Source organism: Microcaecilia unicolor, chromosome 4 (genome assembly GCF_901765095.1).
Source record: "Microcaecilia unicolor chromosome 4, aMicUni1.1, whole genome shotgun sequence".
NCBI classification, from domain to species: Eukaryota; Metazoa; Chordata; class Amphibia; order Gymnophiona; family Siphonopidae; genus Microcaecilia; species Microcaecilia unicolor.
Window position 1 is genome coordinate 329,080,078 of NC_044034.1, and position 114,166 is coordinate 329,194,243.

Sequence of the window (114,166 nt, forward strand, 5' to 3'; positions counted from 1 at the left end):
TTTTAAGGTCTATATATGACAATTTTGTAAAATAATATGAAGATGATAATAACGATTAAAAATAAAACACATACATATAATGAACTTATCATAAAAGAATAATGTATATAAATTTGTGAAATAATAATGCAATATACAAAAGAAACCATCCATATCTTATATAAATAAAAACAATAAACAGTAAAAAATGTATATGCACACATAAATTTGAATAGTAAAAGTGAAGTAATGAAAGGTGCACATACATATTAAATAAAAAGAGCGATTAACCATTTAAAATTATAAATTTGAGTATTAGAATTAATAATATCATAATATTATGATGTATATACATACATATACATACTACATTAAAATCACATACATATGAAGAGTATGGTAATATTAGTCGAAGGTTTAATGCCAACCACATGAATAGAGAAACAGCTATAAATAAAAGTGTGGGGAAGCTGTGGAAAAAGATCTTGCTAGTTAACATAATACATAGCCGCATCACTTAGGGAAAAAATGGCAAATTCAAACAGACAAGGAAGATCACAAAATTAAAATTAAAAAATTCTTAATAAAAAGACGGTATTGTGTTTATTAATGAGACTGACCTGCTATGCAGAGTGCTGCAGAGCAATGACGTTGGAAATCCTCTGAAGATTTTACAGAAGTCTATCAGATGATATATGGAGAAATTGAAGAGAAAAAAAAAAACTTACCCATTGATAAAATGTAAAAGAAGTATATATGAAAAAAATATATTGTGTAATGTAATAAGGAGCACTGACCTCTTGCACGGAGAATTACTAAATACTAATGGGATTGGTTCTTCAGAAATAGTGTAGTAGTCTATTGGGAATAAAGAGATGAGAAGGTATTTCACAGGAGAGAAAACGCAAGGGAACAAAAAATATCTAACTTAGACAGCAAAAAAAGAAAAAGAGCGCAGGTATAGATAAAAATGTAATCCAACAAAGGCAATGATTATAGATTAAGAGCGCGAAATCGCCCAAATAACTTAGTGCTACTAACCTTTAAAAAGACTATTTGATAAAGTCCGTCAGAAGCGCTGCACGCACAATTGGTAATGCAGATGAAAAAATTACGTCCCGAAGGAGCTGTATTTTAAACAAAAAAAGGCGCCAAAAGGAAAACCGACAAAGATCGCGAAAGAGAACGTCGCTAAACCGGAAGTGACGTGTAAGGAAAGACCGGACCTAAAATATATATATAATGCTACAGCGCACAAGAAAAAGTGAAAAACATATAATGAACGCCGGTGCGTTGTTGCGTAAAAAACAGTGATGAAAAACAGCGCTAAACCGGAAATGACATTCACTCAAAGAGATTGATACTTGTGTAATGATGTATAATAAAACTCAGCATATTAGAAACAAAAAAAGTATGATGATATAAAAAATTGCTCCTCCAATGGAGCTACAAAGGAATAAAAACGAAGGAAAAAATTGATTGAAAAGAAAGGATGACGGTGCGCCAATTCTGGGAAATCGAAACCAACACTATGTAAAATAAAAATGAAAATAAAAATAAAAAATGACGGTTGATGCTATCTGGGAAACAGAAACTGGACAAGAAATTTTTGACAAAAAACATAGGTGGAAGAAATATATAAAAAAATGAAAATAAAACTGAGGAAAGATGTATAAGATACATAAGTGTTATGCCAACCGCCTGTAATAAAAATAAAAATAAAAAAAATAAAATAAAAATAAATATAAATAAAGTCTTGATATAAAAAAGGGGGCAAAATTGTAAAGAATTGATAAAGTAAAAACAATACAAACATATATGTTGACACCATAAGGCAAACAAACAATTATGGTGCAGAGATGCGTAAATAAAAACAGAAATGGGACAAAGGGCATAGATAGTGATGATGGTAAATACTACAAAAAATGTAGTTTGAAAGAAAGAAAATGGAATAATACTAGATTATAGAGAAAAATGTATATAGATGGAAATAATGGTGAGCAGCTGAAAAATAAAACATGGTGAATTATGAATTGTTGATATCATGTGTACTGAAAAAGAGAATCAATAACGAAAAATAAAGTAATGATAACAGAAAGTGTTGAATGGATGATAGTGCTAATGCTCTTTGAATATCCTAAATTTTAAGTATATTTGAGTTATTCTATTAAAAAAGATGTTCATAAAAATGGCCGATAATCGATCTCGTTGTTTAGTCCATCAGGTGTTAAAGTGTTGAGCTCAAAAATCAGTTTCTGTTCTTCCTGTAGCAATTGTTTATCCAAATCACCTCCTCTCCATTTCTTAGCCAAGATTTTGAAGACAAAATATTTTAAATCTGAAATAGAATGATTTGCTGAATACCAATGTTCAACCAGAGGAGCGGATTCGATCTTACGTTTAATGCAGCTCCTGTGTTCGATGATCCTTGTTTTTACTGCTCTAAGGGTTTTGCCCACATATATCATTGGGCATGGGCAAACAATAATGTAAATGACAGATGAAGTAGTACAATCTGAAGTGTGGTTTAATTTGAATAATTTCCTGGTTTTTGGATGGATAAAGTTGATGGTTTCGATGCAATGGATGCATACACTGCAGTGTCCACACTTTTGATGTCCAAGTGGTGGTATGACTGTGGTGACATCCGGTAATGTAGAGGGTACTAGATGCTCCTTCAGATTTTTATTCCTGGAATAAGCAACGACTAATTGTTTGTTCTGAAAACATTCTAGACCTTCTAGAATGTGCCAGTGTTTCCTAATTGAACGTGAAATGTGCTTAGCTAGAAAAGAGTATTTTAATGTACAGACTATGTCTGGTGATTTCTTCTTTGTGGATGGTTGTAATAATTCTGGGCGGTCTTTTTCCATGGCTCTGTTGAATCCGTTATTGATATGTTGTGGTGGATAGCCTCTTACTGAGAATCTATCTTTCAAAATTCTTGCTTGATGATAAAAATCATCAAAATCCGAACAGAGGCGTCGAAGGCGGAGAAATTGACTCAAAGGTAAATTGCTCTTTAGACTAGGATTATGGTAACTCGAATAGTGCAAAAACATATTACGGTCTGTAGGTTTTCTATAAATATTTGTTTTGAAAAAATAGTCAGTTTTTGTGATTGAAATGTCAAGAAAATGAATATTGTTATCGTATTCTAAAGTGAACCTGAGATTCGAATCTTGACTATTCAACCATTGATGGAATGAGAGAAGGGTTTCCTCGTTACCTTGCCAGAGGATGAAAACGTCATCTATGTAACGACGGTAGATTTTGATATGCTTTGCAAACGGATGATTGGTAAGAAATTTTTCTTCAAAGTTGCCCACATACAGATTGGCTAGATCTGGTGCCATACTAGCACCCATCGCGGTGCCCTTAATCTGCTGATAATATGTATCTTTAAAGCGAAAGTAATTCTTGGTAAGCGCTATGGTTGCGCAAGTCAAAATCAGATGATTAGGTATTCTTCGATGAGTAGTCCTTTTTTGTAAAATTTCTTCAATTATATTTAGTGCTTCAAGTTGGGGAATATTTGTGTATAATGACTCGATATCCATGGTTACCATGATGGTATCCATTATGGGGCCGTCATATTGTTCGAGGATATTAATCATGTGAGTTGTATCTTGCACATAAGATGGAATAATAGGAACAAAAGGTCGTAAAAAGAAATCCACAAAGATGGACAAGGGTTCTAAAATGGAGCCATTTCCTGAGATAATGGGTCTCCCAGGTGGATTTTCGATGGACTTATGGATCTTGGGAAGTATGTAAATGGTTGGGATGACCGGATATTTTACCTGTAGAAATTGCTTTTCTTTTTCAGTGAGGAAGCCCATTTTCGATGAAATGCTAATAAGTTCGTCTATATCTTTCTTAATTCCTCCTGTGGGATCTTCTTGTAGGGGAATATAGAAGTTTGGATCATCTAATTGTCGCTGGACTTCTTGTATATATTTGTCTCGATCCATAATTACAATTCCTCCCCCTTTGTCCGCTGGTTTAATCACTATAGAGGTATTAGTTGAAAGATCTTTAATAGCTTTACGTTCTAGCATTGTGGTGTTGTAATAGCGAGGTTTGGTATTTTTTTCGACCTTTTTAAGATCTCTGTTCACACATTGATGGAATGCCTCAATAAGTGGATGTGGCGGGCCAGGAGGTATCCAAGTAGAGGGTTTTTTTACCACAGATCTCTCTTGTGTTTTATCCAAATTATTGGAGAATGCTTGTATAATCTGTAACTTACGATTAAATTTGAAAAGGTCTACTCGTGTCTGAAAAGCATTGTATCCACTGGTGGGCACGAAGGATAAACCTTTCTGGAGGACACTAACCTCTGTTCCTGTTGGTGTGTGTTGCGAGAGGTTGAAAATGGGTATTGTTACCTCTATTGACGATATGGATGTCGAAAGTGGCCTCTGTATTGTTGATTCTGTGGATATATGTTCTGTGTTCTTCCTCTTCCTCTGCTTCTTCCTCTTTGTATATGCCGATCCTGTGGATGGAATGATTGGCGCTGCGGTTGGAATCTCATATCTTTTTTCCAAAGTTCTTCTAAAAAAGAATTTGTTTGAAGTTCTTGGCTGGCTAAGAGGGATGTATCGCGCTCAGTTGAGTGTCTAGATGTTCTTGTAGGTGGCTGGTGCATAATAGGGCTCCCAATTGGGAGGTGTATTCGTCCCCAGAGTCACTTCTCACTCTTTTTCGTCTCTGTTCTGTATTGGTATTATCTAAGTGATTGTTTGTCTGAAAGGGCCTAAGTTTAGTTTGAGTAAATTGCTTTATTGGTCTTTTATTCTGAAAATATTGTCTCGATTTTGAAAAGGGATAAATTGATCCCCTTTTGTAATCCACCTCGTCTCTTCTAAATTTGCCATTTTTTACTTCCTTCGTATCTTTTTTGAATTTATCAATCTTAGTATTAACATCTTTTAATATTATATCATAATTTGGATCTGAATTATGTAATGCAGTTATTTTAGGTTCTAAAGTTTCCTTTAATGTTTTGCTTTTTGATTGTGCTGTTTCAGCTATTAGAATCATGAGATCAAGACTGCATTTATTGAGAATAGCACACCACTTGTCTAAAAATGATTGATTGTCCAAAAACATCATTGGAGCTTTACTTATTCTAAGACCTCTAGGTATGCGTTTAGATCTGCAGTAACTGAGCATTGTACAGAAATGTAAATCATTTCTGACAATGTTCTTTCTAATATCTATGATGTCTAACCACTGTTCCATTAATGATGTTGAGGGTTGGTTGTAGTCTTCTTCATCATTTAAATGTTGTAATAGTTTGTTAAGATGTTCGTCACTATAGGTGAGAACATCATCCCAGTTCTGGAAGGCAATCCAGACAGAAGAGCCATCCCTTGTTCCAGAATGGTTAAGAAAAAGATCAAATTAACATTATCCTGATAGAGATACTAGAGGTCTCTGCCAATCCTTAAGGGAACAGGACCATAGGGTCTTTATACTGTAAACATAAATTCTCTTGGGACAGGGAAACACCTATTGCACATGCACCTAAAGGAGATGGAGAAGATTGGGCCTCTCTATTTTTGCCTCAGGCCCCTACACCCCATCAGCCAGATCACACCATTCCAAAAGTAAACATTAGCTGTCAGGGATCCACAGGCCAACATTAAAAGTGGTTCATAATATCGGATACACTAGCATCACAAGCATTTTCAGTGTTCACTGGAACACTTCCTGATGCTGATTTTGCCTGCAGATAGTAAATATGCTGATAGTGCCAGTGTATCAGAAAAGACTGGCTTCTGCTGCTTGTCTTGCTCGGGGTGGTACCCCAGCTCTGGCTCCTGATTTCTTCAGCTGGTGGGATCCCAGCCAGCTATGATATAATTCTGAAATGGTGGAAGTGGATGATCATGAGGGGGAGAGGCAGCAAGGGACAGCTGCTTGAGAAGGAGAAAGGAGGAAATGCACAGGGAGAAAAAAGCAGGAGGAAAGGGGAGAAAAGCAGGAGGAGAAACGTTGGAGGCTCCAAAAATAGTGCTTAAATGTGAAGATGCAGATTACAATCCTGCATCCTTCACTCCTTGTGCTTGGCAGTGGGTAGAAGAAGAAATACTGGGCATATAGGGTCAGGGCCAGTCTAAGGCAATATGCTGCCTGAGGTGGAGCTAACATGTCACACCCCACCCCCCCCCGGGCCAAGATACCACCTCCCCCCCCCCCCCCTTCGCAGTGTTTTACCTCACGGTGACATACCAAACCCGGTAGCAGCAGCAATTCCCATATGCTGCCCTGCCGGCAACGTCACCCACCTCTTCCCTTTACTGCAGCTGCCTGAACCTCTGACAAGACAGGAAGTTACATCAGAGAGGCAGCCGCAGTAAAGGGAAGAGGCGGGTGCCAGCAGCGGCAGGGCAGTGTATTGGAATCTCTGCCACTGCTGGGTTTGAAACATCACCATTCGGTAAAACGCTGCGAAGGGGGAGATGCTGCTCCTGATGAGTGCCGCCTGTGGCCTCTGCCTCAGGTGGCCTAATGGTCTGGCCGCCCCTGTATAGGTTTGTGAGTAGAACAGGGGCTCACTGTTGGATGGGGTCTCGAACTGGGTTGGAAAGCAGAAGAAGAAAGAGCTGTTTGGGCAGTCCTGGATCTCTCCCTATCCTGTTGCATTATGGGACCTGCAGCACTGGGCAGAATCAGGCAGTACAAATCCCACACTGCTTTCGGATATGTTTAAAATTGAGATTGTCCCAAAATCTCCAGCCTGGAACTGGGTAGCTTGGCATCTCTGAATAAGGTTGCTAACTGGCTTCAAATTTTCCCAACAGGGTTGATCCAGTCCCGGTTTTAACATGTTGCATACAGAGACTTGCAGTTCTGATTTCCTAGCTGCATTCCAAAAGCAAGATTTATTATTTATTTGTTGGGATTTATTTACCGCCTTTATGAAGAGATTCACCCAAGGTGGTATACAGCAGGTACACTTTAACATAAAACTTACAATTTTGTTAACAGCATAACAATAGTAAAATCACCAAGTATAAACATAAATACAATAAATGAGGTAAACTTGAAAACAGCAAATTGAAGCCTAATAATAGGACTACCATGAAAAAAGATAAAAAAATATACACATTTAAGAGCACTGAAATTCAAATAACAAAGATATAACACAGTGTTTGCATAATACTAATGATACACCTAATGAGCAACACAATAGAACAAAGAGGGCAGTGCAGTACAAGAAGGCAGTGGATCGGTGGGCAGGAAAGGTTACAATTGGGGCTAGGGAGACTTTGCCTCCCCAAGCCTCCTATATGGGGCACCTATGGCCACCACAATGTAACTTGCTTTAAGCTTAATTTGGAAAGACAAGTAATCAAATCTCAAATCCATGGACGTGACCTTGCAATTTATGGGCAGACTGAGACCACAAGGGAGCAGCATTAGCCACAGCACTGAAACTGGCATCTCAGAAGCTAATGAGGGACAGCAGTTCATAGCAAACAGTAAGGCTCCAAAAATAGTGCTTAAATGTGGAGATGCAGATTACAATCCTGCCTCCTTCATTCCTTGTTCTTTCTTGAAAAAGCCACATAACCTTCCTAAGTATCAGTTTATATGTTTAAAATGGTTCCTGTACCACTTTCCCAGAAAAACTGTCCAAAGTGGTAAGTCAGTCAGCAGCACAGCTACTATTCCAGCTTAAATAAAGCATAAAACCAAAATAAAACACACAGAACATAATCTGACAGTTAGCTAAAGTAGTCCTTGGGGTATGTGTGGGGGCATGGGTTGGCACTCCGTTCCCCTGACTCCCGAGGCCAGTTGGAAAGGGGGGGGGGGCCCATTGGACAAGTTTTGAAGACTCTGCTGTTGTTGGGAAGGCTCTTCTTCTCCCTCATGTTCCACTTTCAGTTAGCAAGCAGCACACTCGGAGAAAGTTTCCAACGTGATAAGGGAATAACAAATGTTATTTGCTAAATAACATGCATTAAATGACAAAAATGTGTCAAGTCAATATTCAATCAGTCACAGTCAGTGTTATTATAAATGCTGACTGCCACTGGCTAAATTAGACCTGGATTTTCAATGCCGGGGTCATGTCAAAGCACCAGCATTAAATATCCGGTCAGCAGTGAAACCCAGAAGTTTCGTAGGTACAGCCGGTATTCACTGCCATACCTGTATAGCTGATTGGGCAAAGTTAGGCTGCTCTTTATGCATTCCTACCTGTCCAGTTAGCTGTGTGGGCGCTGGAACTGAGTATTGCTGCTGCCTGCATAACTTCCAGGACTGTTTCAACAGAGTCTGGACCGTGCTACGATAGTCAGAGGGATTATTCAGTAGCAATACCTGGGTAAGTGCCTCTCTGAATGTCCCCTCCTGAGCCGCTCAGCTTGATTTAACCAGACAGGAAACTATTAAACCATTTTGAATATTGGGTCCAATGTTATTTGCCCTTAACCCACTATTTTTTAGCACAGTGCACATTAGGTAATAATGATGTAACCAGTGGTGTGCTGGAGCCGGCTCGCACTGGCTCGGTTGTTAATTTTTGTAGCATTTTGTGAGCCGGTTGTTCAGGTAGGGCGAGCCAGTTTGCCTCTCTTCCCTCCGAGCTGTAGGGTCCTAGCACATACCTGAATGCAGCCGCCCTGGTGGTCTAGTGGATTCTTTGGGGCAGGAAAGATCCCCAGTCTTTCCTGGCCGCTTCCAGCGTTGACCCTTCCGCTGCCACATCGCTCTTTAAAAATGGCTGCCGAGACTTCCAGCGGCGGCCTCACGAGACTTCCGCTGGAATCTTGCGAGGCTGCCCTTGTAAGTCTCGACAGCCATTTTAAAGACAATGCTGCAGCGGGAGGGTCAGTGCCGGCAGTGGGCAGGAAAGACTGGGGATCTTTCCTGCCCCAAAGAATCCTCTAGACAACCAGGGTGGCTGCCTTCAAGTATGTGCTCGGACCCTACGGCTTGAGGGACCGGGGAAGCAGGGAGGAGGTCTGGAATAGGTGGGGTGGATACTGTAAAAAAAAAAAAGTTGTATTTTCAAACATGCCGGCTTGTGCATACGGATGTACACAGAGGAAGTATAATAAGGGAATTACTTTTCATAGATAGAGTAGTAATTTGTTATAAATCGTAGTCGGTGTGTCATTTGGAGGGGCTGGTTATAGGGACACCCTAACACTGTTATATTGGTGCAGAGCTTTTTTTTTTCTTCTGGTAAAGGGCTTCTAAAACAGACATCATGTTATGAGAATCAGGTGCTCAACATTAAACATGAATTAGATTGGAACCTGGGAGCATTTAAAATCTTTTTTTTTCTTCCTGGAGAGTAATGCATTGCCCCCCCCCAGGCTCTTTCCCCGGGTATAGCCAGCTGTGCAATTTGGGGGGCGCAGAGATAGACTGGGGTCCTGGGACCCCAGTCCACCTCTGCACCCCCCCCCCCCCCCCAAAATTGCAGGGCTGGCTATACCCAGGGAGAGAGCCTGTTGTTAAAAATTTACCAGCACACCATTGGATATTACCCTATGGGTTAAAAAATTTTTTCATTTACCTGGCTTGTGGTCTGGTGCACATGCGCAGATGGAGTGAGGGGCAGTAGAGACAGGCTGTGCTGGGCCTTCCCTGTGTGTCTGTGTTTGCACATATACAGAAGCGCCGGGATTTTTGACCTGAGTGGCGCTAGCTGATTTGCTGAGCAGGGCCGGTGCCAAAAGGAGAAGGATGGCCACAGAATATGAGGGCAGTGCTGGGGAGCATTCCAGTGATCCTCCCAGAAGTTTGTTTCTCAGGCAGGAGGTATGGGTCCGTGACAGTGGGTCTACGCATTTGCAATGGGAAGCAGAGGCACAGGAAGAAATCGGACATGAGAGTTGCCAGCTCCTGGTGAATTAAACCCCTCTAAATGTTTAGGTCTTTTTACCACCTCTACAAATCTTCATATATCAATTACCCATGATTTGCAGAGATAAAAGACCAAGGCCGCATCTATGAGAAAGGTAATTTTATTCATTTACCAAGTATTGATACAATTAATATTTTTCTCATGGGAGAATAGAACTACTGCATAAATATGCTGGCTGTATCTATCGCTCCAACATACTGGACTAAAACAGCTATTTTATACACTTGTGTTTAACAATGATTTACAATGCCTCAACAAGCTATCTTACCCAGGATCATCCTGCCTTCTTTCAAAGTCATCTGGTTTTTCTCACCTTCTAAACCACATTCCCATGTTTGTTTGTTTCCTCCTTTTCCAGGCCTGTTTGCCCGTAAGGATACCACATCAGATCAGATGTTCCTGGGCCTCATGATTTATGGCCTTTGCCCTTTGACTCTACTCCAGGGTGCATAACTGTGTTTATTATCTACACTGGGCAGAACCATGCAGCAGAAGGTGCACAGATGCCACCAAAAATGTGGAAGGAGTTGCTTTAGGACTGTTTGTTACTTAAAGATGGCTTAATGTGTGCAGGCAAGTCTGTGGTAAGATGCAGCACGAGGTAGGTCCATGCTCATTAAATTCTAGAAGAGTTCTGAATTGTGGGTTTCTGGCAGTTGGGTGGGTAATTTGATACTGGACGGACATGTTTGTGTGTGGCTGCTCATCTGTCAAAGTTTTAAATTAAGTATTTTTGTGTAGAAACAAAGTGTGAATGAAAGCTACAAGTGAATTGGTTAAAACACTGAGCCTTGTGGTAATTAAGGCTCAAGGCTGTTTGACTTGGGAGGGAGCTGTGATACTGAGAAGACGTGTGTGTGAGTGTGTTTGAAGTAATTTATAAGACTTGTTTATTTATTTAGGGAGCAGAGGTTTAGGGAATATCCTTATGGTGAGTTAAATGGAATGAGTTCTGTCTGTGAGAAATTTTCAAAAATCTGTAAAGGTAACTTTTGAGGCATGACTGTGAAGGAAGAATGTAATGGGATAACACTGTGGGTGTCAGTAGTTGGCGTTCTGTGCTCATTTGTTTATTTTGAAAGTAGTTAGTAAACACAGACAGAGTAATGTGTTAAGGTAAACACATTAGAAGGGAGCACACTGAGGGAGAAAGTTTATATTATTGAGTTTTTAAAATAAGGAAAGTAGAATGAAGAGAACCTGATGTGTGGAATTCGAAGCCAGCCAACGCAAGAAAGAGAAGATTAAAAAAAACTGTACTGCAGACCAAAGTTAAATGGTTCCTACATTAAGGACTGATATATTAGAATCATATACAGTACTACTACTACTACTTAACATTTCTAAAGCGCTACTAGGGAAGAGGGGGAAAAACCCCCCTCAAACGTACCCGATCCCAGGGTTGTCGTTCTCATGTAGAATCTGAAGAACCTGCAATATAAAATTTATTCACAAAGAATCATCCCCAGGAAGGAAAGGGTTAATTTAGTAACTTGTTTAGTTCATTAGACTGCTAGAAATAAGTATAAGAATTACTTATCTGATGTTTTTGCGGAGTTCTAGCATGATATTTTCTTGATATGCTCTGAGAGTTCTGTAAAAGGGGAAAACGGGTATATACTGTTGTTAACTTGCTTAAACATTTGCAATTAAAACTTATTTTTATACAGTTTATTTGGGGAAACACCATGACAAGTCATTCTACTTATAGTGTAATACCTTGCTCCACCACCAGGGGGCTTACAATGCTATACAAAGCAGCTCAGTATTGTGTAAAATGACTAACACAGCATTGTGTTTAACCTCAGAAACTGTGTTATTCATGGAAAGGTAACATCGACTTTGAGGTGGCATTGTGAAGGAAAGATAATGCCTCCTGAAAGTCGGTGTTACCAGTGGTGTACCGAAGGCAGGGCAGTGGGGGCGGTCCGCCCCGGGTGCATGCCGCATGGCTGTCAGCTCCGCTGGTTCCTTGCTCCCTCTGTCCCTGAACAGGTTACGTCCTGTTCCGGGACAGAGGGAGCAAGGAACCTGCGGAACCAACAGCTGCGCGGCTTCTCCCAGCAGGTAAGAATGCACCCGGGGGGGGGGGGGGGGGACGATCGCTGCTGTATCCAGTGGGAGGGGTGCGCAGCGGCGATCTGCCCCGGGTGGCAGCCGACCGAGGATCGCCACTGGGTGTTACTTTTCCATGAATAACACAGTTTCTGAGGTGCCCTGTCTGAGAGGCTTGGGGAAGCTAAACCACCACAACTGTGACATTCCTCTCCCTCCCATCTGCCTGCATGCTGCCACCTGTGCTTGCCCCTTCCTTTCTGGATCAGCAGTGGCAGCAAAAAGAACAAACGTGTAGGACCATTGTCCTTTGTGCACATAGACTTCCTAGGAGTGAGACTGGCAGAGCTAGCTGCAGCACACACAGAGCAATGGTGCCATGCATTTTTTTCCCCCGCTGTTTTTCCTGCCACTGACTTTGGAAGGTAGCAGGTGTGCAGAGGTGGCAACAAGTGGGTGGATGTGAGGAATCCAGAGAGCGAGAAAGAGAGAATGATGCTGGATGAGGTAGAGAAGAGAGAGAGAGACTGGGCGATGATGGATGGGGTAGGAGGGGACGACAGAAAGAGAAAGACTACTGATGCTAGATGGGGAGGGGAGAGAGATAGGTCAATGCTGGAAGGGGGGCAGGAGCGAGAGAGGGATATGAGGTATGCTGGATGGGGAGGAAGAGAGAGAGACAGAAAAACAAGATGATACAGGATGAGGGGAAGAGAAAAAGGGCTGGATTGGGGGGGAGAGAGAGATGGGGAAATATTGGATTGGGGGAGAGAATAGAGAGAGAAAGGAGAAGCCAGATGGCAGGAGGAGAGAGAGAGAAAGAGAGAGAGAGAGAGAGAGAGAGAGAACGATATTGCATGGCATGGCTGAAGAGACAGGAGATGCTGGGTGGTAGGATGAGATGGAGATGAGATACTTAATGGCAGGGGAAAAAGAGAGAGACAGTAAATGCTGGATGGCAGAGGGCAGAGACAGAAGCAGTAGCATGCATTTGATGCCTTCAGTGAATTCAGTGCATCTCCAGCCCTGCCACGACACTGACTGCTTTTTTTTTTTATTTGTAAAGTTTGCAGCAGCATCTCTCCTTTTCATTCACCTCCTTCTATGGGTCCAGCTTCTATAGTACCTCATGCCCCCCCCTCCATGAATCCAGAACCTTTCTCTCATCCTCTCTCTCCCTCCCCACACAATCTTTCAAACCTGCCTTCTTTGATAGCAGTGGCAGTGATAAACACAGTCTTCTTGTGGCTGGCCTCAGAGCCTTTTCTCTGCCATGTCTCACGCACGCACGTGGAAACAGGAATGTCAGTCAGATGGGGCAGGATGCAGCAGAGGAAAGGCTCCAGGAATGGTTACAGGCAGGTTTGAAGGGGAGGAACAGAGGGAGGAAGAGGGAGAGGTCCTGGACCCATGTGGGGGAGGGGGAGAGGGAGGTACTGGACCCTTGGGGGGGGGGGGAGGAAGAAGTGCTGGATGCCAGGGAAGAAGGGAGAGGTGCTGGACCTGCAAGGGAGGAGAAGAAGGATAAGGTTTAGGACCTACCTGGGTGGGGGCAGAGAGATGCTGCACCCACAGGGAGGAGGGGGTCAGGAGTGATGTTGCACTTCAGGTGGGGGGAGAGAAAGAGAAACTGGACCACAGAGGAAGGAGAGAAGAGAGAGGTAAATGCTGGACCCACAGAGGTAGGGAGAGATGCTAGACTTGAAGAGGGAGAAGAGGGAAGGGAAGAGATGTGGGGTCTGGAGGGAAGAGAGAGATACTGGACCATGGAAGGAGGGGGGTTGGAGTGGAGAGAAATGAAGAGATGCTACCCACTTGCAGGGTAGAGAAGGATAGGAAAGATACTGGACTGTATTGGGTGAGAATGGAAGGAGCTAGGCATGAACGAGGATAGGAACACTGAAGAGTACAGTTTACAGGGGAAAAGAGGATTGAGAAGGAATAAATGTGGTGTTTTTTTGGGATCACGGAGTCCTACTGTCTCTCCTGGTGTGGGAACTATTATGTTGAGACTACCAAGCCCTTTTGTTGGCATGGGAGGTGAGTCAAAATTTCCCTTAGCTTTGTGTTGGCTTTGTCTCATTAATACATGCTTATATATATATGTTCTGTAATTTTTTTCTTTATAATTTTCTGTACCATTTTGCCCAGCACCGATGTCAGGCTCACCGGTCTGTAATTTCCCGGATCACCTCTGGAACCCTTTTTGAAAATCGGCGTTACATTGGCCACCCTCCAATCTTTCAGTACCATGCTTGATTTTAAAGATAAATTACATATTACTAGCAATAGTTCTGCAAGTTCATTTTTCAATTCTATCAGTACTCTGGGATAAATACCATCCAGTCCAGGCGATTTGCTTCAATTTGTCAAATTCCCCCATTACATCTTTCAGGTTTACAGAGATTTGATTCAATTTCTCTGACTCCTTAGCACTAAGTACCATTTCTGGCACTGGTATCTCTCCCATCTTCCTCGGTGAAGATTGAAGCAAAGAATTAATTTAATCTCTCCGCTATGGCCTTGTCTTCCCCGAGTGCCCCCTTTGCCCCACAGTCATCCAGCGGTCCGATTGATTCCCTTACCTGCTTCTTGATTTTAATATACCTAAAAAAGTTTTTACTATGTATTTTTGCCTCCATCGCAATCTTCTTTTCAAAGTCTCTCTTTGACTTTCTTATCAGCGCTTTGGTTTTGACTTGCCATTCCTTATGCCATTCGTATTATTTTCAGTCGGATCCTTCTTTCATATTCTGAATGATTTTCTTTCAGCTCTAATAGTTTCCTTTAATTCACTTTTTAACCATGCCAGCTATCATTTTGTCTTCCTTCCTCCTGTTTTAATACATGTAATATATTTGGCCTGGGCTTCCAGGATGGTATTTTTGAACAGCATCCTTGCCTGATGTAAATTTTTGACCTTCACAGCTGCTCTAAGTTTCTTTTTCACATGATTCTATACTTGGTAATGGTCAGTCTGTGTATTGCACTTGTGAAAGAGGCCATATATTCTTTTAGCATTTCATTTCTGTGTAGGTTCAATCTGTACTAATCTGGCACATTTAGTTTTCTCAATAGTAACATAGTAAGTGACGGCAGATAAAGACCTGAATGGCAAGATGAAATCAACAGTGAACATGGTATTATATACTTGATCATGGTCTTTCTTTGGTCTACCACCTGTTACAACATTTATAGTTCTGCCTTTTCCTAGGTAGGCCCTTGTTTTGTGACTCCTGGAAGCTACAGCTATTTTGGTAGAATTGCTTTATATGTCCTGAGTGACTTCTGTAGGATTTTGCGTTATGTCACAACATGCCAAATACTGGAATTTGGATTTAGTTCACACCTTTTTCAGTAGTAGCTCAGTGTGCATTATATTCAGGTACAGTAGGTATGTTCCTGTCCCTGCAGGCCTTACAATCTAATGTATCTGAGGCAATGGAGGGTTAAGTGACTTGCCCAAGATCTCAAGAGCGGCAGTGAGATTCGGACCCTGGCTTCCCTGGTTCTCAGACCACTGCTCTAACCATTAGGTACAGCTAGTACAAATAAAGGGCGCTTAAAAGTACAGAGTACTAGTATTGGCGTATTCATGTGCACAAATTCACACGCAAATGCCAATAGTCTGCCTAAGTGCTAGTCTGTAATAATGTGCTTAAATGCAAGGGTCATACACAAGGCAGAGCACAGGTGGGACAACAGCCGCCGCATTCAGGCGCTCGCACATACACCATCTCTAGGGGCTGGGGTTCCATTATAAGTAGGATCCCACTGTATGGCCTCATAGCACCTAAATAGAGGTGCCCATTTATTTATTTGTTGCATTTGTATCCCACATTTTCCCACCTCTTTGCAGGCTCAATGTGGCTTATATAGTACTGTAAACGGCGTTAACCGATTCCGGTGTGAACAATATCAAGGTGATATTATGGTAGAATGAGGTACATGTATGGTAAAGACAATTTGGGAGAATTTAGAGAGGGAGAGGGGAAGAGTTAGCATATGTCCATTATGGTCTTTGGTTACGTTGTGTCGCAAATGTCCAGGTTTTTTATGTTGGGTCGGTGGGGTATGCCCTTCTGAACAGATCTGTTTTTAGTGCTTTCCGGAAATTCAAGTGGTCGAGTGTAGTTTTTACTGCTTTTGGTAGTACGTTCCACAGTTGTGCGCTCACGTAGGAAAAGCTGGATGCATAAGTGGATTTATATTTGAGTCCTTTGCTGCTTGGGTAGTGGAGGTTTAGGTATGATCGTGCTGATTTTATGGTGTTTCTGGGTGGCAGGTCAATGAGGTCTGTCATGTATCCCGGTGCCTCGCCATAAATGATTTTATGAACTGTCGTGAAGATTTTGAAAGTGATACGTTCCTTAATTGGAAGCCAGTGCAGTTTTTCTCGGTTTGGTGCTGTCAAAACACGTTTTTCCAAATATAAGCCTTGCTGCTGTGTTTTGGGTGGTCTGAAGTTTCTTTATAATTTGTTCTTTGCATCCCGCATAGATTCCATTACAGTAGTCTGCGTGGCTTAGTACCATTGACTGTACCAGGTTGCGAAATATTTCCCTCGGGAAGAATGGTTTCACACGTTTTAGTTTCCACATTGAGAGAAACATTTTCTTTTTGGTGACTTTAGCTTGGGTCTCTAGTGAGAGGTTTCGTTCGATTGTTACTCCGAGAATTTTCAGGCTGTCTGAGATAGGGAGGGTGTATCCTGGGGTGTTAATGTTTGTGGGTTTGCATGTGTTGTATTGGGATGAGATGATGAGACAATGAGGCATATTTTCAAAGCACTTTGGGAGGCTAAGTGCTTTGAAAATGAGCCTCAATGTGTTTTTTCTGTATTGAGTTTTAGTTGGAATGTGTTTGCCCATGAGTTCATGATGTCATCCTCTACTTATTCCAAGCATATTTGGTAACTCAGTAATAAACTAAAGGCATTCTGAAGCTTGGTGGTCATTTGGCTTGCAGTGCTGCTGAACATCACATGGCTAACAGGAAGACACTGGACTGGCATGCTAGGAGTGATTGGGAACCAAGTATAGGTACCTGCAGTATAGTTCTGTTTAATATGTTGTTTTACTTTCGTGTATTATTTTGAAAATTTTGGCATATAATTCCCTGGAGCGTAATCAGTGTGAATTACATCATCATACAAAGGAGCTAGGGGGATGGCATTTGGTACAGCTACACCAGAATGACACAGTGAAGGAGTACTTCCCTGCTATCTTCAAAAATGGCCCCACTGTCCCTTTTCTGCTGATATAGATGTCAGCCCCCCCCCCCATCACTGCATATATCCTCTTCACTTACAGCAGATACTTTTGCGACTATTTGTTCAGATATACAGTTGTCATTTTCTACCCCATTGCATCATTTTTTTCTCCCTGTTGGGAGTATAGATTCTCCTTTACCTACTGTCTGACCTGTTTTTTTCAAATATCAGTCCGCTAAACTGGTTGGAGTTGTCTAAAGTAGAGTCAACAATCAGTTCTTCTACAGCTTTTATGACCCCTTTCTTATTTCTGTAGTCAAATGTTTTTACATACCATTGTTTCCCTTTCTTTACTCCGTAATAATAGTCAGAAATCTACGCACCGGGATATTTCTTTTAGAATGGAAAATTGCTTTTGTCTTTCAACATCTAAAGGATTCAAAGGCTGATCTAACTGATTCTCTTAAATAATACCCTATTTCTTAGCTTTCAATTTGTTCAGAGCTTACAGAGAAGGTGGTAGCTTATCAGCTTCATCTGTTTTGGGGTAAGACAAATGCTGTACATCCTCAGCAGAGAGATTTTAGAGCTTATTACCCATGTCATCTTGGATCAACACCGTGATGTATGTTTGATGTCCCCGGGCTGCTCTGCAGCATTTGAGCTTGTCAGTCATGACATTCTTTTGCAGAGACTGTGAGATTTGGGAGTTCTGTTTTGTCATGGTTCATACTTACAAGACAGGTCATTTCAAGTGTCATGGCTTAATACTTTATCTAAGCCATCAACTCAGTTGTGGGGTGCCAAAAGGTTCTGTTTGAGGGCTTTTTTTTTCCAATATCTTTTTGGCTCCGATTTTCTAGCCTGGTGCAAGCATTAGGAATTCATTTTTATATCTACACTGATGACATTCAGCTACTTTTTCCACTTGAATCTCATTCTGTTAAAGCTATTTCCGCAGTTTCTAGTAAACTGGATATATTGGAGGAATTGCTTGCAAATAATAGACTGAAATCGAATGTCTCTAAGTCTGTTGCTGTGCTAATTCCCTGCGTAGGCTCTTCTACTCTGCCTAACTTGCTTTGAGGGATTCTGTGAAAAAACTTAATGTTATATTTGATACAGGTTTGACATTTTCGTCTCATATCTCAGATTTGGTCAGGAAAGTGTTTTTTTTACTTTGTGACAACTCTGAGCAGCTCACTTGTTTCTTATCCATTCACTGGTTATCCATATGCCTACTTATCCATTCACTGGTTATATGTAAATTGGATTACTGTAATTTTCTTACAGGGTCTGCCCTAGTATAGAATTAGGAGATTACATCTATTACAGAATAGTGCTGTAAAAATGTTACATGTTGCAAATAAATTTGATTGAACGAAACAGTCACAACAAGGATGACAAAAAGAAAGGGCAGCAGACGATGTCACAATTATCACCTTTATTAACCATCCAAGACTCGACACGAATCGTGTTTCGGCCCACCGAGGCCTTCTTCAGGAGTCTAAAAACACATATATAAAAATAAATATAAAATGAACTCTACAAATTGTACCTCAAATTGACACTCAAAAGATCATTCATGAAGACACATAAAATAAAAAAACGTATAAATGGCATATGTCTTTAGCATAGTTATATGATAAACAATCAAAGTGCAGTACTTCTGGAGTGTATGGAGACTTGATAAAAAATACTTTAAAAAATGTATATCAGCAGAAATATAAATGGCATATGTCATTAGCATAGTTGTCTAATCTTACAAAAGTACAGTACGTTTGGACAAATACAAATAAGTTAACTGCAAACTCAATAAAAAAGATATGAGAATGACTTAAAAACTATATAAAAAATATACATCAGCAGATACAAGCATGCAAACTAGATATAATGCAAAAAAACTTAAAGGTGTATCACAACTAATCAACATATAAAATGGAGATTGTAATGCAATTAGATACCTTATGTAGGATGTGTACTGATGTATGTCTGAACCCAATATGTGACAAAATGCTATATAAACTCTGAAACAAAAAAATGGGGGGAAGAGGGGGGAGAGGAGCGAGGAGGAAGAAAAGGGAAGGTATAAAAGTGGGAAAAAAGGGTGAAAGGGTATATGCATGAATACATAATTAGTAAATAAATAAATAAGAGCATTGTAATAATGACTAAGTGTGGTTATCGCTGAACTAAGAGTAACTCAAAAACTCAAAAGTAGTCTCGACCTATCGAGAAGTGAAAAGGCTGCTATACAAAGAAGATATATTTAACAAACGGATGTAAAGACAACGTAAACAGAAAAAGAACAGAAGTACCCCATTATTTATTGGAAGCTAGTGTTTGCCTACATCGTTCCACTTTTCTTTTAAGATTCTTATTCTTGTACATCAAGGGGGTAATTCTCAAAAAGATGCTTAGAGTTTGACGCTAGGCTGATCCACACTAAGCACAAATTCTATATTGACAATTATGCACATAATTACCATTATAGAATATTAGCGTAAGTCTGCAGTTATGCGTCTAACTTTAGGTGTGAGCACTTATACCAGCTCAATGGCTAGTGTAAATGCTGGCACTTAACTCTACTGGTATTTTAGACAGGGCCGCCAAGAGATGAAGCCGAGCCCAGGGCAAACACCTCCCACCCTCCACACTTGGGCCTGCTTACTTGCTTGTCTCCTGTTCCTGTGTGCTGGGACCAAGTTAACTCTGCTGTGCTGTACAGGTCTTTCTTCCTGCCATGTCTTCTCCCAATTTTGCAGAAACAGGAAGTACTTCACACAGGAGGTGGGATGAGGCAGGAAGAAGGATCTGTGGCTGGCAGAGCAGAGTTAACGTGATAATGCGATAACCCGGCACTGCGGCACACAGGAGCAGGAGAATAATCTCAGCCATGCTGGTGCCAGGCAGGCCCCCCTTGGAGGCCATGCCCTGGGAAATCGTGCCCCCCCCCCCATGGCCCTGATTCTAGAACTCATGTAGGTAATTTGAAAGCTCACTAGAATGAAGTTTTTTTAGCCCTATGATCGAATCGTGATACGTGCCATAAAAATTTATATGACCGTACACTAAACCTAGGGTATTTTACCCACGGTTTCTGAGGGCTTTTTCTTCATTTACAAAAAAGCACTAACTGCCACTGGAATTTCAACTGTGTATTAAGTGAAAGACACGCCTCTGACTCGCCCAAGCCCCCCCCCCCCCCCCGCTATGGATTTTGTGTGCACAATTTATAGAATATCAACTAAGGGCAGTTATGCATATAACTGCATATTAGTACCAATTATTAGTTGTTAATGACAGTTAGGAGCAAATTATTAAATTAAGCATACAACTGACCCTATTCTGTAATTTGTGCAAGCAACTTTGCACGCTAAGCACAAAATTGTGCTCAAGTTTATTGAATTAAGGGATGAAGCACTTGATAAAGATATCCATTCTTTTCATTTCAGTTTTCATATCCTTTATGTTTCTGTCCTATTAGATCATCGGAGCAAAATCTTTTCATAGTGCCTTCTCATTTTCTTGTATGGTTGGATTCTACCAGCTGGTCATGTTTTAGGGTTTTGGGACCTACTTTGTGGAATCCCTTCCTAAGGACCTGAGATTAGAAACCTCCTTTGTGAAATTTAAAACTGCTCTGAAAATATGCTGTTTCTTACTAGCTTTCCCCTTTGCTGAGCACTAGTCTTTTCCTCTGGCCATTGGGCTTCTGTCATGGTCTTCTTGCAGGAACTTCCCTGCTCTACAGTTTAGTGTTCTGTGTTCTTCTCCCTTCCTATTGTGTCTGATTGTAAAATAATGAACCCTTTTTCTGTATTTGCTTATATATATATATATATATATATAAATAAACAGGATGCTGGGCTTGATGGACCTTTGGTCTTTCCCAGTATGGCAATACTTATACAGTAACATAGTAAATGACGGCAGATAAAGACATGAACGGTCCATCTAGTCATGTACTTATTATTTGATTGTACCATAGACTGTCTCATATGCTGCCTATTCCTCATCTCTTTCTTTTTTATTATGTTGTAAACCACTGCGCAACTGTCGACTTAGGCTAGAATTCTGTAATGGGAATTGCACACCTAATTGCTGTTATAGAATCTGCACTTACCCCCAGATTCTATATGTGGTGCCTCAATTTCCACACGGAGTTTGAAGCGTATAATTTGATTAGCTAATCTGCGCTGTTAATTGAATGTTAACAAGCAATTCGCAGCACTAATTGGCATTAATTGACATTTAAATGCTCAACTCGCTATGTGTATTCTATAACTTGGTTCGCCTAAATTCTAAGTCGCTTAGTTGCAAAGGGGTCGTGGCCTTGGGTGGGGTGTGGGCATTTCTAACATCTATGTGCGTTATTATGTAATGCACCTAATTTAGGTGTCCAGATTTACACCAAGTAAAACGTGGCATAAATGGATGCGACCAAATTTGGACATGTGGAGAACCACTCAGCGTATTCTATATACCACACAAAATTTAAGCTTGTTCTATAAAATATAAGTATACTTTATAGAATACGCCTAGGTGTATTTTTTTTTCCGTGCAAATTCTTCAGGTGCTATATATAGAATCTAGCCCTTAGAATGTAACATCTAGGTGCCTCACTTTGGGTAACATACAGTGCAGGCTGTTCCCTCTAAACTGGGCAGGAGTCCTCCAACTGCATTTCTGCCAGTGGGTGGTGTTGCTTCTACATTGTGTTTTCAGTCACTAGGGACAGGCAGGTTACCTGAAGTCCTGCAGAACTTGTCTGTTCCTCATTATAGAAAATGTGATAGTGAAACAGCACCCCCCACTGGCAGGACTGTAGGTGGAGGAATCCCGCTCAGCTTAGAGGGAACAGTGGTGCAGGGGTCCTCAAATCCAGTCCTTGAGCTCAAAGACTGAATTTGAGGACCCCTGCTATAGAGAATTACCCCCTTAATGCACACTATTATCCCGGTTAGTGTACATTATTGAAGGGGGGGTATCATCATACCTTTGATGATACCCCCCCCCCCCCCAACAAACAAAAAATGCTATACAAGATACAGGAAACTAAACACCACCAAAATCTTAGTCCTGCACACCCCAATAAGGTGCACATAGAAAAGAACATACTCTTTGGCACTGAGAAAGGGATCTTGGAATAAGAAAAGAGGCAAAAAAGAAGCTGGGTAATGTTTTGAGGAGGGTGATTTACTGTGGGTGCCATTCTAGAAACGAGACCAGCTGTAGTCTGTCTTATTTACATTCCGCTCTGCACCAGAGTATATCAGCTCCTAATAACAAACCTTCATCAGATCTAACAAAGAAACCAGGCTGCCCAATAAAGCTAGAGGAGGCCTGGAGTTGCTGGGGGATGGGGGTTGTTGCTTCACAGGTGCTATAAACTGGAAGATTACAGCTGATGGTATATGGCTTAATTTCATTTTATAAAGCTCCGTCCTTCATTTGAGTCTGTCTGCCTGAAGGTTTGTCTAGAGCAAGCAGCCTTTGTTCCCCGCTGTTGTCATTGTGGAGCTGGTTTGTTGCAGATGGAGATAAATCCTGGGATGATGAGGGTTATAAAGTTGTTACTTAGCTAGAGGTCAGGTTGCCGCCTGTTCCTCTGAAGAGCTCGCTAATAATTCTGTATCACTTGAATAATGACCTGATAAAGGGCGCAGAACTTGCAAAAGCTCGTCAATATTAAATTAAGTTAGTCCAATAAAAAGGTCTCCCAGACAACTAATTTGTCAACCTTTCTGGGTAATAATGCAAACAGAGATTATTAGCGGTGAAGGACTGGGGTGGAGCTGTAGTCTGAGGAGTGATCTGTATCCTGTAGCTCTGCTACAATTCTCTACAGGATCTGGGCAATACACCCCCCCCCCCCCCCCATATTGAAAATATTTGTACAGATGATGAATTTTGCATTTGTGCCCATGGAGGGAGGCGAGAGGGAGAAGGGTTGGGGTGAGGTAAAGAAGGGAGCCCAGTGACCCTTAAAGTGCAGGAGGCTTTCTTGGGGCGGGGGGGGGGGGGGGCTCAAGGTGACTGCAGCACGGCAAGGGCTTGGTGGGTTAGGAGCTGGGATTGAGATTACTTGCGGCAGGGATGGGCTAGATTCTCATGGGGACAGGTGAGGATGGGCTAGATTCCACACAGGGACGGACTGGGATGAGTTAGAGTCCGGCAGGGACGGGCGGGGACAAGTTGGATTTCTGTCCCCGTGCAGCTCTCTAGTTTGTACCAAGTATATCAAATCCATGACCTTCTACCCCTCTAAACACATCAAGGCCAATATTTAGCCCATAGGAGGCAGGCCAGCTAAGAGCTGCAATTGGCGCTGAGCCCAGATATGGGTGACCAGCATTGAATATCAGGGTTTTTTTTGCTGGCCTAAACTTAATTGGCCAAGTTAATATTCAGTGCTGGCTGATTAAGTTTATAATGTCCAAAGATAGGACTACTGTTTATGTGGTCTGATTTGGCCGCTAACTTAGCTGGTGAAGCGCTGAATATTTGCAGCTAGCCAGATATATCTCGTGATATAGCTGGTTAGCTGGTATGCACTAAGATCTAATATTCAGCAGAGATAATTCACTATCGCGCTGAATATTAGCGCTTAGCCAGCTAAGTGCTATTTAACTGGCCAGGAGCCATTCCTGGCTGGTTAAATAGCTTTAAATATCAGGGGATCCTCGTGATAAGAGTAAGGAAATCACGCAGCTCTGATCATGAGACACTTGGGCTCATTTTCGAAGGAGAAGGAAGCCCATCTTTCTACATAAATTGAAAGGTGGGCGTCCTTCTCGCAGGTTCATCCAAATCGGTATAATTGGAAGCCAATTTTGGACATCCCCAACTGCTTTCCATTGCAGGGACGGCCAAAGTTCAAGGGGGCGTATTGGAGGCGTAGCAAAGGTGGGACTTGGGCGTGCCTAACACTAGGATGTCTTCGACCCATAATCGAAAGAAACAAGGATGTCCCTAACGAACACTTGGATGACTTTACCTGGTCGTGTTTTTCTTACGACCAAGGCACAAAAAGGTGACCAAATTGACTAGATGACCACCTGAGAGAATCAGGGATGACCTCCCCTTACTCCCCCAGTGGTCACTAACCCCCTCCCACCCTCAAAAAACATCTTTAAAAATATTGATTGCCAGCCTCAGATGTCATACTCAGGTCCATCACAGCAGTATGCAGGTACCTGGAGCAGTTTTAGTGGGTGCAGTGCACTAAAGGTAGGCGGACCCAGGCCCATCCCTCCCCTACCTGTTACGTTTGTGGAGGAAACAGCGAGCCCTCCAAAACCCACCACAAACCCACTGTACCCACATCTAGGTGCCCCCTTCACCCGTAAGGGCTATGGTAGTGGTGTACAGTTGTGAGTAGTGGGTTTTGGGGGGCTCAGCACACAAGGTAAGGGAGCTATGTACCTGGGAGCAATGTATGAAGTCCACTGTAGTGCCCTCTAGGGTGCCCGGTTGGTGTCCTGGCATGTCAGGGGGACCAGTGCACTACAAATGCTGGTTCCTCCCACGTCCAAATGGCTTGCATTTGGTCGTTTCTGAGATGGACGTCCTTGGTTTCGATTATTGCCGAAAATCAGAAACGACCAAGTCTAGGGACAACCATCTCTAAGGATGACCAAATTTCAGGATTTGGACATCCCTGACCTTATTATCGAAACGAAAGTTGGACGTCCGTCTTGCTTCGAAAATACAGGTTTCCCCGCCCCTGGATGGGGACATTTTGCGAGGATGTCCTCATCAAAACTTGGACGTCCCTTTCAATTATACCCCTCTTTGTCTCCACTGCAGCAGGAGATGATGTGATTAAATAATACTTCTGTTATAGGGCCATATTGAGTCATTAAAGAAGGTCAGACGATGGTATGGATGACATTAGGCTCTGTTTTCCATTTGAAATTGCACCTGATCCTTTATTGATGGCAAGTTTTTAGAAGAGTAACACCGATTTGATTAAGCCAGAGCTATGTGTCCTTTAATTACTTGTATAATCTAGCAGGGTGATGTTTGATCTAAGTCTTCGTTGTTGGGAAACATTGATATGCCTTTATTCACACTGTGTGGCAATTGAAACCATTGTTAAAGCTTTCTATTTCTGGGTGATTGATGCCCACTTTGGACTACAGCAACACCTTTTTAGTTGGTCAACTAGTTTCATCTATAAAGGTGTTGGCAGTTGGTCCAAAACATTGCCACTTATTTTATAGCTGGATGTTGATCTGAACACATTTCTCCCAGTCTTTTGATGTTAGTCTGTTTTCACATTGACTTTGAATGGTTGTTTCTAGTGTTTTAAGAGTTTGCAGGGTGTAGCACCTTCATATCATGAATCCTTGTTACATATTCATCAAGTGATATACCCATGATGCATATCACCATAGCATACTCTCATATTACCTTCTCTGAAGTTTCTTTGTGGAAATACTCTGTGGTCACACACTTTTTATGTCAGCAGGGCTTCAGATACGGAACAGTCTTCTTTGGAACTTAGACAGATGATGATTGGACCTTTTCATCTTCAGAAAAAAGCTTAAAGCAGTTTTGTTCTCACAAGCATTAGGTACAGGAGCATAAACTAATTGTGTTCATATGTAATGTTTTATTGCAGCCTTCTCAGAGATGGAATTTATTGCTGAGATATCAGTGTTTTTAATTAAATAAATACTGCCCCACCCACACTAATGAGTAGAATATAGGAGCACACAGACAGACAGCCTACAGTAGGTTTCAGTGCTGACAAGACTACGTGCAGGGAAAAGTTCTTTAAAAATTTCATTTTTGCGATATCCAGGTGCACCTCACATTTCGTTTTGCTTACAGCATCGGCTGAGTCAGTCCTTCCCTTGTAACTACTTTAGCTGTGTTGTTGGGAACAAATGAGGACGTGAACACACACTTGGTGCTTTTCCAGACCATGTTGCTAATTTTCCATCTGCTTTCAGGCACAAGCACAAACTGTGCCATGTCCGGTCTCAGACTGTAAGATATAATGAATTAAAGAGAATGCTTTATGGGGTAATTGACAATCGATCACCTAAAGTTAGATGCTGGGATGATGCACTCTAAGCACAGATTCTGTAACAACAGATGTGTGTGCAATTGGTGTTAAAGAATACTAGCATGAGTCCATGCTTACGCACCTAAGTTTAGCCATAAGCACTTATGCCAGCTAAATGGCAGGTGTAAATCCTTGCACTTAACTGTAGGCAGTTAGGTGCATAAATTCTAGTATTCTATAACCTGTGCATGCAAGTGCTAGACATGCCCCTGTCCCACCCATGCCCCTACCCAGGGCCTCCGAGAGACAGAGCCGGGCCGCCGCCATGTCACATCCCCTTCCCACACACTGGGCCACCATGCCTGATCTGTCAAAAAATGGCAAAACTCTCGATCTGTGCAGTGAAGGAGGTGTCCGAGCAGGGCAGTCCCACCTCTCCGCACTCCTTGTCTCAACTTGCCCGACACTTCGCTCGCAAGTTGCAACCTCTAAAGCAACGGCCTCACTGCTCTTCCCAGTCTGGCATCACCTGGAGCAAAGGGAGGTGCATGTGCTCAAACAACTAAACTGTTGGACACAGTCATCTCCCTCTGTGTACGGTCTCCAGTTTACATCAGTTGGTCACCCACTCAGTCTAGCAGCGTCTCGTAATTTAGAAAGAAGGAAGGGAAAGGGATTATTCCCAGAAACGGTCAACCTTCTGTTCCCTCAAAATCTTGCTGCCCCCCCCCCCCTTTGTAGGCTGAGCACAGGGAATCTTGCCCCCCTGGCAGCCGTGTCCCTACCAGGTCCACACTTCCTTGCTGTTGGGAACTCTGGAATTTGAACATGCAACTTACAGAATATCGACTAAGAGCAGTTAGTCAATATTCTGTAAATTGCATGTTCAAATTCCTGCCAATTAGTGCTAATTATAGCCAATAACTAGTTAGATGCTAATTGGCCTTAGCCAATCTTTTAAGTTATATGCGCAGGTGACCTTATTCTATAAGTTGTGCGCTAGTTGGAAATTTGGGAGTACAACTTTCTAGAATTAGGGGATATGTGACTCCAGGTATTAATTAATCCTGCATGGGATTGCTGCTTCAGGATTAAGGGAAGTGTGATAACTTGCAGGTATGTATCAGTAGATGCATGCACATGTGTGTTGGATGTATTTTTGTGTGTCTTAGGGAGGGGATTGGATTTAGCTCATACGTTTTCCTTTACATTCAGGTACAGCAGGTATTTTCCAGGCTCTGGAGGTCTTACAGTCTGTGCCTGAAACAGTGGAGGGTTAAATGACTTGCCTAAGATTACAGAGAGCTACCAGGATTTAAATCTGGCTTCTCTGGTTCTCAGCTCACTGCTCCAGCCATTAGGTTATCCTAGCTATGCTTATGTAGCTCTCTCAGTTAAATGTGGACATACGTGACATAATAATTTTCTTTTTAATATTGGTAAATAAGCGAGGATGAAGAACAGGAAATTAACCCTCATAAAAATTCATAAAATAAAAATGTATCTGTGTTGAGCATCTGTTGCTGATTCCTGTTCCCTCCTAAAAATGGTTAATGACTGAAGGCCTTATAAGATCAAATACAAGAAAATCCCTCCTGTGAGCCCAGCTCAGCTCAACTGCCATCAGCTCTGTGAATCTTGACAATGAAGCCACAGAAATGTCACCCCTCTCCCCTCCCACCCCCAGCAATATGAGATATTTTTAAGTTTTGGCCTAGTAGCATCTTCTTTTTCTTCCTAGCACCATCATTTGCATCTACTTGGGGATTGTTCTACTACAGTACAATCTCAATTATCCGACCTTTGCTAATCTGAACATCTGACATATCTGACCAACCCCTGGTGATGTCACGTGGCTTCTCTTTCCTTTTCCAAAACCGGAACCCTACTTTTACCACAGTTGCGAGCTGGGACACTGCTTTTGTTGCCTTTGTTTCTGCATTGTTTGAGGGGTTACCATTGTTTACAGTATTATCCGACTTTTCATTTATCTGACAATGTGTCAGTCCAATTTAGGCAGGAAAATCAAGCTTTTGCTGTAATTTGTAAATATTTAATTGGGTTTTGCTCTTGCCTTTTTATAGACCCTCCCACTATTCTTAGTCTGGCCATTTGAGTAGCAGCCCTGAGGCTGGAAGCAGTGCACCAGCTCCTCTAAATCCAGAGTCACTGGTAACAAGGGGACCTCTACTACCCCCTACCTGCCTTCGGGGATTGTGAACCCTCCTAGGCTACACAACACCTTGCCGGGAAATGAACTAGCAACCCCTGCCTAGAATTCTACTGTGCCTTCATTGAGCTGCTGAGCTACAAGAGCGGCTCACAATACACCTATGTCACGGTTGTGACTGTATCCCATGCCTACACTCACCTCACCTCCTGGTGACCAGGCCCTATGGCTGCTGTGGACTGTCTTCTTCCTGTTTCCCAAACATGTTCCAGAATCTGGTTCCAGCCAAGCTCGTTCCAGCCAAGTCAAGCCCATTCCAGTCCTATACTGGTGTTCCAGCATTCCAGACTTATTTGTGACCTCATCTGTAATTGCCTTTATTAAGCACCTGGGAACATTCAGGCTTGCCTTTGCAATAGAGGTCTTCAGATGAGTTTTTGTCTGTGCGTGTTCGTTGCAGTTCCAGCCCTGCTAGTTCTTGTCTTGCCAGTCTTCAACTTCTACTCCAGCCCTGCTTGTTCCAGCCCTGCTGCTTGTGTTTGCCCTGTTTGTCTTCTGCTTCAGTTCCTCCACTGTTTGTTCCAGCCCTGTCTGCTTTCAGCTTCCATTCCAGCTCTGCCTGAATCCTGTTCCAGCCAAGCATGTTTGAGAATCCTGAATCCTGTTTGAGAATCCTGAATCCTGTTCCTGCCTTGTTTATTACATAAGTACATAAGTATTGCCATACTGGGAAAGACCAAAGGTCCATCGAGCCCAGCATCCTGTTTCCAACAGTGACCAATTCAGGTCACAAATACCCGGCAAGATCCCAAAAATGTACAAAACATTTTATACTGCTTATCCCAGAAATGGTGGATTTTCCCCAAGTCCATTTAATAGTGGTCTATGGACTTTTCCTTTAGGAAGCCGTCCAAACCTTTTTTAAACTCCGCTAAGCCTTTACCACATTCTCTGGCAATGAATTCCAGAGTTTAATTACACATTGAGTGAAGAAAATTTTTCTCCGTTTCGTTTTAAATTTACTACATTGTAACTTCATCGCATGCCCCCTAGTCCTAGTATTTTTGGAAAGCATAAACAGACACTTCACATCTGGCCTCGGGGCAGAGGAGAGGGAGGAAGAGATGGTGGACAGCAGGAGAGATGTTTGAATGGGAGTGGGGTTGGTAGGGAGGGAGAAATGCTGGACAGCAGGAGGTAAGAAGAGAAACCAGAGGGAGATATGTTTTGGGGAGGGGGTTTGAGGAGAAGGAGGGAGAAATGATGGGCAACAGGAGGCAAGGAGAGAAAGGACAAGGAAGGAAGCTTGAATGGGGGGTTGGAAGGGAAGGAGAGAGGAAGAGAAAAAGGACCACAGGAATTAGGAAGGGGAGGCAAGAAGGAGAGATATATGTAGGGTGGTTGGGGGAAGGAGACATGCTGGACCACAGGAAGCAGGAAGGGAGGCCAGAGGGAAAGATGTTTGGGGAAGGGAACGGAGTGGTGAGGCGGGGAGATGTTAGACAACAGGAGGCAGGAAGGGAAGCCAGAAGGAGGGATGTTTGGAGGGGAGGGAGAGGGATATTCTTGATAACAGAAAATGAAGCAAGAGGGTGAGGTGTTTTGAATCGGTGAGGGGGGGGGGGGGGGGTGGTGAGGAGATGCTGGTTAACTGGAAGGAGGGATGTTGGATATCTACCATCTCACCATTCCTCCTCTCTGTCCCAACAGGAGGCTGAAAGGGACAAGAGAGAGATCTTGGAATTTGGAGGTGAAGGGGAGGGAATAATAGATGCTGGACATTGAGAGGAGGAAAGAAAGAGAGATATTGGTCTCAAGGGGGGAAGAGAGAGAGAGAGAGATGCTGGACTTATGGGGAGTATGACAGAGAAGAGAAAGAGATGCTGGACCGTGGGAGGGGGTAGGAGGGAAGAGAGATGGGACAGGGATATTTTAGGTTTCAAGGATGTTGGGGGGAGGGGAAAGGGAGGAAATGGGCTACAAGGGTGGAGCAAAGCAAAGTGGCGAATGAGAGGGATGGGCAGTAGGGGACTGGGTTGAGGGAAAGAGATGAAAAGCTGGATAATGTTGAGGTGGTCAGAGGAAATATTCAGTGGTACCATCCACTTAGTGCCTCTGAATATCCCTGAGGGTAGCCACCGAAGTGGAGGAACACAGTAAATCCCCACAAGAGCAAAGCAAGAAGTCCAAAAAGAATGAGGGACAAAGAATGGCTCTTCAAAGACAAACCATGGAACCACTAGTTTATAAAATACAGTCTTCAAGTGTATCAACTACAAATAAAGACTGCTTTTTATAAGCTAGTGTTTCTATGGTTTGTCTTTGAAGAATCCCTCAGGAATCACAAATCAAACCAAAAATGGTGGGAGAGTGCTTCCACAGCAACAAAACAATATGGAGAAAAACCTTGATGGAATGTGAAAAAACAATATGGAGAAAAACCACAATATAAGCAGATAAACTCAATAGACAGCTCATACAGCACAGCGTGTAATACTGGACAGACATGCTATTGAGTTTATCTGTGGTTTTTCTTCATATTTGTTCGCATTCCATCAAGGTTATTCTCCATATTGTTTTTTCACATTCCATCAAGTTGTGACTTCTGAAGAAGGCACCTTGCCGAAACATGGCCCGTGTTGGGTCTGGACAATGTATGTCACTTTTGTTGGAGAATAAACTTTTAAATTGGAGATATTGGACTTCTGTCAGTTCTTGGAACTATTTCGTCCACCCTTTGGATTGCTTGTCTTTGAAGAGCCAGTCTTGGTTACCCACTCTTTTTGGGCTTCTGAATATCCCTGTCATTGGTGCTTATCCGGTTAGCAGCACTTTCTAACTGAATAAGTGCCTTAGAATATCGACCCCAGTATAACTAGTTTCATTATGGTGTGTTAAACTGAGCTTTTCTTTTTTTGCTCCTTGTTGTTTGAGCATCTTGCATCACTTTTATGTTTTTGCAGAAAAGCAGGTTAAAGTATGTGCTGATAGAAACATGGTTCTTTGAGTTTGTCTGATAGTTAAGATCTATTGTTTTGCTTTGACTGCAGCTGCTACCCTCTTAAGTATCTGCTGCCCTAGGCAGCTGGCCAGTCTTGCCTAATGGTTTGGGAAGAACTGTCCCCACTAATATTTTGGATGCTGGGGGGGGGGGGGGGGGACGACACACCAGCTCATTCCTCACCTCAGGCAGCAGATTGCCTTGAGCCACCCCAATCATACTTACATATTACTATTAAATAACATTTAATTATCATAAGCTATGCTGATATTACTACCTAGCGATTTTTGCACGATGCATTTAACAATGTGTCAGAATTTCACTGTGAATGCTCAAAGTGTCCACCCCCAGGTTTAACAAAGGCCTTCAGTCGCTTTGGGAAGTTCTTAACAGCTGTGCTGATCGGTCCTGGTGGCAGTCTGTCCCAGATCCTCTGCAGCGCTTGAGTTTGGCGATTGTTTGCGGCTTTGGGTGGAGCTCGTGATAGCCTCCAACATTGCTTCCTCAACAGAAGTCAATGTCACTGTGACATCATCAACATAAGCTGGTACTCCAATTTTTTTTTTTAAATAATGGTAGTTTTACAGTGCAAACATTTTGAATGCATGAAAATAGCTGGGTGGTCACACTAAAAAGTCTGTAACTTCACTGTATTTCTTATTCCACTCATCACACAAATGTAGATAGTAACAACAAATAAACCTATAAAATTTCACATTGAGAAAACAGCAAAAAAACTCTAGGGGGTTACATTTTTCCCCTCATCCTGTGTGTGTATGTATAGATAGATAATATCTATCTATACATACACACACGGGCATTTGGGATTCTTGGGGGTTTAAGTATACTGGTGGAGTTCTGCCTGCAATACATACAAGAAGTGTTTTTTATAGGTTCTTGTATTGTCCGCTTTTTGAGGTATGAATGTATAGGTTTTTCCTATCAAGCAAACACAGCAAAGGTGACACCAAAAATGAAGCTAGATGATGTGTAAGTCATACAGAAGCTTTATTCAAATATCCAAAGACTCGACACGAGTCGTGTTTTGGCAACAACAGCCTGCCTCAGGAGTCTAAAAAATAACACACATTATGAAAATTGAGCTGGCTACTTGACTATGAAAGAGAGAGATTTTCTCCTGACTCAACATCCAGTGATTCTGACTTTTTATACGCTACCAAAGATGCATAAATCCATAACTAATCCACCTGGATGCCCCATTGTCTCTTGAAATGTTTAGAGGGGATATTATTCAGCGGCATCCAGTTAAGTATCACCAAATATCCCTATATAGTCCTGCATAACCAATTTAAATGGTCAGGAGCCTCTCCTGGCCATTGAAATCACTTTGAATATAAACCCCGATAAGTAATATCTGCAGATTGGGCAGACAATTTTGTAATGGCCTGTTGCTGAACATAAAGGGGGCTCATTTTCAAAAGAGAAAACTTCTCAAAAATGGCAAAAACGTCCAAATCACGATTTTCAAAACTCGGATTTGAGATGTTTTTTCTCTGCAGTGTGTGTAAATCACAAAGGGACAGGATTTGGGCATTCCCAAAGCTTGGAAGTTCCTCTACCATAATGGAACAAAGCAAAAATGTCTAGAGCTAAAAGTTAGATGTTTTGGTCTAGACCCTAAGTCACAAAAAGGTGCCCTAAATAACCACTGGAGGGACTGTACATTTGTCCATTAGATTGTAAGGTCTTTGAGCAGGGACTGTCCTTCTATGTTAAATTGTACAGCGCTGCGTAACCCTAGTAGCGCTTTAGAAATGTCAAATAGTAGTAGTAGTAGTAGTACTAAGGCATGACCCCCTCCCACCTCCCAAAGATGTGAAAGAAACAGTACATACCAGCCTCTAAGACAGCTTCAGATGTTATGGCCAGTCCTATTAGAGCAGCAAGCAGGTCCCTGGAGTAGCCTAGTGGTCAATGCAGTGGACTGTAGAGAAGAGGATCCAGGCCCACATCCCACTCTAACTGGTAAAGTTGTGGTGTAAGCTCTCCAAAATCCACCAAAAACCTACTGTACCTACATATAGGTGGCACCTGCAGGCACAAGGGCTATTTTAGTGATGTATAGTTGAGTACAGTAGTTTTTTTGATGGGTTTTTGAGGGCCCCCCCATATAATATAAGGGGATAATGGTGAGATGTGTACCTGGGACCTTTTATGTAAAGTCCATTGCAGTTCCCCCTAGCGTGCCCCACTTCTCTACTGGGATGTCTGTTTGACTAGCCTACTAAGAATGCTCCCCCCCCCACCCCCCAATACATGCCAATGGCTTGTTTTTGTGCATTTTTCCCTTGGACATTTTTTTAATGGTCATGACAAATAGATACACTGAGCACAAAAACATCTAGCAAATGGCCATTTTCGAAAAAATAGACATCTGATTTGAAAATTGCCAAGTTTGCTATTGTATTTTTGGACGTTTTCCCCCAAGTGTCCAAAATCAGATTTAGACGTTATATTGAAAGTGCTCCTCCATGCTTTCTTTTCACTGTTAAATGCCTGCAAGGATGTAACACAGACCCGCAGTTTAAAGTCGGACGTCACAGTGATTTCAGCATCTGAACTGGTTTCATGACCTGTCAGCCTTGGGTGCATTTCTATATCACTACACCCTGCAGCCTCTGAATAACAGCTAATGTCAATATTTAATCTGGAGCTTTATTGTGAGGATGTGAATGGAGCCAGGCGCAAGGAAAAGGTCAGCACCCACTCATAAGAAAAGCAAATGCTCTTCTTATTGAAATGGAGAAACAGCTGCTGAAATGATGTGAGGCTCTGACTTAAACAGTAAGAACCTATTTATCCTATCAGGAGTCTGTTTTAGGGAATGTTGCTCCAGATGAACATTCACACTGAGAGGAAGAGTACAGGGTTCTTTTAATTTCAGTCTCCCCAAAATTCGAAATCCAGAGATTTTTCAAGAAAGGAGCAATGCAAAAACCAAAGGAGCCCTTTTATTTATTTGGATTTTGCTCACACCTTTTTTCAGTAGTAGCTCAAGGGGAGTTACATTCAGGTATACTGGGCTAAAGATGCACTAAAATAAACGAGCAGGTAACGTGGGTTTTAAACTGGTTCTAGCCAGTTTAATGTGCAAGTAGTAAACCAGGACATGCACAAAAGGGCATTGTCCTGTCACGGTAGCTGCTAACGAAAATGGAATGCAGATGAGCAAATTAGTATTATAATGTGTATAATTCGTATTACAATGAGATGCACTACCGTTTTCCGATCCCCTCACCATGGAAAACCTAACGGGAGGTCTGCACCTCTCCTTGGGGCTGCTGTGAGGGAATCGGGGGGGGGGGGGGGGGGGGGGGAGAGAAACCGGTCTGCTCTCTCTGCTCTCTACTCTTTTTCTCTCATTTCTTGCAAATATCCCATACGTGTTTCAATTGTGTTAATTTAAAAGAGGGGGAAAGTAACAAAAATACCATTGGAAAGGATGCTGCCGTTGCTGGTGTGTTTGTCCCGGTACTTTCCTGCTTTGCTCTACTACTGTGCGTGTTGCCTGCCCACTCGCTCTGCCTGTCCTAGGAGTAATATAATGGGAGTCTGCGAAGACCCTGCTCCTTTTACCAGTCTGGCTTTACACTGCCGATTCATCTTCCATACACTTTATTCCATTAGTGAAGCCAAATGGACTGATAGGAAAGGGATTTAAACGTTCTCTTTCCGTGGTGAATTTTAAAAGCTGATTGTAGTTTTGTACGGAAGGGGAGGGGGAAGTAAATCAGATGTGAGCAGTGTGAGCATTTCTCCTGGTCCCCGCTGTATGTTTAATGTCTTTTTTTTTTTTTCAACAGGCTTTCTGTTATAACTTTTTTTTTTTTTTACAGTCCTGCTGACTCGCAGCCAGTGAAAGCCATCCTGTTCCCAGCTTGCCTGCTTCGGGGGTGGGGGGGGGGGGGGGGAGGCTTGGGAGTCCCAGCAGCATGTGAATGCAGCTCTGCTTGATGCCACCCATGGCCTCTCAGCCAATCACAGTGCATTTAGCTGACACCAGTGACAGCTAAACGCGCTGTGATTGGCTGAGAGAGACCTGGAGGAGGTTATTTTTTGTCTCCCGATTCCTTTTCTACCTTTTCTTTGTAATGTGCATGAAATTGGGTTTGAGCTGCTCCAAAGTGGATCCAGTGGATGCTGTTCAGGTGCTGAACAGCCCCTTATCCACCGCTGGGTTTCAAAGAAAGGTAAAGAGTATTGCAAACCTGTGAAAGACGCCTACTCCCTAGACTTGAGTGAAGGACGTCCATAAAGAACGTCCTTGGCATGCACAGAGCAGCCAGCATAACGCTTGGCTGCTCTGCGCATGCTCAGTTGGCCGACTGGCTTGGAAGGAAATCCCATGCAAATGAGCTAGCAGCGACCAGCTCATTTGCATGCGATTTCCTTGATGCATGCCCGTTTCTTACCGTTTCGCTAAGGAATCGGAAAGGGAAGGGCTTTAACGTTTTGGTTAGTGCATCTACCCCTGGGTATTTTACTAAACTGTGGCAAAAAGGGACCTCAGTGCACCCTTGCATGGGTTTTCCCCTTGCGAAGGCCATTTTTCACTGCAGCCCTAAAAATGGCCTTTTATTAATGTTCTGAGAAATCAATTGTGTAATAGATAAAGCGGCAGTCAGTACTCCCAAACACTTCTACGTGGAGATTATAAAACTTATCTGAAGAAGGAGAGGTGGACAAAGTATAGATGTAAGAGAATGGACCTCTCACAATGCACAGCTGTCTCAACTCCTAGCCTTTCCAAAATAATTTCTCAGTCATCTGTCACTCCAGCCTCCACCCTCCCTCAACATTTTAAACACTATAATGTTCCAGATTCTTGAGGGGTCTTTTTATTAAGGCGCGCTAATGGATTTAGCACGTGTTAACAATTAGCATGTGCTAAATGCTAAGACACCCATTATATTCCTATGGGCAACTTATCATTTAGCGCACGCTAAATCCAATAGCGCACCTTAGTGAAAGGACCCCTTAATGCAATACAAATCTCACAAAATATACAAAATAAAGAGCGGTCATTTAGCATCAAACTGAAGATGCAGTTTGGACTCTATAATCTACACCTGACGCTTACAAAATGAAAATAGCGTTTTGGCAGTACAGTTGCTTCTGGGGTTACCAGAACAATTAAAGTCGTTGAAAACTAAACAGAAATAAGAAGAATTTCTGTTAATATTAATAACGTTTTTGAGAGACTGCTACCTGTAAAAACAACACAATTATTAACTTTTATATGCACTTATTTATAACTGGCTCCTATGGCCCAAATCCAACCCCCGACATGCCCCCTTGTGATCTGGATGCACTGCAGACAAACTGCATAGAAAAATGTCATAAAAATGAGTTTCAAAGATAGGAATTTGGATGTTATGAACAAAAGAGCATCCAACTGCCGCTTTGTGCCACTTTTTGGACAGTTTTCTGTTTCGAAAATGAGCCCACCTATGTACTATGCCCAAGTTTTCTTGAATCTGGATACAGTTTTCATCTCCACCACCTCCAACAGGAGGCCGTTCCATGAATTTGCCACCCTTTCCATGAAAAAGTATTTCCTTGGGTTACTTTTGAGTCTATCCCATTTCACCTTCATCCTATGCCCTATCGTGCTAGAGCTTGCTTTCAATTGAAAGAGACTCGCCTCCTGTGCACTTGTGCCACATAGGTATTTAAATATCCCTATCATACCTCCCCTCTCCTTGCCCAAAGTCACAGAGACCTAATGGCAAAACTGGGATTAGAAATGAGGGGAAAAAGTGACATCCAATTGTCACAGAAGGAGCTGAGATTAGACCCTAAGGGCCCAATATTCAAAAAATCCTAAATTTATTCTCCTTATTTAAGCTCCTACATTTGTTTCCCATTTTCATCCACACTGAAGAGTCTGTTTTCAGATGAAAACTTCATCTTAATTTAGGATCTAAAAAGTTATCCACCTGATATTCAAAAGGATTTAACCAGACAGGGAGAGGATCCTACCTGGTTAAATCCACTCTGTTATATATTGATAGATATTGTGGTATAGAAGTTTTTGTAACTAACTAACTAACTAACTAAATTGGCCAGTGCCTAGTTAACTAGCTGGAGCAACATTGGAGCTTAGTGATTCCCCCCCCCCCCCCCCGTCCTGATCCCCCTTTCTCCCCCTGCGAGACAAAAAAACTCCTGCTCCAAGCTCCACTCCCCACCCCGTACCTCATAGACCATGGGGATCCAGTGGGGATCCTGTGAGCAGGACTGATGTCCACTTGCTCCTTGCCTGTTGCTGCTGTGTAACTAAAATGGCTGTCATGACCTGTAGCAGCAGTCTCACAGTTAGACCTGTTGAATATCAGTGGATAGCTCCACAAGTGATTTAATCAGACCGGAGCCTTTCCTGCCCAGTTAAATCACTTTGAATATTGACCCTCTTGAATATAAAGTTATGAACTCAGGCCAATTTATGAGCATAACTCTCAAAGTTTGGAGCATAAATCCTTTGAATATTGGGCCCTAAAATTCCAGGCCTTTTCCTGTCTTATACCTCTCTCATTTACTTAGTAGATCTGACTGTACCAACGTTTGGGTGATCAGTTATAAAACCATTAATCTTAGCTCTGATCTTGTTTAACCGAAAACTGTTTATTATTACCATTTCTAATCCATAATCCATTCATTGTGCATTTTGTGGAACTGAAATAACATTGGTTTTAGCTATCAGGAGAGATGCACCGTATATTTTGTTGAATAAAAGCATGAAAGATGGGGAGTGGAAAGCTCCATGATTACAACAGGCTGTTTCAACACTAAAACCTCCTGAGGAATGTGACGGACATTAAACATCAGCCAAAGGCACGGCTCCAGAAAGTCTGTGGGGAAAAGAAGGGGGAGCAATAAGGGAAAACAGATGTAGCATGTTCTGCACATGATTAACAGCGTTGTGGTCTTCAGAGACTTGCACAGGAATGTTGTATGAGAGAATTAGTCAGATGCTAAAGAAGAATGGTATAAAAACAGAGTGGAACAAAGAAGTAGTAAACATTCTGACTCCTTTGCCTTAAGCATTCTGATTTCTTTGCTATATATTGCTTGTTTGTGTAGATATGCTTCCAGTGCAGCAATGCTTCCTGAATACCCAATTGATGGTATTCAGTAAAATTGTAAACTAAAAAAGTGAATAAACTTTTTATATTAAATAGGAAATTCGTCTGGCCTTTTCTACAAAAGTGGCGACCGCGGCAGGACAGAAGATTTATGCCGCACACGGAAAAGAGAAGGCGAGACGAATGACAAATTAAGTGTTTGTTGTTAACGAAGTTTTTTACAGGATTTTGAGAGCAAGCGTTGTTTAAGCCTGATTTCTGTGCACCACGGACGTGGGAGTGATCAACCTACTGACGTGGACATACAGGTGACGACTCCTGGGCTTGCTAAAGAGAAACGTTTGAAATTTTGGCAAGAAGGGAACATGAAGGTAGAAAAACTGCAGTTGTGTGGACCCTGGCCCACACTGAAAGGCCAACCTTTGAGGCACTAGGTAATGCAATGGCTGATGCAGCAGCAACGGAGGTGGTTAAGCAAAGTGAAAAGATTTTGTATAATACTAGACAGACACAGGAAGGGCCACTTACGAATGTAGATAAGATTGAAATGTGGCAGCCAGAGGAACAGGAAAGTGAAAAATGGTTGAAGAAAGGATGTATGAAATTGGGAAGTGAATGGTTTAATGAGGAAGAAGGATTACCTTGCATGCCAATGAGCCAAGCGATTAAGGTATTGACTGGGTGGCATGCAACCATGCATTGGAATAAGGAAACAATGAAACAACAATTTGAGCAAAGATTTTGGACTTTGAAAATTGATAACTTGATTCAACAGGTTGTGCAAAATTGCATGGTATGCAATATTAACATACCTAAACGAGGTCCTAAAATATCACCTGGGACACTTCCAATACCAGAAGGCCCAGCAAAAGAATGGTATATTGATTTCACTGATATGATTGTTCCAGTGCAGGGAAAAAGGTATTTGTTAGTTTGGGTGGATGCTTTCTCAAGGTGGATAGAAGCATTTCCATGTAAAAGGGAGACAGCACATGAGGTGGTACAATGCCTGATAACTCACATTATGCCAAGACATGGGTGTCCGTCTAGAATAATTTCTGATAACGGGACGCATTTCAATAACAGTGTTTTGAAAGAAATGGAAACGATTATGGGTTTAACACACAGAAAAGTATCAGTGTATCGCCCCACCTCCAATGGTTTGGTAGAGCGCTACAATGGTATTTTAAAAACAAAATTGAGAGTCTTACTAAAATCTCTCAATAAAGAAATGGTGGGAAAATTATATACATGGCTTGATGTATTGCCATTAGCATTAATGACAATAAGGGCCCAACCTAATGGGCGTACTAAATTGACCCCATTCCAAATTCAGACAGGACGTCATTTCTTCCCGATGCAGACAACAAGTACTGATAGCACAGCTCAGTACTGGCAAAAGCTACAACCGATGTTGAACCTGACAAGTGATATGATCTGAACAAATGTAGTATCACAGGCAGGGACTACTAATGATGTTTGTGCTTTTAAAGTAGGTGATCTAGTACTACGAAAGAACTTTACACATAAAACATGGAAGGATCTTGTGTATGTAGGGCCTTTTGTTATCACGGCCCTTACTCAGACCGCTGCCCGTCTGGAAGGTCATACTTCTTGGATACATTTATCAGATATTCGACTAACTAATAATATTGAAATGGACAAAGAATAAACAAACATCATGTCCCTAAACATGATGGTATTGGACTGTTGTTGTTTGTTAATCTCAGCAGAGTGGACAATGAATACATGTGAGAATAGACTTGTTACAGCGGCCAAGATGTTGAATTTGACTGATTGTATCATATGTGCCCACATCCTTGTCCTTGCCAGCTATAATATATGGGACTACAATGATAAAGTTGGGTGGGCACCGTTATCCCAATAATACCTGTGTAAGGGATGATGGAAACCTTCATTGGACAAATGAGACTATTTATAAGCAAGCCTTGCTTACGGACGACATCATTTTGGTGTCTAATCAATAGTATGACAACTGAAAACATTCCCCTGATAAAGTGCAATTACACGCACAATGTTGTAACAGGTAATTGGTCTATAGAAGGAAGTACAGTGATTGTAAATGTCACAGCCACCAAAGAAAAGTGTGGCAATAAAACAAGCTGCAATAAGACTTTAACTCAAGGATATGTAACAACTGATTCAATGAATGTTAACACTTTGGAATATGCTTTTAATTTGTGTAATTTTTAATGCCACATCAGCTAATGAAAAGTAAGAATGAATGACAGTGTATTCCCCTTTGATGAAGCTCACTTCACTGTCCTATAAATTATATACCTCAAGAGATATAAATTTTGTACCCTAGTACAATTGAATCTGTTTAATGCTGTGTAACATGTGTATTAGCATGTTTGCAAAGATGTGCCAGGATGCTTTTAAAATGACAATGGTAACTGAAATCAAGAATGAATAGAACTTTAATATGTCAGCCAAAAATATTGAAAAAGCGTGCAGAAACTGAATGCCACAAACAGGGGGGAGGAGATTTAGAAGGGAGGTAAAGAGAAACAGACTGGAGCTGAAACAGATGTGTGAGGCCTGGAATACCAGTCCTCAAGGGAGGATTTGTTGAATAAAAGCATGAAAGATGGGGAGTGGAAAGCTCCATGATTACAACAGGCTGTTTCAACACTAAAACCTCCTGAGGAATGTGACGGACATTAAACATCAGCCAAAGGCACGGCTCCAGAAAGTCTGTGGGGAAAAGAAGGGAGAGCAATAAGGGAAAACAGATGTAGCATGTTCTGCACATGATTAACAGCGTTGTGGTCTTCAGAGACTTGCACAGGAATGTTGTATGAAAGAATTAGTCAGATGCTAAAGAAGAATGGTATAAAAACAGAGTGGAACAAAGAAGTAGTAAACATTCTGACTCCTTTGCCTTAAGCATTCTGATTTCTTTGCTATATATTGCTTGTTTGTGTAGATATGCTTCCAGTGCAGCAATGCTTCCTGAATACCCAATTGATGGTATTCAGTAAAATTGTAAACTAAAAAAGTGAATAAACTTTTTATATTAAATAGGAAATTCGTCTGGCCTTTTCTACAATTTCAGCAGTAGCTGAATTATTTTCCAACTGTGATACTGGTTCTTATTGGATCCATAGAAGAAGGGGCTTGCGTGGTACTGGAAGCTCATGTAGATACAACTTGCAAGGAATCTAGACCCTGTGCACTGGTAGAATTCTGTGCTGTGGTAGTAGTTATAACTTTTAATAGAAGCCATGATGGTCCCTGATTCTGAGGGTTGCAGGTATGAATGCTTCTGCTCTGTAAACAGGGCTCCATTAGAAATTGGAAGGCAACATCACCAGCAGCTACTCTACGCCCTCTAGCTCTCATCACTGCCATCCGAGAGTGGGAACTCCCGTGGGGTTTTTTGCATGGTGTAACATTTTGTTTGCATCTGACACACTTCACTTAAAACTGCCTGTAGGCAAAAAGAAAAAAGACAAAAGAAAAAGAACTAAGATCACAGAATCAGCAAAGCAATCATTTTGTAAGCACTGTAAAGCAGATCGAGTACTATCAGTGCCGTAGCGAGGGCTAATGGCACCCGGGGCGGGTCGCCGCTGCGCACCCCCCCCCCCGGGTGCAGCATGGCGCGAACCCCCCCCTCTGCGGCGCACCCCCCGACCGCATTCTTACCTGTGGGAGGGCCGATTCGCCCCGAGTGCACGTCACTCGGAGCTGCGTCAGCCCCGCTGGTTCCCTGCTCTCTCTTTCCCCCGGAACAGGAAGTAACCTGTTCTGGGGCAGAGAGAGCAGGGAACCAGCGGGGCCGGCACCCCCCGAGCGCGTGCACCCGGGGCGGACCGCCCCTCCCTCCCCCCCCTTCCTACGCCACTGAGTACTATCATAGGTGGAGTTTTCAGCTCCTAAATTTCTCTCTGCTTGGATGGAGAGACTGCAAAAATGAATCGCAAGAAAGGGAACCCAGTGATCCTAGCCTCGTTTCCAGGTGAATGATTAAACTGCCTGTTGTAGACTTGAGCTGGGGCTTCCATTTTAAAATAGATGATAATTAAGATAACCAGTAATAGCCTGAAATCAATTCTTTGATTGACTTCTGCTCATCACAAGTTTCAAAAGTATTCTAATTAAAACTGCTAATGTGTCTGCCCAACTTTCTGAAACCACTGACCATTTTCTCTTCCTTAGCAGGGGGGCTTCGCAGAAAGATGCCGAGAGGTGCATATACAATGTTTATGACCCCAATGATAACCATTAGCCAGGGAAAACCAATAGCCTTCACAATGACACCTCCTATGGCAGGACCTGTGGGAAAAGAAAGCAGATACAAGAATGATCGTCCAATCTTCAGTTAGTCATGCCAGAGAGAACAGACCAAGGTTTAAACATGAGCAGTTTTCCCACATGGAACTAGGAATCCTGCTCCACTTCATCCATCACAGACCTTGGAGGGCAGCCCTGATAGAACATTTGAACCCTCTAACAAAGATCCTGTTCTTTCATGGTAACTGTTACTGGATCACTCAAACCTTATGCCAGTCTCTGCTTTTTCATGATACATGTGTTCCAGGATCACCGAACCTTTCTACTCTGTTCCTTCTCAACTTCCGGAAATCACTAAAGACTTACCTGTTCGAAAAGGCATATCCTAAGGACCCAACTTAATTACCTGAATCCAGTAACTAAAAGAAACCCAAATTTGTTATGAACTTAATGAACTTTATATAACTTCCCTCTCTATGTTTCCCTAATGTGTCTGTACATATCTATTTCATTTAAAATAACATCACTTTATATTTGTTTCTTCACCAGAGGAGGCTTTCGCCCCATGGCGCTATGTAAGCCACATTGAGCCTGCAAATAGGGGGGAAAATGTGGGGTACAAATGTAATAAATAAATAGGATAACTGAAATCGCCTGAGTAAAACTGGGGGAAAAAAAACCCTATCCCAGACACCTAAATTTCTAACCAAAATATACTGCTTTTCTCCATAGAGATCTCTGACATGTTGTTAGTGTTGATATCATTTAGGCCTGCAAGAAGCATCACTATTGGATTATCTATCATGGTTCTAACTTGTTTCAAAGAAAAATAACATCTTTCTGTATTTAATTCAAATGATAATTCTATAAGGGAAGGAAGGGGAATTTTGAATTTATCTCATGCCTCAATTGTAGCTCAAGGCAAGTCACATTTATGTATGGTAGATATTTTCCTGCCCCCGGAGGACTTACAATTTAAAGGGCCCTTTTACCAAACTGTAGTAAAAAGTGGACTTAGCATACCCTTAAGTGGGTCATTCCTGCATGCTAAGGCCATTTTTCTGTAGAGGTAAAATGGCCAATTTTCCTATTTCCCTTATTAATAGCCATGTGTTAATTTTATCATTGGCGTGCCCCTGCCACTACCCATTATGTAGGCAGTAAGGACTCATGTTCTAAGCACGCACTAATCAGTTACAGGGCCGTCGAGAGACTGAACTGGGCCCAGGGTAGCCCTTCTGCTGCTCTTCCTCTCAGGGCATGCTCAGTTTCAAAACCAAGCATGCGTGCCTGAGAGGAAAAGCAGCTGTTCAGCTGGGTAGAAGAGCAGCGCTGGAGGTACTCCTTTGGGTCCTCCCTAGCCTCCAAGGGGGGGCATGGCTGTGGCACTGGAGTTTTCTCTCTCCTGCTCGTGTCGGGATGCGATCACTCAAGTCCCGTTACTAAGCCATGCTGTAGGTGCGCTAACTTTATAGCATGCGCTAAAAATTATCACGCTAATACTAGAGACACCCATAGGAATATATGGGTGTTTCTAGCATTAGCACACACTAAAAAGTTAGCACACCTACGGTTAACTTACCTAGGGCCCTGAGGGCTTCTTTTACAAAGCCATGCTACCGATTCTTTGTGTGTCAAATGAGAGGAAGCCCATTCAATTCCTATGGGCTTCCTCTCATTTGCGCGCAGGAATCGCTAGTTCAGCTTTGTAAAAGAAGCCCTAAGTGACTTACACAAGATTACACAAGTGGAGGAGTGGCCTAGTGGTTAGGGTGGTAGACTTTGGGCCAGGGGAACTGAGGAACTGAGTTTGATTCCCACTTCAGGCACAGGCAGCTCCTTGTGACTCTGGGCAAGTCACTTAACCCTCCATTGCCCCATGTAAGCCGCATTGAGCCTGCCATGAGTGGGAAAGCATGGGGTACAAATGTAACAAAAATAAAACATAAAATAAATACCTGTGGACACAATAGGATTTGAAGCAGGCTTCTCTATTTCTGAGCCCACTGCTTTAACCATTAGGCTATTTTTACACTCCAGGATAAGATAAATAAAGATAGGTTTGTTAGTTCTATCAGATCTCTCATTGTCTGTTATATTCTACCTGCAGTAAAAAGAGTTCAGCCTACTGTGGATGTGGCTTTAGACACCACTTGGTGGGGCAGAGGTAGGGAGCACTCTTACCAATAGCAAATCCCATGCAGAAAGCCACATCTGCAATAGCATACACGCTTCCATAGACAGATGCATGGCGCAGATCTACAAGATAACCCATGACGGGCATCATAGCGGAGTCCACCATCCCTGTTCACAAAACACACACACACACACGTTGGTAAGAAAACTGATGGCAGGAACCCAAATGCATTCAGCACAGTTTGTACTGAGAACTTCACCTGAAGCAGGGAGGCATCAGAGGACACTCCTGTAGGTGCAATAAGAAATCTCTTCCCTTAGTGTCTCCATTTAAAGACAATTCCTCAGCCTACCTCCTCCTTTCCCTGCTGTTTGTTTTACTTCTTTTTCATGTGGTAAAATGAGTTTGATTCTAGGACCTTGTGACATGGGATAATATGAACTCTCTGTTTATTCCTGCACCCAGGGGCTGTATGTTGTACTCCCAGGAGAGAGTAAGCAGCAGAATGCCTTGGCAAAGGTACTAGGAACTAGAATCGGATCTGAGTCTCTAGGGGTTCCTAAGTAAAGTTGTTTATTATGGTTTGTTAAAACTTACTATGGAGCTCATTTTCAAAAGAGAAAAACGTCCAAAAAGCGGCATAAATCTGTATTTGGATGTTTTTCTACAAAAACGTCCAAGTTGGTATTTTCAAAACCAATTTTTAGACATTTTTCTATGAAGTCCATCAGAAGTGTGTTCAAATCACAAGGGGGCGTGTTAAGGGTGAGTTCTGGGTGTTCCTAACACTTAGATGTTTTTCAGCCATAATGGAACAAAACAAAACCACCCAAGACTAAAACTAAGACGTTTTGAGCTACACCTGTTTTTATAACGAATAAGGCACAAAAGGTTGCCCTAAATGACCAGATGACCACGGAGGGGAATCAGGGGTGACCTCCCCTTACCCCCCCAGTGGTTACTAACTCCCTCACACCCCCAAAAAATGTGATTTAAAACATTACTTGCCAGCCTCAGATGTTATACTCAGGTCCATTAGAACAGCATGCAGGTCCCTGGAGTAGTACCCACTGTACCCACATATAGGTGCCCCTTCACGGTGTACAGTTGGGGGTAGTGGGTTTCGGGTGGGTTTTTTTTTGGGGGGGGGGGGCTCAGCAGACAAGATAAGGGAGCAATGGTGAGATGTGTACCTGGGTGCATTTTATGAAGTCCACTGCAGTGCCCCCTAGGGTGCCCTATTGCTTTCCTGGGATGTCAGGGGGACCAGTCTACTAAAACTGCTGACTCCTCCTACATCCCAATGTCTTGATTTTGTGGGTTTTGTACTTGGATGTTTTTTGTTTAAAAATGAACCAAAAAACAAAACATCCAAATCACATAACCTTGTTCAAAACAGTATTTTTTTGGGAAAAAAAAAAAAGATAGACGTTTTTCTTCTTTGAAAATGACCTTCTTTGCTATTCAGATTTTGGACGTTTTTTGCGAAACATCCAAAGTCGGATTTAGATGTCATATCAAAAATGCCCTCTATATCAATCAAGTGGATCTAAGCAGTGTACAATCATTAATATAAAATTTAAAAGACAAGAACCCCAGCGTATTAAACAGGAAAGATGAACAATCAACCAAGATCAAACATACTAATTGCTCATAGTGTCACAGGTCATCCAACCAATCAAGTAGCTCCCATCTCCAAGACCCCAAAGGCAAGGTGGCAAAAATGCATCTTAAATTTAATTGCATATATGAGCAGGGATATCATTCCAGAGCTTGGGAAATATGAAGTGTAAGGCTGAATGCCTAGTGGTTTTAAGGTGGGCCTTATTAGGGTTTGGAAGCACAAGTTGGTGGGGGTCAAAGGGAAGGTGTATATGGAATAGTCAAAGCTGACAGATACAAAAGGGTGCCCAAGTAATAGATTTTATGGGCATTGGAAATGAATTGAAATTACACTTATTGGTTCAATGCAGATCATAAGAGTTGACCAGAAAGATACTGGGAGAGGTACCATTTCAATAATTTTAAATAATTTAAACTGATTCGGCACTATCCAGTATAGATTTAATGTGTACTATCATGTTAGACCTTGTTAACCCAATGAAGAACAGCATTCTGGTTTGGGTGCTGCCATCATCTGCAGACTTGAGTAAAGTTTCCCCAGGCATCAGCAAAACCTTCCAGCTTTATCTGTTGCCCATGGAACTTACCTATAGCAAAGCCAAGGCCAGCATTTGGGGCAATGAGTCCATAAATATCCCGAGCAAGGGGAACCTAGAGAGAGAAAAGGGAGAGATTTTAGCTCTTCAAAGCCAACTTCTGTTTCCCTCTGCCCATTCATCCAGCTCCATGTATCTTCAATAAATCAGCCTGTCCCAGGGCTTTTTCTGATGACATTCCATAGACAGTTTCATTTTGGCTTTATTTTCTTTATTGGCCTTAACATTATCAGACTCTTTCCTTCTTAATTAATTAACCAACCAACCAACCAACCAACCACCTTTATGAACAGATTCATCTAAAGCGGTGTACAGTAGACCCAGTTTAACATAAAATTTACAATTTTGTTAGCAATATAACGAGTAAAATGATGAAATATGAACAAATACAATAAATGAGGTAAACTTGGAAATAGGGCCTTATTCTATAAAGGTTATGTTCCTAAATTTACGCTCCTCCCAGGTGGAGGCTGGGGCGAGTCAGTGGACATGGAAATGAGGGGGAGGATAGGGGGCAAAAGAGAATCGCTGGACATGGAGGGGAGGGGAATCGCTGGACATGGAGGGGAATCACTGGACATGGAGTGGAGGGGAGAGAGGAGAGGAGAATCGCTGGACATGGATGGGAGGGGAGGACAGGGAAGAGAGGAGAATCATTCTGGACATGGATTGAATGGGATGGGAAGGCAGGGGAGAGAGGAGAATTGCTGGACATGGATGGGAGAGGAAGGCAGGGAATAGAGAATCGCTGGACATGGATAGGAGGGGAGGGAAGGGGAGAGAGGAGAATCGCTGGACATGGATAGGAGGGGAGGGCAGGAAAGAGAGAATTGCTGGACATGGATAGGAGGGGAGAGCAGGGGAGAGAGGAGAATTGCTGGACATGGAGGGGAGAGCAGATATGCTGGACATGGATGGGAGGGGAGGGCAGGGGAGAGAGGAGAATCGCTGGACATGGAAGGGAGGGGAGGGCAGGGGAGAATCGCTGGACATGGATGGGAGGGGAGGGCAGGGGAGAGAGGAGACATGCTGGTCATGGATGGGAGGGGAGGGCAGGGGAGAGAGGAGACATGCTGGACATGGATGGGAGGGGAGGGCAGGGGAGAGAGGAGACATACTGGACATGGATGTGAGGGGAGGTCAGTGAAGAGAGATTCACTGGACATGGATGAAAGGAGAGGGCAGGGGAGAGAAAAGAATTGGACATGGATGAGAGGGGAGGGAAGAGGAGAGAGGAGAATCACTGGACATGGATGGCAGGGGAGGACGAGGGATAGAGGAGAATCGCTGGACATGGGAGGGGAGGGAAGGGGAGAGAGGAGACATGCTGGACATGGATGGAGGGGAGCAAAGACAGGAAGGAGATGCACATGGATGGGAGGGGAGGGCAGGGGAGAGAGGAGAAATGCTGGAAATGGATGGAGAGGAGAGCAGGAGATAGAGGAGAATTGCTGGACATGGATGGATGGAGGAGTTGGCGGGGAGAGAGGAGAAATGCTGGACTTGGATGGAGGATAGGGGAGAAAGAATTATTGCTTTATATGGATACAGGGGAGGGAAGAGAGAGGAGAAATGCTGGACATGGATGGAGGGGAGGAGAGAGGAGAAGTGCTGGACATGGATGGAGGAGAGGAAAGAAAAAAGAAAATGCACATGGATGGAGATGAGGGAAAGGGAAGAGAGGAGAAAAACTACACATGGATGGAGAAAATAGGCAAAAGTTGGATCCACATTATACCTCCTCCAGTCAATTCCACGGAGGAGGACCCAGCTTTTACTTATGGATGCAGGGCAAGAAATGAAGAAGAAAGGTGGAAAGTAAAGAAATAAATAGAAAGGAAGCCCTAGAAACAGAGTTAAGAGAGCAGATAGAGAGCAGCAGAATCAGAGACTGGGACCAATATGGATAGAAAAACAAAGTCACCAGACAACAAAGGTAGAAAAAAATCATTTTAATTTCATTTTAGTGTTTGGAATAGGTCCAATTTGAGAATTTACATCTGCTGTCTTATTTTGCACTGGATATTCTGGAGCTGTAACAGCTTACGGAAATTATTTATAATGAAAAAAAAATCAAGTTTTTTTTTTCTCCTATACTAGTATAATATTTTCAATGATGTCTGTTTATATGCGCCATGGCTGGTATAAAGGGTGTGGCTAATGTGGATGTGGCTATCATAGGGGTGGAGCCATATGTGGTAACCCCACCCATAATGAGTACCAGCACCTTTTTTTCTACAAAAAAGCACTGATTATATATAGATAAAAGTATACATAGGTTCTCTTTTGAATAAGATGTGAGTGTCCCTGGGAGCACTGAGGATCCAGCAGGGGTAGGGGAGGGAACCTCTGGAGGAAGGACGAGTAGGGGGAGAGGGGAGGTTATAAGAAACAAGATTTCCTTTCTCAATAGCATATATTGTGATTAGACAATGGGATTAAGTATTAATGTTAAGCTTGTTGTTTGAGTAAATGTTTCTTTTCACAATAATTAAAAAAAATGTTCAAACCTTAAAAAATATACTTAGGTTTGCTCCCTGTGTCCTTTTTGTATGTGAGTATGGTGGCAAGGTTTGTACAGCTGGCTTTCTACATGTACAAATCTCAAATCGTATATAATCTCTCTTCCCCGTTGTCTGACCCATGTGCCTCTCCATCTCTCTTTCTGCTTTTCTGTAGCCTGTCTCTTTATTACTGTTGCTTATCTGTGTACATCCACAGTCATGTCTATTTGGGGTTTTGCTATACTTACACATATTAGGCTGATTCCCACCATGGTCATTCCGATCATGGAGCAGAGCCACCTGTAGTAAAGGAGCAAACACATGAAATGTCAGACCTGCAACAGCAGCAGTACATTAAGCATTCAATCACCCTTATTACCACATATACATTACGACAACTTTTGTGTTATCCACATAAAAGTGTGGGTGTTCAGAAACTTCCAGTGAGCTGTCAGCAGCGAGGTACTGTAAACAACTTGACAATGGCAAAAAGACAAAAGCATGGGCTGGAGTGAGCTTCAACAGTAACTCCAGTAGTTGGGAAGTAAACACAGTGTCAGGCACACTTCTATGCTCTGTGTCCCAAAACTGGCAGAAAGATCTTGATAGGCTGGCGTGGGCTTTGACGGCAACTCCAGTAGTTGGGAAGTAAGGACAGCATCGAGCAGACATCTATGCTCTGTGTCTTGAAAATGGAAAAGACAGATTAGGTTGGGCTGGTGTTGGCTATTTATAAATGACAATAGTTTGGACACATATGTAGGATGGAAGATGACAGGTTCAAAGGAGTAAGGTGTGCTTACTGTGCTGTTGTACTAAAACAGCAGGGGAAACACTGTTAAATTCCCTATTTCGTGTTGAGTCATTTTTAGTCTGAAACACCACAAAACCCAGTAATGTTTCATCAAGTTTTAGTCCTGTGATTTTGTTCTAGAGCCTGTTCCCTCTGCCTGAGAAAGTCCTATCTCAGCTGATAACTCTGCTCTACTACTACTACTTATCATTTCTATAGTGCTACAGGGCATACGCAGCACTGCTCTCCCACATTATACCAGACCCCCAGTGCAGGTTACCAGCTCCCTATATGCCTCTGGATTTCTCCTCACCTCACCACTCTTACTTTCCTGTACCCCAGGTCCTAATGGTGCATAGAGAGTGCTATTATGGGTTATGGAGCTGTTGGACCAAAGGTTACTGAGAATCATTTTTGCCCATTAGGGACACATGAGGGTAAGTGATGGGGGGAGAGAGAGCTTCTTCAGCAGGACATGATGATCTCTAGTGCACACTTAAATATTTTGACATATATCAAAATGAACTAATCCCCTCGCAATATGTGGGAGTTCACACAGTCATCATTAGCTCAAAAACTTCCCACAAAAGTTGTATATCTATGCGAGCAAGATTTAAATCAGAGTTTACTTAGCTTTTAAAGAAGCATCAATTCTTCATGTCATTCTTTTCCACAGCCAACAATGGCCAAAGTTTTGCAAACTTCATCAGGGCTCGTGGAATTCTTACTCCACTCCATGACAAAATTTGCACATCCTAATCCTTCCTTTGAAATGCCTCCGACAAGCCCCTTTGTGATTTGAACACACTTCTGACAGACTTCATAGAAAACATCTAAACATAGGTTTCAACAATACTGATTTGGACTTTTTTTTTGTGAGAAAAACATCCAAATGCTGCTTTATGCCACTTTTTAGACATTTTTCTCTTTCGAAAATGAGCCCCTGTAGTCACCCAAATAAAAAAGTTGATGGAAGGACTCGGCTGTATTTGATCAGTAGAGCTGCCAAGTTGCCCAGTTCCTGGAGGGAAATTTTTTGACCAGTTCACTTGTATCCCAAAACTGTGTGTGATTTGTAGCTCCTGATTTTACTCATTGAAATCAGTGCTACAGGTCCCAGAATACATCAGAATGAGGCTGTCAGAAATTCAGGTCTTTCCTACAGTCTCCCTCCTGGAACTGCTCTATATAGAACTTCAGAGACTTTTCTTGTGCATGTTCCTAACACTTTAAGTTCTGGGGAAAGTATTCTGGAATCCTTGTTTAAAAAAAATGTTTTTCCTTGTTGAATTCTTGGTATTACAATCTTGAATCCTTGTCTGAAATTCACTGTTACTATTATACTTTTTGAGGTGCCTTCACCTGCTCCAAATATTCCAAAATATGCGTCTTTAAGCTGTATTTCTTAGCCACCTGCTTCAAGATTCAAACTCCTGGTATTCCACTCTAGGTCATGGTGTAATAGGGCTGAGAATTGAAAGGGGATTGTTTCTTCCCCAACACAATACCTCTGATGTTCTCAGTAAGTGCTGGGAGGGGTGTGTGTGTGTTGGGGGGGGGGGGGGGTGTCAGCTGCTTCTTTGGGTGGGGATTTTGGTGGGGGTATGATACATTGCCTAATTTTAGTGCCTTGGGGGGGGGATGATGATGGGGGAGGGGGTCTGAGGTATGAGTGGTCATCGGGTTTCCAGTTGTGATTAGCGGGATTGGGGTGGTTTGTCACAAGCTGTTTGTTTGTGTGGGGCAGCAGCAGTAGACAAAAAAGCCTTGAAACAGAAATTTATAAAACAAAAACAAAAAAATGTAAATGACATAGGAAACTAAACAAAACATTTTTTTTTTTTTGCCTGCACAACTCTACTTGGTAGTTGAATATTTCTCAAAGGTAGATCAATAATGCTGCTTAAAACAAACTTGAGGGGGCACACAGTAATAGAAAACTGTCAACATTAGAATGGTCAAACACATTTGAGACTGAAAAAAAAGGATTCAATAGAGACGCTGGCTTTCTCATTCATGATCAGGTGTAAAACCTTTGAACTGTAAAGAGTTAGTGTCTCATCACAATCATGAGCAGCATCTAGAAAGCAAGCAGGCTTTCTCCACTGGCCCTGAAAGCCTTCCTGCAGCACTGTTTCACCCTCATGGAAGCAGGAAGTTGCATCACAGAAGGCGGGATGCAGCTGCAGGAAGGCTCTCTGAGGCAGCAGAGGAAGCCTGCCTGTATTGCAGACACTGCCCATGACTCAGGCAAGTGTAGAAAATGGCTGGAGGGGAAGGATGGAAGGGAGAGAGAGAAATGCTGGACCGCCAGGGGTGGGGAGGTCGAAGGTACAGCGTGAGATGGGATGCTGGGCCCATGGGAGGTGGGGAAAGGAGGGAAAAAGTAGCCCAGTGTAACCCGGGCATCATGGCTTGCGGCAGCTTTTGGTGCACCCTAGAGGCCAGTGTCCCCTGCCACGCTTACTGGGTTGCCCTGGTATGATTAAACATTTTAATGATACAGAAAATTAATGTGTTAATCACATTAGTTAATGCAACTAATCCACAGCCCCAAATAAAAGTTTGTTTACTTCCAATTGGTGAATGGTATTAGAGAAGAAACTGAAGACTGCCCTGGGCTAAAAGATCTTGCAGGAAATGCACAGGCCTAAAGACTTTCATTTTCAGAGTCAGAAATGATTCCTAACAATAAATTGTTGGGAAGACCTCTCTTCCCACACCTAGGAAAGATGCTTCTCCTGCTGTTATTCTTTTGTGCACATTGGTAACGGTGGTGGGGGGGGGGGGGGGGGGGGGGGGGAGGGGCACTCAGATACACTTACCTGCCTATTTTGGAAGCCAGAACTCCAAATAGGTTGGTGCCAATGAGGTAGGAGATACTTGCTGGCAGAAAGCCTATGCCTGGAAATGATGGATAGAGAACCTCAGATCAGACACCTCCTGAGATTGTGACCCTGCCTCTGGCTTGGGATTCAGCTGTATGATGAAAATTGCAAAATGCCAGTACTGCAAGCACTCTAGTTCTGTGGCGTCTTTTTACAATTAGAGTGCACCGACTCATAATTAACTTTCCTGTTTCAGAGCGTGAACCCTGAGGCAGATGGGTGCTTCCTGTCGAAACACGGCCCCCTGTCAGGTCTGATGTTTGAGTGGTGCCCAATAAAGATTTGTATATGATCCATCTGTCTGCAAGTGACTCCTTGGTCCACCCCTACATCTGGTTTGGATTGTACATATGTACCCACATACTTTATAAAATGTGCGTAAGTCACAATTCTGCTCGAACTATGCTCCCACGAACACCAATAATTATGTGCCATCTAATTTTTTTTTAAATATACACATAAACAACTGTGTAAATTTTTAAAGGTTTTTTTCTGCATGTAAAACAAGCTTTACACATGGATAAACCTTTATATGATTACCCAATGAGGGTAATTGTATAACAGGGCCCATAGGTTGGGTCTATTTTATGGTTTATTTATATTCCTCCTTAAGGACAAGGCAGATTACACAATATAACATACATAATCAAACAATATCAACAGTCAATATAAAACACTGCACAATATCACAAAAATAAGACATACGTGGGCCGATGACTTTGATAAAATAGTCCCAGGGAAAGTAGGTGTGCACATTCCCACCTGTTTCACCTAATTTATAAATACATGCACAGTTCCATACAAGTGTGCAAATCATATACATCCCGATATTTGTATAAACATGCACATCACCACCATATAAATGTGCACTTATGAAACATGTACGTACACTATAATCGAAGTATATATACAAAACAAACATAACTAAACACATAAACTGAAATACAATCTGATGTAAGAATGAAAAAAATTCTGATAGGACTTGAACCTAGGGCCTACGTATTCTGGTGTCCCTTAGCCCTCGGGTAGGCACGGTGAAATGAAGCAGGTATAACTAAAAAGGTCCTGTAGGAAGCATCCAGCAGAGGCTAGGATGCTTGATCCTTAGGATTACATAAATGTTGCTAGAAACCAGGAAATTGTTCTCAGCAACCTGACAGCTGGGCACTTAGCAGGAGGAACCTGGACCAAGAGGTCTATAGGCCTCTGTAGGGGAGTAAGAGCTCTCTCTATATGTCCTGAGTGTAGAATGTATGCTTGAACAGCTGTGAATAAAGATCAGTGATGGATTTGTAAAGAAGAAGGAATATATTCTTTTCATGTTTATACATTTACCTTGTGGGGGAAAATGTAAAGTGCCAAGATGGTAAATATTATATCAAATAGAAAATAAACTTGGAAAAGGACTGGTGAGATTGGGAGATGCAGGACTTTTGGCAGATATATTTACACTTATTTCAAAGCAGATACCAAATGTGCATGCTGAGAATGATGATACCTTGTTCCCATGACTGGCACCATAGGCAGAGGAATGGGGTAGGCTACTGCAGCCATGGCTCCACCTATCATTTTCCTAATACAGTATCAGCAGCTAGAGAGCTTGGAGGTAGGGATGGAGTTTGATTTGTTTGTCCCTCTCCAATCAAAAAGGAGTTCAGCTGCCCCTGGCTCAGAAATTTTCAAAGGGAAACCCTATGCAGGGTTTAAAATTGCCCAGTAAGGTACACTCAAAGGGTAATTTTCAGAGTGCACATGCTGCTTACAGGTCAGTGGATACTTTATACCCACCAACATGCAAGCTGATTTCTAAAGGAAAACTCCCCACAGGGTTCTGCCTTTGAAAATCCAATAGGCTGCGATGCTGAGTGGGATTTTTTAAACCATACATTGTGCAAAGTATATGGGCTAAACAATGTATGGAGATTTCAAAATAAAATTGAACAAACTCTCTGCCCTCTTTTCCTACAGAGAAGGGAGGGAATTTTCAAAAGAGGATTTTTTTTCCTTTGAAAATTGCCCCCTCAATTTACACATATACAACATGCACATGAAATATATTTATAAACACACACACAATCCCTTTCCATGGACCATTACTAATGGACATGCTGTAACCTCAGCAAAAGAACAGCATTATTCACGTACAAGAATGAGCTTATTGGGACAACAGTCAGGGCCCACTTAGGGCATTATGTGTATTGATCCTGCTACATTATCGGATTTAACTGCTGATTGCTGCTCCCAGGCTACTCTTCGGTGTCTGCTCTACAAGCACCTCCGGTCCTCCACTAACCGTTACTCTTAATCAAATTCAGTTTGTTTATTCAGGAGGCAGAAAATGTCCTTTTCTTATCAGATTTAAAAGTCAGTGACTAATTAACAAATATTCCTCTTTCCATTTCCCTAAACTGGTCTTTATTTAGCATCAGATGTTCCTTTTGGAGCTAGAGGCCAGTGAAAGAGAATCTACCATTTTGGATCTTTGACATAAGATGTTCCACAAAATGACTTTGCTTGGGTTTGTCACACAGATACTTGTATTGGGTGGGTGGGGGATTTGCTGAAAGACATCTACATAACAAGGTTTCAGATAAGACTTCTCCTGGACATGTGTTATTAGTCTCTCATGCAAGACACATGAATTAATGCATCTCATTCCATACGGGGCTTCTCATGCACTATCTCAGCTAGGTACTCATATGGGCTCCTCCCTTCCCTTCATCTTTTTATGCAGGTGACCTGCCTGCAGAGTCTCACCTACAAGGGGCTCCTTGACATAGATATGGATACCATACTATACCATATACCACCACTTCAGTTCCTTCATTCCTCTGGATAATCAACATCATCCTCATCTCAATATTTTATGATTCCACTGCTCTTCAGTGATGGAGAGTAACATAGGACATACCCAGCTGCCAGTTTGGCGAACACATGGTTTCCATCATCCAGATGGGTAGCGTGGGTTCTAGCATAGCTACTCCCATATTTGCAAAGCAGATGCTCCCTTCAAGATAAATGAAAATTATTTAGAGACGGATGGATAACATCATTATTTGAATTCTTACATCAAATGTACCATGCATGGTGTGGGGTTGGCCACAGTTCTGATAATCCTCAGTCCTCAGTTTTGTCCCAGTAATTCACCCTCTGTCAGATCACAGCAAACGTTAGTGTTGTCCCTTAGTTATAGAGCAGACTCTTATACATTGACAAAGTTGTTCCTGTGATACCTGAACAACGTCTTTCAAATAATGTTTCTCTACATATGTAGATGCTATCAATTCTTATGTAAGCTTGACTTTGCTCCTGCCAGCTATAGCTACAATATCTAAATGAGTCTCTCACCAAACAGTGTGTCATGGCATGGGACAGCCATCATTACTGATTTATTAGCCGTATAGGGTTGTGGAGACTGCATTCTCCTCTGTTGGCCACAAATGCTCTCCCTCTTGGTGCCCTCCAGTGCTCTAACAGTCTCTCTCTTGTTTTATCCTAAATTCCCTTTAATTTTCTAGATCTCACTCACCTTAAGCTAAACCCAACAATGACCATAAATCAAACGGGATAAGCTCACCTGCAGCAACGAGGATGTATGGATCACGCAGTAAGGTGAGGAGAGGTGTTCCTTTGATAGTCTGCTCAAAGCACAAAGAAGGGAGAAGGGCTTATGAAGTGTTTAGCGCATCATGGAATAAGTCACACTTGCACATCAGAATTATCCAGTGCAACTTTTCCTGCTCTTGCTGTTATTCCTGAATCACAAATATTAATTTTAATCCAATTCAAACCACAGTATCATCTACTATGGCTTCCTTTGGCTATGTACTAGATACTGTCTGTCATAGTCTCAGCACAGAAACCCAGCAGATCATGTGTGAGACATCACGTGCTGCACCTGAGTCCTGTGAGATCCTTGGTCCCTTCCTCATTACACTTTCTTGTAGGAGAGGTGCTTCTGCATTGGAAGTGGCTACCAGCTTCTACACATAGGTCTTTTGATAAAAACAGGCAAAATTACTATAGCCAGCTGGATCGGTGTCCAGCTCCCACCTGCACCTCAACTTCCAAAAACAGTTAAGTCAACACATTGCAAACTCTTCCTCTTTCCCATGGCCATTATTGTGGAAATACAGTCAGTGGACAAGTTGCAGGTGATATGTTTTTACCATAAACTTTTTCAATAAATAAAATTGGACTACTTTAATATAAAGGGTAGTGGATTTGATATACTGCCTTTCAGTGATATAACCAAAGTAGTTGGCATTTATTATATGCAGGTACTTCCTCTGTCTCTAGTAGGCTCACAATCTAAGTTTTTGTGCCTGGGCAATATAGGATTATTGGTGACTTGCCCTATCTCACAAGGGGATTTAACCCAGCTCCCTAGCTTCTCAGCCCACTGCACTAACCATTAGGCTACTCCTGCACTGAAATATATCTTTGAGAAGCTTCAAAAGTTACCTTACTCAATTTTATGACACACCACACCAAAACAGCCTGAAGTGTGTTATAGAATAAAATAACAATCAATTAGTTTTCCCTTTCATACATTTACTTAATTACAAAACAATATTACTAACATTTAAAAGGTTTTTCAAAAGCAGACCTTCAATTTTCTCTTAACATTAACAAAAGAGGGTGCAACTCCAGGTCAGTGAAGAAATAATGCATTTACCTTGAGTTTAAATAGTACAAACTCACCTAGGTCTTAGGTTGTCTTTTTGTTGGTATAGCTCAGTGAAACAAGGTGGGGAATAGGTGAGAAAGCCAATGTCTTTATTGAGTCTTTGTCAGTCTCAAAACGGTTCACTATTCTAATTTTGAAGTGTTCCCATTCCCATGTGCCTCTGACATTTTTCTTAAGCAGTGACATTGTAAGTTTGTTCATGAAAGTGATCTTCTTTTGAGAGATATTTTCTCAGTGTTTAGAGGTGACATTCTGCCGTTCCTTCAAACTGTATAAAATTTAGCTCTATTCTGACCTGGAGGAATTCTTCAGAAACTGGGTTTAAAGATTCATTTCACAAAAGAGAGGAAACTTTTAATGCAGTGGATTACAGATCACTACTAATGCTAATCATTCCTTTAGCGCTACTAGATGTATGCAGTGCTGTACATATTATGTGCAGCTACTTTCTCTGTCTCCAGAAGGCTCACAATCAAAGATTTTGCACCTGGGGCAATGGAGGGTTAAGTAACTTGCTCAAGGTCACAAGGAGCTGTAGTGGGAATTGAACCCAGGTTGCAAGCCTGACTGTACTACCCACTAGGCTACTCCTCCAGTCCACACCTACTTTACCCCTCTAGCTGGACATAATCATAAATAGATACCTATATAGATAAACTTTTGGCATAGGATAAAAGCACAGATCTCCAATAAAAAGAAGAAACTCTTACACAATTGTTCTGGATGGAAAGAGCTGCAATTAAAAATCTACAGATCAATAGTAACATCACCATCAAATCAGCAGAAAAAGGAGAGGTTGTAGTGATTATGAGAAATACTTAGAAGATGGGTATAGACCATGTCAGTGGTTCTCAAACCTGGTCCTGGAGGCACCCCAAACAGTCAGGTCTTTTGGATATCCACAATGAATATTCATGAGAGATATTTGCATGCACTGCCTCCACTGCATGCAAATCTCTGTCATGAATATTCATTGTGTAACTGCTTGCCCTGGGGTTTGTAGCATGGAATGTTGACATGATTTGGGTTTCTGCCAGGTACTTGTGACCTGCATAGCCACTATTGGAAATAGGATACTGGGCTAGATGGACCATTGATCTGACCCAGTATGGCTACTCTTACGTTCTTATGTTCATCTCTCTATTGCGACGTTTTACATGTGTCATAAGATATATAAACCTGAGCATCCTGGCAGATTGATTATATCTGGTATTGGCACAGTCACAGAGAAAATATCTGGACTAATGGAATAGATCCTGATATCCTGGCTATCTTCTGCTGAATAACACCGGTTAGCGGCTAGCCAGATACATCGGCCAATATAATCGGCTATCCACCAATTTTTCAGCCCCACTTTAGCAGCTATATTTGACTGCTTGAATACATGTAATATCTTTGGCAAGTTTGAAAGTAACTGGCTAAGGCCCTGATGCACAGAAGTCCCTGGAAACAAACATGTGCCTTGAGATCCTCAGTAAAAGTTACCAAGTTGAAAATACTAAGTGATTCCCAAAGGGAATCGCATGCAAATGAGCTGCTCTGACTTTCAGAGAGCAGCTCAAGCCAGCGCATGCGTAGGACAGTCAGTCATTAAGTGTGGCTGCTATGCGCATGCCCAGAATGCCTCTACAGCGTTTCACAGCTTTCATACACGCATACAAGCTGGGTGTATGAAAGCCGTGTGTAGGTTTTTTTTTTCAAAACTTATTACAGGTTGGTGGGACTATACTCCAGAGAGAAGCTTGAAACATATTCCTCCTCTTTGTCTTGTAGTTGGTGAGCACTAGCCAATCTTGAAACAAAAGTGTCAAGCATAGTTGGTAAGGGTAGGGATGACAAAGTTGCCATGCAGTGGAGATGAGGGAGGCACGCTAAAGTGATGGTACTTGGGGGTACCTATACATATTGGATTGGAGACTTGGCTGGCACATGCAGCTTTCCCTGGTTCTCAGGAGGGAGGGAGGGAGCACACTACAGAGATGAGGCAAAACAGAGCATGCAAGAGGTAGCACAAGTCGTGATATCTCCAGTGACCACAGACTGAGATCGTGGGGTTAGACAAGAATCTACAGCTTTTTCTACTGGCCAGCAGTCCTGAAGAGGACAAGAGGAGTCATGAACCTCCACTAGAGCCTCCATGCAGCCAGAGCTCAGCTAAAGATGTCAGCAGCAGCTAGGGAAGGAGACAGAGCTGCAGCTGCAGGGCACGCACAGGGAGGATAACGCAGCAGTGAACCACAGTACCTGCTTATTATTGTCAAAATGTTGGGGTTTTGTTTAACGGAAGTCAGAATTGGGCCATTTCTTTAACCAGCCTAGCACTATGACTGCTCCTTACCTCCCGTTAAAATTTGCTCATAAAATGTTGGGGCAGCATTCTGAGCATCACTCGGGAATGGCTGTGCATCGGTCGGAATGCACATCTACATACTAATCAGCTCATTTAAATAATTTTGCATACGACTCTTGTTGGCTGTTACCTCGAATGGAAACGAGCCCGCAGAACCCTTTTGTGCATTTCTTGCTGAAGACCATGCTTGGTAGACCAGCTGGAACCAGTCAAAAATGCATGTTGCTGGCCTGTTAAGTTTTGTGCATCGGGGCCTCAGTCTGCATATCTACTTATCTGGTTATCTTCAAACTGCTAAAAATAAGCTGATTAGTCAACGTCGGCAGTGATGTACCAAGGGGGGGTGGTGGGGGTGGTCCACCCGGGTGCACGCCGCTGGGGGGTGCCACGGTGCGCGCCTGCTCCGAGTTTGCTAAACTTCGTCGCTCGTTCGCTGCAGCTCCCTCTGCCCCGGAACAGGTTACTTCCTGTTCCGGGGCAGAGGGAGCTGCAGTGAAGCGAAGTTTAGCGAACTCGGAGCAGGCGCGCATCGCGGCACCCCCCCCCCCAGCGGCGTGCACCCGGGGGGGGTGTCATTTCGCCTGAGGGGGGGGAAGGTGTAATTTAGTGGGGGGGGTGCGCTGCACCTGGGGGGGGCGCATCGGCGCTCTGGCCCAGGTGCCATCCAGGCCAGGAACGCCACTGAACGCCAGTCACCAGAAATAGCCTTGCATTGAATATCCAAGTTTAGCACTGACCACAGGAATTAGCTGTTCTTCCTCCTGTGGTCAAAATATCAGCCCCCATAGCTTCTAACAGGATACTACAGATTTTTGAAACAAGTTAAAGAACATCAAGCATCTACTGCCCGACACGCTTCTTATCACAGTGGATATGGAATCATTGTATAGCAACATGCCCCATGCAGATGACATAGCAGCATGTTGCAAACTTCAAAAGACAACGTCTCCATAACATGAATCCACTGCCTAGACTGTTGCAAAACTAACTGCATTCATCCCAACCCACAATGATTTCAGCTTAAATAATGACATCTATTTACAGATATGGAAACCGGTATATGGGCACAAGGATAGCATCACAATATAGAAATCTTTTCAGGTAAGAATTGAAGGAGGCATTCTTAAATAGTTACTACAACAAACATTTTATATATTTATGTATTTAAAACATTTTTATTATGCCTACAACTAGGCAGGTCACAATTCAACATACACAATAAAAGTTAATAACAAACACATTATTAGAAAAAGTAATATATTACTCAAACGAAAATAAAGGCATTAACTCCAAGCATGTTTAAACAAATAGGTCTTCAGTAATTTACCAAATTGAACCCTACTGCTGCACAATCTCAAATAACCTGGTAGTTTGTTCCAAATCTGTGGACCTGCTCTCGAAAAAGCAGAATTCTAAATGTTGGCATATGTTACAGATTGCATTTTACATTTGCCAATAACTTCTCTGACTGCAAAGATCTTACTGGCTGATACTCTTAAATCACCTCTTTAAGGTATCGAGAAACACAATCAGAGTATAATGTTATATGTGCTATATGATATCTTCATAATTTGGACTGAATGAGAAGATAATCTTAATCATATACACAACTCTTTCAAAGCATCCCACAATCAAACTCAAAATGGCTTGTTCCATAGAAAATGACTAGTCTCAATCTGCAATGGTCACTTTACAAATATCAATGTACAGGGAACCAGCTGACAGACGCAACTATCTTGTATCGCTCCAATTTCCACCTTGCACATACAGAGTATACCAATGCAGTTGCTTTCACCCACAAGACAGAAATAAAAACCTTATAGCTTTAATAGAATTATTTAAATAAAAGGGCTACCATCTCAGAATCATCTCCAAGAAAACTGCATCCTCACTCAAAACACCTAGGGAAAACCTACTGTAATACAAAGAAAGGAAAATCATGGAACATTTATCAATTATAGTTACATATAATCCAGAACTAGAAAACCTACAAAATATTATTAAAGATGTTCAACCATATTTCTGGAGGATGACGCAGTAAAATAAATATTTCCCTCCCCCACCCCCACACACAAATTCCACCAACCACCTAACCTGAAATAAAAACATATATAAAGAGTAAACTGAAAAAGGAATCTCAAATAGAAGAAACTGATACAAATCAATGCAAAACAACACACTGCAAGTTATACAAGCTCATATCACATGACCCTACTGCTACTCATGCTTCTCTATGTATGTAGTAAACTTCTTTCAATAAATTTAAATCTCTGCTAAAAGCATTTCATTTCTCTTTACCTTTTCAGACCTCAAGACTAATGCTTTTTCTAAACTACGTTTTTCTTTATATGGCCGTTTTTACCAGTGGCTCAAAGAGGGGCATTTTAGAAAGGAAATCCAACTCAGAATACGGACATTCAAGTCAGAACATCATAAATGGACATCCATCTCGCATGTATTTTAGACCAGCCTGTTCTAAAATGCATGTGACATGGATATCCATGTGCTGGAAATGCCCTGCATGAACATCCAACTTACAAACTGAAATGTTCAAATTATGAACGAAGAAAACAAGGAACATGGACCTCTGTGTGATAGCACAGGAACATTAATTTTATAAAACAGCAACATGGGTATTCATGGTTAAGGTAGTGGGTTAAGATTCAGGGGCCCAGGTTCAAATCCCAGTACAGCTGTTTGTGATTTTTTTTTTTTTAATTGTGAGCCCTCCAGGAACAGAAAAATACTTACTCTACTTGAATGTACTCCATTAGCCTTTAGGTTTGCAGGTATCTTATATATTCAGGTACAAAAAGAAAGAGTTGAATTTCACAGTTAAAAAAAAATAAGTGTTGACATAAGCTTTGAACATAGGTTTCTTGGTTCACAGTCCACTACACTAACCATTACACTACTCCTCAGATCTATATAGTGCTCTGTTAAGCATGTCCATAATACCTGAAGCTGTTATAGAACCTGGTATACCTTGCTCATTTCACATTCAGGGGAGAGGGAGGGAGACAGTAACCACTGAGAGATTAAGGAAGTGTTGTGCCTTAATCCTTCCACTGTACAACTGCTTGATCAGAGGACCTTTCTGTAACCTGGATGCGACAAGTACCAGTTCTAAATACGGACATCCATCTTTTCAGACATGGACGTCCCTTCCTCTTCTGTGATCGGCGTTGGATATCCATTCCTTAGTCCCTCCCTAGTCCCACCCAAGAAATGCCCAGACCATGCCCCCTTGCTATATGGATGTACTGCAGTGTTGGACGTCCATATCCTGCCTTTGAAAAATTGGAATTTGGATGTCCATACAATATGGATGTTTAAATGGCACAGTTTTCAGACTTTGAAAACAAGGATAGAGCTTCTAAAATAACCACCAAAGTGAACTAGAGTTGTTACACTCTCTTCATATATTGTAACCTTTCCTCTTCCTTCTTCCTCTCTTGTATATATCTAGGCCCCTGTTTACAAAACTGCACTAGCGGCTGCTGTACGACTATGCCAATACTGCCCATTCAAAGTGACCTCAGCACATGGGAAAGCCCTGCACTGGTGCTTCTACAGGCCACTTTTTAACGCCGCTTAGTAAATGGACTCCATAGAGTCTTTGAATTTAAAGTGATACTTTCTCATCAACTCTGTCAACTCCGCCCCCCCCCCCCGACTGTCTTTCAATGAACTGTATTAACATATGCAGACAACCTAAACCCTAGATAAGTTTGTACTATTTAAATGCAATGAGTAACTGCATTGTTTCTTCACTGATCAGATGAAGAGAGGATAAAATCTAGTCAAAGATACAGTCCGTGAAATTAGTCCAATAAAAAGGCATCATCTGCAATTGGGTTGTTGACCCTTATTTCCACACATTCAAGTGGAATAACATGGCAATCACCATTCTCTGTCCATGGAGATACTGAAATTAATGTCTTCTCCTCCATAAATTTGTCTATTTAGCTTTTGGCTTCTCTTTCTGCGTTGCCTTTCCCTCAACTTCAGGACCCTCAAGAAAAGAGTGTTACACATGACTGCACACTAGTGCCAATTACTGGACATTTGGGCTCACCTCGGGAGAGATCTTGGAAGGCTGAAGAATGCACAGCTGTAATGCTGAGAGGAACCAAGAGGAATGCATCATTACTGAGTTGTTACTAACAATGAATTTTGTAGACCATTAATAACTTTGTACTCTTCCTTGCTCGTTCTATGGTACATCTCCTAACATTAGGCGCCTACAGCATGTGGAATTTATAGAATACTAGTGATTGATGCACGCTCAATGCTGTCTTATAACTTATGTGCATAACTGCCTTAGCACGTAAATTCAAGGGGGTGTTCACAGGGGAAAGAGCATGGGTAGGGCATTGGTGTGTCTCCCACTTCCGTGCATATATTACAGATTACATGGGCTCTCAGAGTTGCTTGTGCATGTGTTGCAATGTTCTTCTGCACATAAATATTGGTGGTATCAGGAGCATTGTAGCAGTGCACATGGTAATCCTCATACATTATGGGGGCAATTCTATGAAGGGCGCCAAGATGCAGCATGCTAAATGCTAATTCTATAATGGCATCTGGGCACCCAGATTTCATTATAGAATACTAGTGTAAATCAGACTTTACACACCAACATTTAGGGGTGCCCACTTATGCCATATCAATAGCAGGCATAAATGCACATGCGTAAATGAGGCACCTTAGCACACAAATTCCAGTATTCTGTAAGTTACACATGCGTATCCCCCTTCTATTTATGCACGAAGCAAGCTGTCTAATGACGTTATAGGTGCCGATATTCAGACCATGGGAGGTAGCCGGGCTGCCTCTCACTTTCAGCTCTGAGTCCAGATATTCAATGCCGGAACATTTCCAGTGACTGGCAATGAATATCCGGGTGAATTTTGGCTGGTTTAAATTTAACCAGCCAAGCCGATACTGAGCATTGGCCAGTTAAGTTTAAACCAGCCAAAGATATTCCAGCTATTTTGGCGGCTTAATTTGGCTGCCAAACTTAGCCGGCAATATGCTGAATATCGGTGGATAGCTGATTATATCACACAATATAACTGGCTATACGCTAGAGGCTAGATTCTATATATGGCACCTTAAAATCTGCATGGGAAAAAAATATACCTAGGCGTATTCTCTAACGCATGCCTAAATTTTTTAGAATAGGCTTAAATTTCCACATCTGTTGGATGTTTCTGAACACGATAGCTTTTCAAATATAACAACGGGTAATAATACACCTTATACAACAAACGATATTTCTCAACCAAGTGCTTCCAACAGACGACTCCTGAAGCAGGCCATTGTGGCCGAAACACGACTTGTGTCAAGTCATTGGAGGTTTTAATAAACTTCTTGCATATCTTGAACATTGTCTAGCTTCAACTTCTTTGTCGCCTTTGCTGTGTTTGATGTATATGCATGTACTTTACACACAAAACAGCACCCAGAAGAACAAGTCTCCATAGAAAGCACCAAGCACAGCAACACAGAGGAGAAAGCAAAGACTAGAAATAATTGGTGCCGGCAATCTTTACGGTTCTAGATGACTCAACATGAGCTGTGTTTCAGCAATAGTGCCTGCATTGGGAGTGTCTGAAAACTTGAAACACAACAATTCAAACTGGCATATAATTAATTATTCAACTGACACAAATGCAATTATGACCCAATGGTATATGAGCAGCGTAAATAAAAATTTTTAAAAATTGCTCCCGCAGGTCATATCCAATTGCAGCATACTCCTTCCATAAAATTGGAAAAAAAACCATGTCGAGTCATCTAGAAGCGTAATAAAGGATTGCTGTCACCAATTATTTCTTGTCAATACTTTACGCACAAACATGCATGCCTGTTCCCAAATATGAATAATTGTCTATGGCTCAAATCTATGTGTGATTTCTGCTACTTTGACCCTAGTATTTTATAAAGATACATAGGTATCTCACATGGCTTTAGAGAATGGGTGCTTACTTGACCTTCACACATAGGTGACCTGTTATAAAATAATCCTCTCTAAATCTGTCCTTATCTGTATTATGATGAAGATTATTCACCATTTTCATAGCTGTCCACTGGACCAGCTCCAACCAGTTTGTGTCCTTTGGAAGATGGGATCTTCAGACTTATGCAAAAATGCAAAGAATTAAACTATACTCATAGACGCTGGACTCTGTGGTACTAAACTCCTACATCTCTTGGCCATCATGCTGGAGGAAGTTTCTGATTTTGAGTAACTAATTGGGGGTAGTTTGGAAATTTCAGAGGATGATGCCACAGAAGTCCCTAGACATTTGTGACAGGGTAAAGAGGGTGAGTATCTTCCTTTGTGGTTGTTACCCTTATAGTGGATGAAGGCTGAGCATCACTCCATTTTCTTATTGAAGATGCATGCATTTCTGTTTCTTATTCAGGAAGAGACTGTCCACTGTGCATTCTGTAGTGGACACTCAAGAGAGGGTTAACACCCTGTAGAACAAGAAGGCACAAGAGAGATTCCCACTCACCTCCATCCAGCAGAGCCAAGAATGCCAGAATGAGGAAGGGAGCTGTTTTCCCAACGAAGTCGTACATGACGCTTCCAAAAGGAGCACCAACTGAAAAACACAGAACATCAGTTTGAGCATTCACGTACAGCACTTAGGGGTCCTTTTACTAAGCAGCGGTAAGCCCACCTCAGGCTTACTGTGTGCCAATCTGGAGCTACCACTGGCCCAAGGCAGGTGCCGGCGATAGTTCCACCCCCAGCATGCGGCATTTCTGGCACTAGTGGAAATATTCAAAAAATATTTCCACAGGGGGTTACCCAGTGGTAATCGGACAACGCCATATGCTACCTGGTTACCACTGAGTTAGCGTGGGAGCCCTTACTGCCACCTCAGTGGGTGGCAGTAAGTGCTCCTCCCCCACATGGCCACACAATACGAGCAATCTTATCACACGGCCATGTCTTTTTTCGACCTTCTTACTCACTGTGGGAAAAAGGGGCTCACCACGAGGCAAAAATGGCTTCCACTGCTAGCGCAGGGTCCTTTTTACTGCAACTTAATAAAAGGGCCCCTTAGAGGCTTCTTAGGTATAAAAAGCTGAGCTCCTAAATTTATGCTTCTAAGTTAGGCTCCTAAATTTGTCCCCTATTTTCAGCCAAACTTATAAGTTTTCAGCTGAAAGTTCATCTTAAGTTAGGAGCGTCTGTTTTATCGGGCAAGTGTAATGGTAATGGTGCCCGCATCACCTTTTCCGGTGTGGAGGGATCATTCTTAGGCCTCTTCGGAGTGGATTGAGCTGCAGATGAGCTGCAATTTTTAGTTGATCTATGCGCCATATGTATTAGTTATATAATTTTTAGAGTCATATCTTAAAGATGAGCCAGTTAAGCTGTTATAATCAACAATTTAAGTAAGTGCTGGTGGGAGAGTGAACTCTATGTGTTCATGCTGGAAGGTGTCATGTGATCTTCTGCACTATATTCTGATGATATTTGCTGATGGGCAAGCCCAAGGGCAGAGTTTGGATGGAGTATGCAAATATGCATGTAACTTATAGAGGGACCCTTTTACTAAGGTGTGCTAATAGATTTAGCTTGTGCTAATGAGTAACGTGCACTAAATGATAAGATGCCCATTATGTTCCTATGGGTGTCTTGTCGTTCCTATGGGTGCCTTATCAGATTTAGTGCTTGCAATGGCGTTCCTAGGGGGGCTGACACCTGGAGCGGATCGCCGATGCGCCCCACCCCCCGGGTGCAGCGCCGCCCCCCCCCCCCCGTGAAAGAACCCCCCCCGGGTACATGCCGCTGGGGGGGTGCCGCGTGCGTCTGTCTTTCGTTCATTTCATGCTCCCTCTGCCCTGGAACAGGAAGTAACCTGTTCTGGGACAGAGGGAGCATGGAACGAACAAAGGACAGGCACACGCGGCACCCCCCCCCAGCGGCATGCACCCGGGGCGGACCGCACCCACCCACCCCCCAGGAACGTCACTGAGTGCTTGCTAATCATTATTGCATGCTAAATTTGTTAGTGCACCTTAGTAAAAGGACCCCAGAATATGCAATTAACATGCATTCTGACTATCATCTGAGTGTGGGCATTTGCATCAAGTGTATGTGATCATGCCTTTATGCTGATAATGTGCAATTTTTTCCCCAATAACAGTATGGGGCTCTGTTTTGTCAGATCAGATTTCAGCTTATATGGGGGTGATTGCGTGGACGGTGAAGCACAGGCTTGCTTTAAATTTGGAGAAAACTGAGATTATGGTTGTGGGGAGAGTGGTGGATGTAAGGTGGCCCCAAAAAGTGCAGGTGTGTGGTGTGGATATGCCTGTATGGAGTGAAACAAAGTTGCTGGGGGGGAGCAGGTGTTGGATGCCCATTTAACTATTCAAATTCAAACTGGCAATGTTGTTTGAGCATCTTTTGCTCAGTTGCATTTATTTAGATTTTGCTCACACCTTTTTCAGTAGTAGCTCAAGGTGAGTTACTTTCAGGTACACTGGAAATTTTTCTGTCCCAGGAGGGCTCACAATCTAAGTTTGTACCTGAGGCAATGGAGGGTTAAGTGACTTGCCCAAGATCACAAGGAACAGCAGCGGGATTTGAACCGGCCACCTCTGGATTTGTTGCATTAGTTGAAGCCAATGTTGACTTTTTCTGATTTTTGTAATGTTGTGCAGAGTATTTATTTATTTATTTTATTTATTCATTCTTGTATCCCACAATTATCCAAAAACGAGTTATGATTATATTGAGGGTGGATTACTGTAACTCTTTGTATTTGGGGGTATCTAATGCTAGAATAAAAGCCTTATCGGTAGTGCAGAATGCTACAGCAAAGGTGCTGGTGGGTGCCTCGAAGTGGGACCATATGATTCCCACTTTGAGGCAGCAACATTGGTTATCTGTGCGCTTTAGAATACAGTTTAAAGTTTTATGTTTGTTGCATCAGACTGTCTATGGGATTGTTCCATGGTACTTACATTTTGTTATAAAAATGTATCAGCTACAGGTCTTAGATCAGATTCTGTGAAGAAGATGGCAACTGATTTGTTAGGGACCACACATTATCCCCCAGATTCTATATATGGCGCTAAAAAATCTGCACGGAACTAAGTGTATTCTATAAGATTTAGGTGCGGTGTATAGAATACGCTTAGTTGATACAGTAGCGCCTAAATCTATATGTACCCATTTACGCCAATAAAAACCTGGTGTAAATTCGAGCGTGTAGATTTAGGCGCACTGACCCATATTCTGTAATTATACATGGAATTTTTAGAACGACCATGAAATGTCCATAAATACGCCCATACACATGCCACTTTTAAGCTACATGCATTTATTTTAAACTGCACACTTTGCAATTTAGGCGCAGTTCTTTATAGAATACGCTTAGCAATTTCCACGCATAAATTGTGATAATTGCCAATTAATGCTCATTATTGCTTGTTAGTAATTTTAAAAATGCTGAGTACCTTGTTACACCAATTAAGTTATATGCATATCTCCGCACGGAATCTAGGCACCATATATAGAATGGACCTATGTGCTTACAAGGGCTGCAGGACCGCTATTATGGAATGCTTTGCCTGGTTATCTCTGCCTCTGTGAGCATGCAGGACAATTTAAGAATCTTTTGAAAACCCATTTCTTTTGTACAGGCTTCCTCATGTGAAGCAGTTAGGGACTAGCAGCTCTTGGTAGTTTTTTTTAAAGGGGGATGATGTTGGTTATATTGTATGTTTTTGTTTTGATTTTATGATTATATATGTTATGTTGTGAACTACTTAGGTTTAAGTAGGGTATAAGGTTTTTTTTAATCAATTTCAAAATATTACAATCACATTATTACAATGCAACTAAAGAAATAAGGAAAAAGAAATTACATATCATCAATTATCACGAAAATGTTAATAATCAGTTAGTCCACAATTATTAGATAATGAGGCCAAGATATTAAAGAATTAAATTAAATAAAAAAGAAAAATTTATCAAGCTAAAGTACGGACAGCGAAATGTCAGTCCTAACCTGATCCTGTTTGCTATCTGGATAGCGGACTCAATATTGCATCTATCTAGATAGTGGTCTGGATATCTGGATTTAATTCAGATGAGGAGGCTGGCAATTAAAAGAAGCATGGACCACATCAGCAGAATATTGACCTGATAGTATGTAAAACATGCTAACAAGAGTGATATGTAAGGGAAACCTGAGAAGAAAGAGCAAAAGAAAATAGAGATTGTGGAGGGACAGAGAAGAAATAAGAACATAGTGGACAAGTTAGGAGAACTATATGACAGAGCAATAAGAAATGATTTGGGATCTAACTTTGCTGAAATCTTTGAAAGCAAATTCCTACTTACCAAGAACACCCAGTGCCAGTCCCCCTAGTGCTATCCCCATGGCATTGCCCCTTTCCAAGTCATCAGTGTAAACACTTGCTAGCATCCCCAGGCCTGGAAAGAAAAAGATTCAAGACTCTGAGTTTAATGAAAATAGTTCATTATGCCTGTAAGGTAGTTCAGATAGATGTCAAAAAGAAGAGACGGAGGAAACCTCTGCTGAATATAAACGGACAAAACCAGCAAAGGTGGTCATAGGAAAGAAGAGCTTCCATAATCGTCACCAATCAATATTTATTGAGAAAGGACCCAACTTGGCCAAGTTTTGGCATACCACCTGCATCAGGGGTCATCTGATCCTCAATAACATAGCAATAATAACATAGTTGAAGAACAATTATGTGGAAATAAATGGTTGCTTATTTCTCTACAGCAATTTTTATCTGCACTTATTTCCACATAATTGTCGTTCAGCTATGTTATTGAGGGTCAGATGACCCCTATTATGACAGAACTTGGCAGAGTTGGGTCATTTCTCAATAAACATTGATTGGTGATGATTATGGCAGCTCTTCTTTCCTTTGACCAACTTTGCTGGTTTTGTCTAGTTCAGATAGATGTACCACTCTGGATACACAATGTTATTATAGTCCTTATCACTACACTCATGAATCCCCACCATACTGAAGTCCATTTGTCTCCATTACATCTTGATTTTCAGTATGAATCCCTGCCACTTCTGGGCAGTCCACAGTACATTTGTAACTAGCCTCCAAAGATATCATTACCTTGTTTCCTAATATACTATGGAGCTCGTTTTAAAACACAAAGACTTACAAAGTTAAATAGAGGGGCATTTTCAATATGAGGTCTAAGTCCAGAGTCCAAATAGCAGATATAGTCATTTTTGAAACAGCAAAACGTCTATCTTTTTTTCCCAAACATTGCCACACGCTAGATGTTTTTGTGCTCTATGTGTTTATCTTTTTGGTCCATTTTTGGGAAAAAAAAGTCCAAGTGCAAAATGCACAAAGTCAAGCCATTAGCAAACTGGCCACACAATGGGGCACCCTCCAAAACCCACTGCCCCCAACTGTACATCACTACAATAGCCATTATGGATGAAGGGGTCACCTATATGTGGGTACAGTAGGTTTTTGGTGAGTTTTGGAGGGCTGACACATTCCACCACAAGTGTAACAGTTAGAGTGGGATATGGGCCTGGATCTCCATCTCCACAGTGCACTCCACTGACCACTAGGCTACTCCAGGGACCTACTTGCTGCTCTAATAGGATTGGCTATAACAGCTGAAGCTGTCATAGAGACTGGTATGTACTGTTTCTTTTACATCTTTGGGAGGTGGAAGGGGGTAAGTGACCACTGGGAGAGTAAGGGGAGGTCATTCCTTTATTCCTCCAGTGGTCACTTAGGGCACTTTTTTGTGGCTTAGTCATTATTAAAACAGGTCTAGCTCAAAACATCTTAGTTTTAGTCCTGGACATTTTCGTTTTGTTCTGGTATGACTGAAAAATGTCTAGGTCTTAGCAATGCCCAGATCCTGCCCTTAACATGCCCCCTTGAGATTTGGATGCACTGCAGATGAACAGAATAGAAAAACATCAAGAAAATGGGTTTCAAAAATACAGACTTGGATGTTGTGGAGAGAAGAATGTCCAAATGCTACTTTACGCCAGTTTTTAGACATTTTTTTCTTTTGAAAATGAACCCCATAGTAACCTATAGAACTTTGTTGGTCTAAGTGCTTTGAAAATTTGCCTTCACATATGCTAGAGCTATAAACCAGAAAAAAGTGAACAAGAGAATTCAGTGAGTCTTATTTCAGAAGCATGAATGAACAAATAGAAGGGAAAACTTTGTTCTAATGTTTAGAATGCACCAGAAGATCTGGTATATACTGGTGACAATATTAGGACTGTCTTTAGGTGACTCCCACCTGGCATCATTTACCTGCCACAGATGAGAAGGAAGAGCCGATTCCTTGAAGTGCCCGAGCCACAAACAGCAGCGTGTAGGTGCTTGAGAAAGCAAACACTGCAGGCAAGACAGGGTAGAGAAACAGTGAAATGTCTATCATATTTGTGAGCTGAGGCTTCATTTTTTAAGCTAGACAATGGGAACAGAGGCATAGGGCTTCCTGTCTCTTGGCACACAAGGGTGACAATGTGCCAGTCCTACTGATCTGAGTCACATTATTAAGCATTCTGGGCTAGATTTACTGAGGTGCACTTGCTCATTAGTATATGCTAATACACACTAACCCACATTATTAATGCAGGTCCCATGTTATACAATTGGACTTATTAAAAAAACTAAACTAATAGCATTAATACATGCTAATGCATTAATTCCTTTTAATAATCTAGCTCTCTATGGCCTATAGTTATAGACTCACTTAATCCAAAGAGAAAAATGGCTTGTATAGTTCACACTCTAATACTAAATATCACACAAAAGTGAGCAAAAATAGATCCACTCTAAAATTTATAATAGGAGGAAAAGACCTCAGGGGTCGCAAAGAGGGGAATAATCGAAAGGGACATCCAAGTTTTGCTGAAGACGTCCTCGCAAAATGTCCCGATGGAGGGGCATGGGAACCCCTCCCTCCAAATTTTAAAAGTCATCTTCACTTACCAAGTCGGGTTTACAGTGGCCGTCAGCAGCAGTAAAAGACGTGCAGGCTCGGCCCTTCTCTCGCTATCTCAGCTCTGGTCCCGCCCTTGCAGAAACAGGAAATGAGGGCGGGACCAGAGCTGAGAGAGAGAGAAGGGCTGAGCCTGCACGCCTTTTACCGCTGCTGACAGCCGCCGTAACCCCGACTTGGTAAGTAAAGATGACTTCTAAAATTCAGAGGGAGGGGTGCTGGAAATGGAAGGGAGGGAGGGAGGAAGGGAGGGACGACGACCCTGGAACTGGGAGGGAGGGGGACCCATAAACTCAGAGAGAGGGAGGGGAGGGGGACCCTGAAACTCAGAGAGAGGGAGGGAGGGGGACCCGGAAGGAGGGGGGACCCTGAAACTCAGAGGGAGGGGGGAACCTGAAACTCGGGAGGGAGAGGACGACCCTGGAACTCAGAGGGAGGGGACGACCCTGGAACTGAGAGGGAGGGAGGGAGGGAGGGAGGGAGGAAAGGGGGGCCCATGGCACACACTCTCAGTCTCACACACACTCTCTCTCTCACAGACACACTCGCACCCAGTCTCACTCTCTCTCTGTCACACACACACACTCGCACATTCACTCTCTTTCTTTCACAGTCACTCTCACACACACTCTCTCAAACATACACACTCCGAGGAAAACCTTGCTAGCGCCGGTTTCATTTGTGTCAGAAACAGGCCTTTTTTTACTGGTATCTGGTGGGAGAAGGAGATTCTTCAGACACTGGCTCTATCTATGCACGTCAGACATAATGAAATGTGCATATCTGCTGGGAGTGTGATTTCCTTTAAGAATATGTAGGCTATTGGCCCTTACATCTTCTCCACTGCTGTGCTATCCTCTCCTATATATAGTCCAAATTTCTCCTAGAAGATCATTTGCTCTGTAATTCCTCATAGGCTCTGCATTCTTATATTCTGAAACGTTGGTCCTGGGGCTGTCTTTAAATAGGACCAGATTCTATAAATAGTACCAAAAATTTGGTGCTCGATGCTATTCTATAAAGGGCTTTCCTGGATGAGCATGCTTTATAAAATAGCTTTGAGTGTTGAATTTGGCACTCAACTTTGAATGCAAGGACTTATGCCAGCATAAACCTGGTGTAAAACCTGTCACGCAAATTGGGCACATTTTTTGTGAATGACACTGACCTGCTCATGCACCTTTTATGGTCACACCCACTTTTGAGTTGTGCATGATCCAAGTTAGGCACCCATAGTTACAGAATAGCCCATTGCCAGATTGGCACCCAAAATCATAATTAGTGCCAATTAAGTGATTGTTAGCTCCAATAATTAAATCATTGAAGTCCATCAACTAAGTATTTTGGGTGCCAATCTGGGATCCATGCCCAAATTGGGCAACTTTTATAGAATCCTGGGGATACTGTATTGTCTGTTTTACCATAGATAGAGCATTGTGACATTTCTAGTGCACATTCCTAGCATAGGTGGCATAAGCTGGAAGACAGGAAGAAATACTCACTGATGGTGGAGAGAAACATGATGACAAAGCCAGCAAACATGGGGATGTGGTATCCGATCCTATACAAGAAAATTCAATGAGCCTTCCGAAGCCAGAGATAGACAGAGATGTATAAATGTTGCATTTAGGCAACACAATCCTAAAACATCTAATTCTCATTTATTATGGCAAATAATGGGAAAAGGCATGTTACTCATATTTTTACTCAAATAACGCACTCAACTGTGCAATGCACACATGCATATACCGCATGGAAATGACACATTCAAGTAAGAAAAAAAAGATTTAGCATGCCCACTCATATAATGCGCTGTCGCATAAGGTGGAACTGATGTATCCATTCAGGGAACACATGGTTATAACACACTGTGGAGCCATTCAGAGACAGTTGCACACATTTTGATTGTCACAGCTGTTACCAGGGTAAGAAAAAGAAATTTATTGGGTTATTTACATCCAGAATATGCCCTATTTAAAAAAAAAACCTGATATAACATGCAGAAGCCAAACATGTTTTGCAATAAAATGTATAATATGAACGTTTTCCCCTGGATTCTAAATATGGAGGGAGATTCTATATATATATGGCGCCTAAAAAAATCAGTGTGGAAATCAATGCCAACTAAGCGTATTCTATAAGCAGCACCTAGATTTAGGCACGGTATATAGAATGCGCTTAGTTGATATATATGAGTGCCTAAATCTATGCGCCTCCATTTATACCAACGAAAACATGGCATAAAACCCAGTGCATAGATTTATTTATTTATTTGTTACATTTGAACCCCGCACTTTCCCACTCATAGCAGGTCCAATGCGGCTTACATAGTAGTAGGATTACAAAGTAAAGTGTAGAGAGTACAGGCTAAGCTGAGCAGAGTAAAGGAGATGCAGAGTAATGGAGATGTGTAGGTAGATAATAATATGAGGAGAAGGGGTAAGGTGGTAGGAGGAGGTGCTAGTTTTAGGCTAGATAGAGATAATCAGGGGATAGGGTCAGGGTAAGCATAGTGAAAATTGGAGGAGATGTGATCTGAGTCATTGCCGTTGTTGCAGGATCAGGTAATGAATAGATGGATTTGTAGAGTTAGGACGTAGCGATTTAGGTGCACTGGGCCACATTCTATAACTACACGTGTAAATTTCAGAATGCCCATGAAATGCCCATTTCTCTGCCCATAACCACACCCCTTTTTGCCAGCGCACGCTAGAACTTAGGCGCACCGCATTACAGAATGTGCTTAGCAAGTTGTGCACATAAATTCTAATTATTGACAATTAGTACTCACTATTGCTTGTTAAGAGCTGTTATCAACGCTAGTTAGCTTGTTAAGCCAATTAAGTTATGCTCATTGTTATGGAATAGGCTTGGATTTCGGTACCGATCTCTGGGTGCGCTATATAGAATCTGGGGAATGGCGACTAAAGTTATGCGCACAATTTTGGCTGTGCGGCCAAATTGTGCGTGTAATATAATTGATTAACCAGCCAACCGGTGCTGATAATTGGCCTCTAACAAGCAATTATCGGACAATAATTGGCACTGATTAGAATTTTCACGCACAACCTGCTAAGCATATTCTATGAAGTGGTGTGCATAAATTCTACCATGCAGATCTCAAAAGGGGATGTGGCCATGAGAGGAGCGTAGGTGGGTCTTGTGCACACCTAAAATTTATGTGCAGTGTTACAGTGCCCGATCCGCACCTAGATTAGGCGCAGGCATTTGCACCAGGTTTTAGTTGGTGTAAGTGGCAACACCTAAATTTTAGTCATGGGAACAGGCCCTAGGCTTAATCTATAAACCATGCCTAACTTTAAGCAAGATTTATAGAATAGTGCTAAGCACGTTTTCTTCAGTGCCAGTTTTTTTAGGAGCCATATATAGAATTCCTCCTAACCTCTGGATTCTATATAGTGTGTCTTAAGTTGTGCATGCAAATCTGGTCATATTCTGGATTTGCACATGCAACTTAATTCGTTAACAAGCCAATCAGCACCAGTAATTGCCTATTGACAAGCAATTATTGACACTAATTGGCATTAATTAGAATTTACATGCACAACTGTCTAAGCATATTCTGTAAAGTAATGCGTGTAAATTCTAAGGCGCATAGCTGAAAAGGGGATGTGGCCATGGGTGTGGAATAGACGGGTCATGGGCATTTCTAGAAACTATGTGTGTTGTTATAGAATACACCCGGTCCATGCCTAATTTAGACATCAACATTTGCACCAAGTTTTACTTGGTGTAATTGCCCATGTCTAAATTTAGTCAGTCGGATGGGCGCTAGGCGTATTCTATAAACAATGCTTAATTTAGGCATAGTTTATAGAATATGCTTAGGCATAGTTTTTTTCCACACCGATTCTTTTGACGTGATATATAGAATCTAGTCCTATATGAGTAAATATACAGGGGGTTGTTTACTAAAGCTTAGCTCGAGTTATCTGCACCAGGGCCCATAGGAATAAAATGGGGCCTGCTGCAGATAACTCGAGCTAAGCTTTAGTAAACAGGGGGGATAATGAGGGGTATGTTCAAAGCACTTAGACCTACAAAGTTGCATAGTAACCTATGGAACTTTGTAAGTCTAAGGGCTTTGAAAATGAGCCCCATGGTATTTATTTATTTATTTCTTAGGATTTACGTACTACCTCTTTGAAGAAACTCACCCAAGGCAGTGTGATCTAACAGATCAATTTTCAAAAGCTATTGGGGGCAATTCTATAACTGGGTGCCCTGAGGATGCTTGGTAGAAGCCTATCCTTCAAAGGAATTAGGTGCTTTCTTTCCATTATAGAATATTAAGAATTGTATTGGAGAGATCTAGCAGAGACAGCCCTATAGGAGAAACCTTCTAATGACTGACTATACCTGTTAGTCAGTGGACCCACAAATGGATTGACCAGCAGCTGAACCAGGGCTTTTGATGAGAACAGGAGTCCCACCCTCACATTCTCATTGGTGAGAAACTCTTCACCCTCCACGCAGTGCTTCCCGGGTGGCAGAGTACTGTACAAGGCCGTGAATGGAGCACCAGTTTGTGTGGGCCCTGGTTCCTCATTGGACTTTCTGGCAGTGTCTTCCAGGACATGGACAGTGGTGTTATAGTAATAAGAGAAGACAGAAAAGTAGGCACGAGGCGCTGAGACAGTGTGTTGTAGGCGCTCTCTGGAGCTGTTCTCATTCTGATATTCGGTGTCATAAAGGAAAGTGGGGACTATCGGCACTGCGAGACAAAAGAAAGAAAAGCTTATTAGTCCTTATCTTTGTATGAGTCAAGAAGCTAGTAGGGATGTGCATTTGTTTGAAATGACATACAAAATGTCAACCATATATCCCATGTCATTGGCAAATAAAGACAGACAGGAAGAACATGAAATTTCATGGTTTTTTTCATGTGTTGTTAATAGCGCATGCCCTTCTGAAAGAGTATGCACCTTTTTTGAAAGTGTGTGCTTTTTTCCAGTAGTGCACACATGTGTGAACCATCACAAATGCACAAACTATCAGGAAAGAGTATGCATTCTTCCTGGATAGGGACTGACCAAGACCGAATAGGGAGGTCAGACACAAACAGGCGGCAGCCTGGCACAGATTTGAGGATGGGGTATAAGAAAATGGGGGGAAGGGATAGGTAGGATAGAAGAGAATGGGTGAATTTGGGGGTGCTGGGTGGATAAGAACAAGTTTGAAGAAGGTTAGGTAGAAGGAGGGGGTGGAGGAAAGAGAATATGGGTAGGGCTCATGGGAGCTTAGTGTATATAATAATTTTTTTTCCAAACACCACACCAAAACCAACACCCCCTTAGACAATCCATTCCATCTACAGTTGTCTAATAAATACATCTTCAACTATCCCCAACATTTCAATTTCCATGCACTTTACCCACATATATATTTAAGTTTTACATGCCACCCTTTTTAACTTCAGTTTTTATCACAATTTTTTTTATGTGGTGAATATGTTTTAATATACTTTTCTTTTACCACAAGCACAAAAAAGTAATTACATGTTACCTCCTGATTGCACAGTCTCTAGCAGAAACAGACAAGGTTGTTTCTGGGTAAACCACAGTCCTTCCCTCAGGTCAGAGTCACCCCTCAGTCACAAAATGTCTCTTCTTTTTCCTCTTCTTGAAATCGTAGGTCTTTCTTTCCTTGCGTCTTCTTATATGCTTCTCCACCTTACACTCTCTGGCTGGATCTCTCTGACTGAAGTCCAATTCCCCATCTGTACCTTTTCGTCTCACAGGCCAGGAAAACAGTTGCAGTTCTTGCCCCGCAACAGACTCTAGCTGCATCTCTGTCAATTTATCCTGGCCCCTTACTTCTCTTTGCTTTATTTCTTTAGTGTCTTCCTGATCACAATTTCCTCAATTTATTGTATTTATTTTCAGATTCTGGTAACGTTTCCTTCAGTACCATTTCTTTTCTTTCTGAACTGACTGTCCATTCAATCTTTTCTGACTGTGCTGATTCACTTATTTCTGACCATATTAAATTTTCAGGACTATTGCTCTCAGGATTTTTTTTCTTTACCTCATCAATATCTGCCTGGAGGTTTCTGTTTTCCGCAAGGGGTTCCAAAATTTCCTGCTGCTCCAACATCTCCTCCTCCAGAGAATTCTCCACCTGGAGCTCTTCCTCTTGCGCAGGTTCCCTGTGTGGTTGTATCACCGGAGGATCCTCATTTACCACTTCTCTTTCTAGCAGCTCAACTTCTTCAGAGTGAGAGAACAATATTGATTTAGGAAGTGATTCCACCAACTCAGGAACTGAGGCTTCTTCATTTCCATTCCCCTCTGTCACTGGCTGCTCTTCTTCAAACACCAGAACCTGTGACTCCACGTCCTGTTGAACACCCAAATTTTCCACAGCTTCCTCCTTTTTCCTTCTTTCTTCCTCAACCAACTTTTCAAACGCCCTCTCAATCTTATGTAATTTCTCTTCCATCAGAACCAACTCTTCAGACGAGAGGGTCAGGACCTCGGTGGTCTGATAGACCTGGCACCACTGTGTTGGACTAGACCTGGGTTGCCGGACCCTTTCAACTTCAGGGCTTGATTCATATTCCCACAAGCCTAGGTTGCTCTTCTGGATGCCAAGGACCATGGCAACCAGAAGCAGCAACCTAGGCTTGTGTGAATATGTAAACCCCCTGGTGGCAGAGCAAGGTATTACAATGATGGTACCAAATATGTCACAGTGTTTCCCCGAAATAACACCAACCAGGGAGTTTAACAAAAAGAAAATATTTTTTTATTAGTGAATATTTAAATGTTAATTAAATTTTACCAACTTGCACATTCAACATATGTATTTCAATTACAGGTTTAAACATTGGGAGCATTTTCAGATAACTATAAATGTTAGGTACATAAATCATGTAAGCACATTCAATTTTACAAAACACTAGATTCTTTAACATTCCTTTTCTCCTGTCTTTCAGATTTCCATAGACCCTCAAGGATCTCAACATGTAACTCTACTCTTTTTTTCCTTAGTTATCTCTCTCTTATTGTTCAGGTTTCCTTTACTATTTTCTCTTTTGTGCACTTTTTAAAATAGTCTCAGTCACTTAGCTGCTCTCTCTGTTTTCTCTCTCTCTCTTGAACGGTGGGCACCTTTTCTTTCAGGTGATGATCTCCAGTATAAACTTTCTTCCAGTCTTTTCCTAGTAACATCTTCTCATCAATACAGCTCCATCCCAACTGCCAGCCTGACCTGTTTGTCACTCTCCTGAGAGTTCTATCAGCATGCGGAACACTCAGCGCATGCACACAGACCACTCAGTTTAACTGCACTGCTCACTGTCTCCACACCAGATTCAGAATGAGCCAGATAATCTTATAAAATTTAACCCATAGGTTACATTAGGGAGTGGTATTTTGAGAAGAGGCTTGGAGCTGGTAAAAGGGGGTGCTGCTAGTGATTATAATCACCATTTTTGCTTAATTCTGAAATATGAGGATTAACTGTTTATCTTGCTGTGTTGTAAGGCATATGACATAGTACTTCACATGGTACTGACAAAAATTGATTACTGCAACTTGCTATTTCTGGACATACCAGCATCCTGAATGCAAGCTCTACAGGTCATCCAAAATGCAGCTGAATGATTGGAATCTCAAAGTCCGAAGACATCACTCCAACATTTAAAAAAACTGCACTGGCTTCCTGTACCATACAGAATGCAATTCAAGACTCCTGTGCTGACACATCAACATATATTTGGGGCAGACCCAGCCTTCTTTCGAAATGCCCTCCAATCATACCAACTGAAATCATACCAATTCTGCTAATCTTGTGATCTTGTGATAGCTTTCCTAAAAACTCTACTTATCACAAATTAACTCCATCCAAATTACAACTGTTTTTGAAAAGTAAACCATTCATATCCCCAGCCTTCTGCTCAGCATCAGGGGCTTCCCGCTCTAGATAAAAAGGACCTCTGTTAACATATCCATAGGTTGCTATTCTCATTATATATCCTTAAACTTGTTCATCAAGCTTCTCTCACTGTTGGCAGTACCGTATTGGCAGTATAATCAAAAAATCATTGTTAATCAGCTATACCCACAGATCAGGATCAGATTTATTCTAGATCTTTACTTTGCAAGATTAATCTATTGAATTAGGTCTACAACCAACCGGTACATCAGGGAAAGGAGAGGGGGAAAAAAAAAACCCAAATACCCTGAAGGAAAAAGCTCAGTCACTGAATTTCAAATAGTCAGATACATACATTGAATTCCACCCACACAGTAAATCTTAACAGGTTCTCAGTTCTTACCCTAAAACTACACATTAACTACCTACCCCCCTATATCCCAGGAGTAGGAGAAATAACAGGCAGTTGTGTGACAGACTACGTATTTTATTATCACAAGTACAATAGCCCCTACATTTGGAACTATGGTAAAGAAACAAAGAACCCCTAAAGCTACTGCTTTCATTACAGCTTCTACCACTGTCAAGACCAAACCCTTGGACCAAGACAAGATTTTGGTTTCATGTGATAAATGTACATACATTGAGTCCCTTGTGAAAGAAGTACAAGAACTAAGAGAAGAAGTGGCAAGACTAAGAAACATCTGGGACAACCAGAAATTTGACCCAGAGACGCAGGTCAAAACATTGAGGACTTCCAGCAAAGGGAGAGAAGATCTTGGGCAGACAGAGCACAGCTGGAAGCAGGTCACCAAGTCCCACAAGATCAGTCCTCCAACTCCACCTTCTATTCAACTAAAGAATCGGTTCATAGCCCTGGAGGTAGAAGAGCTAGAAACATCTAAAAAACAAGAGGAAACAATAACAAAAAATGTCATCATAGCTGGACAATTGGCCCAAAGAAAGTGAAAGGTAGTGGTGGTTGGAGATTCACTTCTCAGGGGTACCAAAGTGCCCATCTGCCGGCCAGATATGTTGTCCAGAGAGGTGTGCTGTCTGCCTGGTGCCAAGATTCATGATATTGTGGAAAGATTGTTGGACTCATCAAGCCTATGGACCATGCTCCTATGCTACTCATCCATGTTGGCACAAATGATACAGCTAAATATCCTACTGAACATATCATACGAGACTTCGTGGCTTTAGGTCAGAGGGTGAAGCATCTAGGTGCGCAGGCGGTGTTCTCATCGATCCTCCCTGTCAAAGGTAAAGGTCGAATGAGAGAAGCTCGCATCTTGGAGATAATTGCATGGCTGCGTAGTTGGTGCCGATGAGAGTGCTTTGGTTTTGTAGACCATGGGATGATTTTCCAAGAGGTACTGAATGGTGATGGTGTCCATCTGTCAAGGAAGGGAAGGAGTGTCTTCAGCAACAGGCTGGCCAAAGTACTAAAGAGGGCTTTAAACTAAAATTGATGGGGATGGGTATAAAAGGCCACGAAGCCATAATTAACCCCAAGGAAAGTAGGAAATCTAATGCCTCTATAGAAGAGAATAAAAAGAGTAAAATCTGGAGAGCCTTGTATACCAATGCCCGTAGTATGGGAAACAAACTTCTAGATCTTGAGGCTGCAATGATGGAAGCGGACTTGGATTTAGTGGTGGTCATGGAGACGTGGTTCACAGAGAACCATGACCAGGATGTTGCTATACCTGGCTATAATCTATTCAGGAAGGACAGAGTAGGAAAAAAAGGGTGGAGGTGTGGCATTATATGCTAAGAGTGATATCCAAGTGACAGAACTGCAGGACATGTGGGGTATGGAAGAAGCGCTATGGGTTAAACTGGAAAGAGGGAAAGGAAAATGTATTTATATCGGAGTGGTATACAGACCACCCTCACAGTCGGAGGAAATGGACAGGGACTTAATTGAATACATCTGCAAGATAGCTAGGAAAGGGGAAGTACTACTTATAGGTTACTTCAATATGCCGGATGTTGATTGGGGTGTCCCGGCTGCGGGGTTGTCTAGAAGCAAAGAGATCTTAGATTCCCTACAGGAAGGAATGTTCCAGCAGTGGGTAACAGAACCAACATGGGATGGAGCTTTTCTGGACCTGGTGCTTACGAATGGAGAGTACGTTTCTGACGTCAAGGTGGCGGACCATTTGGCATCTAGTGATCATCGTATGGTATGGTTCAATATTAAAACAGAAGAAAGGGCTCATTCGAGATTGAAGGTCCTGGATTTCAAAGGAACTAACTTTGCCGAGATGGGGGAATTTCTCAAGGAACAGTTAGCGGGATGGGAACAGCTGAAGCAATGGACAAGACTGAAAGGAGCTATATTAAAGGCAACTAACCTTTATGTTAGAAAATTGCATAAAAGTAAGAGGGAAAGAAGGCCTCTCTGGTACTCGAATGTAGTAGCTGAAAAGATAAGGGTAAGGAGGCTAGCCTTTGCACATTATAAGATGACTCAGAAACATGAAGACAGGAGAGAATACCTAAATAAGCGAAGAGAAGCTGGAAAAGCTATCAGGAAAGCGAAGCGACAAATGGAGGAAAAGATAGCTAATACGGTAAAATTGGGGGATAAGACATTTTTCAGATATGTAAGTGACAAGAGGAAGTGCCTTAATAGCATTGTGAGGCTCAAAGCTGAGGGAGAGAAATATGTGGAAGATGATAAGAATAAAGCTGAACTGCTTAACAATTATTTTAGCTCTGTGTTCACGAATGAAAGACCGGGGGTAGGGCTGCGGAAAACAGAGGCTAAAGGGGATGGATGTATGGTGGACCAAGACCCATTTACGGAGGACTGTGTTCATGAGGAGCTTGCCAAACCAAAATTAGACAGAGCGATGGGGCCTGATGGGATACACCCAAAGGTGCTTAAGGAACTCGGAGAAGTTCTGTCAGCTCCGCTGACGGGCCTCTTCAATGCTTCCTTAGAAACTGGAGTGGTCCCGGTGGACTGGAGAAGGGCAGATGTGGTTCCTTTGCACAAAAGTGGAAGTAAGGAGGAGGTTGGGAATTACAGACCTGTCAGTCTGACCTCAGTGGTGAGTAAGCTAATGGAAACGCTTCTAAAGAGGAGGATTGTGAGATTTCTTGAACTACATGGAATGCGGGACCCAAGGCAGCATGGCTTCACTAGTGGCAGGTCGTGTCACACAAATCTGACTGTCTTCTTCGACTGGGTGACTAAACAGTTGGATGTGGGAGGGGCACTTGATGTGGTATACTTGGATTTCAGCAAAGCCTTTGACATGGTTCCGCACAGACGACTGATAAATAAATTGAGTGCCCTTGGTATGGGACCTAAAGTAACTGATTGGGTTAAAATTGGTTGAATGGTAGGAGACAGAGGGTAGTGGTAAATGGAGCTTGCTCTGAAGAAAAGGATGTCATTGGTGGAGTACCGCAGGAATAGGTCCTAGGGCCAGCTCTTTTAACGTCTTTGTGAGCAATATTGCGGAAGGGCTGTCTGGTAAGGTTTGTCTCTTTGCGGATGACACTAAACTCTGCAATAGGGTGGACACCCTGGAGGTTGTGAATGACATGAGGAAGGACCTAGCGAAGCTAAAGGAATGGACTGATATTTGGCAACTAAGGTTCAATCCCAAAAAATGCAGGGTCATGCACTTGGGTCGCAAAAATCCGAGGGAACGGTACAGTATAGGGGGTGAAGTGATTCAGTGTACGAAGGAAGAGTGGAACTTGGGGGTGATTGTGTCTGATGACCTTAAAGCTTCCATACAGGTAGAAAAAGCAACGGTCAAAGCCAGAAGGATGCTTGGGTGCATAAAGAGAGGCATGACCAGCATGAAAAAGGAGGTGATTGTGCCATTGTATAAGTCTCTAGTGAGGCCCCATTTGGAGTACTGCTTGCAGTTCTGGAGACCGCACCTACGGAAAGATATAAACAGGATGGATTCGGTCCAGAGGGCGGCTACGAAATTAGTATGCGGTCTTGAATGCAAAAATTATAGGGACAGGCTTATGAACCTCAACATGTATACGCTGGAAGAGAGGAGGGAGAGAGGAGACATGACAGAAACTTTTAAATATCTCAAGGGCATTTATGTACAGGAAGAGAGCCTTTTCCAAATGAAGGAGAGCTCTGGAATGAGGGGGCATATGACAAAGTTAAGAGGGAATAGGCTTAGGAGTAACCTAAGGAAGTATTATTTCACAGAAAGGGTGGTGGAGGCGTGGAATGGTCTCCCGGTGGAGGTGGTGGGATCGCTTAGGAACAGGAAGAATTAGGAGTTACAGAGGATGGTCAGACTGGATGGGTCATATGGCCTTTATCTGCCATCATGTTTCTATGTTTCTATGAAATGAACACTAAGATCCGAGACATCCAATCAGCTATGTTTATCTTCCGTAAAATCATATAACTATGTAGAGAGAAAACTATGAGCCTTCTTCTTCACAGCCCCGTCCTTGTGGAATGCTCTACCGGAATACCCGAGAGCATGTGAAGACACCCGATAATTCAAGTGGTTACTAAAAACGTATCCGTTTGTAAAAGCCTTCTCAGCCACATGAAAACCTATCTGTTTAACCCCCTTCTTAATTTATATTTATTATAAGCCGCAGGAAGACTTATCTATTTCTTATCTTAGTTTTGTACTTACTACCAGCTTCACCCACTCATCTGATCATTCCTCCTCACCACATAATGGCAAATGCTGGAGGAGTGGCCTAGTGGTTAGGGTGGTGGACTTTGGTCCTGGGGAACTGAAGAACTGAGTTCAATTCCCACTTCAGGCACAGACAGCTCCTTGAGACTCTGGGCAAGTCACTTAACCCTCCATTGCCCCAGGTACAAATATGTGCCTGTATATAATATATAAGCCGCATTGAGCCTGCCATGAGTGGGAAAGCGCGGGGTACAAATGTAACAAAAAAAATAAAAAAATAAAATTCTGTATATGACTATTGTCTAAGACCATATATGTGTCAAGTATTTAAACTATGTATGTGAATATTGTAACCCACCTTGGAGAAAGGTGGGATCCAAATGTAGTAAATAAATAAAATAGAAGAGTTACTATTAGCTACATGTCAAATTTCAGTCTCACTGCTGTATGTAAATATTTAAGCTCATGAATATTTCTATTATCCAGGACTAGATTCCTCTTTTTTTTAATGTTACAGTTTTTTCTTCCTTCTGTGGGCATCTACCTTAATTAAAATCACAGATGGGATATAAGAACATAATATGTATCATACAGGATTAGATCAAATGTCCATCAGGCACAGCATTCTAACTCTGTCACAGGCAAACCCAGATCACAAGTACCCTGACAGGGTACCAGTGAGTAGTTCATGCCCAGAGATAAGCATTCTCTTTTAATAATGGATCTGGTGCCATCATGAGCTTTCAATTTATAACTATGCAGAAATTTTTCCCTCTATTTTATATCTATTTCTCAACATTCCTAGACTGGTCATCACAATGGGGCTCCTGCCAAGCACCAGAGCATCTTCTGGAACCCTGCAATCATGGGTCCTGGATCTGGGCAGATTGGATAGTCCATGTGGAGGGGCATAATCGAACATCGCCGGCGAAATAGATCGCCGGCGATCTATTTTGGCGGCGGCGCAACAGCTGGCCGGAAATGTATTATCAAAAAAGATGGCCGGCTATCTTTTTTTTCGAAAATATGGTTTAGCCAGGCCAAATGCCAGAGTTTGCCGGGTTTGAGATGGCTAGTTTTGTTTTTCAGCGATAATGGGAAAAAATGCCGGACATCTCCAACCCGGCGACATCCAAGGCATTTGGTCGTGGGAGGAGCCAGCATTTGTAGTGCACTGGTCCCCCTGACATGCCAGGACACCAACTGGGCACCTAGGGTCAGTGCAGTGGACTTCTGAAAAGGCTCCCACACGCATAGCTCCCTTACTTTGGTCGCTGAGCCCTCCAACCCCCACCCCCCCAAAACCCACTACCCACAAATGTACAACACTACCATAGCTCTTAGTGGTGAAGGGGGCAACTACATGTGGGTACAGTGGGTTTTGGAGGTCTCCCATTTACCAGCACAAGTGTTACAGGTGGGGGGATGGGCTTGGGTCCGCCTGCCTTAAGTGCACTGCGGTATCCACTAAAAGTGCTCCAGGGACCTGCATACGCGCAGGCCTCTAGGACTTGTTGCTGCTGTATAACCTTGGCACACCAGTTGACACCTGAAGACTAATCTCTTTGAAAAAGTCCTTTATTTGAATAAGCACATTTACTCACAGTTAACTGCAGATCAGAGGTTGTGCCCCACTGGCAAAGAGTCTCCCTGGTACTGAGATTAGCATTAGGTCAGAGCTGGCAGAATGGTGTACAATGCCCTCTTTCGGCCACATTCAAGGTAATAACTAAGTTCTTTAATGTGGGTAACACATGAAAGGGATCTAACACTGGCTTACAAAAATGGCCACTACCTCATGGACTACCGGAAACAAAACAGGGCACACTCGGACCCAGTTAGCAGGGGGAAAAGCACCATGGGAGTAGAGCCCACTACCCTACGCCCACCACAATGCATTGCTGATGTGACTCTGCAGTGCGCCTAACAGAAAAGGTGTCACACTCACCCGAGAGCCACATCACAACCAGGGAAAGGCTGTCAGAGGATAGAACACATTCTGCTGTCATGGAGGTGGGTAAGGCATTTGAGGCTGGAAAAATATGTTTATAATTGTGTTTTTTGTGTGGGAGGGGGTTGGTGACCACTGGGGGAGTAGAGGAGGTCATCCCCGATTCCTTCCGCTGGTTATCTGGTCAGTTGGGGCACCTTTTTGAGGCTTGGTCGTGAAAATAAAAGGACCAAGTAAACCCGGCGAAATACTGCTTAACTCCACTTTTTTTCCATTATCCGCGAAGGCCAGCCATCTGGTAGCCACGCCCATGTCTGCCCCTGTCCTGCCTTCGCTATGCCGCCGACATTCCCCCTTGAACTTTCGCCGGCGAGGTGACAGGAAAGCGGTGATGCTGTGAAAAAAGCCGCTTTCGATTATACCGATTTGGCTGCTTTGGCCGGTGATCACTTTCGAAAATAAGCTTGGTGGTCTTTTCTTACTGTCATGTTCTCTGTTTCTGTGGTCCAGGTATCATACTTAAGCAATGACCATGACTTCCTTCCCTTTGACCTTACTCACTTCATGGGGCTGTAATCATTGCTTCAAAAATATCTCAAGCCAAGCCAGTCCAGAGAGCAAAAGATTTGACCTGGAGATTGAATTGAACTAAGGCCATTGGGCTTGCTTAAGAACCTGGATTGTAATCTAGAACTTCCAGATTTGGGTTCTCAGTTTTAGTGATCACCAACCCATTTTCTAAAGGAATGTCTACTTTGATCTATTTACTTTGGATTCTAGATTCCCATAAGTGATCATGGGTCAGTTTGAGTATTTATTTTGAGGGGGGGGGGGGGGGGGGGGGAAGAGAGCACAATTTCCAACACTTATGTAAAATAAATGGTTGCTTATTTCTTTACAGCAATTTTTATCTGAACTTATCTGCCAAGTTTTGTCATATTGCCTTTATCAAGGGCCATCTGACCCTCAATAACATAGGTGAATGATAATTATGTAGAAATAAGTGCAGATAAAAATTGCTGTAGAAAAATAAGCAACCATTTATTTCACATAATTTTTGGAAATTGTGCTCTCTTCCCTCTTCCCCCCTCAATAAAAATACTCAAACTGACCCATGATCACTGATGGGAATCTAGAATCCACAGTAAATGGATCAAAGTAGACTTTCCTTTAGAAAATGGGTTCATGATCACTAAAACTGAGAACCCAAATATGGAAAGTTCTAGATTACAATCCAGGTTCTCAAGCAAGCCCAATGGCTTAGTTCAATTCAATCTCCAGGTCAAATCTTTTGCTCTCTGGGCTGGCTTGGCTTGAGATATTTTTGTAAAGATATTCTTGAATTTCTCATGGAGTCCTAAATTTCAAGTCAGTGCTTCCAATAAGGGGGGATGGGAGTAAAATTAGGATTGTGTTGACCTATCCTTGAGACATGGAATTTCTGACATTCGCTGGAGTTGGGTAGGGGAGACAAGTAGGAAAGGGACACAAGGACTGTTCTGCCAATGAGAAAGATCCTCTGTTTCTGTTCTCACAGGTATTCACCTAAAGTGGTAAATATACATATGACCAGATAAAGCTTGACATCTCAGTATTTCTCAGATACACCCTTGATGCAGCAGATTTTTAAGGAATTGGAGCTGAGCCTCCTGGACCAGCTTGATCAATGAGTTGGGGAACAACGGTGATGAATTAAGATTGAATCTGAGCTCATGAGCCACCATTAATTTCTCCTGTCATACATGTTGATATTATGGAAGTGTTAATGTGGTCAACTTTCTGATGGTTTTTTTTTTTCAAGAAACGCTTTGAAAGTGAGTAAAAAAGACCTGTATTAGAAGACAGCTATTAGCTTGAGATTATTGTGTTTACCAGATAAAGAACATTTTACTGTTTTTAAAGCTACTTGCAAGACTGTCCTCCATAGCTGGCCTCACTATTCTACAGTATGTATATATATATATATACAGTGGGGGAAATAAGTATTTGATCCCTTGCTGATTTTGTAAGTTTGCCCACTGACAAAGACATGAGCAGCCCATAATTGAAGGGTAGGTTATTGGTAACAGTGAGAGATAGCACATCACAAATTAAATCCGGAAAATCACATTGTGGAAAGTATATGAATTTATTTGCATTCTGCAGAGGGAAATAAGTATTTAATCCCTCTGGCAAACAAGACCTAATACTTGGTGGCAAAACCCTTGTTGGCAAGCACAGCGGTCAGACGTCTTCTGTAGTTGATGATGAGGTTTGCACACATGTCAGGAGGAATTTTGGTCCACTCCTCTTTGCAGATCATCTCTAAATCATTAAGAGTTCTGGGCTGTCGCTTGGCAACTCGCAGCTTCAGCTCCCTCCATAAGTTTTCAATGGGATTAAGGTCTGGTGACTGGCTAGGCCACTCCATGACCCTAATGTGCTTCTTCCTGAGCCACTCCTTTGTTGCCTTGGCTGTATGTTTTGGGTCATTGTCGTGCTGGAAGACCCAGCCACGACCCATTTTTTAGGCCCTGGCGGAGGGAAGGAGGTTGTCACTCAGAATTGTACGGTACATGGCCCCATCCATTCTCCCATTGATGCGGTGAAGTAGTCCTGTGCCCTTAGCAGAGAAACACCCCCAAAACATAACATTTCCACCTCCATGCTTGACAGTGGGGACGGTGTTCTTTGGGTCATAGGCAGCATTTCTCTTCCTCCAAACACGGCGAGTTGAGTTCATGCCAAAGAGCTCAATTTTTGTCTCATCTGACCACAGCACCTTCTCCCAATCACTCTCGGCATCATCCAGGTGTTCACTGGCAAACTTCAGACGGGCTGTCACATGTGCCTTCCGGAGCAGGGGGACCTTGCGGGCACTGCAGGATTGCAATCCGTTATGTCGTAATGTGTTACCAATGGTTTTCGTGGTGACAGTGGTTCCAGCTGCCTTGAGATCATTGACAAGTTCCCCCCTTGTAGTTGTAGGCTGATTTCTAACCTTCCTCATGATCAAGGATACCCCACGAGGTGAGATTTTGCGTGGAGCCCCAGATCTTTGTCGATTGACAGTCATTTTGTACTTCTTCCATTTTCTTACTATGGCACCAACAGTTGTCTCCTTCTCGCCCAGCGTCTTACTGATGGTTTTGTAGCCCATTCCAGCCTTGTGCAGGTGTATGATCTTGTCCCTGACATCCTTAGACAGCTCCTTGCTCTTGGCCATTTTGTAGAGGTTAGAGTCTGACTGATTCACTGAGTCTGTGGACAGGTGTCTTTCATACAGGTGACCATTGCCGACAGCTGTCTGTCATGCAGGTAACGAGTTGATTTGGAGCATCTACCTGGTCTGTAGGGGCCAGATCTCTTACTGGTTGGTGGGGGATCAAATACTTATTTCCCTCTGCAGAATGCAAATAAATTCATATACTTTCCACAATGTGATTTTCCGGATTTAATTTGTGATGTGCTATCTCTCACTGTTACCAATAACCTACCCTTCAATTATGGGCTGCTCATGTCTTTGTCAGTGGGCAAACTTACAAAATCAGCAAGGGATCAAATACTTATTTCCCCCACTGTATATATATTATCAAACATATAAAATGCGAGTGACCGTACTCACCCGCAAATGCGCAGTAGAGACTTCCCTCTCTGTCCCGCCCCGCGTCAATACGTGATGACGAGGGCGGGACAGAGAGGGAAACTGTGCGAAGGGGAGGGAGGGAACCACTCTCCCTGAGGTCGCTGCTACCGCTCCCCCCACCCGGAGTCGCCGCCGCCGGCCCCCCTCCACCCGGCCCGGGCCCTCTCTTCGCTATTGAACTTACATCGCTGAAAACGCAGCAGGGCAGAACAGCTGAGATCCCGTCGGCCTTCCTTCCCTGCCTGTGTCCCACCCTCGCCTACGTTACGTCACACGAGGGCGGGACACAGGCAGAGAAGGAAGGCTGACGGCAGCTCAGCTGATCTGCCCTGCTGCGTTTTCAGCGATGTAAGTTCAATAGCAAAGAGAGGGCCCGGGCCAGGTGGAGGGGGACAGCGGTGACCTCGGGGGGGGGGGGAGGGGCGGCGGCGGCGACGTTGGGGGAGGAGGGAGGGAGGGGAGGGCAGGAGAAATGCTGGATATGGGAGGTATCAGGAGGGGGGCCTTGGAGCTAGGAGGGGGAGGGACAGAGGGCCCTTGGAGCTGGGAGGGAAGGACAGAGGGCCTTGCAGCTGGCAGGGAAGGAGGGGGGCCTTGGAGCTGGGAGGGAGGGACAGAAGGGGGCCTTCGAGCTGGCTGGGAGGGAGGGACGGAGGGGGCCCTTGGAGCTGGGAGGGCATGGGGCCTTGGAACTGGGAGGCAGGCAGGGGGCCTTGGAGCTGGGGAGGGACGGAGGGGGGCCCTTGGAGCTGGGATGGGGGAAGGAACGGAGGGGGGCCTTTGGAGCTGGGAGGGAATGGGGCCTTGGAACTGGGAGGGAGGGCAGGGGGCCTTGGAGCTGGGGGGGAGGGACTGGGGCCTTGAAGCTGGGAGGGAGGGACGGAGGGGGGCCTTGGAGCTGGCAGGGAAGGAAGGAGAGCAGGGGGCCCTGCAGCGGCGAGGGGAGGGGGCCCTGGAAAACCCCCATACCAATACTCACCCGTTTTAACAGGCTTAACGGCTAGTATATATATATATATATATATAGAGAGAGAGAGAGAGAGAGAGAGAGAGAGAGAGAGAGAGAGAGAGATTAGATAGATAGATAGATAGATAGATAGATAGATAGATAGATAGATAGATAGATAGATAGATAGATATGTATGTGTGTGTGTGTAGATATACATATAGATTTTCCTTGCAAATGTGGGCAGTTTAAAATAGAGCAAAATGAAAAGTTCCTAGGGGATAAATGTGAGCAAATGGTTTACAGTAAGAATAATCAGGTTATCAAATCTCAAGCTTTCAGTTTCTATAAGGTTATCATCAAGCCACCTCCTGCACTGTGAATGATTTCTCCTTCCCAGTGCTGTGCACTCAGCACAAACAAGTGACCTCAACATACCCACAACAGTAAGCAGCATATTGTCCAGCAACAGCGCTACAAAAACCACTGTCAGCACCAGTTTCCGGGACCCCCTGCTCTCTCTCAGCCAGTTCCAAGGGGCACACTGCAGGCATCGTGTCATCTCCAGAGAGCAGTAGCTGCCCAGTCTATCCTTCAGAAGAGGGAAGATGGCAGCTGAGTTTAACTAGCCCTGTGCCAGCACGGTGCTAATTTCCAGCTTGGTCTGTGTAGTGTTGGAAGGTGTTTCACTCTAGTCGTTAAAGTAGTTCTCTGCCAGAGCTGGCTTACTGCCTGAGCTGGAGAAAAGAGAAAAAGATAAAAATACAAATACAAAGCTCATTCTCCGCAAAGGACCAATACAGTTTGACTACCCTTCTACGTTCGTAGTGTTTTCTTGTTCCTCCAACCTGGTGGTTGACTTTCACAAAAGATTTTGCTAGCCATTTCTAGGAAGTACAGATTCAACAATCAATTTCAATAATAAAAAATTCAAATACTTAAAATATAATAAAGAAATAACATTTCAATTTCCTATGTAGGAGCATGGTCAGCCCCTTTTTAGACAGGCCATAAAAGTCGGAATTGAGTCTATAGGTCAGGATGTTCATGGAGTGCCTGTTGGTGGATAGATGTGGACTAACCTTTGCTTTGGATTTTTGCTAAGGGATCACAGACTCACTTTTGCTTTAGATTATTGCCTTTGTCTTTGATTGTTACCTTTGTTTGGACAATTCCCAAAAGGATTGCGGACTTGCTAATTTTATTGGATCATCCTTGTGGGATGGAATTGAACTAGGGAGACAAAGATCTTCAAGGATACTCAGCCCACATCTTCACGTGGATGGCAGTGTGACAAGGATAGTTGGCCCACATCTTTGGGTGGGCAGCGATGTGACCAGGATACTGGGCCCACACCTTTAGGTGAGCAATAGCGTGACCAACATACTCAGCCCACACCCTTGACAATACCATTGTTTAAAGTCTACTGCACTGACTACTAGGCTGCCATTCTGCTCTACAGGGACATCTGTATGGCCATTTTTGTACAAACGATGCCAGACAGACATTTTTGTACCTACTTTTATGGCATTCATATCTTATATAATAATTTGCACCTCCAACGTTCTACATCTGGATACCTGGGTTCGTAACACAATTCCCATTGGTCCGCCCTCGTATCGGAATGTGATGACATCATAGGGCGGATCAATGAGAGGGAAGGGAAACCAGCACCAGACAGCCACAGAACGTCTGTCTGGTGGATGTTCATGGAGTAAAAAAACACAAAAACATAAAAAACAAAACACTGCACTGACCATTAGGTTACTCCTTACACTTGCTTGCTGCTCTATACCAGAAGCTGTCATAGAGCCTGGTATCCACAGTCACTTTCACTTCTTGGGGGGGGGGGGGGTAGGAGGGGGTCAGTAACCACTGGGAGGTTAAGGAGGGGTCATGCCTTCATCCTTCCAGTGAACAGCTGCTCAATCGGGCCACCTTTTTGTACCCTGGACATGATTAAAACAGGTCTCGATAAAAATGTCCTCCTTTTCAAACGTGGACATTTCTTCTTGTACCATTATCGCTGAAAGATGTTCTAATTTTGGGTCCACCCTAGTTCCATCCATAGCATGCCTCCAACATGCTCCCTTGCTATTTGCGTGAACTGAAGTGTTAAATGTCTAAATTCTGCCTTTCTTTTGGTAGATGGACCTTTTATTGGTCATTTTGAGACATCCATCTGCTTTGATAATGAGCACCAAGGGCACCTGTGACCACATAAAAATACCAGGACAAATCCAGCAGATATTGTGCCTAAAGAGACATTATGGACAATTTTGTCTACTTGGAAACATGAGTAAATTACATATGCATGTTTTATGAAGTACATATATAAAACATGCATAAAACCTGTCCCAAAATATGCTTATGATTGGGTTGCTTAAAAGTATTTATGTTATGATTGTTGTGCATACTTTTTATAAGTTGAGTAATTTTATAAGAGGCATTTTAGGTGCTAATACCATCATATGCAAAAATGTCATTATAAAATTATCCTCCATGCATTGAATATCAGCGCTTAAGGGCAAATTTCCATAATTTCGTGCCTACATTTATGTACCAAATAATTTACGTATGTCAGAGGTACCAAAATTGCAGTTACATTCATAAGTGCACTGGGTGCTATTCTATAAGGTCATATGTAAATGCTATAGCATGTAACAGCAAGGGGGGCGTGTACACGGTGTCTAGAAAAAATGGGACCCTTTACATAGTTTCAAAATATTTTGCAATTGTTTAACAATTAAGCATGACCTTTGAAAATACATTAGTATAATGTTTTTTCTTAGTTAATTCTAATTTGTGTTCAAAGTGTCCTCCTTCAACCTTGACACATTCACAACCCCCCCCCCCCCCCCCCCCCCGATATTCAGTGCTATTTAAGCAGCCAGAACGGCTGCTGACCGGGTAAATAGCACTTAACTGGCTATCTGCTGCTATTCAGTCGGTGATAACCGGCTATCCCTTGTCATAACCGACTATCCACTGATTTTTAAAGGTGGCTTAGTGGCCATAGTTGGCCGTGTGAAAACCTGGTATATCTTTAGCTGGTATAAATATAACTGACTAAGTCTGAATATCGACTTAGCTAGCTATCTTTAAACTGCCCAAAAATAAACCAAATATTCAGTGCCGGTCACCGGAAACGGCCCGGCATTGAATATCCAGTTTTAGTGCCGACCACAGGAGTTAGCTGGTCTAACTTCCGTATTCTTAATATCGACCTCAAAGTCTTCAATGCCACTGACTGATAGCTTTATCAGTTACTCAGTGGCGTAGCTAGGTGGGGCACAGGAGGAGTGGTCGCTCCCCCAAACAGCTGTTTAGAGAAAATGGCGCCTATGCGCCTCGTGCAATAAATATTTTTTTCTGCTCCCTCCCTCCTGAGTCTTTAATGTTTTCCAGTCTCTTCTGCCCATCTCTCCCGTCCGCGTGGTCACTGTTTACTTCCCTGAAGCCTTCTCCCTCCTGCGCAGCACCGGCGATTCACAGTCAGCCTTCTGCCAGCGTCGGGGCCTCTCCTCAGGCGCGTCCCGCCTACTCTATTGCAACTTCCTGTTTTCCGCAGAGGTGGGACGTGCCTGAGGAGAGGTCCCAACGCTGGCAGAAGGCTGACTGTGAATCGCCGGTGCTGCGCAGGAGGAAGAAGGCTTCAGGGAAGTAAAAAGTGACCACGCGGATGGGAGAGACGGGCAGAAGAGAAGGTGAAAGATGCAAAGCTGGTGGGGAAGGGGGGCTGGAGAAGGGAGAAAGCTGCCCAGGGAGGTTTAATTGACGGGAGTGGAATTGAGCTTATCTAGCCACTTTAAGAAGGAAGCCAATTTGGGTAATCTGTTTCCACCTCCCCCCCCTCCCCACGCAGCTGTCGTTGCCGTTCAGTTCAAAGCAAGCAAACTTATGATCTGCTGCATACACATTGTCGTTCTTTATTGTTGGTCCATCTGTAACAATGCTAAAGCTGTTTCAGTTGGATAGGCAGTGCCTTAAAAGCTGGAGGAGTAAAGAAATAACAGTTGAATATCACTAAAACAGCGTCAAAATTATTGTTGCTGGTAGAATATGGTAATACTAGGGCTCAGCTAAGGAACAAGTTATTTTGAGTTAGTCTTCACTGGACCAAACTTGCTTTTCTTGTGCCATCACTATCCAGCAGGATAGGCAGTGTCTTGAAAGGTGGAGGATAAAGTACTTTTTAATATATATTTATATCACACATTATCCCAAGCAAAGTCAGATTCAGTGTGGCTTACATTTAAAAATACAGTGAGACAGAATAATAGAATTTAGTTATATCATGGGAATAAATAGATGGATATGTCTGAAACATTTAACAAAGTTGAGATTCACATATATACCCAACTGGGCATTTAAAAGTTTGTCCTTTATTGATACCACATGCTCAGAAATCATAGCCATAAGTATATTTAGATTGTAAGCTCTTTTGAGCAGGGACTGTCTCTTTGTATTAGGTGTTCAGCGCTGCGTGCGTCTGGTAGCGCTATACAAATGCTAATAATAATAATAATAGACAGTTATTCAAAGATTATCACATGGGAGGGGGAAGGAGATAGGGACACAAAGAGGGTACTACTGGAAAGGGGAGGAGGAGATAGGGACACAGAGGGGCACCACTGGAAGGGGGAATAGGGATATGGGGACAATGGTGAAAAAGGGGTGAGATGGGGACAAAGAGGTAATGCTGGAAAAGGGGGAAGATGGTAACAGGGGTAATGCTGGAAAAAGGGGGAAGATGGGGACACAGTACAATGTTAGAAAAAGGGAGAGGTGGGGACACCAGGATGGCAGATGCTAGAAAGGGGGAGATGAGGAGATCAGTTAGGCTTGTGCTGAAAAAGGGGGGAGATGGAGACAGGGCAGATGCTGAACTTGGGGGTAGGATAGGGACAAGAGACACAGAAGAGAGATGCTGGACAGGTCAAATAGTGGTGCAAAGAAAAAAAGGATGGTGCACTTGGAGACAGAAGAAATGTCACACGGGCAAGAGACCCTGTAAAGGCAGAAGAAACAGAGAAAAACAGAAAAGAGACAGTGGGACCAAAGCAAATGAGAAAATAAATTGTTCAAACAATGGTAGAGGGGTTCGAGTGCATTTTCTTAAATCATTTTGGATGTACTACAACACAGATTTTGATGGGTAGAATCAGGGACTGCAAATCCTACATGAATTTGGAATGTGAGTTCACACTAGGACTGGTTGAAATATCTCCCTTCTGGAACTGGATCACTTGGCAGCTCTATACACAGCTATTTGATAGTGGGGACATAAAATGAAAGATCAGTGCCAAACAAATGTAGAGAAGGAAAGGAAGAAGACAAGAGGCGAGAGAAGAAATGGAAAGGTCAACCTGGAAAGAATTTGTAAGGCTGACTCATGGAACATGGAAAAAAAGACTGGGATCAGCCAAATTACCAGACAACAAAGGTAGGAAAAAATTATTTTTATTTAATACTTTGTAAGGACTGAGATGTACCCGCTTTGTAAAATGTACATTTTTTTCTGTTTTTATTTTGCAAAGTACAGGAGAAAATGCATTTCTGTCTCTTTTTTACCAGTATTGCACTGCTAAGAGTCTGTCACCCTGGTCCACAAAATCGTTCACGGTGAAGCCTCGATCTATATGTCAGACCTCATAGACCTGCCAACTAGAAATACAAAAAGATCAGCACGCACATTCCTGAATCTCCACTACCCCAACTGCAAAGGAATTAAATATAAATCCACATATGCACCCAGCTTCTCCTACATAAGTACACAACTATGGAACGCTCTACCAAAGGCCATAAAAACAATGCAAGACCTAACAATCTTCCGAAAACTACTGAAAACCAATCTGTTCAAGAAGGCTTACCATAACGACTCATCCTAAAGTCTAGATAACTAGACTTTACATGAACTAGACAGAACCGAACTCCTTACACTAGACTGATAAACCTCGCTGCCACTAATGAATGCTACGCAGTACGCACTGCCACGTTATTTCTCATGCCAGAAATGGCCTTTCTATAGTTGATTATCTAACTTATTCTTTATCTCTCTCTATCATTCAGGAACTTTAATGCAATGCCACTTTGTATTCTACTTTAACATTTATATGCCTTTAATGCAATACCACTTGTAAATCTCTACCCATAAATGGCGATCACCACTATGGCATAATGTAAGCAACATTGAGCCTGCAAATTGGTGGGAAAATGTGGGATACAAATGCAACAAATAAATAAATATACTGAAACAGGAAGTTACATCAGTGGGAAGCAGTGTGTATTAGCTGCTGCTTGCTGCCAGTGAAAGGTGTGTAGGAGAAGGGAGTTGTTTTTTGTTGTTACATTTGTACCCTGTGCTTTCCCACTCATGGCAGGCTCAATGTGGCTTACATGGGGCAATGGAGGGTTAAGTGACTTGCCCAGAGTCACAAGGAACTGCCTGTGCCTGAAGTGGGAATTGAACTCAGTTCCCCAGGACCAAAGTCCACCAACCTAACCACTCACTCTTCCACTCCACTTTGAGAGACCACATGGCATGCAGGTGAGAGGAGAGACCAAATCACCTGTGGGATGGGCGGGGTTCTTCTTCCCACCCATCTTGGGCCCAGGCCCGCCCAAAATTGGGTGGCTGGCTACACCCCTGGGTTAAAGGATTGTCATTCCTTAGTATTCCCTTCTTTCAAGTCTGTTAGCTTCAAGTGAATTTTAGAGCAATCATTTTCATATAAAGCAATTCAAGTTTGGAATGACCTGCCTATTTCAATCAAAAAACTTTCATTGTATTCAATATTTCAGAAACACTTAGACATGCTTTTGCTTTAAAAGTTTTTAACTAAGCATTGATTTATTGTATTGGAATGTATTTCACTTTTTTATGCTTTATTTCTTCTTGTAAACCACGTTGGGCCCAACTTGTTTGGGTAAATGCGGTCTAAAAGTGTCAATATTAAATTAGATTAGATTTTTTTAAAGTATTGTTGTGGTTTGCTGCACTGCTGATCACATAAATGCATTTAAATAACACCCCTTCCCCATCCCCTCAAGAAAACTAGGGGCCCTTTTACTAAGCTGCGTAGGCACCTACGCACGCCTAATGCGTGCCAAATTGCAGTTACCACCCAGTTACCACATGGCCCTTGAGGTAATTTCAATTTTGGCGCATGTCCGCTACGCATATCTAAAAATATATTTTATTTTCTGACGCATGGCAGCTACATGCGTCAAGTGGAATTTGACACGTGTAGACCATTACTGCCCGGTTACTGCGTGAGACCTTACTGCTAGGTCAATGGCTTGCGGTAAGATCTCAGACCCAAAATGGACGTGTGGCAATTTTCATTTTGCCGCACGTCCATTTTCGGCAAAAATAAAAAGAAGGCATTTTTTGTAGCTGCGCTAGAAAATAATTCTGTGCGCGCCCAAAACACATGTTTACACTACTGCAGGCCATTTTTCAGTGCACCTTAGTAAAAGGACCCCCTAGTCTCCAATATGAACAGTATCCAAGAACAACATGGAACAAATATTCCAATCAGATGAGAAAAGTAGAAGTCAGAGACTAGGGGAAATAAACCTTCCAAACCACAGATCTCTGTGACTCATAGCCAAAGATAAAATTAGATCTAGAACTGCCGGACTGTGGAAAGAGTTAGGATATAAAGCTGGTAGATTGGAAATAACATATCATTCCATTTTAGGCCTCACTGCAGAAGTCGCAGAGATGTGCTTTCCTTTGGAAACGATCAAACATCATATTTGTCATTTTGTTTCCTTTTTAATCTCAGTAGAACCGAGAAGTTTATGAGAATATAGTGAACATGTATGTTCCGGTTCTTTAGTTTGTTCTGTGTCTTCCTCTCTCCCCCCTTTCACACACTTATAGTTTTGGAGGGCCTGATTTCATAACAGGTTACACCCATGAAGAGTCCAAAAAGGTGCTTATTTTATTCCTATTTTATAAAGGCAAATAGGTGCTTATCCCCTAATTCCATATGGTATTCTCTCAAAAAACGGGCTCCCCAACATTTTTCTAAATAACCCCTAAAACAAATGTACTATTATTTAAAAAAAATGATTGCTATTATTGACAGGTATTACTGCAAGATACTGTAAAAACTGGATGATCTCTATTTTCAAAATGACATCATTCAGGAAGTGTACATTAAGATCTGTTTTAGCAAAATGGCATTTAGTGAAAAAGATAAGTTGTGATTAAATTTTTGTGACAAAATAAGGCATACGGGCCTTGGGTGCCCAGGTCCCTCCTGATCATGCATAAAAGACCCCACCCCTGCCCGGTACACAGACTTTCAGGGTCTCTCTCCCTCCCCTTGTTAGTCCAATATCTCTGTTCCTTCTCTTCTCTTTTCTCTACCCCTTCACAGTCCAACATCTCTTTCCTTTCTCTCCCCAACCCCCGTGCTACAGTCATCTGACCTTTCAGCAGTGTCACAGATTAAGGCAGCTTTGTCTCCTGCAGGTCCTGGAAGTCATAAGAACATAAACGTTGCCATATTGGGACCAAAGGTCCATCAAACCCAGTATCCTGTTTCTAACAGTGGCCAATCCAGGTTCCACCTCATTCCAGCACTTTTTTGTAGCTGGATGTGATGTCACCACCCTATTCTCCCTGTCCACTTCATGATCCAACTTTTCTCCTTCCTGTCCCCTCCTCAGCTGGCAACCCTTGCCTCTTAACACCGCCTGGGGTTATCCCACAGCCACTTAGAGGGTCTATCCCCAGCACAGGTCTGCCTGCACCTTCCAATTGTGCTCTACACTAGCACCCTCCTCCCACCAACTGGGTCACAATCACTTCTGGGTGAGTCTCCCGCTCTCCAATTATCCCCAGTGATTTCTAGGTTACTGGAGCCCACTCCCAGTAGTCCCACAGTTCCCAGAAACCACTCAGAGACCCAACACACAAACCACCAGGATTCTTTATCAGTCCAGACAGGCAGAATGAACAAACAATTGTGTTTATTCTCATAAAAATATTGAACAGTGGAACAAAAATGTGCAAATAGCAAACAGTAACAAGTAATTTAAAAATGGATCAATTAGAAAACTAACTAATTATCTATATAGTGTCTAAACAGTATTTGGGAAGATCAGGGCATATTATTGTTCACAGACCCTTGGCAAAGAGATCTGTCTCCCTCTTCTTCCAGGCTAAGACTGAAACAACACCCAACAACAACTGCTGGGTAATTTCAAAACTCCAGGCCAATCAGAGCCCAGAACAATCAAGCTTCAAAGAAAAACTGGTTACATCACTACAGGCACTTCCTATTATCTGTGTGCCAAATAAAAGAAAAAAAAGTCAGTCTTTTGTAACAGCTTTAAGCATAAACATGCACCATCTGCTGGCCAAACAGAAGAAATACACTTCGATCATATTTAAGACAAGAAAATATCCAATACATTTTACAGGCTTAAAATACACTTCTTCACTGGCACTTCTCCCATCTTTGTAAAGATCTGTTGCCTCTGCAGAGCAGTTGGGAGCAGAGAATTTCTGGAGGTCCAGTCAACGGAGGAGAGCTGATTGCCTGCTGTATGCCACATGAGCAGCGCCCAGTGTCATCTTTCGGCACCGCTCCCCTCTACTTAAAGATCTGCCGCCCCTGCAGTGCGCAGCTATAGGCACGTGCCCAAAGGGGTGTGCCCAGATGGAGCCCAGGAGGAACAGGAGGAGCCTGAATCTGTACCCAAGCTATTGGATATAAAGTACTGGCTTTATTTTCCTATTTGTTGCTCAGAGATGGGGAAGCGCAGAGGCAATAATAAGGTCAGAGTGAAAGTTAGTACACCAAGAGCTGTGGGCCCAATGAACAGACATTGGGAGGGAGGTTCCTTTTGACTCCCCTTGGTCTGTTTGATTCAGGCCCCTCCTTAAGTTCTGGGGGTTGTCCTTCCCCCTCACAGCCAACTACTTCCTTTGATATCCGAGGTAAGGGGCTTTTTCTGGAAGGTTTGCTCCCACCCAGAGAGGGTATTTCTCAGACTTGTGAATTCTTGCAAGAGACAGCTGTCCCTTTGCCGATGGCTGTCAAGCATCCAGTTGTTCCTCAAATAGAGACTGAATCACCATCTAATGTCTCGTTAGCTGATATTTGGAGAGTGGTCACTAGAACTGAATCTTGGTTGAGTGTCTCTATTCCATAATTATGTGATTTCTCCCAGCGGACCATAAATAAGATGGCGGATATGGATTCAAAGATGCCAGTGCTTGCTAAAAGTTTATAACAAGTTATTCCACAGGTTAAGACTCTTCAGAGCGCTAGTTCATTGGCAATTAAAGACAGTCTCGTTATACATCAATGTTTCGAAAATATGGAGAACAAGATGAAAACAATTTGCGTTTATTGAATTTTCCATATTATACATTGTTAGCACCAGATATTCTTCTGAGAAAATATCTTAAAGAAATCTTGCTTTTTGAAGATTCAGATTTAATTACCTTTTTGTCCTGTACTTACGTTTATTTTCAGAAGCAGGTAGAGACACAGAGCTGGAAACTACAGATTTAACTGAATTTTTAGAGACATCTCAGGATGTAATTGAAACAAGGGCAACTCTCCTTGTTACTCTTACCCCTCCCCCTGTTTACTAAGCCGCGCTAATGGCTGGTGATGCACTAATGCCGACACAGCCCATTCACTTTGAATTGTCTGTGTTGGCTTTGCTGCGTGGCTTGGTAAACAGGGGTTTAGTTTGAAGAAAGAAAAAATTAGGATATTGAAAGCATATTTTCCTTTAAAAAAAAAAAAGTTCCTTTTTGTGGTCATAGTTTCCAGATTTTTCCAGATGTTGCCAGGGCCACCCAGTATAGGCAGAGGCAGTTTCTCTAGCTTATATCTCGTGTGGTGGTTCTTGGGCCATCTATTTCCCTGTCAATGTTTTATTTCTTAGCAGGATAAAAAAAACATATTTTTTGATTCTTCTCAATTTGAGTTGCTTCTGTCCCCCATCCTCTCAGCCCTCTCTGTTTCTCACCTAGCCCACCCCTCCCTCATCCTTTCAGACCATCACTGAAATACTTTGACGTTTCCCTTATATTTATTTAATTTTATTTTTGTTACATTTGTACCCCGCGCTTTCCTACTCATGGCAGGCTCAATGCGGCTTACATATACAGGTACTTATTTGTACCTGGGGCAATGGAGGGTTAAGTGACTTGCCCAGAGTCACAAGGAGCTGCCTGTGCCTGAAGTGGGAGTCAAACTCAGTTCCCCAGTTCCCCAGGACCAGAGTCCACCACCCTAACCACTAGGCCACTCCTCCACTCTTATATATGCTGTTACTTATCAAAATTTGCAAATTTCTGATCTGACGAAGAAGGGCTCTGGCCCAAGACAGTGCTGTGGTGGTCAAGCTGATATTCGGCAGTGCTGCCAGGCAATGCCGTAGCGAGGGTGCCTGACACCTGGGGCGGGTTGCCACTGCGCACCCCCCCCCCGGGTGCAGGGCACGGTGCCCCCCCTCTGGAGCGCTCCCCCCCCTGAAACGCACCCTACCTTTCAGCAGGGGGCAGGCGGGAGGGCCGATCCGCCCCCAGTGCACGTCACTGGGAGCTGCTTCGGCTCTGCTGCTTCCCTGCTTTCTCTGCCCTGGAACAGGAAGTAACCTGTTCCGGGGCAGAAAGAGCAGGGAACCAGCGAGCCGACACCCCCCCCCCCCCCCAGCGCGTGCACCCGGGGCGGACCACCCCACCGCCCCCCCTTCCTAAGCCACTGCTGCCAGGTTAAGTGCCACTAATTATCAGCATCCAGCCAGATCAGGGTGTTTTAATTGGGCAAAGGCCTATCCTGCCCACTTAAACCACATTGAATATCTACTCCATAATAAACTGAATCCAAAATAACCAAGCATTTACAGGAGAAACAAAGACAAAAAATTTTTAACACTGAAGGTCAAAACTGTCTGGCACAAGGAGATAATTTTTTTTATCTATGATCCTGAGAAACTTTACATAAATCAAAGAAAATTCAAACTGCAGAACCAAGAAATAGAGATGAACATTTCTGGGAAAACATCTTCAATATATGGTCTCTGTCCTGAGAGAAAACAGAATCACCAACCCTGTAGATCTTTTGTATATCTATCCCCTCCAAAGCTTTCATTAAATTCAAAGGGCCCGATATTCAGACCATGGGAGTTAGCCAGGCTGACTTCCGCAGTCGGCGCTGAGCTCAGATAGTCAATGCCAGGCCATTTCTGGTGACCAGCATTGAATATCCGGGTGGTTTTTGGTCAATTTCAGCTGAACAGGCTAAGGGCCCTGTTTGCTAAGTCATGTTATAGGTTCGTTAGTGTTTTTAATGCACGTTAACTATGTACACGTGTTAACGTGTACGCGCCTACAATATCCCTATAGGTGCCTACACTGTTAGTACCCACACTAATTGTAGGTGTGTTAGAAATGCTAATGCATCTTACTAGATATAAAATATAAAAAGCAAATTTTATCAACTAATCTCCAGTCTTTTCCACTTAGTTTTAAAAAGTTTGTACCACAGCATTAACAGATAGAATCTAGCAGGCATTGCAGGATCTAGTTTAGTGATGCATGTGGGAAAGAGGAACACGAATTATAGCTACGTCATGCAAGGTTCCACGTTAGGAGTCGCCGACAAAGAAAGGGATCTAGGTGTCGCTGTTCATGATACGTTGAAACCTTCTGCTCAGTGTGCTGCTGCGGCTAAGAAAGCAAATAGAATGTTAGGTATTATTAGGAAAGGAATGGAAAACAAAAATGTGGATGTTATAATGCCTTTGTATCGCTCCATGGTGCGACCGCACCTCGAATACTGTGTTCAATTCTGGTCGCCGCATCTCAAAAAAGATATAGTGGAGTTAGAAAAGGTGCAGAGAAGGGCGACAAAAATGATAAAGGAGATGGTACGACTTCCCTATGAGGAAAGGTTAAAGCGGCTAGGGCTCTTCAGCTTGGAGAAAAGGTGGCTGAGGGGAGATATGATAGAGGTCTATAAAATAATGTGTGGAGTGGAACGGGTAGATATGAAGCGTCTGTTTACGCTTTCCAAAAATACTAGGACTAGGGGGCATGCGATGAAGCTACAATGTAGTAAATTTAAAACGAAGCTGAGAAAAGGTTTCTTCACTCAATGTGTAATTAAACTCTGGAATTGTTGCCAGAGAATGTGGTAACGGCGGTTAGCTTAGCAGAGTTTAAAAAAGGTTTGGATGGCTTCCTAAAGGAAAAGTACATAGACCATTATTAAATGGACTTGGGGAAAATCCACTATTTCTGGGATAAGCAGTATAAAATGTTTTATACTTTTTTGGGATCTTGCCAGGTATTTGTGATCTGGATTGGCCAGTGTTGGAAATAGGATGCTGGGCTTGATGAACCTTTGATCTTTCCCAGTATGGCAATACTTATGTACTTATATACTTATGGCAAGCATTTAATGTCTGTGCGGTACCTGCTCTGGGTTGGAGCACTGTGCATGTAGGTGTATGCAAAGCTAGTACTGCCATTGTCGATACTGTGCCTGTTCTGTGATGGAGCAGTACATAAGGGTGTGTGCATCTTGCACACACCCAGTACCTCTTCTGTGCTGGAGCACTGACTGTATGTGTAAAGTCTGCACTGCTGCTCTCCATGTTATAACTGTTCTGTAAGAGACTATCATGTATTCTCAAAGTTATTTATTTATTTATTTGTTTGTTGCATTTGTATCCCACAATTTCCCACCTGTTTGCAGGCTCAATGTGGCTTACATAGTACCGTGATGGCGATCGCCAGTTCCGGTATGAGAAATACAGAGTGGCATTGCGTTAAAGTTCATAAGTGACAGAGTAAATTAGGTTGTCAAGGAGGAAGAGTTAAGTTTTGTCCACTTAGCTGTCTTTCATGAGCACTTCAAATTAACAAGAAAATGTAAGTCCAGTGATGGGCATCACAGGCAGCCTTCATCTTCTTTTATTTAATAAAATAAAGGTAGACACCAAAGCATGAAGGGATAGGATTACAGGCTGTGTGTAGTTAGCTGAGAAGACTTTCTCTGACACCAGTGTTTACACTACAAAAAAATCTTTGCATCAGCCCATATCAGGGTTTCTCACTCACTTCTTCAAAGGAAGCAAAAGAAAGAAAAGAAGCCGGGGGGGGGGGGGGGGGGGGGGGGGGGGGGGGGATGGTCAACACATCTTATCCAAACTGGAGCTGAAACTGTGCTGTCAGAGTCACCCTATCTAGTGCTAGCAATTAAAATGACACAAACTGAACTACACTGATTTACCATAAGAGTCAATGACAGATTGCTGAGTCAAACCCAGGAGATTGTGACAAATATATGCAAAGTCAAAATAACATACATAGATCAGTAGCTTATCGTTTCTTTGCAGATCACACACTTGTTGCATACAGAGAGAAAGCAGACTTCTAGAGTCTTACCTTGAAGCACATCCTGACCTGTCCAAACAGTAGCAAACAGCAGTGTTGAGACCTGGAGTTAGTGTGTTGGGTGATTTCACAATTCTCTTTTATCTTGAGGAGCACGTGTATCACTCTCCTATGAAGGAGATCTAATTGGAACCTCAAATGAGTTGTGTTCAGCCCTGCAGCTCCAGCCTGCGTCATTAGTTGAGGGGAAACAGAGAATGGAGAGATATTTGCTTCAATGAGACTCTGAGCTTAGCTGCGTTTCATCAAGGTTTATGTTTCATCAAACATCTTTAACTCTTCACTAGGTTTCAGCAGTCAGGCAGATCATGTGCCCATGAATGTCCTTAGGCGGAACAGCTCGATGTTTGCTCTTCTCAGATCTCACATTGACATAGGAGCCAACTTTCAAAATGATTAATGGGTGCCCTAGGCAAACCTTCTGCCTTACACCTCCCCCCCCCCCCCCCACCATCATTTACTTTCAGGCCCTAGCCTGCAGTCCCACTAAGATTTTGATAATTAAACTCAACAATCACGATCATCACATAAGCATCCTACAAAAATGCTGGTGGCTCTCTGAGAGTTTGAGTGTCTGTTAGGATCTATTCTTTTTCTTTGACTGTGGTTGCTCTTTGCTGCTTCCAAGAAACTGCTGCCCTAGGCGACTGCCTAGTCTTGCCTAATGGTCAGGACAGCCCTGGGTCTACTAACTCAAACCAGTTGACATTCAAAGCATTTTAGCCAGCTGCTGACCAGTTAAACCGCTTAGTTGGGACTAGCTGCTAATTTTCAGTGGCACTTAACTGGCTAAGTGCCACTGAAATTCTCAGCGACTAACTCAAAGCCGGCTATGTTGGGGGGGGGGGGGGGGCATAACAGAGGCAGAGTCAGCACTTGGCCACCTAAATTTATGCATGTATATTCGAATTACATCTAATTCGTGCTAATAATTGCTTGTTAAAAAACAATTATTGGCGCTGATTAGCTCATTATTGAATTAAATTGTACATGCAAATTGGGCAGTCTGGCCTGCAGTGACAGATTTTAAAAGTACTTTTCTAGAGCTATTTGGAGAGTGATAACCATTAACATAACCCTGTAAAGATCATTTTCTTTCTTACTAGACTTTTGAGACATCATAAGATTCCTGAAGCAGGTGCATAGGCGCCGAAACATGGCAGCTCTGTTGAGTCATTTGATATTCTTAAATAAAGACTCTTTAATGAGCACAAGTCTCCCTTGGTTTGTGAAGGTGCCAGATCATCCTACTCCTTTCTTTGTTGCTACTACAACGTAGGGATTGAGGGTTCCTCCACATCTTGTGGCTGCTCCCCCTTCGAAGGACATTCAGTGACATTATCCTGATAGCGCCAGTGGCGTAGCCACAGGTGGGCCTGGGTGGGCCAGGGCCCACCCACTTAGGGCTCAGGCCCACCCAACAGTAGCACACATCTAGCAGTAGCTGGTGGGGATCCCAAGCTATGCCAGCTGAAGACTTCCCCCTGATGGTAATGAAAATGCTTCTGTCCACGATACCGGCACCTGCACATGCTCAGTTTTTAGCACATGCCTACTGCAGACTGCCAAGGTGGAAAGAAGCGTTTTCCCGCCAGCTCAGATATTTTTTTGGTGGGGGAGGGGAAGAACACTTGGTGCCCACCCACTTTTTGCCTAGGCCCACCCAAAATCTGTTGTCTGGCTACACCCCTGGATAGCGCTGAGCTGGTCTGGAAGAATATTCAATGATACTATCTGGATGGCACTTAAGTGGACTGGAAGGATAGTCAGTGACACTGGATAGTGCTGCTGAGTACCTCTGCATAGCAGCAGCTAGTGGGATTATTGTTTACTGGATATTATTTGAACATTGACACAAAATGTCTTGGAATTAACAATGGCTATTTGCTTTGATTTGAGTCCTTGTTAAAGCTACTACTACTACTTATCATTTCTAAACTGCTACTAGATGTACTGTAGCTGGGTCACCCATCCAGGACCCAGCCAGGCTTGACCCTGCTTAGCTGCCTCTTCCTCCACACAACTGTTGCCTTCACTCCACAGCAATCTGGCTCCTCTGAGCCTTGGCTCCAGGCCCTGTGAACTCCCAGGACTTCCTCCTCCCTCTGTTCCTTTCACAGAGGCACATTCAAAGCCCAATGTTTATAAGTAAGAGCTTTTATTTTCTTGCTTCAAATCAACAAAACACCCTTCACTCCAGGTTGTTTAGGCTAGCAGCCCAGAGCACAATTCAGGTTCAACACAGTCAAATTCAGGTTCAAAAACAGTCCATATAACTTCACTTCAATTTAGCTCAGATTACTTCACTTAGGGAACAGTACATTATCAGAGGGAAAAAACAAATAGCTTGGTAGGTTGCAGCCCAAACCTTTTTAGTATGAAACAGTTTACACAGTCTTTCTTGCACCTTCTTACAGCATGGTTACACAGCTTTATTCCCACCTGGTTCAGGCTGGGGTTTCAATTGTGCCCAGCTCTCTTTCTCTCCCACAGGCTGCACCTGTTTCCTCTTTAGTAGAGATTTCCCCCAGTGCCTCAGCCTCTCTCCTCCAGTCTTCCACCAGTCTCTCCAAGGTACAGCTAGCCACCCTCTTACAGCAGCTTTTTGGGTTTGAGCCAGGGCTTCAATCTCCATCTGTTCCTCCCCTAGTTCTTCAGTAATCTCCATTTTATCCTCCTCTTCAACTTCCCCTGCCCCCAATCTCTCCAGCTGGCCCTCATCACCTTCCTCAGAGACCATTTCCCAATCTTCTATCTCTTCCCCTAACTCTTGCACAGCCGGGTGGGGAAGAGAAGGATTCTGGGACTGGTAGTTCCTCCCCTTCTTCCTTAACCCAGCCAACCTCTCTGCCTCCGGTAGCCCAGCTTTCTGAATGTGGGTGTTGTGCACATGAAATCTGCCCCGTTGGGATTCCCCGGCTCCCTGTACCCCCTTTCTTCGTGCCTTCCCGGATCCCCTTTCACCTGCACTCTCACAGTACACAGCGCTGTACACTTCAACATGAAGAGACAGTCCCTGCTCGACAGAGCTTACAATCTAATTAGGACAGACAGACAGAACAAACAAGAGATAAGGGAATATTAAAGTGAGGATGATAAAATAAGGGTTCTGAACAAAGTGAATAAGGGTTAGGAGTTAAAAGCAGCATCAAAAAGGTGGGCTTTTAGCTTAGATTTGAAGACGGCCAGAGATGGAGCTTGACGTACCGGCTCAGGAAGTCTATTCCAGGCATATGGTGCAGCAAGATAAAAGGAACAGAGTCTGGAGTTAGCAGTGGAGGAGAAGGGTGCAGATAAGAGAGATTTATCCAGTGAATGGAGTTCCCGGAGAGGAATGTAGGGAGAGATGAGAGTGGAGAGGTACTGAGGAGCTGCAGAGTGAATGCACTTATAGGTCAATAAGAGGAGTTTGAACTGTATGTGGAAATGGATAGGAAGCCAGTGAAGTGACTTGAGGAGAGGGCTAATATGAGCATAACGACACTGGTGGAATATTAGTCGTGCAGCAGAATTTTGAACAGATTGAAGAGGAGAGAGATGGCTAAGTGGGAGACCTGTAAGAAGCAAGTTGCAATAGTCTAAGCGAGAGGTGATAAGAGTGTGGATGAGGGTTCTGGTAGTGTGCTCAGAAATGAAAGGGCGAATTTTGCTGATATTATAGAGAAAGAAACGGCAGGTTTTAGCAGTCTGCTGAATATGTGCAGAGAAGGAGAGGGAGGAGTCGAAGATGACCCCCAAGGTTACGAGCTGATGAGACAGGAAGGATGAGAGTGTTATCCACAGAAATAGAGAATGGGGGAGGAGGAGAGGTTGGTTTAGGGAGAAAGATGAGAAGCTCAGTCTTGGTCATGTTTAGTTTCAGATGGTGCTGAGACATCCAGGCAGCAATGTCAGACAGGCAGACTGATACTTTGGCCTGGATTCCTGCTGAGATTTCTGGTGTGGAGAGGTAGATCTGGGAGTCATCAGCGTAAAGATGATACTGAAAACCATGGGATGAGATCAGAGTACCAAGGGAAGAAGTATAGATGGAGAAAAGAAGAGGTCTCAGGACAGATCCCTGAGGTACACCAACTGACAATGGGATAGAAGTAGAGGAGGATCCACTACAGTATACGCTAAAGGTACGCGCTGGGAGAGATAAGAAGAAAACCAGGAAAGAACAGAGCCCTGAAATCCAAGTGAGGACAAGGTATCAAGGACTAGGCTGTGATCAACAGTGTCAAAAGCAGTAGATAGATCAAGAAGGATGAGAGTGGAGGAGTGGCCTAGTGGTTAGGGTGGTGGACTTTGGTCCTGGGGAACTGAGGAACTGAGTTCGATTCCCACTTCAGGCACAGGCAGCTCCTTGTGACTCTGGGCAAGTCACTTAACCCTCCATTGCCCCATGTAAGCCGCATTGAGCCTGCCATGAGTGGGAAAGTGCGGGGTACAAATGAAACAAAAAAAAAAAGAAGGATGAGTATAGAATAGAGACCTTTGGATCTGGCCAAGAACAGATCATTGGAGAATTTAGCAAGCGCTGTTCCAGTTGAATGAAGGGAGCAAAAGCCAGATTGAAGTGGATCAAGAATAGCTTGAGATGAAAGAAAGTCAAGGCAATGGCGGTGAACAGCATAAAAGTATTGGATCAATAATGAGTCCTTTCTGTAGTGGGCAAAATGTGTACATAAGTTAATAGTACTATCATTCCCTCTGCAGCTAAGGGAGATGATGTTTTATTTAGAAATGATGGCCAGATCCTCATATAGAACTGTGTGTGAGGAACTGGAGATGATGATAAGCGTCTGAGACCAGAAGGAAAGCTGGAGACTGGAAAGCAATAATGAATGGTGGGGAAAGGAAATTTGATTTAATTTTAATCTTACTGGCACTGAGGGTGACTCATTTCAAACAGATTTTGTAAAGACAAGGGACAGTGTATAATATTGAGGGAATATGGGCTGATTGTGTGCCAGGAAATCATTGAGCATAGATCAACAGAATAGGGGACTTCTCTTGCACTGATCAGGAAACATTCATTCTAAGCAAAGCACCCAATAACAGAAATTGCTCTTTAGCAACCAGACTGAGGGATGGCATAGATCTGTTTCTTCCAACCTCCAAGGCTTTTGTGTCATGTTTGTTCACCTTAATAATCAAAGCAGTTTTGTTTGCTTTTTGCTAGGTGCCTAAAGAACTTGCCCTTGAGGTAAAGAAGAGATAACAGTTGACGGCATACAGAGGCACAAGACATTGCGTAGAGGAAACATAAGGAGGGGGAGGGGCAGAATTCAATAAATGGTGTCTTACGTTAGGCGCTGAAATGATGCGCATTAAGCTAGCATTCTGTCAAGGGTGCTCTGCATGGAACAACCTTTGCAGAATTCTAGCTTAGTATGCATTTCACGCCTAACTTTGGGGGCCTTTTACAAAGTTGCGGGATCGTTTTTAGTGCACGCTAATGATTAGAACACGGTAAACGCTAGATACACTCATAGGAATATATGGCCATCTCTAGTGTTTAGTGTGTGCTAATAACTCAAGCTAAAAATGCTACCACGGCTTAGTAAAAGACCCCCCCCCCCCTTTGGGCACGAACATTTATGCCTGCCAAATGCCTGATGGCAGTTAAGTGCACAAGTGCAGGTATTCTATGACACTGTGCCTGATTTCTGTGAACCCTCCTGACCCGCCCATACCCCTCCCATGGCCACACCCCTTTTGTAATTGTGTGCTATGAAAGTTAGGCTCAATGTTATAGAATAAGACATAGGGCAGACCCACATGTAACTCCTAATTATTGTCAATTAAGTGCTTGTTAACCCCAATAATTGACTGTTATCACCTAATTAGGTAATTAGTTTATGAATGGATCTGTAATCCATGCCAAAACTTGTACACCCAACTTTGGGCGACCTATGCAGAATCTGGTGGAAGAAGTAAGGTATGAAGGCCCATTTTGTTTAAGAGCTCCATGGGAGTAATTTTATATAGCTCACCTAAAGTTAGGCACTGGGATGATGAATGTCAACCCCCTAATCCTATAAAAGCTGCCCAAACTAGCGCACCCAATTTAATTGAATAACAAGTTAATTAGCACCAATAACTGGCTTTTTAACAAGCAGTTATTAGCACTAATTAGGTTTAATTGGGATGCGTTCATGTAAATTTAGGATAAAATTTACACATGATCTGAAAAAGGGGGGGGCTCAAAAATGGGCAGGTTTTAGGGTAATGAGAGCATTCCTAAAATTTATGCACATTGTAATAGAATAACAGGGATCCATGCCTAATTTAGGCATGTTCATTTGCACCACGTTTCAGTTGTGGCAAATGGCCGTGCCTAAAGTTAGATGTGGTTCCTGGGCATTAGCGCTATTCTATAAACTGCCCCAAACTTTAAGCATGGCTTATAGAATAGCGATTTGTTTGCGTCATATAACTTTGGGTCAATTCTATAATGACAATTGCATACTCAATTGCCATAATAGAATACTAGCATATGTACACACTTACACACCTAACTGTAAGTGCGACAACATATGCTTGCGCAATGGCTGTACCAAGAACAAAAAATCCCCAAGAGAGACTCAAAAAATAGTCAATCCCAAAATAAGAAATATAGATCAGATACCTAGAGAATTACACAATCCTTTAAAACTTTATTTAAAAGGGAACAAAGGAGAATTCAGAATAGGCTGTAACCACAACCGAGCTTAATTTCAGTGAGTTTAGCTGAAAACGGCTCACTCGAAAGCTCTATACACTGAAACCTTCTGCTCAGTGTGCTGCTGTGGCTAGGAAAGCAAATATAATGTTGGGTATTATTAGGAAAGGTATAGAAAACAGGTGTGAGGATGTTATAATGCCATTGTATCGCTCCATGGTGCGACCGCACCTTGAGTATTGTGTCCAATTCTGGTTGCTGCATCTCAAGAAAGATATAGTGGAATTGGAAAAGGTGCAGCGAAGGGCGACGAAAATGATAGCGGGGATGGGACGACTTCCCTATGAAGAAAGACTAAGGAGGCTAGGGCTTTTCAGCTTGGAGAAGAGACGGCTGAGGGGAGACATGATAGAGGTATATAAAATAATGAGTGGAGTGGAACAGGTGGATGTGAAGCATCTGTTCACGCTTTCCAAAAATAGTAGGACTAGGGGGCATGCGATGAAACTACAGTGTAGTACATTTAAAACAAATAGGAGAAAATCTTTCTTCACCCAACGCATAATTAAATTCTGGAATTCGTTGCCGGAGAGCATGGTGAAGGCGGTTAGCTTGGCAGAGTTTAAAAGGGGTTTGGATAGTTGCCTAAAGGATAAGTCCATAGAACGCTACTAAATGGACTAGGGAAAAATCCAC

At 42.7% G+C, this 114,166-nt stretch overlaps 1 protein-coding gene across 2 annotated transcripts; it reads right to left on the reverse strand.

Moving 5' to 3' along the window:
• Nucleotides 1-41,272: 41,272 nt before the first annotated feature.
• SLC18A1 (solute carrier family 18 member A1) lies at nt 41,273-107,034 on the reverse strand. 2 transcript variants are annotated; one of them, XM_030201969.1, is made up of 16 exons: nt 106,813-107,034; nt 92,817-93,115; nt 77,686-78,040; nt 74,808-74,866; nt 72,612-72,695; nt 70,663-70,755; nt 66,809-66,898; nt 64,360-64,403; nt 56,819-56,879; nt 56,153-56,248; nt 53,179-53,257; nt 49,809-49,860; nt 47,048-47,111; nt 44,885-45,004; nt 42,609-42,742; nt 41,273-41,894 (listed from the first exon to the last, which is right to left on the reverse strand). In XM_030201969.1, exons 2-16 carry the CDS (start codon nt 92,938-92,940, stop codon nt 41,796-41,798), a joined length of 1,554 nt encoding a protein of 517 aa, XP_030057829.1. In that variant the 5' UTR covers nt 92,941-93,115; nt 106,813-107,034; the 3' UTR covers nt 41,273-41,795. The 2 variants fall into 2 exon arrangements, with proteins under 2 accessions (XP_030057829.1, XP_030057830.1); XM_030201970.1 differs by lacking the exon at nt 106,813-107,034 and adding an exon at nt 97,953-97,982.
• Between the last annotated feature and the right edge of the window lie 7,132 nt (nt 107,035-114,166).

What these genes read in the sequence shown, in the direction of transcription:
- SLC18A1 (XM_030201969.1), bottom strand. Translation starts at nt 92,940, where the DNA reads ATGACACGATGCCTGCAGTGTGCCCCTTGGAACTGGCTGAGAGAGAGC. An exon ending in TTCCTTCTCATCTGTGGCAG is followed by an intron (nt 70,756 to 72,611) that starts GTAAATGATGCC and finishes TTTTCTTTCCAG; the next exon opens with GCCTGGGGATGCTAGCAAGT. An exon ending in TTCGCCAAACTGGCAGCTGG is followed by an intron (nt 53,258 to 56,152) that starts GTATGTCCTATG and finishes CATCATTTCCAG; the next exon opens with GCATAGGCTTTCTGCCAGCA.